We start from the raw sequence: 144,179 nt of genomic DNA, 5'->3' as shown, positions 1-144,179 counted from the left end.
TAATGATTAATTTAATAATATTTTGTATTTATTACAGTCACTAATAGAATAATATAAATATCTCGATTGATTTTAAACTAAATAATATATCTTTTGGTATAATAAACTGCACTCTTTACGGTATAACTACATTTATACATAAAATTAGAATATTTACAGAGAAAATCGACCAAAAACTACTGGTCCACGTTTAATAATATTTCACATTAATCAATATCTAGCATTATACTGTTTAGCACTATGTGTACAACAATGTCTTTCAGGTGATAAATTCAGATGAACAACATTTATTAACCGATCGAAAGTCACTCTCGGAAGTCATCGAGTTAACGTCACTTCTGTATCACTAGAACTTCTAGAACTTTCTTTAATTACATCTAACTCTCTATTAGAAAGAGAAGAATGTCTGGAAAACTTTGAATTTCCATTATATTCTATTTTATCATCAGAGCACTCATTTTCACAATTAAATTCTTTATTTTCATCAGAATCCTCTTCAGTCACATCGTTCACTTCCACTTCTAATAAATTGTCATTCTCCTTGCCGTACGCAAAATTTCGCTCATGACTCAAACTACGGATTCTGTCCAAATTATGTTCTAAAGTTTGTATGTTATCATCATCTAAACACGGGGAGTCATTGAATTTCCACTTAATATTTGAATTAAAATGTTCAACCCCAGGATAAACACTAACACTATTACTTCTATGCCCGAAGACCGGACAGTTTCGGAACTCTCACAATTCCGGATGTCTATTATTACATATTTTGGTGAAATTTCCCTCATCTAAACTCAAGTTGGAACGAGAACGCCCACACTCTAGACTTGGTCTAAAAAGGCAAATATCGGAATTTTTTAATCTGCAATGTCTTGAACAGGATTCTATTTGGAAGGCGGATCTATCTATATGCCTATACTCTGTGGGACCGTATCCATCGAAAAATCTGGATCCATGCTTACATGGACCATGATAGCTTTTGAAAGATCCTGTACATCTAATAGGATCCCTGTGACATGATTTTTGAAGAGCGTGTAGGGAATTCGATGAAACTGTACGCTCTAAAATTTCACCCCAATATTTTTCTCTCAAACCTTCGAACTCTCCTTTTGAATGCAAACCATCTGACGTAACTGGCGAACCACAACAACCTGCAGTCTTCTCGTAGCCCGGGAAAGATTTAGTTTTCCGACAGCAAATCTAAAATAAATAAAACATTATAAGCATCAAATTTGTAAAATAATCTGACAATCAAAATAATTTGATAACTCACATAATATTGTAGCAGATCATGGCTGATCCGTCTAAAATGGCTGTTCAAAAGCCAATACAGGAATGGATTCCAAAAACTATCGCTCAAAGCTATCCATGTGACGATAAAATCCAAACTCGGAGGAACCTAAAAGAACAAAGATAATATGGAGACACATATAGTTGAAGTTTTTAATGTAGAGATAGCTATAAGCAGTAAGTACCTTACAACCAGTGCAAGCGGCAACCACTTCTTGAATAGTCGCCGGCGTGACCATAACAATAAATCCTAAGGACATTGCAGCCATAGTACGTGATGTGCTAACGCTATGCGGCCTTATAGGTGGCTGTATTTGCTGTGAAGAGAATATTTTCAAGACATAAAGATATAAATAAATTTTACCAAATGATCACATTAATTTGCTTTGTCTTTTTAATGCGACAAATTGTCTTAATATAATGTGAAATACTTACCTTGTTGAACTTTTATTTAAAAAGTTTTATTTTTAATAGTTATTATTGTTTAGACAAATGATCACAGTCAAGATTAAGCTTTTAATGATAACAATTTAATTAAAAAAATATTTATAAAGTTTTTTATTAATTCGTCAGCGAATTCTTATTCAATTTTTATAATAAAAAAACGCTTAATATAAAACACTTACCACAGTTTCAATTTCAATATGGGCTTTAGTGCATGGCTGAGACAATCCGTTAGATCGAGAATCTTCACATTTCCCTCTTGTCTTGCTTACGTGAAACCCTGAGCCGTAACAATACATAAGAGCCATTGTAGTTGGGAAATAGTAAGCACAGCACGAAAGAATTCTGAAAAGAAACTTGATAATTAAATACAAGAGATTTTTGTAAGATACTTTAACGTGTTTAGTGTTTTAAAGCATTTATTTTGAATAGCTCTACTTTCTGAATTATGTTTTGAAAAAGGTAATTATGTCATGATTGAAATTATCGGAATATATTATTATAATCTTCATAAAACATGAAGCTTTCTTAAGATGTACAAAAGAAGATATAAAATATGAGTATCTATGAGTCCCATTAAACTTGGATAAAATATTACTTTTTTGCAAAAAAATAGCCCCGGAAAAATCTTATAAAAAGCAAGGCGAAGTCGACGTTTCTTTTGGCAAAAGCATTTATAACAATTGAGTTCACGGCTCCGTATAGTGTTTTAAAAGAATGGAATCAAAATAGGTGGATCATAGTCAAAGCTAAATGAGGGGCACTTTGAAATAGAAGATAACATATACCTGAAAGCTACTCGGCTGTGGAAGACATCGCACGCCATTAAGCCTGTCGCGTTGAAGTAATACCCCGATCTTGGCAACACCATTATAGCAAATAGGGACACGGACAAAATCCACGTTATACTTATTACTAACACGCAACCCTGGAAGAAAAATTAGCTGTGACACTCACAAGGGCGGATCCAGCTTTAGTGCCAGGGGGGGGTCACATAGACGTGGTCAATTTTCAAAAGCTATATTTTGGTAATTTAATTGATACGTACGCGTAGATTTAAAAAAAATGGTCAAGTGCGAGTCGGATTGGCGAACCAAGAGTTCCGTACAAACATTTTTATATGTTTTAATATTAAATTTATGCTTTTTGCGATTTTTCCTTTATCTGTGCTATATGACGTAAGTTTCTATTAAATATCAAGATTCTGTATTCACGGGAAGTACCCTGTAGGTTTTGATTCCTGGCAACACTTGCGAATGTTGATATTAAGCATGAAATGTATGTTTTAGCAATTTTTCCTCCATCTGTGCTGACATTGCTTTTAACCAAATTTCAGAACTCTGTATTCACAGGAAGTAGTACAATACCTATAGATTTTGATTCCCTTGCGATAATATCGAAATTTGCGATAATTTACGGCATAAATGGCGTAAAATCTTTTAATTGCGTTGGCTTATAAGTTTGATTTTTTCACAGTTATAAGGAACCGTAGATTTGAGTATTCGGTATGAATTTCAGATTGATACCTCCACGCGTTCCTGAGAAAAAGGGTCTTCACAGGCAGACAAACTTGAAAAATATATATTTTTTGCAATTATTCCTGTATAGTGTATCTGTACTATAAGATGTTGCTTTGTACCGAATTTCAAGATTCTGAGTTTACGGAAAGTACCCTGTAGGTTTTGAGTTTTGATTCCCTTGCAAATGTCGAAATTTGCGAAATTTTTCGGCATTTACGGCTGTATCTTCGTTTCGTTGACATAGAAGTTTGTTTTTTTTTATAGTGTAAAGGTATTTTAGACTTGAGTTTTTGGTATGAATATCAAGTTAATACATGTCAGCGTTCATGAGTAACAGGGTTGTAAGTTAAAAATTTTTTTAAATATTTTTTTTATATTATAATAATATAATCTAAGGAAAAATTCATGCTTTTCGCAATTAGTAAACAAAGTCGTTGTCTCTGTGCCTATGTCCCTACTCCCTATGTATGATTAAATCTTTAAAACTACGCAACGAATTTCGATGCAGTTTTTTTAAAGATAGAGTGATTCAAGAGGAATAGTATATAATTTATAAGGTTTTAGAGAAAGCTGGCGAAGCCGCGGGCGGTAAGCTAGTCTGCGTTATAAGACGTTTGATTATATTAAATTTCATGACTATGTGTACTCGGGAACTACCCTGTAGGTTTTGATTTCTTAGGGAGTGTCGAAAAATTTCAGCAATTACAGCTGCATCTTTTGATTGCGTTGGCTAAAACGTTTGAATTTTTCACAGCATTAACGGACCGTAGACCGTAGGATTTCGACATTAGCAAGGGAATCAATACCTGCAGGGAGCACCCTGTCCCGTAAACACAGTCTTGAAATTGAGTAAAAAGTATCGTGTTATAGCACAGATGTAGTAATAACTGCGAAAACCCTAATTATTTAATTAAATTAAATAAAAATGTATTTTTAAATAATTTTAAACTTACAATCCCTTTACTCATGAACGTCTACATGTATTTAATTGATATTCACATCAGAACTCAGGTCTATAATAACTTAAATCTGTTATTTAATTCAAATTCTATGTCAACGCAATCTGAAGAAAAAGCAATTAGAGCCGCATATTCTGTAATTCGCAACTACTTGCAAGGGAATCATCAATCAAAACCTAGATGGTACTTCCCGTGAACACAGTCTTGAAATTTGGTTAAAAGCAACGACTTAAAAGCACTTACAAGCACAGATAAAGAAAAAAATCCTTTAAACGAAATTGTAAGATAAAACATAATGAAAAAATATGTTTGCTCGGAGTCCTCGGTGCGCGAGTCCGACGCGCACTTGGCCGATTTTTTATTGTAATTTGACTGTATTTTATAGTGTTCATTAATTGAAAAAAAATTTTGCTATTTTATGTCTTATCCACGAACTGGGATATTTCGATATTTGAGGTTTTGTGTGAAAAGTGTAACAGCAAAAGTTGTAGAAAAAAATTAATTACATACAACTTTACCATTACACTTTATTCCGCAGTTATGGTTTTTTTTTAAATCGAAAAACCTATTATTTGTCCTTAAATTACGACCGCAGGTCGACCCTAATAAACTTTTTCTATAATTTTTGTTATATTCTCTTCCGTTACCGTTTGTAATTGATTTCATTGTTCTATATTACTTTTATGTCTCAAAATTCAATAAAAACATCATATTAGTTAAACAGTATTAATTTGTTAATTTAAAAAAGTTAATATTAAATTAGTGGTCCACTTAGGTCGTGGACCTAGCCCAGGGGGGGGTCATGACCCCGTGACCCCCCCCCTGGATCCGCGCTTGGACACTCATAATCGTATAAAAATCATGCGAGAAATTACCTTGTTAATAGAAAGAGAATTCCTTCGGTAAATAAATTATGAATCACAAAGCTCCTTTTAAGAACAGAAAATAAAAATCTAGTATATAATAGAAGGTTATAAATAACACGAGTTTCTAGGAACAGGAGCTCGCAACTTAAGGGAATAGTTTCGCAAAATCAAGATAAATTTGTAAATTTTCATGTACACGTGTGCAGAAGTTTGCAACATATTTGGCTATTACAGTGAACTACAACGTTGAAATCCGTGTAAGTTTGTAAACTGTTATCTTTGATCGATAGTTTAATAACTTTAGGTGTAAAAATGGTTTACTTGTGTTGTCAAAATTGGTTTGTACTAAATAACAATCGACTTGAAAAATTAAAAAGATAAGAATGTAAATATAACTGTGGCCTTATTATATTGGATCCTTTAGAGTTTATAGCCGCATCTATTAGTTGTTAAATTACATTATAACTTATTAACATACATACCTTTTTACTAGAATGTTTATGATAAGTGCTCGGATGTAACAAATACAAATATCTATCTATCGCCATACACACAAGAATAACAGCGCTCTGTTGACTCACTGCTCCACGTAAAAGTGCCTGTAATATAAATTTGTCCTTTCAGCTTTATTCTATAATGTAGAAGGTACACAACGTTGGATGCAGAAATCACGAACAATATTACGGAAGTTAAGTGGTAGCGTCTTACAAAATACAATAAGGCGGAGTTGAGCGAAGGAATTGCGGTTCGCTGAAAGGAACGGATAGTGTAATTTTACAAAGCGTAAACTTTTCGAAATATCGACTTTCTGCTTGGTCATGGTTAGCCATTAACGTTAACTTAGATGCTGTAACCATAGAAGTTTACGGACTTTATTGTACTCTGATGATTTTGTCGACATTTCACCCACATTTAATCTTTTGAACTGTTTATTCGTATTACTTGAAAGGAATTCGCACAATGGCTGGCTTCCACATTGTTGTCTGACATCATTATGATTATTAATCCATCATTTTATCAAAAGCATGGCTGCGACAATAAAATAAAGGCATTAATTTTGTTTAAACGAGAAAGTTTGGGCGAAATTTCATTTCGTAATTTCATGCGCGGTAACTGTGTAATAAAAACGGAAAGCGAATATTTTTATCTTTAACATCCGATTACCTTTCAACCTTGCTGCTTTGCAATTGCGAACTTTTTTCCAAGATACAACTTTACTCATTTTCTCTTCGTCTCTTGTTTAAATAAAGTTTCGCAGAGACTTCGCTGCTCCGCTTATCTCTAACTGGATTAAGTAACGCTCTTGAAATTTGATGGAAAATTAATTTGCTATGTTTTCTCCATGCGATTTTATAATCAACAAGTTTAACTTAATAACAGCGCTGCGGATTTTGTGCAATATCATACCTGGATTTGACAGAAAATTTCTCCGTAGGGCCAGCACTTATAAAGAGCCGGGAGTAATGCAACTGGAGCAATTAAAATACCAGTGAATAAGTCATTTAACGCTAATGAAGTTAGAAGATATCTTGGCTGAAAAAAATAATCCATATGAGCACTTTTTACATCAAATCGTATTTATAGTATTCTTTAAAGTATCCATTAATTCAATAGCATACCTGATTATCGATATACTTGACATATCTCCGATTATTTAAGACGCATATGAGCACGAGATTGCAGAAAACGATGGCCATGGACAGGGCGAATATAAAAAATGCCTTGATGATATCAGTAGTTGCTGGGAAGGTGGACGGCCAGCCTTTACCATGTGGCCAGCATGAACTATTAGCAAGAGAAGGCGCTACTAGCAATGCGCCCTTAGTCGAGTCAAACATAGTCGGCGCCTGCAAACAGCAGCGCACTGGTCTGTTGTTAAAGGCATTTAGATCTATGCAATACGACTATATAAAAAGTTTCTGGTCCTCTCCTTGTGTTCTACGATAACCAAGGTTGTTTCTGACACCAATTCCATTGTAACATTGTTGCGTTTTTCTTCTATGTCGGCATAGCCAGTATCTGGAACAAGAAACATGCTTTTGTTACCTATTTACTAATTTTATGCATGTATTAAAGTTCACTGATATAGAGCTCTCTAATAAATTTAATAAATTTTGGCAACCTAACCATAACTTGCATATTTACAAGAGGTTATTAAATGTGTAAGAAAATTATATCCAAACATTATACGTAGGTACACAGCTGAACAAATACGCTTTAAAGCACAGCAATTAAACAAGGGTTTATAAATGTACCTACGACGCTGGACTTAATTTGGCTAAATAATCCCAACCGCAATGGTAAAGCCAAGTTAACATACAAATAGGGTGGGTAGTCGTAAATACGGAGCGGCTTTCCAAATTCATGTCAGAGACCCAATAAAAGGGTATCAAATATTCTTGTGGCGTTGGAACGAAGAGGTCTAAAGCATCGAATACGAATCAATCTTATATTTGTTGTCACTATAAATAAACTTCTACAGTTTTATTTTAGGCGAATGCGAGATGGGGAAAGTACACGTCTCAAGCGCAGTGTCGATTCTATTTATTTTATACGTTTTCCGATTTCAGTGAAGCGTTCTGCTCTTTCAATAAAACATTTCATTGATTTTGATTTGTTATGTACCTAATATTATAATATAGAGCTTTACATTATAACTTACTATTACAAATAAGTAACCTTTATGTATGAAGTTTAAAGAAGTTAAAAGTCCGTTAGTGCTCTGCGAATTCTCTAAATATAATATTCATTTTTCATGCCAGCATGAAATAAACGCATGCAGACAAATACAACTATATCAACGTTTTAATATTTTTCAGGAGAGATGTTATAAATACGCGCATATTATTTTTAAGTTATTCGTGCATTTAACTCCTCAATAGTCCTTTTTCTTTATCTTAACTACATTCGTTTCTAAAGAGAACGCTCAACTTATAAAATAAAATACGATTTTCCACGACATTAAGAGATAGATATGCGGAGCGCTTTGCGTAAAATCCTTAACAGTGGAAAATACAAACCAAAGGCAGTCTCCGCGAACAATCATAATAAACTAACTTTAATATAGAGTAAAGGCAACTCTGGGTGTTTATATTTCTTAGATTTAAATACTTGTTTACATCACAATTTCTCTTTTATGGTACCACATTTGGAAAAACTTTGATTGTTTTGCGATGTAGAATTTTCTTATTTGTATTTTGTGCTGTTGTTAGAATAAAACTATTTTGTGACAGTTTAGACGGATTTTTCTTATTGTCTAATAATATTAACAAAAAACTGCTTAATTACCTAATCATGTTGTAAATAACACATCAAAACGCGTGCGTCTCAAAATTAATTTACTGTTTAATTCAAATATTTTTTTTATTTCAATTTAATCAATATGAAATAACATCAGCTGTAGGTATAATTCTTATATTGAAATCCCGTGCATATTTTAATCTAAAGTTTTATTCATGTTTAGCTATTCTACTACAACTTCTAGGTATACAAAATATAATATACTCTAATGGTACTCATAAAATATCGAATGAATTAAGGATTGCCTGTCAATAGAATATCACAACCAAGAAAAAATGTCTGTGACACAGTATGTTAACGATGAACTTATTAAGGTAATTGACATTCACACAAAAAATCACACACATCAAAATAAAGACTGGTAAGAAAAATAACATTTATTTCTGTTTAATCTACATGGAGGTCTTTTACTATTACGAATATTGTACCTGGCAACATTTATAGACGAATTCAATAATTCGATTTTACCTCAGTACCTACTGTACGAAACTTTTTAAATCTATTAACAGGCTTGTTTGAGATCTCATTTCAGAACAGCTATATGGATTTTGCAAGTAAACCAATTTTGCTTAACAACTTTGATCTTAAGAAGTGGATGACCGTTATTTGGGTCTCAACCCTTATTAAAACCACGTTATTAGATTACAGAAAGTGAAATTTCATTATAGGCTCGCGTATGAGCACATACAAACATGGCTTCTATCGTATATAGATTTAATTACAGGAACAATACGTAGACGTTAATAAGTTCGTGTATCTAATATGAACGTGAATCAGCATCATCAGATGTTTTATAAGAATGTGGGTCATATGCTACAGATAGAGTTTCTCCTAAAGTTATAGGTACTTCGTTTATATATTTTTTTTAAATTTATATAAAATATACAGGGTGTCACAAATCACAATGAGATTCAATATACTATAGAGTATAGGGATGTAAACGCACATTTTATGAAAAAATCTTTGTTATTATCTTGCGGTGTTAAGTATTTTTAGGTAATCTGCGTCTTAACAAGTTTAAGTTCCATTGATTATAGTACTTAAACCCGGGACACCTTGTATACCTACGTAATATGTATCAAAATATACTTGGATCTGATCATCTCTTTACCTGAAGTCTTTTAAAGTAATTTTCGTTTTAAATTAGACTCGCCTTTACTGATTAATATGGAACTAGTTTCCGACTAAAGACCTAATCACGTGGAGTCTTAGGTCGGTGAAACGTTATTTCCTCGAGGAAATTAATGTCCCTTCAAAAAATGTACCTTAAGCATAGTATCTCAACGCTTTGCTCTATGCACGCCACGTATGAAATTTAAAATTGAAACGAAAGAGATATATTAAAACTTAAATAAACATTTTAATCTATTACATGATCAAAATAAGGACTAAAACATATCGAATACCTAATTATTCATATAATTTATCGTTTAAACTCTTAAATCTTAATCATTTTCATAATAGTAAGTACACTGAAGTGTTTAAGTATTCATAAAAGTTTGTAGGTACTTACAGTTTTTTTTTTTATTAAATTCCAATATTCTTTGTCACATTTTGAAGCAAAACTGTTATAAATATAAAAACTGAAAATGTATGTTTTACATGTTTATTTATTCTCAATGCATACTAACAGAGTAACAGTAAATAAAATCAGAAAAGACAGAAGAAATAAGTGCGATAGAAACCCGTTTTATATTCCACATTTATTTACATTACAATGAATTGCTGGTTAAACAGAAATCTTGCTTCGATCTTACTTTGTATTTTAAGACATCTGCAGTGCTTCCACGGTTGACGGTAGTACCAGAATAACGATTACATTGAATTTTTAAACTCCATTTGAATTTTACTTACTCCAGCAAATTCTAAATAACTAGCTGATACCTAGCTGAATTCATTTTATTTTAACCATTTTAACACGAAATAAAACCTGCTTTTATAATTCTAAAAATAGGTAACATCCTAAACGATCTTCTCCTTTCAAAATATTGTTAATTTTAGGTAGTTAAAGAAACATGTAACAGTTATGTTTCACACAGCAGTTAGCGGAAGGTTCTTAACTCTTTAGAATATAATTTTATATCGGAAACGTAAATTTAATTGAAACATCAAAAATCATTAGTAGTTTTATTAATTGACACACCATTTCATTCCGAAAATTTTTTGGCTTTTCAGCATCTAACATCAAATAAAAACGCTTGCCTGAAGCAAACGAGCAAAAGAGAATCAACAGAATATTCAAAAATTATAAAAGTTGGACCAATCATTTTACGAAGGACTTCGATTACACACACACTATGATACAATTTATAAACGACGAAGGTAATTAACTAAAGACATTAATAGGTATGTGACAGTTATCAACTATTTCTAAAACAAACACATACCTACACGATTTAGTGATAAACACACAAGTAAAAAAGAATAATTTCCACTCCGGGTAATAGATAACATGAACTACGATAAAATTATGAAATCCTGCGACCAGAAGACGCCTCCATTTACCCATTGTTCACCGTTATTAGGCGTAGACAGTGTCTAGTGCAGAATACTAATGAATTTACTAAGAAAACGCGGGATTATACTAGGGTCTTGTAAAGAACCATTAAGGTCTAGGGGTGTTAGCAATGAATATTTTATTCAGAATGTAGTCTTTGTTCATTTGTATTGAAAGTGGATACCACTGGATGAAACTATACTAGAATATTTCAATTCAAATGATCAGAAAATATAATAATGCGTTTCAATCCAAATTAGATATTATTAGATATTAATGTTTACTTTACAAAAATATTAACGGATCTACGGATAAACAGTATTACTATTTGATTCTAATATTATTATTATTTTTTGTAAAAATTGTATTCACTACGTAAAAACAGATATATAATGAGAGACAACCATATACTATTTAGCTTTGCTACAGAAATTCAACACCCTACTACGTAATTGTTTTTCCTTAGTCTGTAACCATTAAGATCTTAATCTTCATTTGTGAATGTACCTTTACACTACGATTATTGCAAAATAAATCTTTGAATAAAGAGCTTACTTGCTTGCTACATTGACTAAGGCAAATGGCCTTCTATAGAAAGAGTCTCAGGACAGTTCTTTGGCATCCTTTTATAAAATTGTTAGAAAATAACATCAACAAAACGAATAAGTATAAAAAATAAAGATTAAAAAACTGTTAAAGTTATCTATTTATTCAATAGACAAAGTTCGAGTAAGGTATGATATGGGTCACCATATAAAGCGCATCACCACCAAAATAATCTATCACACGCTTGTATTCTCCATCTTTTTCACAGTTCAATATCCGGGATATTGTTTCTAAAAGAATGTTCAATGTTCTACATGTCAATGCGATATATTATTTCCGTATTACTATAGGTCAGGGATGTGTTCCATTTGGCATGCTCTTGTCTGGCACCATTGAGAGCCTAATGATGTTACAACTGCGAATTTCGGAATATAGTCGAATGTTATCGTTAAAATGTATTTAAATATAGATTCTCTAAAATATGTTTAACTAGTTAGATATAAAATATATTCTGAAACTATTTTTTGTAGTAAATAATCAGGTTATGATTTATAGACCCTCAATTTGTAATTATCTATCTCATGAAAAATATTTTAATAGCAAAATACTAATGTAAAACAAGCAGTTTGACACTACAGATTTTTTAAATTATATAACTACTTACTTTGAGAAAAAATATACTATAAAATAAATGTTTCAAAATATACAAGAACACCAAAAACAAGATTGAATTATGAAAAAAATAAAAATTATACAATGAAATCAGCAAACTACAAAACCTGAGAAAAATATCTTATATTTTAATAAGTAATCCATACTAATATTATAAATGCGAAAGTAACTCTGTCTGTCTGTCTGTTACTCAATCACGCCTTAACTAGTGAACCAATTTGCTTGAAATTTGGTATACCTATAGATATTTTGATATCCGAGAAAGGACATAGGCTACTTTTTATACCGGGAAATAGGATAGGTTTTATCCCGGAATCCTACGGGAACGGGAACTATGCAGGTTTTTCTTTGACTGCGCGGGCGAAGCTGCGGGTGGAAAGCTAGTAAGTAATTAATAAAAATTAAAAAAATATAATAGTATAAAAATTAAATCCTTTGAAGAAAAACGAGGCTACACAAGAGAATGTAATGAAAGAAAATTTTATATAAATGAGAGCATAAAAGTGTTCATAACGCTCGTATGAACACTATAACTTACATCAATGCAGGACACAATATAAATACACGAATTACACAGAATAAAATTGCATTACGCTTGAAATACGAAGTCCTTTGTATTGTTTATAATAATTGTAATTATATCTTCCTTATGCATAACGCTGCGTGTAAATAATGAAGAAATTTTAAGGCGGATATCAGCAGTAACATTCTCATAATAATCCGTGTCTAAGTTTATTATTTAGTTCGCATAGTATCGTAGTATTTTTAGATCAATAATGTTTGTTCCCTAGAAGTTGCACAGAAAGGTGTATAATATAAAGAAACTTAAATACAACGTTTAATTATTACATGCGCCTTTTATGAGGACAGAACATCGTCTGCTGGGTCAGCTTGTACGTAGTTAATTATTTATCACCATGTGTAGATAGTTATATTAAAAATGCTTCACTCTAAAATGCCTGGATGCTTGTACCAACATATAATAAAACTACGTTATAAAGACCAATTAACGTCATTTCTCTTTACAGTCTGGGCTAAAAGTAAAAAGCAAACAAATTCTAACTCACCAAAGAAAAGATCACATGGATTTTTGACTCATTTACACACAAATGAGGTAAAAGTAAGCTGTAAAACTCAAAGCAACGCTTTTTAGGTTAAATGTTTTTACAAAAGATCCGTCTGAATGGGGAATTTTACATTGAATTGATATCAGCAAAGACCACAATTGTACGTAGTGTAAGGTATTACATGGGTATTACCGTCAGTAATTGAGTTAATTAATACTTTTTATTTATTTATTGAAGTGAAACAGGCGCTTGAGAGTAAAATTTTCAAGGTCGCGTCATGGAGTAAGGCGACGATTTTGGTATCTTTGAATCTTGTCAAAGTTTCACTTCTGACATGTGTGCTCGGAACACATGCTCTTTTTTATTACAAAAATAATATATTTATAGATATAATCGAAGTAAAAACCAGACAGCGGTTGCTTCGTTTGAAACATTTGCAAAAAATAGAAGCTTACTCTAAAAAAGCCATCTATCTTTAAAGATTAACTATAAACTGCCTTAAATAATAATATTGACACACTACGAATATATTAACGTACTTAAGTAAACCTAATTAAAGTAACGCTAGTGACACCGCTTAGCTGGAAGCCTGCCAATATTTTTAAGGTTGTCTAACCTATTACAGCTTTTACATGATGCTTAGTGACCTGAAATTTAGACTGCGCAAATTTATGTCTAGTAAACTCTATAAGAAAATTATTTATACGCCTATCTAATAAAATAGATTGTTTTTTTTGCGACCTCAGTCCGCAGTCTGTAGGTATTCACTAAAAATATTTTCTGTCGCTACTGTTACTTTTTAAAAGCTAATACTTCCTAATTAAGTAAAATATTATTTATTTAGCAAATCCATAACGTACCATATTATATTCTTACCTTATAGTATAAAAAAAAACCTTTTTCATATATTAAGGACTCTATGAACTGTAAACCATTAAGCACGTAATAAATAACTCGTTATTCCACCCCAAGAAGTGTCAGAACATCATACGCGGTAAGCTTATTATCATAACAAAACCAAAGGGGATTGTATACAACTTGTAAACACCGTTAATAAACTTTATGAATTTATTTGACGTGCCCAGGAGGATAATGTTTAAGAATATATCTATATGGATAAACACGTAAGGCAAAGTATCTATTTTCTAATAAAGAAATATACTGATATGAAAATATAAAGTTTTCTTACATGCCCTAAGGAGACCTACTCACGATAAATTTATTCTTATCGAAGTCTAGCCCTTCTGTAAATCGAGGTAATAAAACAATATTTATAGCCCTTGAACTGATTAAGCGTACTTGCTTTATATAGAAAATTAATTCTTAAGAACCTGTTACTTTATAAATTTGAGTTTCAAATTAACAATTGCTGTTTCATTTTTACTTATAATTGCAATTGTTTATCCTTATTTTTCGCTCGTAGCTTTTATAATTACATTTAATTGTAAATGCTACGTGTTTAATTTTTTTTTTTTTTGGAAATTGTTCTATAGCCTATCTCCATCATTCGAATTAAAATTTGCAACGACAAATATTCCGACGAGACCGAAGAGATCAGCCCGGACCAACTAGCTTTATGTCCTTTCACTACTTACAAAACACCCCAGGATTCGAGTTTGAAATGGTCTAGTTAACATGTATGTCACGAAACATTTTTACGATTTATCCTTAAGGAATTTATCTCATTGTTATGTAAGCCGCTGTATTGAAATATATTTATCAAGAGAATGTTCGCTAATACAAAAAGGAATTGATTTGAATATAATAAAAGTAGAGGAATAAAATATTATACGTATCTGATTTATTTCTCTTAAAATCTTAGCAATGTGCTTGTATTCGCTGATTTTAATTTGATAAATTTACAAGTTATAAATATTACCTACATCTTAATTTATTGCATTAAAATTTTTAATTAAATGCGTTTAGTTTTACAAAAGTGGAAGTTTCGCCGAAATATTCGAATTTATGAACAAACTTTTCGCAAACTTAAAACAATCCAAGTTGGATTGATTTAAGAGACAGCTTAAAAACTAAGCACACTAAAAAGAAAATGAATATTTGATTTACACATCCATAACGATGTTACAAATGCGATTTTTATATTTGTCGATAGAAACTCAAAAGAAAATGAATAAAATAATCACAAACGTATCTAGCATAAAAATTGCCAAACAATATTGATAAAGGGAAAAGCCGAAAAGGCGCAAAGAAAAGTTTTGATGTATAATTTGGAGAAAAGGCCTTAAACAAGTGACACAAAGTTTATCGATTCAGTGTCACATGTACAAAAACACAATGTTAGGGAAAACTTTTTTCCCGCAGTCCTGCGATTACGTATTCCGCTCCAGTGTCGGGAAATATGTGAGATATGATAGATTCGATATTCCTTCAATATCTTCACGCAATACATTTATTACTATGTCAACGTATTCATCTAGTTCATACCCAAATAGTGCCTATTCCGTTTTCTTATTGGAATATAATACTGGATATTGGAATATGAAATAACAAGTGATAACTGCGTTAAAAACAACCGACTTCAAACTTGCACTTGCAACATTTACAAATATACAGACAAAAATGCTTATAAAATAAAAACTACTGGGCCTATCCGAATAAAATTTTTATGGGACCAATTCGACACCATCCCGCATCGAACAAAAAAAGAATCACGTAAATCGGTTCAGAAACCTCGGAGTAATCGGTGTACATACATAAAAAAAAAACATACCGGCCGATTTGATAACCTCCTCCTTTTTTTTGAAGTCGGTTAATTATTGAATCTTTACGTTCGTTCCATAAGGATGGAATTGGATTATGCCAAATATAAAGATTGCTGATAGATTATATTTAAAAATTAAGGTATTTATATTTAACTTTTAGTTAGATGCATCTATGTAACATTTTACGATAAAAGACGGACTATAAATCACTGGAACCAATCACAACAAAGCAAAGATTGTAACATTTTGACTCGTCTTTATCAAAATTCGTTCTAACTTCTAACCAGTAACCACTATCCGGATTATGACTTATTTTATAGGTTCTCATAATAACATACCACCTGGAACGCTATAAATTCGTCAATACAATGTACCCTTACAATGTAACAATATGTAATATTCACTAGATACATAAACATCGGTCTAAATTTCAAACAGAAGGGATCCAAGATTACCGGTAGATATTATTTGGTATCTTATTGAGGAAACTGGACACGGTTAATAAGATAAGATCTTAAATACATTCTGATGATCTTTTATCTGCATATCCGTTAGTTCTAATGAGATCCCTAATCATGAAGTTGTATCAAAACTGTCTCTAATCATTATACTTGGAGTACAAGGGTAAGGAGGGTGTGCCAAATTGTGCTTTTACGTGATAAACAAAACCCACACTATTCTGGATATCAAAATCGTAAGAATAGAATAAGTTTTGTTAGTGATGTAGCTGTAGGTATCAAGAAGCTTTGAGCTTCCGTTGACAGGTAAACTAAACAGGTACATACTTAATTTACTAAAAATAAAACAGTGAATCATCTAATTTATTTCATGTATCATAATAGGCATGTTGTAAAAGATACTAGGTATAGAAATAGTCACAAATATATAAAGGCAATCGAAATTGTAAATAGACGACTTATGACGATGATATTTTTATTCCTAAGGAGGATTCTGATCGGGTATTATGTTGGAATGCATTAAATATTCATTAGCGGGTGATAAAAAGTGCGTTACCAGAGATCCGATACCAGATGGAAAATCAATGTCTGTATTAGCATATCTTCATATCATTTGCTTTTATGTGTGATTTTTGAAATACACAGAAATATTTATTTTCTTTGCGAAGGAAAAAGAAAATGGATTTAGTACTAATGTATTCCTGTAATAATATTATTATATTTATTCTCGTTATAGGAATAGAATGATTGTAGCGAGTCTGTTATTATCTTAAATAAGAAAAGATCGTAATATAAACAAGTTTTATTAAGACTTACTAACAAAACCATACACCATAAAAATCTTGGGCTGTTGAGTCTTATTTAGTATAGTATTCTCGTACACTCATAAAAATGTACTATAAAAACTTCAGACTTTTGGTTATAACAACAAAAAAGTAAAGCAATTCCCATTTATAAATACAAATAGCAATTGCGCAACAAACTAATTTGCATTATGTGACCCATTTCATATCTCGTTAAATTAAGTAATTGTGGAGCACTACAATGCATTTACATGCTGACCGCTTGAAATAAGTTGTGAGTTGTGACCATTTAGTTGTGAGTTGTGACCATTTCAGCGATATAATCGCATCGTTTGTCATGTTGCATTACAAAAGGAAGCTGGGAACTAATGGTATGCTTCTTAAATCGATGTCACTTGCTTTTAGGAAACATCCCAGAACTGTATGAGCATTAGTGATGGTATGAATAGGTCAGCTTACTTCGTTTTTCGGTTCGTTAAGGCTTGCGGGTTGAGTTATGATTTTTTGTGGAGGGTCTGAAGTGAGTGATCGTATATTATTACCACGATATTTTATTTTGTATCCTTATTTTCGAATGAGCGTTTTGGTGGGTTTATTATCTCGTTTGCTGTTCACATACAAATATCGTATCACGTCTATAAATCCTACTGCCATTGGACATTAATTACGTTAACAGTCTCTCAATAAAAATCTATCTTATAGTGTTTGTACAAATAAGATTAAGGATAGCTATATCTGCGACTTGCATTTTATTATTTATTCTTTAAATCCCGGAAGGAATTTATAAAACAATAGGTAATTACTTAGAATAAAATGTAAATTTCACCACCCAACTCGTGACAGGTACGAGCAAGAACCCAATTAAATGCAGAAGGGCTATACTCGAGCCAAATGTTTCCACTTGAGATTAATATAAGTAAATAATCCGAACTATGTGATTATTACTTCTGGGAAGCGGCCAACCGCCCGTCGACGAAATACGAAGCTTCTAGAATGTCCTCCATGTCCTGAGATTGCGGAGGCTGCATTGCCAAAAACCATAGAAATGATTGCGACGACACGCTTGCGTTTCTTACGACTCTGTCAATTAAATTGGTCGCAATTTAAAAGAAAATATGTAAATGAAACGACAGTACCATAATACAGGGAAATTGTCTCTGTATTTCCTTTAAAAAATTGCTTCGAACCCTCTGCTTGCGTATTCAATTTTGTACCATGTCTGCTTTGGATAAGGTCTACAATTGAATGATCCAATAGTGTTTATGCAAAGCCTATGAGTTCCGCGAATTTTGCGGGTATAAATTCAGAACGTAACAATAGCCCGTCTGTCTGTCATCACCCGCAGTGTAACTGGAGTGACACTGTGTGGACCCGGAAACCGATCTTGTCATGACAGCCTTTCATAGCGATACAATTTTGTGCAATAAGGACACATAAGTATTCCGAAATGCAAAAAGGATCTAAGTTCTCTATATATTATGGTTTTATTTACGAAGACATTTTTTACAAATATAAACAATCAGGTATGAAAACAAATCTATAAAATCTACGAAATGAAATTAACATTAAGTTATTTAAAAACAATACCATAGCTGTAATGAATCAAACTTCTGATTTGATTTCAAATCAACCCTCTCAAGCTTTTCGAAGACTTATTCAACGAAAATCGCAAACCATCTTATCTTACAAGATTGTAACCAATAGGCAGACAACCAATAACGTCTGCTATAAATAACCACAGTCCAACCATCCGTAAGCGTCCGGCACTGATCACAGGTTGGCTCTATTAATTCCGAGACTATCGACCTTGTCAGACTTCATGTGGACGTTTCGGCAAGTGGTCTTTATTCTGACGGTAGGACCGAGTTCTGTTCGGAATGCCAGTTTCAATTTGATTTATTAGGCCTGGGTTACTTTTGTTTCTAATTATGATTAAAATAATGAACTTTTAAATGATGATATCACAATCAATGATGTTGTTAACAATTCGTATTTGAAATAATAACTCGGTTTAAAAGGTAGTCCACTTTGATATGTATATCCAATTACTATTACTATACTTAATATTATAATGATACAAAGAGTAAGCATCCACTTATGTAATACTCTCTGTAACAGGTACAACAATAAATAAACTCTATAACTTTGCAAACATCAATATAAGCGAGCTAGTTAATATTTATATAAAGATAATAAATTACTTTGTTTCTTGTTTACCTGCCAGTAAATTATCAACAGACACTTATGGTTGCAAAGTTTTGCCATATTATTTCTAAAGATATATCCACATAAACGAACAGCTTTAAACATAGGCTTGTATATCCAACATGACACATAAAAATCCATGTCACCATAAAGTTTAGTCTACGATTCACGAAAACTTTTCGGTACGTTGAAAAAAATCAGCATAAATAACTCCAGAGAGGATTTTTCAGGTCATAATGTACACGTGTCTGAAGTCTGAGCAAAGCGGAGATTATGTAGATAAGCGCGGTTGCAGCGGGAGGAAAATATGTGCATATTCAGATGTAATGTGAAATTTCAACGTGAACCTGATAGTGTCGATACCAAATCAATGCTAATAAAACTTATTACATTTTTAACTTTATGTACAATTGTTACAAAATAATGGTAACATACATTTTAAACAACCATTGTTTCTAAAGATAAACATATTTTTCATTCATGCCATTACATAAATGAAAATAAAACAATTATCTCAACATAAATACAACAAAAACTGTCTTAAAATTCTAATATTAACTCAACGTCAGATCAAAAACCAATTCGTTCTAATTAAAACGCTTTCGTAAATGTATTTTAAACTTTACAATTTAGCTGCGCCTCTGCTAAGCTAATTTCTGGCAAACATATCGGCAAAGTTTGTTCAAACGCAAATAAAATGTAAGGTTTTCTGTTCAGTGCCCCTCCAGTTTGGCAGTTAGAGTCACGCCGAGTTGAACAGATCGCTTCAATAAACATTTGGCTCGTGTTTATGGTTAGTCAAAGTAATTGAAAACAACCAAATAGGTAACGTGCTTCCTTATTTGCCTTTTCTCCAATAGCATGAACTTCCACCGATACTATCAAGAGTGGTGCCTTTATTCCATGAATGATAAGCAACGTATTACGTAGTTGAATGTGTACGTTCATCAATTTATTTATGACTCTCTAGGTTTATTAATAATTTTTAAGCTGTAACAAATCTTAAGCGAGCCTTTAATCAATATACATATAATCCAGTCAGTAATCGAACTAATCGGACTAATTGTAAGGACAATTCCGATTAGTTCGACATCTTAGCATACATAACCAGCGTCTGCGAGTGAGAATTGAGTTCTCTTGAATAAATTTTCCACATTGTACCTTGTAATTACATCAAGGTTCCTAGTACTATTCATAAACGCGTCCCATTTTGCGAATTTCATGTACGAGGGTATTCCTAATTGTGTAGGAATTGGAAATGCGGTTGCTACATTTGATTATTCGTAGTTGTTCATTAGTTATGCTAAAGTTAACAATATCTGAAGTGTAATACAACGCTGCGAATTAGTATTCATGGTATTGGCTTGACCAAATAATTCATCCATAGTAGTCGAGTCGCTATACATTTAGTCTGTTAGGACAGTTGTTATAAGATTTGATTGAATTAGGGTTTGGGTTGTTATCTATATGTTTCATATTTATCATTTGTAAATGTAGAATATAATATTTTGATTTTCAATTTTATCAATGGGAAAATTGTAGAGGTTAAAACTCCTTTCCAGAATCAAGGAGGAAACCATGTGAAAAAATTGTTTCAGATTTATGCTACTCTACTTATATTATGTTTGTTAATAAGAAGTCATAATTTTCCTTTCATAAAAGAATTGAGATAGGTAATGAATCTAAGTTGTTACAACTTATTCCACTTTGTGCCGAGAAATTTCCATCAACTTTTTTAATTTAACTTGCAGATTTTAGCTAAAAACTATGGAAACAAAAATTATTGTTCAACATCAGGAAAATCCAGTATCCTATAAATTCATACATTTGTACTTTAAATATTTATATATTTACCGATCACTTTATAGTGCAACTTAGGTAATTATTGAAATCAATTATTTCTCTCTCTCTCTCTTGTCGGTCCCTCATGTCTGAGGATCGTGGTCAGCATCAGGGTTGCACCTGGAGCGGATGATTTGCCTCCACCGGTCTCTGTCCATGCCGTCTCTTACGACCGTGTAAAAATTAGTGGCAGATGAGTTTTTGTGGTCTGTCCATCGTGTTGGTGAACGACCACCAACACGATGGACAGACCAGACCGAATCAATTATTTATTATTTATGAATTGCTAGCAGAAACTCCTGAAACTCCAGAAACTCCAAGCTGCTAAATGTATGTAGGTACTATTTATTATTAACTAATCTAGTCTGTATAACATGGAAGGACCGAATAACTAATGAAAAAGTCCTAGAGATTGCACAGTTGCCCAGTCTTAGAGCCCTGCTTAAGCAGCGTCGGTTGCGTTGGCTAGGACATGTCCACCGCATGGATCCTTCCCGATTGCCGAGGCAAGTAATGCTTGGTGCAGTTGCACATGCTAAAAGAGGCATCGGAAGACCTTTGCTGCGTTTTAAAGACAGTGTGAAACGTGACATGTCTACGTTCAAGATCAACCCCCCAGACTGGGAAAAGCTCGCCCAAAACCGAACATCTTGGCGTAGTCTTGTTCATGAGGGTTGTAAGGCACACGATCGCAGTTGGTTCGATGCTCTGCGTGATCGTCGGACTAGATTAAATAATTTATCACCAGTCACATCATCAACATATAAGTGCAGGAGTTGTGGGCGCTCTTGTCGCTCCAGAATCGGGCTCTTCAGCCATGAACGACGCTGCCCTAAATTATAACAATAATAAAATAACTCATATTACAATTAATTAAATTAACTTAAGTATGTACTAAATTGCTGCATTAATAGAATTTTAACTTCGTAATTAAAATGTAACTGCATATATAATCTACCATAGATTTAATAGGCCAACGACGACGAATCTAGTCTGAGTATAATCTTTCTCTGCGTTATGATCGTTAGTCGCTAGTCTTTCGTGAAAGTGTACAAAGTACAAACATCCATTTTCACAAACTTTTACGATTATAAAAATTCCGAATGTTACTAAAATAATATGTATTTCAAAATATTCTTGTCGTTTTATATTTATATTATAAAAACATGCTTTGTTACAATAAAACATGGCTATAAATTTCAAACAAATAATGGGCTCGTTTAAAAATTATGTTATTTAATTATATGTACATAAAAAAGGCATGATACGGCCACTTCAGTATAAAATAACAACGGCGGTGAAGCAAAAAGTGCTTGTAAACCTCTTTACAAGCAAGACCTTTGAATGTCGCGGTATAACAAGCTCGTGGGTTGAGTGTAAGTCGGTATAAAGTTTGTTAAAATAATATAAGCCATGACGTATTTAGACCGTCTAAAATGTGTAAATACAGGTATTTTAAGTATGTAATACGCGGCTTATCCGCCAACCCGCACTTGGGCAGCGTGGTGGATTATGGCCTGTACCCTAATAGGAGGCCCGTGTCCCAGCAGTGGGAACGTATATGGGCTGATGATGATGAATACGCCGCTATGGGCTACCTACCTAATAATGATTAGTCCTCTATTTAATAAAAAGCAAGGAGGAAATACAACTGTAACTCTTATTATTACCAGTGAGAAATATAAAATAAGAATGAGTAAGAATTTTATTTAATTACAAAGACTTTTAAGTTATACTTCCTATAGTTATATTATCTACTAAGTATCAAATAAAGTAAGAATACCTCTTACGACATCCAAGACAGGCTGTCAAGTTTCCAGGGTTAGGTAATTTATGTTAATGAGATTCTTATAATCCCCTGATACTTCTGAATGTCTTGATAGATTTGTACGTTTCATTAAAATCATTACACAACCCGTTACCTTTACTATTAAATATTATTTATATTTTTAACCTTTGGACTATAATTTTTTTTCTTTACCTCTACATGTCTAATATTAGTCTCAGTTTTAAATAAATCTACATCTATGTATAAAACACGTTCGCGTCGTTAATTAATAAATAACGTTGTTTTAAACATTTATAAGAGGTTGATCCGCACTTAGGTATGAAAGCGGGCCAGATTAAAGGAATACCCTCCATAGTACATACGCTTAGTTATTCCCTGTCGCCTGCGATATTCCAGATATTCAATAGAGCTGTTTAAAAGCGTCCAGCCCAAATTTCGAGCCCATGAATGGACTGTTTACGGAATCCAATTTAAATGGGAACTTTTTATTGAAATTCCAACGGGTCGGGATCTAATTCTTTGTGAGCTGTGTATGTATATGTATTATACATATTATGTGAGTGATTTTACGGAACCTGCCTTTTTATGACCAAGTTGTTTTACGTGTTTAATTAAATATATCTACACATTAAACAATTAATTTGGAAGCGATTTCGATATATTTCTACTGATATTAGTGATACTGATAACACTGCTGATTTACGGTTAAAAAGGGAGATAAAATCAAATTTATATTCTTATCGTAAGCTTTATAACAATACAACCTATATTTAAATTCATAAAAATCCTATCCTATCCTATCCTACTGTAAATAATAAAATAAAATGCGAAAGTTTGTGAGGATGTATGTATGTTTGTTACTCTTTAACGCAAATATTACACTGAAATTTAGCTCACATATACCTAGAGGGTAACTTGAATTAACACAAGGTTTAGGTTTTATCTTGAAAATCCCACGGGAACGGACACTATCCGGGTTTTTCTTTGAAACGCGGGCGAAGCCGCAGACGGAAAGCTAGTTACACAATAAAGTGGGTCTATTCCACGTAATATTAAATAATAGAAAGGAAACTTTAACGAAGATGTCTGATAACAGTCTCTAGATTGATTACTAATTGTCTATCTCAGTTCATTTTCAGCGTTCACCGGACTCCGTTCATTTATCAAAGATCATGTTTCTGGAAAATACTGACGTTCAAATTAATTTTCAAACTCCAAAATTTCGCAAAATAACAATCGTCTTATTTAAATATAGATACAGGCTTTACACAGGCTATACAAATACTATATATTATTTAACAAGCTATTTATCAGCTATATAGTATCTACTAGGTATATATTTCGATGAATCACTTATATAAAACCATTTTTATGAAATGTAAGTTTAGGTCTTGAATAAAACATTAGAACGTCAAATAAATATGTAACAGTTAATATTGTGCCAAAGGACAAAAGAACAAATGCAAATAATAAGTTCAAAAGACACTTGTCACGACTGCAAGATATATATATATTTACCTACGTGAATAATAATATCAGGCATGGCTTTTTTTCGTATTTTATGAACAATGTACATAATTTCTCGAATAAACTTTAATATACCATTCAAACGTGTCTTCTATGTACTTATATGAAAATGAATGTTTGTCTGTATGTCCATTATTGTATAATCGTAAATTGATCATGTATTTTTTTTTTGAGTTGGTACGACCAATCTTCGACAGGCGAAGCCGGGGTCCACAACCAGTATCTATATTTAAAAAATATCGGGCTTTACACATAAAATACGATATCCAATAAATAATAAAATATAAAAATGTGGAGTCTTAATTATCGCATCAGTAAAATGAAAATATAAAATCGTAAAATGCCAGTTTAACATCAATAAAGATCTCTTTAATCGTACTTTGGACATTGGCGTTAAATCATTGAGGTCATTAATTAACGAATTAAGTTAATCCAATGGGATAAAATTGCACTTATTCTGGATGAAAGACTATCAAGCGAATGTGCATTGTACACGTGTTGTACACTGTAATTATATTTCATACGTAAAAAAAAAATTATATGTACGTCTACCGTACATTAGAATAACATGACATTCAATTAATGATATGTACGTAACTTATAACTTTTAATTATTTTTATACTTTTGTCTAGATATTCCGAAAACATCTAAAACTAATTATCTGAACACTATGTCCACTTCCTCAAAACTTTTTTGATATTAAATAATGGCCAAGTTAACTTGTTACCAACGCTAAAGCCATGCTGGCTATAACATCTGACTATAATAAATAGTTAAATCACACAAATCATTTCTATATAGATATCCTGTAGGTATTGTTGTAGGCATTAATTGTATCTCTTGTAACCGGGGTAAGTAGGACTACCAGTTAGTCATAAATAAATTTATTACGATCTCAAGTTTATTCCATAATAATCAAACGAACTCATAAAACAGCGATAACTCCTTGTTAAGCTATTTTCATAATTGCGAATATCATTACTCCGACACCAGCTGCGCTTCAATCGGTATTAATTTTATTCAACTTCCCTCCCTTTCTTCTATTAATCTTTCAATCCCTATAATAAAATTTCCGAAGCTTCGCAATTCGTTTATAAAACCTCTTTAAAAATGACATAAATCACGCATCGGAGTACGGCTCAATTTACGAGGTTACTTTTTATTTCTCTGTTGCGTTAAAATAAACCTTTTTTTGCACAATTCACAGTTCTTTATTTTTTAGACTTCTTTTATAAATAAATAATAAATTAAAAGACGTTCGCGACACCAAGTCGTTTAAAAATTCACTTTTATAGCATTTAATCCACATTCAAGAAAACAACAAGATCTCATTATTATATAAACTGAATATGTTTTTATTGAAACCCTAAAAGTAACGCAGACGTCTATTGCTCGAATTTCAAGCGTAATGGGATTAGACGCATTATATCACACACCTTGCACTAAATAAATACTTGGAAAGCCATATATTTAGCATAAAAAAGTAAACAACAATGTTAGCAATACATATGCCATCGTGGCTATTATATTACCTAGACAAATCAGTAAATATTGAATGTGTTATCGGATTTTCATCCCATCTTACAGTATACAAAAAATTATATAAGATAAAAATCCCCCAATTTTATCTTCCTCAATGTAATAGATACCATTACCAAGAAGAAAAAGACGAAGAAGCGTATCTCAGTGATAAACTTGATTCTCATGGGTAATATAAACTAAAATATAAATCCGAGTACTGTCAAAACATGATAATATTTCTCGGTATTGTTCAGTTCAATCCAATTTACACTTTCACACAATTGAATGCACAATATATTCACAACTCTGATGCAATAATACAACTTGTGTTCAATTCCTAAACTAAGTGAGCCATCCCGTTCCCGCTTTTAGAATTTCTAACATAACCGATGTGTACCTACATGGAATATATTTTTGTCTTTACTAATTTTAGAAATGCAAAACCCTCGGTGTTTGAGAGGATGTAAAAAATACTAAACGAATTTTGAGGAATCTCGTCAGTCTTGTAGCTAATAAACCACTAATCTATAGAATACGATTTTTTTCCTTGTTTTGAACTGCTACTAAAGCATTAATCCTTATCTAGAAATGACTGACACTTCATGTGAACGCACAAAAACAAACCAATAAAAATTGAGCGGTAGGTATATGAACGTTAGGAAGTATTTTTGATGCGTTTTTTTTTAAACAGATGGATTGATTCAAGAAGGTTTTAGTATATCATTTATTAGGTTTTAGACAAAGCGGGCGAAGCCGCGGGTGGTAAGCTAATTATGAATAAAATTTTCAGAATTCAAAATCCTGCCAAAGTTTTTAATTAACACCTATTAATTAACACGGACTAAAGTTCACAATTTCTAGTTTATAAATTACTAGCTTTCCGCCCGCGGCTTCGCCCGCGTTTTCAAAGAAAAACCCGTTCCCGTAGGATTTCCGGGATAAAACCTATCCTATGTCCTTTCTCGAGTATCAAAATATCTCCATACCAAATTTCATGCAAATTGGTTCAGTAGTTAAGGCGTGATTGAGTAACAGACAGACAGACAGAGTTACTTTCGCATTTATAATAATTATTAGTATCAATAACAATATGCATGCACTGCTATGATTGAAATGTCTAGTGAAAAGGAATGTGTTAACTGTTAACACACGCATTCATGTATGTTAACATTGTTTCGTATATTAACAATTAATTAATATACAGTAGAACCTCGATAAGTTAAAGTCCAAGGGAAACACAAAATATTTTAAGTTATAGAGGTTTTAAGTTATCAAGGGTCTATCCATTTTTCACTGCTTCTATAGCTTTTAATTTATCAGCGTAGGTGAGGGTTGTTAGTTTTCTTTTTGGACTCATTATAAGCCAGTTTTATCACACAGTAAGTAAAGCGATGTTTCCAGGACAATTATCAAAAACTTATGATGCAAGTAAGTCGTTGTCATAAAGCTATCCGCCGCAAAGCTTTGAAGAATTTCGATAAAGCAAACAATAGGTAATGTATTGTTTACGTTAACAATACATAGTAAACACGTGCAAGCAATAAATACCGAAACCTTTTGTTTTGACACTCTTTCAAATGACTCATTGACAAATAATTTTATGTTATAGAGGTTGTGGAAACATTTCTTTAAGTTACTGAGGGCCAATACAGAGATTATTTATTTAAGTTATAGAGGTTGCGAATTTTAAGTTAAAGAGGTTTTGGGCTCTGATGGGAAGGGAACATATTATATTTTGAAGTTACAGAGGTTTTTATGCTATCGAGGTTTAAGTTATCGAGGTTCTAGTGTATATTACTCAGAAATATATAATATTGAAATATGAATAAATGCTTCAAGCTACATTCAGTTACAGCGACAGTTTATAATTTAAATACTGTGATGAGTTTTGTAAATTAAAAGAGTCGAAAATATGGGTTTGGTAGAAATATTGAGTATCTTAAATAAACGTAAAAATTTGTAAATATCAATAGATATCATAGATTTTTTTTTAATACACTCACAATTTTTATTCATTGTAAGATATATTTGGTTACAAAACTAAACAACCTACATTACTGTAACCCCTCGGGAATTACAATCTCTTTGTCCATTACGGTTCAACAAATATTCCTTGAACATTATAAATAAAATGATGTTTTAATAAAAGATTGTTCTAGAAAAACATTTTCTGCGTGGAACATAAACATGAGGCGAACACAACTAGATTCTAAAGGCTAAGTACAAAAGCTTCCGTAACGTTGTGCTTTTATATTTTATCACAAACGCCACGCGGCTAAGTTCACGTGAAATATGCCTACTTTCTATTACCCTGTTGAATGGGTGTGATTTTTCACCTTTTTAAATGATTGAACTCACTCTTTTGTTTCAATTGTAACCTTTAGACTGCCTACTTTCAATGAATATACAGCAAACAGTAGTCATGATACTAATTAAACTTTTATATTAGGTAATTATGTGTTTAAATACAAAGTTTTAGTTTTACAAGAAAACAAAGAATAAGCATGTTCCGATCGATTAATTGCAATTTATTTTAAAAATGATATTCTTTTTAAGCTATTGCATAGCTTCTAAAGCGGGCCTTGAGCGCGGGGACCGAATCAAGAAATTCCGTAACGAAAAAACCTCACGCTCCCCACTCCGACAGGCACGGAGTTGTGGCTTGAAGGCATGCTATGCAGTATGCAATAGTTTTACCGCGGCAGTCCCCGAGTGCCACACGTCTTTTTGCAATAAATCGTGATTATAAATTTAATTTTAACGGAATAAGGTCAAAGTTAAAAGCTCAACTCTTTATTGCCATCCTAAGCAAAGTAGGTATTCTTTGAAAGCATTGAAATTTTATTACGCGAGTTTGAGTCTCGGTTTACTGGTCTATTTGTCACGCTTTATTACTCCTCTACCAATCACGAAGCATAATCACATTTTCTAACAACCCACAGAACGCATGTAACTTCCACCTTTAGGGAATACATAATAGAACTGATTTACCTCTGCCTTCAATGGCTATGTGGCCTCAAATTAGATCCCCATTGAACTACTACAATGGGAAACTAGAACTATGGAGAATGGTGATTCAATTGTCTACTATAATCTCATACTGTAAATAATATTTTTTGATGCAGAATATTAAATACACATGTTATTGTAACAACTGAGAAAAAATACGTGAAAATAACTCTGTTTTTATGAGTAATATATTTTCCATTGATTTATTATGAAGAATTATTATTAATATATTCTTTTTGAGCGTACCGATAAATTACCGATTCTTCCTGGTAAAGATAAAATATTTTCAAACAATTTACAAAAGCCTCCGTCGTTTCCATTTATTAAAAAACTTCCTCCCCAAATGAAGCAATATATTATATCGCATATAAATATACAAAGTATGTAATAATTTATACGAACCGCATTCATATAACTTTTGACTGTACCATTGACCCTTGTGTCGCTAGAGATAGTTTTTCTTAGGTTTTCCTTTTTGTGCGTCATTCATCTTGCTAATGGTCAGCAATTTATACAATAATGCGAACATGAGAGTGTATGTAATGGTGTATCTTGATTTATGTGTTTTCTAGCGCACTGAGTTAAAAATATAGGTATCTACACTCATTAAGTAAGTTATTATTGCCTTCACGTTGTGAGTTAAAAGTTTGTGCTAATAAAAGGTTACCTACGTGTTTTAACGCTTAAATAGCTGCGTTAATTGGTTGGATTTTTTTTTCATTTAAAAGCTTATTTGTGTTTTAGTTTCATGCAAAACACATCTATCGTTTAATATAGAATTCGATGTTATTTCAAGATAGTTAATTTAAATAAAATTTCGGTCTTAAATCATAAATGTTGAAATAGTTTAGACTTTCAGTTTTTATTCAAGACTGGCGGTCCGCCCCGGCTTCGCCCGTGGTACATGTTTACGCTTTCTCTGCTTATAAACCATCCTCGAAATTCAAGGAATATTATCTATAAAAAAATTAACGAAATCGTTTTCTTCTCGAGTTTTACGCATAGATACCAACACATTTTGCGATTCATTTTTATTATATATAGAAGATTTAACTGCTTTTTCATCTTTATGAAATCTTTTAGATTAAAGATACTTATTACTGATGCATTAATATACTTAAAATTATCATTTGAATTGATATTTCTTCCAATTAAATATATTATATATATATTATAGCCTACAATTTGAACGCAAATCTGAATAAATAATAATCAAATCTTGGGATGACTCGCTTAAGAAATATTCTTCAAAGGGAAAAACCTACATAGAATGTCTCAGGTCTACTGCTCTCTGTAAAGCCTGAAGAGCCTTTCGTAATTTAATATAAATCTTTTTGATATAAATAAAACCCTTGCTATAAGCCAAGCTTCAAATCTTATCCCACTAATTACTTAAGTGATTTTGTGAACTTTTTCAAATGAAATCAATTTATTTTATATATTCGCTATTTGAATATATTAATTGTAATATAATAATATGTAGAAATGGTCAAGTAACACGATAAACTGTTATTTTAATAGTATTCGGTTTAAATAACTTGGATTAAATTAATTTGTTACTTCCTCGCGTTCCGAGGAACCGTAGGTTTCATAATATTATCTTAAGAAAAATAAAGCCTAGAAACTAAGAACTATTTGTTGAAAAAAACAATGGTATTGTATTGAAACTCCACAATATATAATTATTCATTATAATATGAAGTAAAATAATAAAACATACAATCGCATAACATAAATATATAAAATTCCTGTACTTGTTACTTAAAATAAAATGATATTAACAACAAATATTATTATTAAATACACAGTTCATATTACGTATTCATATTTTATTTTATTTTCATTTCTCAATTACATGTTACTGGATGCTTTAAATTTTTTTCCTTATAAAACCTGTAAATTTTTCGTTGACAAGTCAAGAGATAAAATTATTTTCAGGAACCAAGCTATTTTTAACCTTTAAGAAGGATTTAGTTACGCAAGGATTGACATTTGAAATGATAAAAGGAATATTTTCAGATTTGCTGACCGGACTAAGCCAAGGTCGTAGGAAAGTAATTCTTTTAAAGGAAAGGAATTTCAGAATTTTCGTGACATTTATTCTTTGGAGCGTGACATCGCAGTTCTTGTATGATTTCAATGTTAATATTATATATCAAATTTAAATAAATCCAGTTTAGTTTCACTTTAATAGATTAAGGTTTGTTTTAAAGAAAGAAAAATAACCCTCATTTTGTTACATTATTTTTAAGAGCATGAAATCACATTTGTGTGATTTATTTAAAACCAAACCGCGTATACACCTTAAGAAAGGGTTAGATGAAAAGAGAAAAATATTCCTTCACATATAAAAGTAAAAAAATAACCATTTTAGTACCTTCAAATCACGAGTTACTTGATCTCTCTCCAATTAATAAAGCAAGCACTTCACAATACAGATTAGGGCTCTTAAACGCACGTGCATGTCGGTAGTCACTAGTCAGTAAGCCTAACGCCTAAGCCCGGCTTTACTCGCTCAGGCTTAGCCGTCCGTTCAGAAATATAAACTTAAATGGATCCAATCGTCACAACTCCCATATCCACTTATCTGAATTAGAACGAGGACAGACGAATGTGAAGCCACACATAATTGTATGTAGCCTACAATGCCTCTTTGTTCTTAAAATATCTATAGAAAATAGAAACTACGAAACTAAAACTAAAATAGCTGATGCCATTACTGACCTGGCCTACATTATGCATCAATGTTGATACATAGTGCATCAAACTACTACAGCATACTAGCCATTCATCTAAAACTATAAGACAAAAACAAAATAACTCTAAATTTTTTATTCTTCTTACTTTGCTTCCTACATCATGAAAAATTAAAAAGCAATCACTTCGTTAGCTATTTATTGTGGCAGTGTAGGTATATATTCGCAACCTCAGTTAAAGAAAATTTCATGAAGCTGTGACTTAAGGTTAATCTACTCGTTATTTAAACGTCTACCGCATCAATCTTTTTATGGCAAGATTTGCAAGGGTGGTTTAAATAATAATCGACTACGCTGAGCAAATGTGAGTTGGTAGATTTCACATGATATTATAGACTCACTCTAGTTTTTGGTTTTTAACGTTCTAATTTCAAGATTCTTGCGTTGTAAATTGAAAAAAAAAAAACATTTTCTAAGAAAATCCGCTCCTAAGGTAACAAGAAATAAATAAAGAATAGGCTAGACAGTTCACAACCGGAGATGTTTACGGATCCGACCCGTGATTTGTTCGAAACAAAGAATTTTTGTTGTTCCCATCGCGATCGTATTTTTCGTAGGCAATCGTCGAGTTTTAATTGAGATATGTGTTTATTGCTCTCGCTTTTTGTACACAATGCTTTATATCTGATATCCTCAGTAAATTTTATTTATTCCCGGATATTACTCGTGGGATCCATTGTCTAAATATTGGAAACGTCGGGTCGTATACTGAAATGTTAAAACATCCTGCTAAGATTGTATGGCTCCATATAATTCAATGTTGACGTGAAATCAATGATTGCGTTGTTTTCTTTGTCTTCAAAATGAGTAAGCGAGCGCCCACGAGCAACTTAGTTGCCCGGCAACTATTTTGTCTCTGTCGCTGTCTCCTCGCAAAGTTTTGAACGATGCGCTCACGAAAGCGACAGCAACGCAACTTTTTCTTTAAAATTTTCTTCATTTATCAACATGGTTTTAGAAGAGACGGTTGTGGTCTGTGCTCTTGTTCCGCATAGTTCCCATTCCCGTGAGATTTCCGGGATAAAACCTATCCTATGTGTTAATCCAAGTTACCCTCTATATGTGTGCTAAATTTCATTGTAATCGGTTCAGTAGTTTATGCGTGAAAACTGAAAGCCATACAAACCATACAAACCTTTCCTCTTTATAATATTAGAATAGATATGTAATCTTAATTGAAAAAAGTTTAGTAAATGTGCAGTTCCAACAAAACGATATAACATATTTTTCTATGGCGTCGTTACTAGATTACATTGCTGAATTTTATTGAACTGTCAATGTTGCCTATTAAAATGGCTCTACTATAGACAGAAAACTACTAATAATAAAAATAACTTAATTAAAAACAATATTATTAATTTATTAAATAGGTTTGAAGTCGGTGCCAAGCACTAAGCACTTAGTATTAAGCCCGTGCATCGACATCAAACCTTTTTAGTAAATAAAACATCTAAATAATATGTAGTAATTAATAATAAATGTAATTATTATTAAAGTGAAACTTTTATTACATCGTCTCAAACTTTTTGGTCTGTGTAGCGCATGTCGCGTGTATCGCGGCTGCGAGTAGGTATACCTACTCGGCAGCCGACCGTCACGCGACATGCGCTACACAAAGCAGTGTTCGGAACCGTTCGAACAGTTTCACTTTTACCGTGGTTTCATAAAACCACACAACATTTTTTTTTGCTCGTGCGCGCTAGCTGTAATAATATCAATATCAATCTTTTTTATTTTTTACTTTTCCGTTTTTGAAGTCCGTTGTTTTTAACGAAGTTATTTTTATTTAATACTTTTTAGTGTATTTTTCAACACAAATCAAACGAGCCCAAACTCGTTCGTGTAAAGTTGAGTCAATATATTACTAAGTTCCTATGGCCACCTTCCGATTGCATCATCAAATCAGCGCTATGTCATAATAATGTTTCATCGCTATCCAATTTACATACGTATACAAAATTTCAGCTCAATCGGTTACCTGGAAATGAATCAAAGTTACTTGCTACATTTCAATTAAGTCATCGAGACCAGACGAAAATGCTCATAAAATAAAAACTACTGGGCTTATCCGAATAAAATTTATGGGACCAATTCCACACCATTCCGCATCAAAAAAAAAAGAATCACGTAAACCGGTTCAGAAACCTCGGAGTAATCGGTGTCCATACATAAAAAAATATACCGGCCGAATTGATAACCTCCTCCTTTTTTTTAAGTCGGTTAAAACTACAGTGTACGAGAATAAATACGTTGACATAAATAGGTATTATCGCTACGCCGGTTACGCGGCAACTGGCCGGCGGCCGTCGCTGGCAACATTTTTGTCGCCGTGCGCGCACTTGCATTGAAACCAATAGATAGGGCGACAGTTGCGTCGCGGGCTTGTCTCCGAACCCGCGGACAAAAAAGTCTCCCGGGAGTTGCGTCGCTACGTACGCGCACTTTCATACTAGCCCATGGCTGGAGAGACAAAATAGTTGCGGAGACAAAATTGTTGCGGAGACAAAGTTGCTCGTGGGCGCTCGCTCTAAAGATATGACAGTCACATTAATTGAACGGATATTTGAATTGTAATTGTCTTTGGAAGGACAAAAATATTGGTAAAATGAAAGCATCATATTTCCTCCATTTTTTCAAATATTAATGAATATACACTATTTTCCTTCAAATGCAATATCTACCAATAAAATATGAAATAATTTTTGGTCCCAAAATAAGTATTATTTGTTTATTATCAAACTTGACAAAATAAGGCCCGCTGAACCACTTGTAAAATATTTGTTTCAACCTAGTTTTAATTACAGTTTGATAACCCAATTTAAAATTGTATTCCCAAAATGAGTCAGCATAATTTACGCAAGAGAAGTCGCGGACAAGGGCTAATTAATTACAAAACCATACTCAACAATCCACAGGGTTTGCCTTTTGCAAGTTTGCGTTTTGAACATTTTACACAGTTCAAATACTTTACGACATTTTTTTTGCGTTTGCGAAATAAGGTTAATCACTCTGTTGTTTGAATACCAAGTGGTGTAAAAGACTAGGCAGTTGCAGTCTGCAAAAATCTTTTTGTAACAGCGCTGTTTTTTGTTTAAAAATATAGGTAAATTAATATATTCAATATTTTGTAAAACACTGCATGTATTTCATTAAATAATTTAGCAAAAAGGCTACAACCCTTAAAAGTTTTGTATTAACCACAAAATCGCTCATCACGCAGTTTTCATTATAATTACGATTTTTGTATCAATTAAATGATGCAATACATATTATTATTTAATAACTGTATTTGGATTATTTACATTCTTCTTGCATTTATTTTTTATTGTAAAAGCATAAATTTTACTCAATAATTTTACAATTTAGCTTACAATATTGCAATATAAAAGTATTTTCAAGCCCTTCCATTAACAATTTGAACTTCCACGTTTAAAAATAATTGGGTTATCAGCCGTCTTCGAATTGTCATTATTTTGTTCAAAGACTTCATTTCCTTTCTGATTTCGGGTAAGAAATCAGTTCAGTCGAAGCTTTCAAGTAAAGTGGCATGAGCCAGGAAAGTAAAGTCAATTACACGGCTATAGGAGAAATATAACACCCAATCGTGGATATAACGTAGCTGAAAATTGACTCATGTTATCTATACGTAAATAACTCGTGATAGAATTGATCGGACTGTTGACAGTTTGCTTTTTATTAAGGATATGAATTGAAACGTTTTAGGATATTGAATGAATAGGCAGCGGATTTTTATATTTAATCTTTATAAATAAAGATTTATATTATAGTGGGTTTGGAAATTAAAATATGTAGAGTTATTTCATTAGATATATAATACCTAAAACACCCAATATACCCGTATGCATTGGCCACTATAATACATTGATTAAGTTCTTAAATAAAAACTAACATGACTTTGCTGCTTTCACCAAGATTATAACAAAATACCAATCATCTTGTGAACCTCATTTTCGAAGTACGTCAAAAAAGGTATGATGAATTTATTTTATTCCGGATCTTTAAAAAATATTATGCATTAGAATATTTTAACCAGGCCAGTTTTTGAGGCCGTTCCGGTTGCCTCATGAAGCATAAAATGTATATGCAAGGAATTACATTTGGGTTCACTGACAGACGGATGTAGCCAATATGTTCATAGAACCGAAAATATTCGCCATTGTGTATTTTATTATATCAATTCTTTTCGTTTCTCGTATTCTGATATGAATGTCAATATTTGGGGTAATTAATCGGGAAAAATGCCGCTTTATAAGCTACATTTACAATATTGGCTGGGTATTAAAAGGCCACTTTTTCACTCTGAAAGCTGGGAATGAAATGTTTAAATGCATCATGAATATAATATATAAATCAAGTATATTTTTTTAAAGAGTAGGAAGTAGATTTTACTAACAAAATTATATAAATTTTTATTTTTATTTGTTTTATAATATATATTTGAATTTTATAGATATTATAATTTTACCTATATAAATTAAAAATAATAAAAAGTAGAGCTATTGGTGTTTCACATAATATGACTCATATATATCATCTGTGTATGAGAACCATGAACTTATTGCAAATAGCAATGACAAAACACCCATATTCATCGAAAACATAAATAAAATTATACACCACATTGAATATTTTATTCCTTTATCTTCTCTTATTTTACTGTAATAGGTAAAAAAAATAATCAAACGTCGAAAAAACTTCATACACAACATAGCACTAAGGTTTTCCCTTTATCAAGACCAATTTCCGGCCAATTGCTTATGCTTATCAAGCCTTTGTATATCCTTATCACGAAATAATGAAAGGGTCTGAACAAAAAATTCTTATTCACATTCAAGACTATAGTATGGAAAATCTATATTGTGCTGAAACCTAACCCAGCCCGTAATTAATACGCCTCAAGCTCGTCAAATTACAAAGCAGATCTTTATCAAAGTTACTGAAAAAACGGTTCAGGATATTGTTAAGAAATTCTGTATTAAAATATTATATTAAAGTGTGTGTGGGATCAAGAAATTTATTATTTTCATATAATCTGTAAGAAAATGAATACGAATATGTGATTTTTTTACGACTTATGTTGTGATTTAAAATGTTTATATAGGGTTTAATAAATAATTATTTAGTATAAATAATTTTAGAAATGAAGTAGTACATACGTATTTGCTAAACATTAAAAAACTTCAGACTTCTTCTACTTATTTGTTTTAAAATGTATTAAAGTGCAAAAAAGTATATCTAAACGTGCAAAAAAATTCTTTCAAACTACTAAAATTATACATTCAACTAACATTACTCAAACGGTACCTACAATTCCTTACACTTGAAAACATAAAGGCCTTATCATGCCTTAGGGAAGAACATTAAGCGAATAAGTGCCATAGAAGACATTTTGAAGTAATTGCTATGTTTTTGTAAGCTACTATTACGAACTATCTTTGTATTGCCCCTCTGGGAGATAATGTAGCATCGAATAAGCCATTAAATACCGAATAAATTGCGCAATTATAAGCGAAATCACAAATTGGGATTGTATCATTGGAATGGAAATATTTCTGTTTTAATTATATGTTTAAAAGGTTTCGTAACAAATTGGATCGGGTGTAGCAGTCATATTTTAACTGAGTGAAGCCGTATAAGCCTAGTTGAAACAATTATAGGCATCGGCTAATGAACGCACCTGTTTCGAGAGTTTGAGCACCTATTATTGGTTTTATTAATTTACTATATTTCCGCTCGTGTTTTAAAAGAAAAGCCCGCATAGTACCCGTTCCTGTGGAATTTCCGGATAAAAAGTAGCCTTTGTCTTATTCTAGGTCTTCAGCTACCTACTTACCAAACTTTATTGTAATCGGTTCAGTAGTAAAAGAGTAACAAACATCCATACATCCTTCCTCACAAACTTTCGCATTTATAATATTAGTAGGATTTCGATTGGGTGCAATAATTTTAACATGAAACATGTTAAAGTTGAAGAATCTTTCTGGTAATTAGTTGGGTCTGTCAAATAAAAATGGATAAGAAGTGCAAATTTCATTAATAACAAAGGTACTAAAATGTTCTGAATGTTCTGAAACATTTAAGAAATAAAAAAAGTAAGAGATCGAAATATTGTGACGTGTACTTTAATAAAATAATTGTGCCAAAAATAAACAAAATGTACGTAGAGTCGGATATGTGTAGTTTATCATACTATTTTCAATTAGAAATAACTCCCTTACAGTACCATAACTATTTTAAAAACATATACTGCAAGATTTCAAGTAGATAAGAAATCAGATAAGATGAAAAAGATTTAAAAAATAACATATGTACCTACAATAAAGAAATATGTTTTTATAATTCGAACTTTTTTAATATCGACTTCAAAATTAATCTGCTTATAAAAATAATTTCAAGAGTTCAGTTTCGTATAAAAACATTGATACTTTCTATCGAAATAAAGAGGCCCTTTATCCATTAATCGTATCGTATTCATACATATAAATAAAATTGAAGCGTCTCTATGTCTTTATTTTTTATCCTGGATAAGCTATAAATGCTCTGAATCAGTTTTAATACATTTTTAACTGGTTTATGTAAGATACTAAGTAGAAAACGTATTTTTATCACAGTAAATCTTCTGTGTTTCCAAATCTATACCTACAATGTAAAATATAAAAGTACAGTATAATTTGTAATGTGTATGAATCTGTGTGTGAATCATATTTTAAATTGTTCGTAATTAATATTGTATATAGGTAATTGTATTATTATTAAATCCTAAACATCCCAACTAATAATATAAATGCGAAAATCTGACTGTCCCTTCTTCACGCCCGCGGCTCAACCACAAAACCGATTTAGATAAAATTTGGTATAGATATACTTTGAGACCCGAAAAACTACATAAAATAGTTTATCCCAAAAATCATCGGAATGGGAACAGGTTTTTCAGGAACAGGGTTTTCTTTTACTATTCGGCCGAAGACGCGGGGAAAACTAGTTATTCATATCTCTTAGTGGCGAAATTTAAGAATTTTTAAATATCAATTTGATTGCGAATGAAGCTAAAGCTAAAAGCTAGTAATAAATAAATATGTAAGAGCTTCAAGAAAGAAGATGGCGATAAATCACGTTATCTCGAGATACACTCATGTTGATGTTAAGATTATTGTTGTCTGGCAAGCTTGACTTATGTGGGAATATTTTCCTTATTACGGTGGTTAAATATATGTTACGACTAATATTTAAATGTATTGTGAACCAAGAACTAATTCTGACTTTGTGTTAATCGTGACACTAATCAATTACGTCTCAAAAATTATTAAATCACAATTTGAACCGATTATACAAATACATTCAGATTTTCATTAATCATTGGGAAATAAAGTTAGTATCTATTAATCATTAGGGAATTATAAAATATAAATCAGACGAGTACGGTCTTAATCGAAGATGTTTTTATAAATTTATATTTGTAATAATCATAATTCTCCTGTCAAAATATTTTAAAAATTGTAATAAATAGATACAATTACAAATATCACGAACCTAAAATATTTTTCACATCGAAGGTAAGTATAAAAATATATTAGGTAGAGCTCTTTCGTATCCTAAATTTCAAATTATTAAGCTAAATTTATTAACATAATTCTATTGAAATCAACAGTGCATATAAAGTTATAACTTACCAACAAATATTAATAATCATAAACGTCTACACAATTAATCACGTGATGATCCAATCAAAAACTTTCAGAGTCTAAACTGTCAATAATATTCAAAGCGTGCGAAGAAATATTTCGTAAGTTCCATTTAGAGATCGAAAGTGTTCATAGCACACGACTGGGCTGGAAGGCGTCGGGAGCGGTACTGAACTCTGAAGTCTGAACTTTCATGAGTCGTGACTTACCGAATACTGCTCTCCCGGAGGACACAAATCCGTGGCCGGTTCAATCCGCTAGTTCAAGTGTTAAGCTCCTTATACCCTTGTTACGAATGTCTTCAGTTGATCGGGGGTTTGTTTCCCTTTATTTACATGGGCATAATGTTGTACGTGCCAATAAATCTCTATTTCTATCGACCCTCTATTGACCTTTTTTAAAACAGTGCTACGTGACAATTACTGCGTCTACGAAGGTATTTGTTGATGGCGTGAATAGTGAATACTAGTTAGATTTTCCGTAGCTCCGTAGCTCTTATTTTGTATGTAGCACGTAGACGCTATTTAATTTTACGATTATAATAGGTTATTATTGAAAGGATTTCCTTTTTGTATGATAAAATACAGTACAGATAAAATATAATTTAAGTCGTGGTCAATTATTTATAAAATTAATCGAAACTAATCAAATGAACATTGATTTTAAGTTTTTTGTTATTAACTGATTAAGTAATAAAATTTGTTGCTGAAAAAATTTTCGCTCTGAAATTCAACATTCATTCAATTTCTACTTCATTTATTTTAATTCTAATTCAATATTCTGTTTGTAACCAATATTGTTTTTAATATTTTTTTTTTATGAAATTAATTTCGATACTAATAAAATACCTGAATAGATCGATTCTCAATGTACTTCTAATACTTTATACACTAATCAATTAAACATATCTGTACAGGAATTAGGAACCTTCGATATAAACAAACCACAATGAATACGCCCACAGATGAAATAAAGTTTGGTCTTGGGACCATGCAATCCCGTCGGGATTATACGAAAGGGAGATTGGAATTGAGAGCTTGCCAAGCAGTAAAATGTGCCCTATTTTTAGTCGGTTAATCATATTGATAAGTATTGCATTTCAGCTTCAAGCTGTGTGAGATATGAGCGTATGGTGAGAATGATAACGCTACCGAATTGTAAGTATGACCCGAAGGAAAATGTTAGGGAGATGTATGGTTATTTATTTATTATGATATTGATAATTATGCATATTTATATAACACAGGTAGAGTGACAGTAAACAGAACATCATTATTGTAAGTAATACTGAAATGATTTGAATGAAAGAAAGAGCAACTATGGAGTTTCTTGCCGGTTCTTCTCCATAGATACTGCTTTCCGAATCGGTGGTAAATGTTAAAAATATGTATTGACGTTTCAAAAGTGCTTTTCGAAGAAGTTTAATTGAATAAATAAATGTTTGAGTTTGAGTTTAACGCAAAATGCTCACTTAAAGTCGGTTTCGAAGTTTTTGCACTGCAGTTTTCCTCACTATCTTAATGACATTTACTGTAGTATAATGTCGTTTAACGAGATTATGCCTCTGCAAAATATGTTCATGGCTGGTGGTCCCTAACCATCATGCGCCCCAAATACTCCTTTGCAAATAAAAACACAAAAAGCTTGGCTATTCATATAATCAGAATATCCCTATAGTAGACAATACATAATATACTACTAGTTATTGTAAATATTACATACGTCTCTTTTTCCATCATAATTCAACTCCTCTAACTGAATGCAAATTTTTAAAACAATACCAAATCCGATGCCCTGTTACCATTAGAGTACACAGAAATACATATTATTTCACGACAAACATTGTTCAGAAAATCTTCGACGTGAGGAGGATATAAGAATATGTAATAATGTACCCGTTATTATGCCTTCGCGTCAAGAGCCTATTGTGTAAGGTTCTCCGGAAATCCTATATTCTACTTCCTAATATTATATGTCATATCCTGCTAAGAAACCTTTTTTCTTTTAGAATTAAGAATAAGATGTATAAATTAATGATTGAGTTTTAGTCCTTGTTCGATTGCGAGTTTTGAACACATACAACTTTACACATAGAACCCCTCAAGTAATAATTTAGGTTACATTTCTACATAAGGCAAATATTTGATGACAGAAAAAGAAAAGTTTTATTACAAGTTACAAGTGTATATCGGGTGGTAAGATGTGGATCTACTTATAAAATTATAGCGTTTACATTGCCACAATAAATGGAAAAACCAACAATTGATGTTAATTCTCAGAATTTTTATACTGGAAAAATAATATTTAAAGACAAAACAAAACTAAAAGAAAAGATAGGGAAGTAAGGGCATAATTCGAACTTCAGTTTGCGTTTTCTGTTAAACTTTACTCACTGTAATATTAGTAATTTCAAAAAATTTTATCAATTTGTAATTAATTTATATATTTTAATGTCGTTTGATTAATGTAAATACATTTTCTATTCACGAGGTTATTTACGCGACATCATACATCAAAGGAAATATGTAAATAGATAGAAATATTTGTCAAACAAAGTATTACTTTGGCTAAAATTAATTACAAAATAACAATATTTTTACAAAATGTTCTCCTAGATACTTGAAACTTGGCAAGTTTAATATATATGTTTACTGCACTAACCATAAAACGCAACTGCTGTCTTCGCATGCAACTTACATTTGAATATATTAAACTCAATGCTATGTTCAAATATATTTGTCTCTGTACAAATATACATTAAGAAATTCCTTTTAATAATTATGTCTACATATTTTTTTTCTTGCTATTGATCTTACGCAAGTACCTATTATAAATCTCGAATATAATAACTATTTTAACGCATTTCAATAACGCGTCAATTATGGCAACATTTTTAAACAATTCATATCGTTCTCTACCAAAACCGTTTTACAAATATTTTGTATTTTAAAAATATTCAAACATACGCCATAAGCCTCTTACAGCAAGTCTCTCATTAATTTTATAATCGTTGATCACACAGAGGCGATGTAGGCCACATTTCGTAAATCTCTTCTAAAAACCGCAGCTTATTAAACTTTTTGTCATTGAAGATTTTCCAGCGTTCTATAGCCAAGGCCAACGCTTTATAAGCGTTGAAAACAATGGTATCAGACAGCTTCTTTGTAATCATGTAGATCGTGTCTTTGTCGCACATGAGTGCCGTTATAAGCTGTAATGAAAATATGTTGCATCGAATTTGTATTTTTTTAGATTTGATTATTCAAATTCAAAATTCAAAAATTCTTTATTTGGAACATATAAACAAATTTAACATAAACTTAAATTACGGTGACTTCCGTAAAAGCATAAGAGCATATTTTTAGGGTATTTTCGTTGAGTACTAAAATAAATAGGCAGATGATGATGATAATTACTTATTTCGTTTTAACTGCACCTGAATTTGTTTCATTAATGTTCGTGTACATACTTTCTACCTATTGGGTAAACCAACGAATATTTAACTATTCAATACGAACAAATCCCTCTATTTGAGTTTAAGACACAAGAATACAAATTTGTATATTGCAAGGTAATTGAGGCACACTTTAATCGGTGTTTAGTGATTTTAAAGGCATTTACAGTATCTTTGTCCAATCTGAAACACGTAGGGTATCTGTTTTCACGAAAAAATACATTACTTTTAGCAGTTGTATGCAACACAATATATTATGCTCCTAATTAAATTATAGGTATTTCACCCCACACACCCCAAACTTTTTGTATGGTTACTGACAACTCTACAACGTGCCATAAACAACCATAATTAATGGGATAAGTTGAAATAAATTTTTAATTGGAGTGGCCATAATTGAGATGTGTTCATTTTATGGATCAAGTTGTTTTTCATTATACAGAGTGGATGAGGAAATGGGTGGTATTAGACATAACTCTTTTATTGAATTAAATTCATTTTACATTTTAATAAAAGTCTTTAGTAAAAGAGTATACACCAATTAATATGAACAGAATTACAAACACTTAATTGCTCTAAAATAGCTGGTAGATACTATAAAATATTTTTCAATGCTTGCTTCTTCTTTGCTTTTCTTCTCTCTTCTCTATAACCTCATAATTTATAATCTTATAATTGTACTAGCCGCCCGAGCAGACGTTTTTCGGTCCTATTGCCCCTTTTTCGTGTTTTTTTCTCTATAAGAACCTCGAGTGTTACTCATAGCAACATATTTGGCGATGCATTTTTATTATATACATAAAACTATGCTCCTTATTATTTAAATTGACAATATCCATGTTGTAAAAAAAATATGCTATGATTACATCACTTCCGATGTAGTTCCGACATATCGTATAACTATTGAAGTTCTTGACACGTTGTGTTCCATCTATATTGTTCTAAACTGCTTTGTTGTACTTGGAGAAGTCCATCATAGTTGGCTGTAAGTCATATAACCACAAGTAGGTATATACAGTATACATAGAAATGAAAAATTATGAGCGCCTTCTGACTAACATATTATTATTACACAATCAAATTTATAACACTCAAAACTATCAGGCGCTGAAATTTTGTTATATGACTAAAAAATAAGTAATTTGATATCGGATCTAAATTTAATTGACTCTTTTTTTTTCGTGCGAGACCTGCTCATTTCGGAAAATGAGTCCACTTAATCATAATATATTCATTATTAAAAGGGATATTTAAGTTCAAAGCAACAAATCTCTTTGACAAAATATTCACTAAAAATCTTACAACTGATTTAAAGTAATTGGTTAAGAGTATTTTGCACCAAATGAATAATCATCATCTATACAAGCCTGGTTGATTCTAATTATAGCCATTCAAGTCCGTAAAACCGTAATTAATAATTTTATGCAAATCATTTCTGGTTGATAAGGGCCCGGGAGACTTTGGTTGTAGCTATATTCTACACAGGGTGTAATCGTTAAGTGTGCACAGGCGATTATTCAGAAACTATTGCAGATATCAAATGCCCTTTAAACTGATAGCGATAGCCCTTTACCTAATGAGTAAAATGACAATAATAACTTGTTAAAAATAAAATGGGAAATCTTAATATATATAAATCTCGTATCACAATGTTTGTCCTCAATGGACTCCTAAACCACTTAACCGATTATAATAAAATTCGCACACCATGTGCAGTTCGATCCAACTTGAGAGATAGGATAGTTTAAACATGTAGGTACAACGGGCGAAGCCGCTAGTATAAAGTATTATATAAATTACTTCGCAAATTTTAATAAAAATTCATTTAGAAGCTGTAAATAGAGCTCGATGTGGATACAATGGTATTCCAAAACGAGGACGTCACTTCGAACATTTGCTTTGAACACAAAATGTATGGAAAATTAAATATGTTTACTGTAACTTTTTTGGATATTTCCCGTTTTATTTTTTAAAAGATATTATTGTCATTTTACTCATTAGGTTAAGTAATTTCGATATTATCAGTTTAAGGGCGCGTATAAAGTCAAATCACCAATCAACTTTTAGTTGATACGTGTAATATTCAAGACCAAATATAAAAAATAAAATATATGTAAAACTTGATGATATTTTCGATTATATTGTCAGATCAAAAACATAAAATATTGAAATTGACTCGATAGAAAAAATTCACGAAGTTACCTCTAAATTTCACACTTTTACGTTTTTTACTGGACATGGTAATACTTATTATGATTTTTTTTTCATAAACAATTATATTAAAACATTTGCAATATATTTGTCAGAGCATTTTGTGTAATTACTTTTAGTTTTGGTTTAATCACGATAAAACACTTTTGGCGCTTACTATATTTTTAATTACGCAAGAAATCATCTTCCATCGCACGTTCCGGGAGCTAAAAACATAATTCTATTTCATACATCAGACGCTATCGCTCCGTTGAGACGAGTAGACCACGCTAAAATTGCTGCGCCGTGTTTTATAATTACGCCGAATATTGATTTGTTGAAAATGGTAAACAACAAAATGAAAAGACTTAAGAAACGAGAACTAAAGAAGATTCAAATTGAAAAGATAACTAAATGTCGAAGGTAATAATGTATATAATGTATAATATATATGTATTATTATAATATTAATAAATAATAATTATAATATAAAAAGATAAGTCTTGATTTACCTATTTGAGAAAGTTTAGTTAGGTAAATAAAATTCATAGTGGTACCTAATTCTTACAGTCGCGGTGCAATCAATCAAGTCAAGAAAGATTTATATTATTATTATTACTATAGGCAGATCCTATGTTCGCTCCAGTAAATAATAATATCAATAATATGTAAACCGGTTGTGAATAGTACATATATATTATATTTACAATCTGTATTAGATAATCATACATAACATCTATACATAGGTATAACAAATTCGTACGAAAGTCAAAATTGTACTTACATTGAATAGGTATTTTTTTTATAATATACATATGTATATGTATATATATATAATATATTCATAATCTGTATTACATAGTAATATGTAGTACATATCTATACATAAATATAGTTTTTAGAATTTTTGTATGTGTGTCTGTATGTAGGTATGTCTGGGCTCTAATTTTGGTGCAGATATAGCTTGAGACCTGAGAAAGGTCATAGGATGAGTTTTATCCCGTAAATAAAAAAAACTGTCTGTGTTTGTCTGTTTGTTTGTACACGCTAATCTCCGGAACTACTGGACGGATTTGAATGAAAGTTATTTTGTTGTGTAGGTACTATTATATTATCCGGGAAATATAAAATAATAATTTATTTTGAAAACTGAAACACCTGATGCAGAACCGCAACAGACCACCTAAACTATAGATTCATTTGAGAAAGTTTATCCAGGCGAGTTTGGATATTATTATTTGTGTAAATTCTGTAAATTCGTTTCCGCGAGTTGAGTATTCATGCGACGATATTTATAGATACCTACATTCATAGTGCAACACACTGCCTTGCCTACAATTTACAAAGACACTTTTTATACTTAGTTATGTAGGTACCTAATTCCTACGGTCGCCTTGCAAATGCAATCAATCAAATTGACCCTGTTTGAAAGTAATTTACTAATTTCACAGAACAATTTTAAATTTGGAAAATGTGGACCCTCACTCTCAACCTGTGTCTACTGACTATTGCCACGCAGAAAAAAATACTCCAGAAAGGTACCTGCTAAAGTTACCAGCTGTCGATAAAATAATACGTAAATTTCGAAGAACTTTGTAATATTTTATAAAGGATAATTTTTATTTTTATTTTTAGAATAATTGCTGAGTCGAAAAATGTCGTACAATCTAATAGTCCATTGAATAAAAAGTTCTAGAGTGCGTGAGTTAGTAACGTAAGATGTTTCTTCGGAAACATGTCAAGAGTCCCTAGGTAATAAACATACTAAAACCCCGGGCCACTAGGAGGAGCCCCGGAGTGGGGGGAGGGGGAAAATGGGTCCATTTTTTCATTTTTCGCTTAAATCTCAAAAACGGTACATGTTAGAGAAAAACTTTCAAGGAAAAGTTGAAAGGCCATAAAATTATCTACAAGTTGTACCTGAATCATTTTTTCCTATATCCTACCGTTTCTGAGTTATACGCAGTAAAACATGATTTTGGCTCAAACAATTTCCACATCAATCGATCAAAAAATATTTCTTTCTTCCAAAAAACTCAAAAGTGCTACTTGTGACCGGTACTGATAGATTGCTCTTAATTAGGTCTATAATTGGTAAAATAAACACATTTCTCCATGGAAGCCTTTAGGAGGAATCGATTGTCAAAATATTATATTATGGTAGTTTGAGTTACTGAACTTGATCTTTTTATTTTTTTCTTCCAAAAAACTCATAAGTGCAACTTGTGACCGGTACAGATAGATTGCTCATAATTGGGTCTATCATTGATAAAAATACCAGATTCCACCATGGAGGCCTTTAGGAGGTATTGAATTTTATTAGGGTAGTTACGATACATGAACTTTTTAACTAACTACCCTAATAAAATTCAATTCCCCGTAAACGCCTCCATGGTGGAATCTGGTATTTTTATCAATGATAGACCTAATTATGAGCAATCTATCTGTACCGGTCACAAGTTGCACTTTTGAGCTTTTTGGAAGAAAAAAAATAAAAAGTTCATGTATCGTAACTACCCTGATAAAATTCAATTCCCCGTAAACGCCTCCGTGGTGGAATCTGGTATTTTTAGCAATGATAGACCTAATTATGAGCAATCTATCTGTACCGGTCACAAGTTGCACTTTTGAGTTTTTTGGAAGAAAAAAATAAAAAGATCAAGTTCAGTAACTCAAACTGCCCTAATATAATATTTTGACAATCGATTCCTCCTAAAGGCTTCCATGGAGGAATGTGTTTATTTTACCAATTATAGACCTAATTAAGAGCAATCTATCAGTACTGGTCACAAGTTGCACATTTGAGTTTTTTGGAAGAAAGAAATATTTTTTGATCGATTGATGTTGAAATTGTTTGAGCCAAAATCATGTTTTACTGCGTATAACTCAGAAACGGTAGGATATAGGAAAAAATGATTCAGGTACAACTTGTAGATAATTTTATGGCCTTTCAATTTTTCCTTGAAAGTTTTTCTCTAACATGTACCGTTTTTGAGATTTAAGCGAAAAATGAAAAAAATGGACCCATTTCCCCCCTCCCCCCACTCCGGGGCTCCTCCTAGTGGCCCGGGGTTTTAGTATGTTTATTACCTAGGGACTCTTGACATGTTTCCGAAGAAACATCTTACGTTACTAACTCACGCACTCTAGACCCCCCTTGGAGGGACTCATTCAATGGACTATAACCAAATTAATCAAAATAAAGTTCTGGAGGAATGTGTGTCGTCGACTGCGTATGTTTATTTAAAAATAGTATCTATACTCGCTATTTCGACAGACTTTTTTTACGGATTCGTGCTCTATACTGTTTCCCTAATATTGTTTTTTTATATATATTACATACAGACAGTTTTTTTATTGTTTTATAATATGTATAGATTATCATTAATAATTATAAACAAATAATAATAAAAAGACATATTACATAATTTGTGATGATTTCAACTTCACTGTTTTATACAATTATTTTAGACAACATACCTACTAACTACCGAAAATACGCGTTGAACGAGCGAAGAATATTGTGTATAATTTAGCGTGCGATGAACTTTACGTACGTTGGATGAGCCGGGTGTATGAGGGTATTGTGAGGGCGCGCGGCATGGCGCGTAATGTGCGGGGCTTAATCGTAGAATTATCTGGCTTTATACGCCTTCTTAATGTTTTTTGATATCTGCAATAGTTACGGAATAATCGCTTGTGCACACTTAACGATTACACCCTGTATACATTATACATATAATATGTAGGAAGATTAGGGCTGAATGGAACCGTATAATCTTGAAGCATAGTGTGTTACATGTAATGAACGTTTGATTAACTTAATTTTCAAAAATCAACGTTCTTAGTTGATTTTTTGAAAATGATTAGGTTAGGCTTTTGTTTTCATTTTCTTGTTGCTGGCTTGATATTTTTTAATGGTTTATTTTATGAATGTGAACTTTAATTATTTTTTAATAGGTATACAAATTGTATTTTGATAAATATTTTTTTAACGACAATTGAAACTTGCTCTCTCTCGCTCGCTCAGAGAATTTAATATTAAAAACATCTTATTTTCAAAATACCTTTCTCCAAGTAAGTAGTATATAAAAATAGTAAATAAATATTAAAAGAAATCATAACAATAAAATGATAAAGTCAATCACAATTCATAGTTTACTATTATTCATTCCAAACCCTTGCATTCACATAAATATAAATTGAAAAAGAACTTTGAGTCTTCGGAACTAAGTTCCAATTTCGCTTGAACAACTCCCAAGTTATTACTTCAATAGCTTAAGAAACTGAAAACGAAAGATCAACACCGCTGATTAACTCATTAAAGGTTTCGAATTTATTATCACTCGAATTGGAATAGATTATAATAAATTTCCTTCATAAATTATTTCGTTTACTTTATGAGTCTTTATTGTATTTACAAATTGGTTCATGAAATCTATTAATAAAGTTATTATTCTGAATTATTGAAAGTTCAATTATCAATAACAACATAATTAAATTGTGTGTGTGTGTGTCTGTCTGTTCGAAATCCTTTTATGCGTATAATATCACGTTCTTATGTCTCTTCGTCGTCTAATTTTTAACCAATGTGAACGTGGGATTGTCAATTGCATAGAAGATAATATTAATCTGCATATCAGTCTAAAACACAAGTGAATGCTCATTGAATGCTTTATTACTTTATTCTCATAGTCTCATAGACAAAAATCTGCCGTCGTATTAGGATCAGGTGCAAATATCGATACTTATTCCGATGCACGATATACCTACTCGCTCATAATTCATAATTATTTAAAATAATTAAAATAATTATATGGAAAGTGGTGCTAAAAAAGACCATCCATCCTGTTATTATTGATTCTGAATCAAAACGGTCACCTGATGTTACGAAATTAAATAACAACTGACTTAAATAAGTACTCAATATTCGGTTCATCTATTTCTATCCACGCTAATCGCCCAATACCACATATTATTATTACATCATACCCGAATATGCATGCATATTTATATGCAGCTTTGCATATTTCGAATAAATAAATACGGATTAACGGATTTGTGGCATATGTGATAAGATAAATTAGCGTTATCTCAATAATGGCCGACAGCTGGTTTCGGGGTTCAGCATTAATCAACGTCTTTGCCAAACATACGGGCATTCGATTGTCTTAAATTGATTGTCTTGTTATGTCAAACGCCTAAACTATGGAAATGTTTACAAATAAGTCAATCAGTGCTCCAGTAATTGAGTTCTGGTTGACTGTGAAGTCATAACTAATATTATAAACGTTGATGTTTGTAAGAAGTAGAAGAAGAAGCCGCATAGTTCCCGTTCCCGTGGGATTTCCGGGACAAAAACTATCCTATGTGTTAATTCAACTTACCCTTTATATGTGTGCTTAATTTCATTGTAATCGGTTCAGTAGCATTTGCGTGAAAGAGTAACAAGAGTTAGATATCTTCAAGAAATGTTCAGACGTAACTAAGTATTTTCATACCTTAAATTTGGTTCATTTAAAAGTAAAAAAAAATACAATGAATAATATTATTTTATACTACTTATGTATTGATAATTATTATTCTAAAATAATTAAACTATCGTAAGAATTAACCAAATTTAGTACGTTAATTGCCCGACAGATATTTAATTAACTTTACAGTATTTATTCCTTTTGGTTCACGGTAAAGGGCAGAAGCAGGTTCAATTCTGATACTAAACTACAATTAATAAAATACTTGCGAAATCCAATTTGTTCTTATTTCTTATTGAAAATAACTCTAGGCAGTTAGTATTTAAATATCTTTATAATTAATGATGTAGAGTTCGTTAAGCCTGGAGTAAAATAAGGGTATTCATTTTATTAGTTTTTCTTGTACAGACATATAACCAAAATAAAACACTTATAAAACGTTAAATTATATTTCGTTAACTTTTAATTATTAGTCTATTGTATCACAAATGATTATAATTATTGATTTTATACACTATCAATTATAATAGTTTTGTTTGAAATTCAAATTTTTTCTAAGAGAATCAACTTTAATATTTTTTCAATTTTTAATTTACAACTATCTCCTTCAAATAACACAAAAACTGAACTCAACCTCATAAATGTCTCTAAATACTTCGAGATTCAGTTCCAATCATCCGATTTAACAGGCAAATACACAAATTTTAGATTAATTTATTATGAATACATAAACACATTTAAAATTATTGAGCGAATATTTCATCCACAGGCGAATTTGAGAGATATTTGACGATATGTGAAAATATCTGCGACGCTTGCTGTTCCATCATTGGCCTTCCGAACTCTGAAGATACGTCTTTCCAGTTATTATTCAGGAATGTGAGCACTGTATCACCTGGATAAAAAGGTTAATTTTAATAAAATAAAAAATCAAACTAAATATTTTTTTTATATTTTTTTTTCTTCAGTGGCGAAAGACTCGCGTTCGAACCCTGACTCGTGATCGATTTTTTTCTATTCTTTAAAAATATTATATTTATAAAGCATTTGGAAGCTATAAAAAATGAAATATAAAACATAACAAATGTTAAAATTAAAAGGAATGTTTCTTTAAAAATATCTCCTTCCTTACTAGAATATGATACATCGATGGTATATAATATTATATTGGTATACATAGTATATATATTTTTCAGAACCTGTTGTCTGGTTGTAACCGGAATTCCAAACCACGAATATGGTCAGTTAACTTGTCGGTGTATTGGTTACTGATTTTGAATGACCATGATAAAACGACCATCACATACGACATAATATATCTTAAGTTATTATTTACAAAAAAGGGATTTGATGTGATGTTTTTTTTATGGATTAAAATTAATAAAAATTGCGAGTAAAACAACGCGAGACTTCGTTTATATTATGGAAATTAAACACAATTACAAAACCTTATATTTGGCTATAGATTTTATCGAAATATCAACCAAATCTCGAACAAATACAACAATTATAAAAGTCCTTACCTAATTCTTTATTTCCATTAAATAAATTGGTCATATTGAAATGCGCATAATCTTTCACATCGAAGTCGAATCCATATTTCTTGGGAATCATGTAGACTTTTCCGTTAGCCCTTTTTTCCATATCAAATGTAACAGTTTGATTTATTGCAACATTTCCTGAAACACACAAATAGAAATAAATGAAAACTAGCTTTCCGCCCGCGGTTTCGCCCGCGTTTTCAAAGAAAAACCCGCATAGTTCCCGTTCCCGAGGGATTTCCGCAATAAAACCTATCCTCAAGTTGGATCGAACTGCACATGGTGTGCGAATTTTATTATAATCGGTTAAGTGGTTTAGGAGTCCATTGAGGACAAACATTGTGACACGAGATTTATATATATTAAGATAGATACAGTTATTGAGATACTAGCTTTCCGCCCGCGACTTCGCCCGCGTTTTCAAAAACTCGCATAGTTTCCGTTCCCGTGGGATTTCCGGGATAAAACCTATCCTATGTGTTAATACAAGTTACCCTCTAGGTATATGTGTGCTTAATTTTATTGTAATCGGTTCAGAAGTATTTGCGTGAAAGAGTAGTATAAACACACACATATACATCCTCACAAACTTTCACATTTATAATATTAGTAGGACTAGTAGGATTAGTAGGATAGGATAGGATTATAGCCTATAGCCTAAGCCTTCCTTGGACATGGGTATAGCCCAACACCTAAATAATTTTTCAAATCAGACCAGTAGTTCCTGAGATAAGCGCGTTCAAACAAACAATAGCTTTATAATATTAGTCTAAATGATAAATTATTTCATACTTACGGAACTTTATAAACATTTCTCCACCACCCTTTAAAGGTAAAACTTTTATATTCCCCACTCCTAAATATTTACCCCTCATCGAACATTTCTGTACATGATAATCCGTTCTGAGAACCTTTTTATCCATATCCATACTGAAAAGTCATAAAATAAGTTATATAAAGAATTCACGAAAGTGTATATTTTTGTAGTAAGTAACAAAATAATATACTTAATATTTTTTTTGGTTAAAAAAATATTCAAAATGCCCGAGACTCAATTAGAATAAGCAAAATATTTATTTATTTTATTTATTTTTTTAATTTATTATTTAATTTGTAAACATCTATAATTTTTTACATTATTTTAAAGGGACCAAGTTATCATAAGTAGTAATGAATAATTCTGACTGTTTCCGAGGAAATTGCATGAACAATCCATTGACAAAATAAGTTTGCCACTATCCTTTCTATTAATAATTCACAAATTTAATTTACATACAAAAAAAACAACAATCAAAATACCTAACATAATCGAAAATAGTGGTCTTCAGTCCCTTTAATCTCCCATCCTTTATAGTTAAGTCTAATCCACCTAATTTATATGTTTTATCATGTATGATCAGTTCATCCATTCTCTCTATACCCAACTCTGGTATACCATCAGCAAACTTTGGAAGGGCATTTTGAAAAGAGTTTCTTAAACAAATCGAATCCGAAAAGTGGCATTTCTCTACTGACGGAAACACTGAAAATAAATTTAAAAAATACATACGTTTGATAAATATTTTTTTACTGGTCTAAATAGTAGTCATTTTGTAATAAAATATTAAGTATAACAATCTTTGAAAGTTCAAAGATTTAATTAGATGTTACAGGCAAGCGATTGTAATTATTATACTTTGTTTTTTTTTTAACAAAGTTATTAAAGTCACACATAAGTTTATTATATTATATTATATACTTACTTCACTCGTAAATAAAAAGAGAGACAGGTAATTTATAAATCATGTTTATATTTAAAAAAAAATATTGAACAAGCTAGCTATGAGCAACTTAAGTTATTTATAACTCAGTACTACTGATATACTTGACAATTAAAAAATGGGTATAAATACCTACTCAATTTTTAAACTCTTCATTTAAATTCCAAAAATATTAAAACAAGTTCTGTAAATAATACTTACCGTACGGATAAACAAATTCACAACAACTTAATAATAAACAAAAACAAATAAAAAAATTCATTTTACTATATTTATATACTAAAAATAAAATTTAAAAGTAGCCAGCTATGGTAGTGAATACCAACTACGGAAAATACAGATGAAGTACACATTATATAGGTTTAAAAATAAAAAAGAATGTAGACCAGTTTGTTCAAAGAATCGATTAATAAGAATTCAAAAATAAAAAGGTAAAAAAAGTCATGAACTTTGAACAACTTGTGACATCGAATTGTGAAATCTGAATAATTTCAAAATGGTGATGAAACTTTAAAACTACCTATTCTTCAATATCTTTTTACCGCAAAAATCTTATTAAACTCGTCTGGATAATTTTAATATCATTTAAAATAGCCAGATAAATAATTTAATAAAATAACTTAAAACTTTTGAAAATAAAAATACAAATGTCATGTAGTAGGTTATCTGTAGTATTTGTAATAAAGTAATATTAATTTTTTATTATATATTAACGCATTAAATCGATGAAATATGTTTTGATTCGGATTTACAACGATCAATAAAGCTTTGAGAATTTTTTCGGGAGAGTATGTTCCAAAAGCTCCTGAGAATATTTAAATTGTATAAAAATTATCCTATGTTTTAATATTTATGCTTGTGTTTGTCACTGAACTCCTGCAAAAGGGCTGAACCGATTTTATAGAAAATTTTGCTTTCATATGGATTCGAACAAAGTTTCTTTCGCAATTATAGTAGGGAGACAGTTGTACATACATACCTAATTACCTACTAGGATATTATGCGATAGTTCATAGAAATAAATATCTTAGGATATCCAAGAGAGCTTTCTTACAAATTTCTACAAAATACTTGTTTTCTTCAAAATTGCTATAATTGTAACGTTTGTAGTAGTGAATATCTTTATCGGAGTTTTTTATCGGTTTTTGAGTTTATCGTGAACAAACGGAAACTTAAGGGATGAAGAATAAATGCATATAATACGGTTGTTGGAAACGTCATGCTTAATTTACTTTTATTATATTTTTTAATTTTAAATTTAGCTCAAATTGTATCAAATAACAGGATCGTTGGCGCAGTTAATTTAAGATTCTTGCATCAAAGGGAAAAAGAACTTACAAGTTCTTTTTCGACCGCAAAATAAATATTAATTTTCAATTTTCAGATATTCATATGCGTATGATGTTTTTATAAATGTGGATGTATGTTTATCATTCATGTTTATATTAAACATTCATTCATTATATGAACAAGCTTAGTTTAGTGCTGAGTTGTATTTTTTTATGACCGGAAACAATTATTATTGCGCACTTTAATAATATGTTAAAATGAAAGTTCAATATTCAAGTATAATAGTGCAAGTTTAAAATTAAAAAAAAGGTACAAAATTTTAATGAGATATTTTTGTTTTTATGGCTTTCAAATGCTTTATAATATAAATTTATAAAGAATAGAGAAAATTCGATCACGAGGCGGTACTCGAACCCGCAACCTTTCACGCCAATCCGGCGAATAAATGTTCAGAAATATGTATAATAAAAAAGAACAACTTAAAGTGATTTGTCTATACTAATATTACCATAAAGAGGAAAGATTTCATTGTTTGTTTGAATTAAATAAGTCGGAGGTTCGAGACTAGGCGAGCGTGCAGGAAATAAATAGATTTTTTAATTTATCTCTGCATATTATTATAATATCATCACTGCTCTTGATGGTGAAGGAAAAGATCGTGAGGAAGAATCAAACGACGACATGTGATATCTGCCAACCTACACTTGGCCAGTGTGGTGGATACCAGCAGGACGTCCTGATCCCGGGAGGCTCGTGTTCGAGCAGCGGGAACTCATATGGGCTGATGAATAATCATCATTAGATGATGATGATGATGATTGAATTGTATAGACTCCGAAACTACTAGACCGATAAAAGAAAAACTTTTACCTAAAAGTTTTTTAAATCCTACATTCCTACTCCTGATGAACATAATATTAATATGCTATATTTTAAGCTATTTATATCCCGAGAGCAGCTAGTTTCAATTTTTGAAACGAAAGTTGCTTTTAGAATAAAGTTATATTTTTTGTAAGTAAAGAATCCTTTATTGTTATAAAGACATACTTTGTGTTTTTAGTAAAGACAAACACATGTTACTAGACGAGCAAGAATTATGTATTTTTTTAACAGTAAAAGAGACTAAATATTTAGTAATTATTTATACCAACTAATAAGAAGTGTCTGCATTTTAAAATTATAGATTATAAAATAACTTTTACTAAAATCATTATACAAAATATTTTTTTACGGGCCTCCTTCCCTCATAGGAGTATGTACCCTCATGGTCCGTGTCCCAGCAGTGGGAACGTATAAGTATGGGCTGATGATGAAACAACTTTTTAAATATCGAATATTCAGGAAAATATAATAAAAGGAAATATACTTATCAAAATATTCAGGGTGCATAAAATTAAAAAAAAGATAAGCAACATAGCTTGAACTATGGATTAATCAAAATACCGAAGAGGTTTATTTTTATCTCTTGGAATCCGATTAACAAAAATAATTCTCAATCGAAAGCCTTGTCCTTCACTTTGTTACAAATAAGAAGAATAGTGCGTGTAACGATTTCCGCGATTATTCTTTATTAAAGTTCAAATAAAAAATATAACAAAAAACAATAAAGCATTAACGCTTCTGTCATCATAAAAATAAATATTTTTTATCAAAGGATCGACTGTAGCATGGACCACTATTTATTTATAACTTTGTTAAAAATAAAACGATATAATACTATGTGAAATACTTATTTATTAATCCCAATAATATTCATACAAGATAATAATGTTACATACAACAAACATTAACCAGTAAATATTATTAAGTTTTACATATAAATCACTCAATTTTGACAGATTTCGTAATGTATTTAATATAGGTGATAGTAGTTTCCTTTATTGTACTGATATTTCACTCTTTATTACAAATTAATTAAAACTTATTATTTAATGTTATTAACGCTTATATGAACAAAATTTAAATGTTACAAAAATAAAGAGAGGAAGATTATATTACACAAACTGGTCACAAAAAACACAAAAGCTAATTTACAAATGTACGGTAGGTATGGTAGAACTTATGATTATATGGATGTCGTAAAACTAGTTAAAAAAATGGAAAATATTCTCCAGGGGTTGCGTCAAGAGGTAAGATCTTATCACTTTTAAAAGCTTGTCTTGTGCGATGTCGAATATTGGTCTGCTGTACGTTTCCGATACCTTCTTCCAGTTGGAGTTTATAAATTGATGCATAGAGTCACCTGGAAATTGAAGAAAATTGTTAATTTCACCTCTAACATACATTTGAACCTAAGATCATAATAAACCAAACTAAGCGTAAGCAAAAGTTCGCCTTTTTGTGAACGCTAATGAAGTGATCCTACAACTGAGTATAAATGTTGTATTCACAATTGAAAGTCTTAAAAACATATCATAATCAACAAATCGATTGAATAAAAATTAATAAATTCAGCACTATCATAAACTTTTAAAACACACATTTTACCTACAATTACACTTTTACCTACACTTACAGTTTTTAACAAAGGATAAGTAAGATACTCACTCAATTCCTTATCCCCGTAGAACAAGTTAGAGAGGTCAAATCGCACATTGTTCCTAAAGTGGAGTCTGTATTCGATTCCCTTCAAGTCGATTACGGCTCTGCCGCGAGAGTCTTTAACGATGTCGAATGGCAACAGAGCTTCTATCTGCACATTTCCTGAAATATACAAGAAAACAATTAGTCATTAGTCACGCTAGAATAAAATTAGTCAGATTGAAGAAAGCAGCATAAGGCATTTACAGGACTTCTATGACAATTTTTAAGATATTTGTGTACTGGAGAGTCCTGCAAAGCGTCTGAAGTAAAATTTTACGAAAAGAAAATATTGATCCTAAAGATTAATATAAATATAAATCATCACAACTTGTATAATTTTCTAACAGTGTCCCTTAGAGGATTATCTTATTTATGGAATCTAATATAAGACATTATGAGAGGAATTTTCATCGATATAAGTAGGAAATGGAGGTAGAAATAGAAGTATACAAATGTAACTAATAAATGCTTCACAACTTTTTTTTATTTTATATTAATATTACTCACTCATTAATATCCTTATATGCCCATTGCCAGCAATTGGTGAGCTGAGAAGTCTTCCTTCAGCATTGTATTCAGAATCTAAAGTTATATCAGTGTGATACACCAAATATAACTGTCTCGTAAATGGATCGACTCTACAAATAAAGATTGATATCAATTTCATAATATATTAAAATGAAAATATACTAAATACGTTAAAATTCAATTTTGGGTGTATATTTCTTTGCTTACTCAACAATATTTAAAAATACGCGTTCCATAATAAAACATATTATGACGACAATAATTTAGAATATACAAAAGTTAGTATTAGGTACCTATTTATAGTATGAGGAACACATGCTCAATTTGCTATCGAATCATTGCTTGATATTCAGACAAAAAATTTGTATGTAACTAAAAGAAAACTGAAAAAGTGTCTTGTGTCTTATAAATTTGAATATATTCTTACCTAGCACTATCTATGACAGCTTTACCATAACCGCGGATTACTGCATTAGTGAGGTCCATCTTCAGTCCAGCCAGGTCAATGCAGCCAGAGTCAATGTGCATAGGGTCCAGCACCTCTGTACCCAACTCCCTGATACCAGAGACCAGGGAGTGCACGTTCATCTGTACCTGCCGAGCCAGACATCTCGAATCCCAGAACATACAGTTAGAATTTATCTGCGGTATAGCTGCAATGAAATAAAAACATTCATAAAATGCTTGAATATATACACACTTTGATCTTAGACAAAAGCCCGAGAAGCGATATTGAATATATCTTCAGAAAATTCGTACACGAATTGTCTATCATTTTTCTATCTTGTCACTAGTGTTACCAAAGTTTTACTACACATTTAAAAAATAACTATTCTTAAAGAACACTAAAGCACTTACAAGAAGAATAAATAAGCGATATTTGCATCGCAAACAATAACGAATACACAAAAGATGTCATGTTGTTCCACACACTGGTCACTTCTGCAACACCCTGAAGCTCAACTGCCTACTTCACTCAAAATCTTCCTTTATATAAGACAAAACTTGTACACAACAATGTACACCAGAGTCAAGGTTTTGCAAAAAGGCTTTTTCAAAATACCTATAAATAAAACATGCGGTGCATTGTCTGAATATAAATTTAATGAGAACCCTATAATATTAAATATTATAGTGTTTAAACAATATTAGAAGAATGTCATTTTGGTTTATTATTCAAAATTTTTACTTTTGCCTCACAAATTTATTTCGGTTTTTAGAATCTATTTTGAACCTGAACAACATGTGCAGATACAAAAGGATCGGTTCATCTTACGAATTATTTCACAATGATTGTTAAGTTTCATATAGGTAGTTAACAAAGCTGCTAAAACTTAATAATATATTAAAAAAGATGAACACTTTTTTTGTTTAAGCTCTAACTTCTAATTGAAATTAATCAGGGCAAAAGTTATTTAAATAATTTTAATCTATAAATAGTGTTACGAATTAAAGCGTTTGTAAACTTTGTATTTACATTGAGTCGGTATTTAAAAAAAATCATAACGAAGTGAGGTTAGAACAGTTACGTAACAGAACAAAAATATTTCAAAATAATATAGGTATAGGTATTTGTAATTTTCAACGCCCGCTGTACGGATTTCAATGAATGCTTTTTTATACAGCTATTAACTGTATGGATCATACAATTTATATCGGAAATTGGTATACCTTTTGTGGTACCTTAATAGCTAAACAATGAGGGTATTACCACAAAACAATTTAAACGCAGTCTAACTTTAAACCAGGGATCTGTCCTGTCTGTACTTTAATAGTTGTCTATGTGAAATACGACAAAACCAGATTAAAGAGAACCCGCGTTTAAAGATAAACCCTGTCTAAAGTTTTTTTGTGATAAGATAGTAAGAAATTGGCCAGGCTCCTGAAAAACAGTTTACAACTATATTAGGAGCCTGGGTCATTAAATTTTTGTAAGATATATCTAATGGTGCAAATAAATGATTTATTTATTATTATTATTATTAATTAATATTTCACCTAAGCAGAAATAGTTCGTTCTGACGAGCATTTCACCCATAATTCACCACTCTGGCTAAGTGCGGGTTAGCACATGTCGTCGAACTTTTTATTCTTGGACATGCCGGTTTCTTCGCAATGTTTTTTTTTTCACCGTTTTGAGCAGTAGGTAGTCATGTAATTCACATGTGCTAGAAATTATGGTAACTAATGATAGATTAAATTTTCTTAAATCTATGTATAATGTTTTAAAATGTAGTCATATATGCATTTTCTGTTTTACATTCAATTCAAGACGAAATAGATAAACACAAGTTCTCATAGTGTGGGAGCTATAGGTAGTTGGTAATACTTATAATGTGTAATAAGCTATAGCAAATTCTTATATTGTTAAATTTGTTTTACATTTCAGCAAAAAACACAATAACACAATTTTTTTTTGCTGAAATAAATAATTTTTCATTTTTCATAAAGCGTAGAAAACATAGAATCTACGTTCTAAACCTCTACGCCAAAACAAAAAACTAAAAATATAAATATAACAGAACACGAAACATGACTTTTTTTTCTTTTAGGCGAGAATTTCAGAATTGAACAAAAAATTGGAATTGAGAAGAATCGGCCGATGGGTCCGCCTTACAAATAAAAGGGAGAAAAATCTACAAGTGTTTAGAGAAAATAATTTTAATCATGTATATTTATTATATAGTGATATTATAATGCGTAAATAATTTGATCACAATATAAATATGTCACTTAACATAAATAGGTATGCACTTTCTGGAAAATGGATTTCTGATATATTTGAGCCATGATCTCTTAAGGCTACTAGGCACTAGTATTTATGATCATTAGGCATTACTTAGATTTTAAAAATATTTTAATTTTATTTAGAAAATATTTCTACTAGGCATTAGATTTAAAAAATATTTTAGGAGAAATTAAATTATTGGAGGATCAAAATAATCTACATAAAGTTTCAATAAACTTCTGAGAGAAATTATACCTAAAACCGCATAGTAATCAATCAATACGGCATTTTTGTATTTTTCGAAATAGTTGTATTATGCTTGTTTTTCATTGAGAAGTAAGTTGTGGTTTTTGAAAATAAGTTATTTTACTTGTACTACACATGAACCTTAACAATTATTGTGAAATACCTAACTTGTAAGATGTTACGATCCGAAATGTTCAGTTTTTTTTAATTGTTTCCAAAAACCGGTATAACATTGTTGAAGCTTTAAAGGACTAAACAAAATAACTTCTAATATTGTTTATTTAAATGCGAGTTAGTTTACTTTTTTATTTATATTTTGGGCGGTTTGACATATGTTTTATTTATAGGCATGTTGATTAATAGCCTTGACTCTGTGCATACCATAATGACAGTTTTTCTTATATAAGTATGAATATCGTGAGTGTTGTAGGCAGTCGAGCTTCAGGGTGTTGCAGGAGACCAGTGTGTGGAACAACATGACAGCTTTTGTGTATTCGGTGTTGTTTGCGATGCAAATATCGCTTATTTACTCGTCGTGTAAGTGTTTAGGTGTTATTAATAACTCAGGCCCCGGAATCACAGACACAATAGAAAATCTATTGTGACGTGGACCGATCGGGCCGTTCGGGGGTCAATGGGTTAAAATATACTTAGTGAAATTTATTAAAAGTGTACAAAAAGTGATAACAACAGACAGAAAAAACATGACGGACAATCCGTGTATTTATTTGGTGAAAAAAATATTCAAACATTTTGGTTAATCACTTATTTAAATAAATTCAAATATTGTATTATTTTCAGCTATACCACAGATACACTCTAGGTGTAAATCTTGGGACTCGGAATGTCTGGCTCGGCAGATACAGATCAACGTGCCATCCCTAGTCTCTGGTATCAGGGAGTTGGGTACAGAGTTGCTGGACCCTATGCACATTGACTCTGGCCGCATCGATCTGGCTGGACTGAAGATGGACCTCACTAATGCGGTTATTCGCGGTTATGGTAACGCTGTCGTTGATAGAGCTAGGTAAGAAAAGAATAGATATCTACTACATTAAAACACAATAATTATGAGGTTAAATTGTATTATGTTGATTGTTTTTTTTAATATTTATAACATACAAATTGGGCTAGTTGATAATCAAGGGTTTATCTGATAACATGTTCAGCAAATTATGTACCTACTAAATAATCTTAATCTTAATACTATTATAAAAGCGAAAGTTTGTAAGTATGGATGTATGGATGTATGGATGTACCATGTTTGTTACTCTTTCACGTAAAAACTACTGAACCGATTACAATGAAATTTAGCACACATATAGAGGGTAACTTGGATTAACACATAGGATAGGTTTTATCCTGGAAATCCCACGGGAACGGGAACTATGCGGGTTTTCCTTTGAAAACGCGGGCGAAGCCGCGGGCGGAAATCTAGTAATTTTTATATACGTACTCTTATTTACCAACAACGAACCATATTTATTGAAGACGTAGCTTTAACTGTTTTTCATTGTGCGACAAGGAAAAGTAAAGAAATTATATTTTAACTATTTAAATTTATTTTTATTCAAATATTAAATTAATATCAATCTTTGTTTGTAGCGTCGATCCGTTTGGAAAACAGTTATATTTGGTGTATCACACTGATATAACTATAGATTCTGAATACAATGCCGGAGGAAGACTTCTCGGCTCACCAATTGCTGGCGATGGGAATATAAGGATAATAATGAGTAAGTAATTAATACTAATTAATTAACACTTACAAAAAACTTGTGAATTATTTGCTGTCAATAAGGTATTGTAAATATTTCTTCTCCGTTAGACTTTTGTTATTGAAGTTTTCGATTAACTTGTAAAAGAGAGATACAGATAATACTGTTTACTAATGCGAGAAATTCAAAATGTACCATCGTGACAGTTGAATTTAATTAAATATTCGACAAAGGCTTAGTAGTACAACTAGTCTATAAAAATTGCCGTGGATCTCCTAAAAATGCCTCCTTAAAAATTCTAATGCTTCTTTTATTGTATATTTCAGGAAATGTACAGATAGAAGCACTCCTGCCATTCGACATCGTTAAAGACGCTCAAGGCAGAGCTGTGATCGAACTAAAGAGCATCCAATCCAGACTCCACTTTAGAAACAATGTGCGATTTGACCTCTCTAACTTGTTCTACGGTGATAAGGAATTGAGTGAGTATCTATTCCTATATTTATTCAGTACTAGCGGTCCGCCCCGGCTTCGCCCGTGGTACATGTTTACGTTTTCTCTACATAAGAACCATCCTCGTACTTCAAGGAATATAATAAAAAAAGAATGAACGAAATCGGTTCAGCCGTTCTCAAGTTATGCGCTTACCAACACATTTTGGGATTCATTTTTATATTATAGATAGAAGATGGGGTCGAGTTATGAGTATAACAATATGGCTCTATAATAAATAGATGTATGTAAGTAGATGATAATACATCTCTGTTGAAAGAAAAATCTTAAAAATGCTCCATTCATTCGTGTTTACATTTTTTCGGACCTATTTGTTTTTGCGAACGTTCTATTTTAACTTGTAATTATTTTGGTAGAGCAACGTACTCGAATTGGTTAATAACCATCACGTAGTTCAATTATTTTATTGAGAATACACTCAAATATATATTTTTTTAATAATGTATTATTAATTTTCAGGTGACTCAATGCATCAGTTCATAAACGCCAACTGGAAGACAGTATCGGAAACTTACAGCAAGCCAATTTTCGACATCGCACAAGGGAAGCTTTTAAAAGTGCTAAGATCTTACCTCTTGACGCAACCTCTGGAGAATATTTTCAACTTTTTTAATTAGTTCTACGACATTCAAAAATCGCATTCCTACCGATCAATGTAATTTAAAAGTTCCTCAATAAGTATGTTTATTAAATAAACTTATCTTAGATCAATAGTTTGTTTGAATTAACACCCATGACGTCAGAATAGATCATATTCTTACGGTGCATTTACATCAAACGAATATATAGAGCTAGAGCTAGAGCAAGAGCATTCTTTCGTGATCTTTTAGTATAAACAAAAACTCGTATTCAGTGTTGTTCAGTATTAAAACATTGTATCTTTTGAACGCACTAACAACAGCGAAAGAATGCTCTACACCTGTTTACACTAAAATAATTTTCCAAATTGGGGTTAAAATGAGCATTCGCTAGTTTGATGTCAATTTACCGTTTGTCGATTGCATAGTAAATAAATTTCATACAGCTGCTTTTGCTTAGAAACTACTAAGAATACTAAGAAATATCCACCTATCGCTCGTCCGAGGAAATTTTATCGATTATAAAATTAATTAATACGATTTTTACTAACACATGAATAAAATTATTGACGACAAACGATAAAAAAATGTTTAATTTTAACAATATTTTAGTTACATTAGAATTGTATTTGCTCACTATATTATAGAAATCTAAAATTTTAATATAGTACATTCAAATTTTAGATTTCTATAGCTCTATAATAATCCATACTAATATTATAAATGCGAAAGTAACTCTGTCTGTCTGTCTGTTACTCAATCACGCCTAAACTACTGAACCAATTTGCATGAAATTTGGTATGGAGATATGTATTTTGATACCCGAGAAAGGACGTAGGCTACCTTTTATTGCGAAATATGTACCACGGGCGAAGCCGGGGCAGACCACTAGTTCTATATAAACAATAGTGTTGAACAAATCTTTTACCCATTATGTTAAACTTATAATTACAGAAATGACCATTGAGAATGTAAAAATCAAAATAAAAGTAAACTATATTCAATAATTTATTTTTAGTTCATTTTACATGAAAATTTTGTAAATTTTTTCATTATATAAATTAAACATTACAGTTCACCTTGCCCAAGACAGTATGGACATTATTCATACCGGAAACAGTTATTTTTGTTTTAATTACATTCCCCAATTGCGTCGTGCATTATGAATACAGTCCGGTCATTATTATTAGTGTCCGGACTTATCAAATTGCCCGTAACATATATAATAAAATCTTAATCTAAACTGTACATTTAATTTTTTTTTTTTATTGAGGCGTTTGTCTGTATGTAGGTCCGGGCTAAACTCAAACAATTTAGCATAAATATTACTAACAGGTCGGGTGTTATATACAGGCTATATTACACCACACTAAAACCTATACTAGAGGAGGAATGCGGGTAAAACCACGGGGCACAGCCAGTACTGAAAAAAAAACCTGCATTCATACTTCCATACATACAAATACTTAAATCAGGAATTGGAATGTGTATGCATAGAAAGATGTTGTTGTAATATTTAAATGTATAATGAAAGTATTTTTCACTAGATTTCCGCCCGCGGCTTCGCCCGCGTTTGCAAAGGAAAACCTGCATAGTTCCCGTTCCCGTGGGATTTCCGGGATAAAAACTATCCTATGTGTTAATACAAGTTACCCTCTATATAATTATGTGTGCTAAATTTCATTGTAATCGGTTCAGTAGTTTTTACGTGAAAGAGTAACAAACATCCATACATCCATACATCCATACCTACATCCTTACAAACTTTCGCCTTTATAATATATGTATACCTATTAGATATTAGATATTAGATGATTTCAGTATTGAATGTGCATGTCTTTTCTATAAATATCATGAACGAAAAAAATTCTGCTGATGAAAGATGTATGATGGATGTATATTAGTGTTACGTATGATGGAATTTGCATGAAATTTGTCACGATGATAAATCAAAGCTGAGGTGCATACTAATAACAGTATTTCAACTATGTTATCTGTGTCATCAGCTACTTCTCAAGCACGCTTGCTAAGCTTTATGATCAAGTCATATAATATATGATATGATTTTGCTTCAAATCACAGAATGTTTTTGTATAGAAATACACAGAAAAAAGTTTTGAAACAGATTTTATTTTTTATTTAATAAACACATTTAAGAATTAATAAATTTAACGTTTATCGAAAGGTAAATAATTTTCCATTTTATGAACGTCGTAAAACTAATAAAAGAAATTAAAAATGTTGTCAAGGGGTTGTGTCAAGAGGTAAGATCTTAGCACTTTGAAAAGCTTGTCTTGTGCGATGTCGAAAATTGGTCTGCTGTAAGTATCCGATACTGCCTTCCAGTTGGAATTTATAAACTCGTGCATTTTGTCACCTGTAAATTAATAATAATTTTAGTAATAATTTTAAATAATCATATTTAAGCAAAATTTTAAACTAGGTGATAGTGATAACAAAACAGGAGTTTCTAATACAGTGTATATACTTATACCTGTTTTTAAGTAAATACTATCTACCTACTGTTATTTTCAGATTATATTTTACAACTGGATAAATCATATTTTTACTTGCAATTAATGAAGGCAACATTATTTCTATAAATATTTATAAGATTGCATTTTTTGCGAGTTGAATACGTAAAAAAATCGATTACACGAAACCTGTTAAATCGCAATTAAATTCACTCAGCTTGAATGCATTTTTATCAGATTTTCTTTCATAAATAACAATATACTATCTCTACACACTTTTACTATAACAAAAGATTAGATACTCACTCAATTCCTTATTACCGTAGAACAAGTTAGAGAGGTCAAATCGCACATTATCCTTAAAATTGAGTCTGTATTGGATTCCCTTTAGTTCGATCACAGCTCTACCGCGAGCGTCGTTAACGATGTCGAATGGCAACAGTGTTTCTATTTCCACATTTTCTGAAACATTATTAAATACATGAAAAAGATACCTATTATCTGTATTAAAAAGTTAAACGAACACAAACAACGTTAACTTAATTGAGACAAATGAAAAGGGATGAAGAAATATCGCACTATAATCGAAACCTATTTACTTTACAAAATAGTTCAAAACAAATAATTCACAATTTTCTTTCTCATTACTCGTGCCCCTAATATACAATAAACACCTTCATTTTTGTGATACATTAATCTGAGAAAGTATTGCACTTTTCAAGTTGGGGTTCCACATTTTGCCTTTTTATGTTATCAATATTTTTTTTATACAAAGTAGTAAAATTTCAAAAACACTCATATAATACCACTTTTTGCTACTTCTACTACCATACTAATTTTGATATTACTTACTCGCTACTACTTTCATATTTCCATCACCAGCAATCGGTAAACCGAGTACACTTCCTTGGGCATTGTATAGAGCATCCATTGATAAATCAGTGTGATAAACCAAATATAATTCTCTTGAAATCGGATCAACGCTACAAAAACGATATCAAATTAATATCAATTAAAAATAAACGTACTAAAGCTCATTAAAATTCGCTTTTGGAGCTTTATATTTGTCACTCAATCGTCAACCTTTAAAACATGTTCAGTAAGACATTATAATATTATTTACGGTTATTAAGAGTATGTAAAAAATGTTACTTATGTCTGAGTAGGTACATAATTAATTTGCTTAACTTGCTGTCAAATGAAAAGCCTGCATTAATTGCATATGAATTAATACGAAATAAAAAGAATCCATGTCAATTGAAACAATACTGACTTTTTCAAATCGGACCAGCAGTAAGTAATCGTTCCTGAGATTAGTGCGTTCAAACAAACAAACAAACTTCAGCATAGATTCATGTATCAGTATAGATTTTTTTTCATACATTACCTGGCCCTATCAACGATAGCTGAACCATAACCGCGGATATCTGCATTATTTATATCCAACTTCAGACCAGCCAGGTCTACCCGACTGTAGTCAATGTGCATAGGATCCAGTTTTTCAGTACCCAGCTCCTTGATACCAGCAATCAGGGCTGGCACGTTGATCTGAATCTGCCGAGCAAAGCAACCTGTATCCCAAAATCTGCATCTGGAATATATCTGCGGATCTAAAATGAAATAAAATTAAGAAAATGCTTCAATTAATGAGGTGTAGAACAATTTCTACATTGGAATGGATTATGGAATACACCATCCATATATCAATATAATATTATATGGATGGTGTATTCCATAATCCATTCCATTTTGGTTAAATTTTAAAACTTTCACTCAAGTAGGCAACAATATCATTATTTATTAGAAAAATTCTATTAAAACTATTTGTCGTTTTCAGATATTAACACATCACTTACACGACGAATAAATGAGCGATATTTGCATTGCAAATAACACCGAATACACAAAAGCTCTCATGTTGTTCCACACACTGGTCTCTTGCAACACCCTGAAGCTCAACTGCCTACCTCACTCAATATCTTCCCTTATAAAGGAAAAAATTGTCTCAATGTATGCACAGAGTCAAGGTTTTATTAAAAGACTATTAATCAATGCATAATATGTCATTTAAATTAATAGTGTCATACATGTGTTGAATCGCCTTAATATAAAGGTATTAAATATAAGTCACATACCTGTTAGTAAAAAATATAAGCAGGATAATATCAGAAACCTTATTGAATATTCATTTGATTCCACAAAGCTTTTAAAATTCGCTAGTTTTACTAGTTGTTCTGGATTTTAGAAACTATTACAAAAATGAAAATGAACTCTCCTTCTGAGAGCAGATGAAATTTTGTGGATTAGCTACTTAATTAAATATAGGTATACTACAATTCACTTATAATTTACATGAATTGGTACACAGATTTTTTTTGATGTGTGCGACAAAAAGGGAAATTATAATTTAATATCTAATATAAATATTATAATTTAAATAATTGGAAGGAAATATACTAATTCCAGTTTTGATAGGATGTTAGATTTCGATAGCATTTTCAATGTTTATACTCGCTTTCAGCTTTCGGTGTAGTAATTCAATCTCCGAAGTATGGACCAACAGCTAAACTTCACGAAATAGGTATTACGATTTTGTTATTATAATGTTTATAATTTTATATATATGAGTATTTATTAGGTACGCTCATAATTTAATTACCGGATATGAAATACCTACATTTTCTATTTTTTAACGTTAACAACGTGAAAGTTTGTGTGATAATGGATGGAGGTTTATAACTCTTAGGAAAACTAGTACCTATTTAGGCTTAGAGGTAGATTATTTTAAAGTATAGGTTATGGCTATGGGTTATATACTTTTTACTTTTTAGACTGGTAGGTACCACGCAAATTAAGTCAGGATTGATTTAATTCATCCTTTGACGTACCTATTCGCAACTTTTCCGTGTTTTTCATTATTGTGATCTGAATTTGTTGTTATTATGACATAAGTCCCCATAAATAAATGCATATAGTATTATACATTTAGGTCAAAGGTGCAATAGTACAATGGAGTGCGTACGAGAAATAACCTTGTTATCGACATGTTCCTATATCCAATCATTGATGTAATTTATAACATTATTGATGGCACATAAGTGAATGGACTAACTCAATTAGCGTTTTTGTCGTACTTTGTTTAATAAGGAATTAACAAACGATTTATTACGGCATGCTTTTGTTATCTATACTAATATTATAACGCTGAAGAGTTTGTTTGAACGCGCTAATTTACAGGAATTAAGCGCGTCACACACGGTGAAGATACTATAATATTTTATCTTAAGATACTGTAATATAAAATATTACAGTATCTTAAGGTATCCGGTATCAGCGTTCTGACCATCATTTTTATTTTTGTCATTGCGTACCCCTGTAGAACCGCCATCCTGTTACAAATGTCCCGAAATTTTGTGGGTCATTTGTAACAGGATGGCAGATATTACAGTATCTTAAGATAAAATACTATAGTATCTTCACCGTGTGTGACGCGCTTTACTGGTGCGATTTAAAAATTTCTTTCGGTGTTAGATAGCCCATTGATCGAGGAGCGCTATAGGCTATATTATATCATCACGCTAAGACCAACGGGAACGGAGAGTAAAACCGCGGGCCACAGCTAGCAAAAAATATACTGACAACTGACAAGACTGCTTCCAATTAGTATATTAAGCTCTATGAATGTTTTGCTTACGTACTTGGATGCTAATCCTAAGGGTGCACTCACACACATCAGTCACCGTCACGGCACGTCACCGGACAGGATTAAAAAAAAATATGTATCAATAGTTCTAGTATGACTCTGTTCCCACACGACAGTCGCCGGCACGAAATCTATCAGTGACGTCACCGGTCAGGCACGTCAAATAATCTTTCCATACATGTATCATACTTTTATCCCCACTCACCCGGTGCCGTCACGTCTCAGTTCAGTCAGCGTCGTGCTACCGTCAATTGCTACATGTTCTCTAGCGTGACACACGTCTAATCACTGACTAACCTGATGTATGTGTTCAATGATTCAGTCAAACCGGCGACGTGACTGACGGACAACATGACGGTGACTGGTGTTTGTGGATACGTACACGAACCGTCACCGATCAGTCATCGGTGACTTGACGGTGACTGATGTGTGTGAGTGCACCCTTAATCGGGTAAAATCCGTCGGATCGAGGAAAATTTATTTAGATATTGTAATTTATTTATTAGATTTTGTGATAAATTCCAAATAGAACAAATCCCCTCAACCACAATCATAGGTAATTAGAATTAACAGTTCGCTATTAGGTAGGTAGGTACTCTTACAGAACAATAATCGGAATAATGGCTAATTCAGCAAGATTATATTGTTTAAAATGTATCCAGACTTTTTTGATATTTTTTTAAATACCTACTTACATACAACTTTTTACCTGCATATATATATGTTAAAGCGTGGTTGTATTACGTATTGAAATACTGATATAATATTTCTTAGACATCTTCACTCGACCAAAGTCGGTACAAGAATGACTCGCAACTGCCGACGACCGTTATTTATAGGACGACTATTCGAGTGGCGTGACTGTGTGAGTCAGCGCAGGTGTTATTTGTGTTGTTTTGATCGTTATTTTGAATATGACATGTAATAATATTATTATTTGATAATTAAATGATTATTAATACTTTTATCCATTTGATTATTATTAAAATAATTAACTAAGTTCATCAATTGATTTACTTTTAAAATATAATTTTATCTTTAAATTAAACGCGCTAACACGGCCATTCTGAAAAAAGCTCGTGCTCTGAGCGGTAATTCAAAACTCAAAATATCAATGATATAATTCACTTCTGCTGGTGACATTCCGACTTATTTTAAGTAGTACATTATATTCAAATTATTTGTTTCTTTGTCCAGTTGTCAGGCTAAACCACTGTCTGGATCCATACTGACAAGTGACAATCAGGTTATTATTATTTCCCGCCCAGTTGTAAGACTAAGTCACAGAAAACCCGTACAGACAAGTGGCATTCAATTCTATTATTATCTGCCCAGTTGCCAGCCTAAGTCACAGAAGACCCGAATAGACAAGTGGCATCCGATTATATTGTTTGCCCAGTTGTAAGACTAAGTCACAGAAGACCCGTACAGACAAGTGGCAATCGATTGTATTATTATCTGCCCAGTTGTCAGACTAAGTCACAGAAAACCCGTACAGACAAGTGGCATTCGATTGTATTATTATCTGCCCAGTTGTCAGACTAAGTCATAGAAGACCCGTACAGACAAGTGGCAGTCGGTTACCATAATTAGTTTCCATTACCGCTAACACGGTCATCTAAATTTGGCTTTGGTACTACGTACGTGTAACGTACGTGTAAGAATAGTCTTACTCGTATATAGGACAATAGTAGTCTAGCAATTGCTTGTACTTTTCGCTTCATAGCAATCATTGTCGAGTATTATTGTGATTTACATAGGATTCGATAGCTCAACGAGTTTTTCCAGCTGCGAACAGCGACTTCTGTATCTCATCTGTATCTCAACTCTCAAGTGATAACCATAAGTCCTGGAACATAATTAAAAGTTAAAACACAAGTTATATCCGGCTTGGCCATAGTAAAACAATAACACAATAACGTCCTCGTACGTTCATTTGAAATGAGTACGGTAATTTATCTCGTGATGCCAAAACACAATGTATTATAACACAAACATAACCGCTCGGCCAAACTGACCTTATAGAACACCATCACATCCACATGATGAACTCAAACTCAAATATTGATTCATTCAACTGGACTTCGCTCGGAAGCGTTTTTCAATCGTCAAAATATAGAAAAATAATAATTTACCAACACAATAGCTTACACTGGGCGCCAGCGAAGGCACCACATTGGATTCAAATTCCCTAGGATCAAAACCTTATTATTTGTGACATAAGCACGTCGTTCGCTTACCACAATTAAAGGCTCAAATATCCTGGACAACCGCCCGGATTGCACATCAGATTATAATATTGATGAACTACATTACCGTTATTCCACACCACAAACATTTACTTCACACAACGCACAAGAAAACACATTGTGCGAGTTCCTTCATCCTTGTATAATTGAAGTCAATTCAATCCATTTTTTTTCGAAGGTTGAAGTCCACAGTGGTATACTGTCATGATGGTGACAGTGACAGTTGCACACTGTCACGTAGTATGATGGAAGAATTTGTGCCAGCCTGTCAGGATTCCGAGTAAGGGCTGGTTCATCTTCTACTTCTGATGTTAAAGCGTGGTTGTATTACGTATTGAAATACTGATATAATATTTCTTAGACATCTTCACTCGACCAAAGTCGGTACAAGAATGACTCGCAACTGCCGACGACCGTTATTTATAGGACGACTATTCGAGTGGCGTGACTGTGTGAGTCAGCGCAGGTGTTATTTGTGTTGTTTTGATCGTTATTTTGAATATGACATGTAATAATATTATTATTTGATAATTAAATGATTATTAATACTTTTATCCATTTGATTATTATTAAAATAATTAACTAAGTTCATCAATTGATTTACTTTTAAAATATAATTTTATCTTTAAATTAAACGCGCTAACATATATATTTTATATTGGATCCTTTTTGGCTCTTGGTATAGCTACTATTCTTATTATTATTAGTACGTAGGTATTGTACATATTACAGACTGTATCTAATAAAATTTACATATCAACATTTTTTCCAAAAATTTGCAAAAGTAGATACGTTTAAGTCGTGTTTCTTCATAAACTGATTTAACTTAAAGATAAGCAAAATATACAAAATACAAAATATCGGTAATTTTTTTCTAGATACAGAAACGAAGCTCGTCTAAAAGCACATTAAGTTTTGTAAATATTATTTAAATGCATAATATATATTTTATATGTCAATAATTCAATGTTATTATTTTCCTTTTATGAGCTATTTATAAGTAATGAGTAATTAGCCTGTACATTTCGACCTGTAGGTTTATGAAATTATATCGATCATGACCTAAGATCATGACTAATAATTATTATACCTAAACTTGAAATTTAGTCGATTTTTTTCAATTCTTTAAAAATTTATATACGTTTTAATTTTTTTAAATATACTGTACCTATTCGAAAAATTGAAGACAACACACAAGCTAAACGAAAATCCATCTAACAATAAGTCACATCATGCAAAGTAATTTTTCTAACTAAGCATAAGTCGCGATTATCCTCGATCCCGGAACAATCGGAATTTCATTTCAGTTTCGAATTGTAACTTTTATCCGAACTCATTTCTATGCAAATTGCCGCAAATAGCGTGAACGATGGGATCATTTAATCGCTGGCTCCGGGACTTTGTCGCTAGGTGTAAGAGATTTATCAGTAACTAATTCCAATAAATTCTGATTTCAGAATACTTTCTGTAAGTATGAACATCTTTAGACATTATTTATGACCTAAAATTTTGTTATCTGTAGGCTTGGTTGTTTTTTTTTTCTGGCAGTTTACATTGACTGGCAGTAACGAAGCTTGGACTGTTTTATTTTATTTATTATAAGATATTTTATATCCTGGCTTTAGTTCATCGAGGAATGCAAAAAAAATATTATGTAGGTATTTAAATTTTTTAAGGTAAGATAAACTACAGGGTGAAAGGTAAGACGTTTGACGAATTTAGACAGGAGCTTCTACTCATTAAACTGAACAACTTTTGTTCTACAACTTTGCTGAATTCGTAAAAAAAATTGGACTTTGTAAGGAAACTTCGCTAATCAGCTGGCCGATTTCCATACAAAGTCCAAATTTTTTTCTACGAATTTAGCAAAGTTGTAGAACAAAAGTTGTTCAGTTTCATGAGTAGAAGCTCCTGTCTAAGTTCGTCTGACGTCTTACCTTTCACCTGGTATAAGACATACCACTAACCACACAGACGGGCAAATAGGTATTTGGGGATAAAAAAATACCATAATAAAACCACAAAAACTCTTTGACAATTCTTTATTGTAAATATAAGGTTTTATGAGATAAAAAAGGTAAATATAACCCTTTTGCCTTAATTGGTCATTCTAACAATCTTAATATAAACACAAAAACCAACACAGCAAACAATTAGCGGAAAATTAAGTACCACGTATTATAAATACTTCTACAAGATGTTTATCAACTATGCTAAAAATGTAATCTGATATAATATCATCAGTGCAGAAACCGGTTATTCTTAACCCGGTGAAACATTTTGAATTAAGCCTTGAAATTATGAAATAAGTAAAAAAGAAAACTACCCTGATATCTACCTATTAACCAGATAATTTTGAAGTCATAAATATAATTTGGCCCCAAAATCCCTATTATTTTTTTCTTTTTTTTTAATATACCTACCAAGCCGTCCAGTCAAAGGCATTTTCAAATTCTAAAAACAAAACAAAAATAGACAAAATTAAAAAGTCGTGACCGTTTCTGCACTGGTCATAATCATTTAATTAAGAGCATACAATGTTTCGTGCAACAATTCCTATGAAATTAGCTATATTCGTAAAGGCCTTATAGCGGCACCGATGTAATACAAATGTATAGGTAATAACGTTAAAATACACACATGAAATGATTTAAACGAGAAACGCTCATCAAATTATTCCTGTTTTTTTAAACATAACAAATTTTTATATAGAATATTTGATACTAGAAGTTCTTTAGAAGAACATTTGATATTTTCATCACAACCATTTTATGATACGTAAAAAATATGTTCTCAATCTTTTATACCAGGGATAAAAATACTATTTATTAGAAATAAAAGATGTACGTTTCTCGTTTTAATCAATCATAAATTGTTAAGTAAATTGTAGCAAACAGCACACTTTAATAAATCGCATAAAAAGATACGATCATTTTACCTATTTACAATGCCATATAGCCTACCAAGATTTTTTATTTTTCACTCAACAGACCTTTACGCTTGAGTTTAAACTTTAAATATAGATTTAAAAATATTGCTATATGAATTATTTTTTGGGACGTTAAAATGAATACTTAGTTAAAATTTCGATATTATCTTGATACTTTTTATTATTTTTTCCATCCATAGAGCCCACAGAACATCGGTGTTTTTTTTTTTCAAGCACTTAATGTAAAAAAAATCTTCCTGCGGCAGTTTGCATTAAAGAGTTCAAAACATGCTTATGGGCTGTAGAAATATGTATAAGCAAGATTATTTATTATGCTTTTTTTTTTTGCAAATATGATAGTCACAAAATCTTATTTATAAACCGGTTAATTAATATTTTGTCACATTTATATTAATTCTAAATAACACTTGAATGGTAGTGACAAAACTTACATTATTAATTTTAATTAAATTTCACTTGCAAAAGGGTCGGTTACACCTTTAGCTGATAATGTCCCTGATAGCCTATTTGACAGCTTGTAACGTAAACGTCATTTTAACTGTCAGACAAGATACACGGAACATATCATATGAAACCGGCCCTTAGTGTAATATTTATGAATAGCAACGTTATTATAAAATATTATCCAAGTATAATAACGTTGTCCTCATAAACACTTGTTTTAAATACAATATAATTTTATATAGAGACAATATACTTTAGAAGGCAGAAATATTTCATACTTTGCTAGAAAACGAAAGAAAATATTTACAATTTTCGATATCATCAACCGTCAAGACTAATAATTCTAGAGATACATATAATTTATAAAGATCACCAATTTTCCTAAGATTTATCTACAAATTTTACTCTTAAAGAGTGTTTAGAATTAATTCCCAATCATTATTCTACTGTACACGACAAAACATTGCTTAGAAGTAATTTTGTCACATTAAGAAAGCTACATTATTTTTCTAAGCTACATTATCTTCTAGAAGGCCGCTTTAATCTTTACGAGATGATATTTCAGACACACTGTCAAACACTGAATTTTTCATAAAAAATGAGTAAACGGTTTCTGAATTGAGAATTGATTTGATTAAGGTTTGAGTAAGTTACATACAAGAAAATATTTAAGCAGCATTTTAATATAACGTAATGGGCCCTCTTCACAATGGGCAGCGTTGGGCGAGTAGAGGCAATCACGATATTGTAGAGGGCCTAAATGTCTATGACCAGCCGTTGTTGTAGGTGTTAATTCATAATCGCCGTAATGGGAAACATCGACGATCATTTCTGTTGGACCAACGCTGCTCATTGTGAAGTGGGCCCATGAGACATTCTTAACGTCAACTACTTAATTCAAAAACCGGCCGTAATCCGAATCAATTTTTAACCTATGGATGTTAATTTATAAATATTAAATAATAATTTTAAATATTAAATACATGATAAGTTGCATAAGAACATCATTGTTACAGCGTGTTTATTCTTTGTGACAAATTATTTCATTATCAAGGTATGGGGATAAAATATTCTAGATTACACCTAATTAAGATAGTTAGTTATTTTTATTTGACGGATGCAATAGATATGAATAGACACATTAAATGATTTAATTAAAAAACAACGTGCAATGAGAATTGGCTAATATTTTATTGAGTTTTCTATTTATCTAATTACTATCTACTGAGTTTGTATCACTGTTGGACAAATTTATTTATTCTATTATGTACCTACTACTAAATTTATATAATATTAATTGTATGTAATCAAGTTTTTTACTGGATTTATTGATGGTTCTATTATAGTTACTTTAAATCAAGCACTTTATTTATAAAAGTGTTTGATATGCATATATTATGAAACATATGAATAAGGTATAACATAAACATGTAGTTATTATAACTCACATACTTAGATATAACTGTACATGTACATGAAATGCTGTTCAAATTTTTTGACATTAATAACATACTTACCTCGTTTTTATTGCAATTTTTTTTTTAACTCCATTAAAAACTTTAAATATCTTACTAATTTAAAGTAAGTATACAAAAGGTAAAATTTTAATTAGTTACGCTTATGGTATACAAGAATGAGAATAAAAAAATGGCATGCAATTAAATTAAACATAGAACTAACCTAACTAATAGCAGACATTCAACAAAAATGCGTAAAATTATATAAAAGGAACAATTTGATTCTAAACATAAATAAATATACAAAGTAAGAACCTATACAAAAACCAAGTAAAAAATGATCGAAGACGACTAGTTAGCACTGATTTGAATATTATGTATTATTTTTATTTGAATCGGCAAGATTTTTATGAGGTATGTATATTATAAAAGAAATACTGAGTGTCCATTGCGAATTAATACTACAATTTACAGAATAAAAATATAGAAATATGAAAACATAATACATAAATGTAATAAATATAAATAAAAACCATAAATATTAATTAAAAAACATATATGAATATCAGACCGAAATTTTAATACTGAAAAAGAAAGTGCAATACACTACTTGAGAATAGGAAACCTACTTAACTATAGATAAAATTCTAGTGCCATATAAAGAGAATGTTAAAAGTTATCACAAAATATCTATCACACTAAATTCATTAAGTTCCATTAAATTCATACTTAACTCCACACTTATGCTATAGCACACCCCGGACACTCCATACAAAATTATCGTTTTGACAGTCACACTGTAGAGACTGCAAATGTGTGTGTTACCGCTTTATGGTTGTCACATTTGTGACTAGCGTAAAAAAAAATTCGCGTTATTCTGATGAAATAAATCCGTAAACAGCACAATATCTAACCATTTTCTACGAAAAACGATAATCACAAATCCAAAATAATAAAATTACTTTAAGTCAATTTGATTAATGTTGTCAATCTTCGTTGCGTATCGTCCTTGCAGAAAAATGCGGCCCATTTATAGCATGATCGTGCGGGGTGAGGTAAGTGTTTAATTTTGGCGGGAGGCGGAGTGTCCGTTCTGTAGCGTTTAGCTACTATTATGTATTCTGTGGCTATAGCTTGACCGCAATCGCTATACCACGCCTTAGGTATGCGCGGCGAGGCGGGGGAGAGTACCAACCGTTCCGTCTCTTTCTAACTTATAACTCGTGCTCTTTCTTACCCCCACCCCGCCGAAACCGCACATACCTACACCGCCCTACAGCCACTGCACACAAGCTATACCAAAATTTTTACTATAGCTTACGGATCGTTCAAAAATTTCAAATCAAGACTATGTCTATCATAATATGTTTTAGTAATCATAATTTTTATGATGAAACATCTAAAACGAGAAAATTCATCGCTTGACAAATAAAACTATATGACAAACATTTACAACATAATTTAGTAGCTACCAAACATTTCGAATAATTTAAAATACTTTCAAACAATTATCACACGTAAAAACATTATATCCTAGACACACTTTTAAATGCACGACAATCCAAACAACAAAGTTTACCCTTAAAAAATACATGTTCGATTAATTTCTTATTAATGTTAAAAAACGGGGCTTACCATACATTATTTTCTAACTTTTCACTGGTTAAATGAACAAAAAAACATATTTTCACTGTTAAATACCCAAAATCTTTGGCTCAATTTTATGACACATTCCATACCACCTACATTTTTTTTTCAAAAAAAAAATTCAAATTTTTTTTTTTACATTTTTTGGTACTAAACCCCGTTATTAACCCACTTACGTTTCTTGTTCAACCAGCGCCGCTTGGGACAGAGAAATCTGTTGAGATCTCGGCAGTGGTCTCACGAAAAACATTTTTATGCACGGCGCTAATAAATATATTAGTACCGCGGCCGCTATTATCGAGAAAGCACAGAGCGTCCATTGAGCGGCTTTTATCGATACATTTACATCTGGTATCGGTTGTGTTAATTGGCACATGTAAAGTAGGGATTTGGTTGTATTGTATGGCCCGGAGACACGAGCGTTTGGTCCACAGTCGGAGGATTTCCAGCCAATCCAGCTGGCTGATCTGTTAAAAAGCACCTGAAACAGATGACGATTTAATTTTATTTATTTATTTATTTGGAGAATAGACAGGTACAATTAAATTATGTGTGAAGAGACTATGGGATATGAAGGAAAAGGTTTGTTCTAAACGATAAATAATACACGACTAAATTAAGCTAGTCGTTTCAGCAGACACACTGTATTCGGTAAATATTTTTCAAGGCTTCTATTTTATAGATATTAAAGCTGTTATTTGTATCATAACACAACACATAAAAGATTGCACATTAATATTAAATGAGCCAGTTTTTTAACATTCTGTAACAACTTCTTTATTTTTGGTAATTAAAATCGGAACTAATCGTCTTGTAATGATAAGAATCATGCATTAATATAAGGTAATAAATATTATATTTTTCCTATCATAATAATTAATCTATTGTGATAAAAGTAGTAACCTGCAATCCCTCCATAGCTGTATATCCAAGTACAGTCTCTCTACCTCCCGCTTCAAAACCCAATTTGTAACAAAATTCAGACACTGTTCCACTCTCAGCGCTATTGTTACGCGCTGTTACAACTCGCATGAAGTTCTGGAAATAAATAAATATATGTAATAAATAAATAACTTTTAAGTTTATTAAAATTCTAGCGGTCCGCCCCGGCTTCGCCCGTGGTACATATTTCGCAATAAAAGGTAGCCTATGTCCTTTCTCGGGTATCAAAATATCTTCATACCAAATTTCATGCAAATTGGTTCAGTAGTTTAGGCGTGATTGAGTAACAGACAGACAGACAGAGTTACTTTCGCATTTATAATATTAGTATGGATTAGTTGTTATGACAGTGCAACCTGAGTAGTAAAAATGACCAAACCTAACAAAAAATATTTACAAAAAAAAATCGTTAAAATCAGTGTAGCTGTTTAGCTACAAACACTGTTGATATTCGTGAATCAACTTTTTTTGGCCCTAACAGTTATGAATCGGTTCCTAAAAACAAGTAAAACTTCGCATGTAGTTTTTATAGTCTTATCTATTATACTGTCAAAGACTTCTGTCTTTTTTTTTTCAATAAATAGAAGAATATTTCACACATTATTACTTCGATATACTTACTTGCGCTGGTATTTCCAGTGTAAAATACTGATTATCAGCTTCAGTACTGAGAAGATCGATGGCCAAAGATGGCAAGTTCCACTCTTGAGGTTCAGGCCAACAAGCAGCCTGTAAATATAATTAATGTATTTAAAGCAATAAAAATAATATTTTTTGTGTATAATAATTAACAATTTTATTCATGTTTCTACAATAGATATAAACATGCATACAAATCTTTGCAATAACTTGTTACAAATTACATTTAGGGCCGATTTTTCAATGCTTGGATAAAACTTATCCGTCCAATAAAGTATTACACGATAATATTAAAATGTCACGAAAACTGCCAAATACGGGCAATTATAATACGTTTTTAAAATGGTAGTTTTATACATTACTAGCTTTCCGCCCGCGGCTTCGCCCGCGTTTTCAAAGAAAAACCCGTTCACGTAGGATTTCCGGGATAAAACATATCCTATGTCCTTTCTCGGGTATCAAAATATCTCTATACCAAATTTCATGCAAATTGGTTCAGTAGTTAAGGCGTGATTAAGTAACAGACAGACAGACAGAGTTACTTTCGCATTTATAATATTATTATGGATTTGACGAATAAGTTTTAACCAAGGATTGAAAAATCAGCCCTTAGAATTATAAAAATACTGACTATTTCACAAATACACTAGTAATGTGTTGTTTTATGAAAATTATGTAATTTAAATTTATACAAATTTACATTAAGCTTTAAATAACATTATATTTACCTCTCCCCGATACCAAAATTCGTCCAGTATAAGCATGTTGGATGTCTGTGCTGAATTACTTAGTTCACTTACAATCTGAAACATTTTTTGGTGAATATTAACAACAGATTATTAATTTTTAACTTTAAAAAAATACATTATTTAGACAGAGCACAATACAAATTTATTTTCTTAGTAGTTAAGTAATAAAATAAACAAAAAAAAACAAGCGTGTGTGCCTAGCACACGTGTCAGAAGTGAAACTTCTTTGGCAAGATTAAAAGATACCAAAATCGTCGTCGTGACGTTATTGCCATGACGCGCCCTTGAAATTTTACTCTCAGCGCGCCTAAAGAAGTTTCACTTCAAAAACAGAGATACTTAAAGCTTAACATTATCATGAAATTGTAATAATTTTAGTGACAACCATATTGTGTTTTTGGATTTTTAGATGCTAATGTTTTTAAAAATAACTATGGAAAGTATTCTTTAACTAGGAAGTTGTTTCTATAGTAACAAGTGAGTACATATGGCAAGTTCCTTACTATGTGAAAAATGTAATTTTATAGAAAAAAAGTTACCTGTTTAAATATACCATCGGGCAATCTAATACTTGTTGTTCCACTATCGACAATGCCCTTTTCCATATTTAATTCCTGGCAAATATCTCGATCTATTTCACCATTAGTCTTATTAGAATCCTCTGAGGTGACATTATTATTGGCCATATTGTTTTTAACTGTAGAATTTATTAAATGCACAGATAAGACACCCACTTCATACCATCTCTTTCTTAGAATCGGGGTTCGAAAGATAAACTCATTGCTTATTGCGTTGGAATTCTTGTCATCTGTAAAAAAAAAGAAACTAATGATCAATTATTATTAGACTAGGAACGAGTATGGGATTAAAGAGAATAAGTAAAGCTTTCACATAATGTTTATTAAATATTATACCAAAGTCTTCTCTATCTATGCCTATGCTTCAATTAAACATAGGGCTGAATCAACATGAATAAGAAGATAATATCTATGCAGTATTTCAATTTACTCATCAGTAGACAGTATTTATTTATTTAAATTGAATACACCTAACGGATCACGATCTTGTTGGGCCTAGGCGTTTCATTAATTTCAGGAGCAGATCGCAACCCAACAAAATGTGTACAATTATTATTACAATGCGATACAGTTTACCCTTATCAAGCTATAGGTATTACAATTCATATTTAAAAATTTATTAATTTAATATAATTTAAAATTAGATAAAAAAGAAAGAATTATTATCAATTAAAGTAATGGTTACTTATACAATAACAATAAAACTATACAACTATTATAGGACATCATTTTACTATTTGATAAACATGTTTTTTGAATATGTTTATTTAGAGTGTAGGTGTTAAATATATCTCCAACATATCTTTAACAGTAAAATTTCTTCTACAAATTGTTTTTAACCTAAAAAATAATGGGTAATATTCAAAATACAAACACCTAACTTACCAAACATCTTCAAATTCCCATAATGAGTGGCATTCTCTGCACTATGTGTGCCGCAAAGTTTCAGTTCAAATGACATTGGCTTTTTAACATGTCTCTCCACGAAATCCAACCATGAACCAACTACCACATTCTCACCCCATGCGGCAACAGGAAGATACGCAAGTCCCAGGAGACCCTAAAACATAATTATATTTCACTAGCTGCTCCGCGCGGTTTCACCCCCGTGGCTCCACCCCTGTTGGTCGTAGCGTGATGATATATAACCTTCCTCGATAAATGGGCTATCTAACACCGAAAGAATTTTTCAAATCGGACCAGTAGTTCCCGAGATTAGCGCGTTCAAACAAACAAACAAACAAACTCTTCAGCTTTATAATATTAGTATAGATTTGCTCTTATTCTCTATATTTCATGCAAATTGTATATTGTATAATTTACCATTTACAAAATGGCGTCATCAGTTTAGAAACTCAGCTCTGTATTCGGTTAGGTTTGCATTATTTTAATACTACACAGTAATATGTTACGTATGTTGTAATATATATTATATACTAATAATGTTAAGTACATAATGATGTGACACCTTTTGTAAACAATGAAATTATACAATTTGCCTGTGACATATTCAGCTAACCAATTTCTTTGTTTTCACCAGAGTTGATGGGAGATTAGAAAAAAGCTTATATAACAAGATTTAAATTATTCCCCTACATACTGCATAGAGTATATCTTTACATAGCAAAGTAATTTATCACCTACATATTACTTAGTAAAGTAGTTAAATCAAATATAACATCTTACCTGCCAACCAGATCCATTCATGAAGAACTTATAACTCCTTGTTATTAGAGCAATGTCACTCCTCACTTCTGGTACCATTGGTAAAGTTGGAAACTGCACAAAGTCAGAGGCAAGGTGACCACTCCATGTTCCTTGAGAATATTTGGCCTGCACCTGAAAAAACGAAAGTTCTTTTTTATAAGAAATATTTATTACTAGCTTTCCGCCCCCGGCTTCGCCCGCGCAGTCAAAGAAAAACCCGCATATTTCCCGTGGGATATCCGGGATAAAACCTATCCTATGTCCCGGGGTAAAAAGTAGCCTATGTCCTTTCTCGGGTATAAAAATATCTCCATACCAAATTTCATGCAAATTGGTTCAGTAGTTTAGGCGTGATTGAGTAACAGACAGACAGACAGAGTTACTTTCGCATTTATAATATTAGTATGGATATTGTTAGACGTAACTTTTGATTTAATATTTTAGTGGATGAATAGTTGTCACTATTTCCTGTCAAAACATGCTAGCTGTCGAATGTTTATTTTTATGTACGAATGCGCCACGAGTCGTGGCGCATTCGTACAAATCGTGCCTAAGGGCTTGGATGTTGCAGTTTATACAACGTTCGACCCAACTACCCTCACTTTGCTAATAGTCGTTGACCTGCTGCGATTTGTATCAACTACCTACATCAATTAGGTAGTTGTGTAGAATCGCAGTACATTCTTATTTAATATTTAACCTGGCGTCGCGTGTTATTTCTTACAATATTATTTTTATATTATAAGCAATTATTATATAACTTTTAGTAGACTTCTACATAATATACAAGTTACAGGTTACTCACACACATTTTGAGATTAACTTTTTACCTTTAAGACTTGAATATAATATCTAAGAGTTAATAAAGAGCTTCTAATATTTAGTGAATATAATTTTAGAAAAAGGAAAGTAAACTCCATTTATTACATTAGGAAATTACACTTTTAACAATTTTCTAAAACTACTATTCAATACATACCTCTTTACCACTATTATAAAGAGTGGTAGAATTGTCTTGATGAAAATAAATTCCACTATCTTTCCTTGCATATGATGCTATAGCTAAGGTTGTACTTCCAGTGTCCACTAAAACATGTAACTGAAAAAAAATATATTAAATGATATTAGAATCATTGAAATTTGAAATGTTATAATTTCAATAAGAGATTAATATTCCAATAAGAAAAGATTTTTCATGAAAAAAAGTACATGTTTCAATAATAACAACCAGCCATTGCGATTTAATCCTCGAAACATAAGATAATATACTAAAATTAATACTTTTTTTCTATCTTTTAAGAACTTATAACAAATCCTTAAGAAATTTTTAACTAAAAATGCAATGCTATTTAGTTTCAAACAAATATTGTTTCATAGAACATGAAAAAACCTATGTGCAGTCAACTGAATGCACCTAATGCCATCATAAGGTATCACACATCAGCAAACAATGTTATCAAATTTCACAAGCGTTTCCTGCACAGAAACCTAAGAATATAATCAATATTTAAGTCTGACACGTAAGGTAAGTAAACTTTACAATACCTATACATTTTTATACTTAATATTATAGTCAAAATATATCAAATACCTTCTGAGGTGGATGCCCAATATTAACTTCTAATGCGTATGCTTGTCCTGCATCTCCGAACAAATTAAATTCTTCACAATATACGTAATTTATCAACAGCGAAATTTGAAAAACGACATAAAGAAATATCATTTTCAGTAAATATTTGTAATCAATATTTATAGAAATGAGGCAAATGAAACCAATTGATGTATCTTTATCAAATCATTAACACAATATTCAGATAAAGTACGTGTGTTTTGCATTAGTGTACATTGTTTTTCTTTATTTCAATAAAAATAAATGTTGCACAAACACTTCACTACCTATGCAATTAATGCAGTTTGCAATTTGCGCTTTGCAGAAACGCTTGTGAATGACATTGACAATAAGTATTACTGACATTGGCACTTTCATGTTGCTATACGAAAAAAAAGTCACCTCCTAAATAGTATTTATTATGACTTTAATGGCGGCCGCACATTGTAAGAATTTTTCTGTTGAAAAATTTCTGACGCCCGTCGATACCACACCGCACACTTGTCAGAAATGTCCTTCCGGCAAGTACATGAGTTTGATTCGCGGTTGGCCGGCAGCATAGTAGGAATAGTCTTGGGTTTACAAAAAGTAAGAAAAATAAACAAAATGGATAACACTTACTTTTATTAGCATCATTGTTCTACTTAGTTATTAAAAATAAAATAAAACGTCTGTACAGAAGATTGCATGACAGCTAATTTCAGATGAAACGTGTAATACCTAAAAAAAGCTCTAATCGCACGGAGAGCTTAATTTTCACAAAAAGCTCTATTCGCACGGAAAGCTAAATTTTCACAAAAAAGCTCTAATCGCACGGAGAGCTTAATTTTCACAAAAAACTAATCGCACGGAGAGCTTAATTTTCACAAAAAGCTCTAATCGCATGGAGAGCTTAATTTTCACTAAAAGCTCTAATCGCACGGAGAGCTTAATTTTCACAAAAAGCTCTATTCGCACGGAAAGCTAAATTTTCACAAAAAAAACTCTAATCGCACGGAGAGCTTAATTTTCACAAAAAACTAATCGCACGGAAAGCTTAATTTTCACAAAAAGCTCTAATCGCATGGAGAGCTTAATTTTCACAAAAAGCTCTAATCGCACGGAGAGCTTAATTTTCACAAAAAGCTCTAATCGCACGGAGAGTTTAATTTTCACAAAAGCTCTAATCGCACGGAGAGCTTAATTTTCACAAAAAGCTCTAATCGCATGGAAAGCTTAATTTTCACAAAAAGCTCTAATCGCACGGAGGTGACGGAGGCTTAATTTTCAAAAAAGCTATAATCGCACGGAGAGCTTAATTTTAATTAAAAGCTCTAATCGAACGGAAAGCTTAATTTTCATAAAAAGCTCTAATCGCACGGATCGTAATTTTCACAAAAATCTCTAATCGCACGCAGAGCTTAATTTTCATTAAAGGCTCTTATCGCACGGAGAGCTTAATTTTCACAAGAAGCTCTAATCACACGGAGAGCTTAATTTTCATAAAAAGCTCTAATCGCACGGAAAGCTTAATATTCACTAATAAAAATAACTGCGTTAAAAACAACCGGAAAAGTAAGAAATTACAAAGATTCGACATTATTATTTACTACATATTATTTATATGTGCTATTTATTAAAAAGGTTTGATGTCGGTGCACGGGCTTAATACTAAGTGCTTAATGTTCGGCACCATTTTTTTTTTTTTTTATAGTGGAGAATGCATTTAGGCATACCCAGGGCACTCGGGGGAAGAGCCCTGGGTTATGTCGGACTCACCCTGCTGAGTGCAGGGTCCTACCGACTAAACTCCACTGTGTTCCGCCGTGCCGCTTTATTGACGGGGCCGCGGGTATTCGGTAGAACCGCGTCCGCAGACCCGTCAGCAATGTTCGGCACCAACTTCAAACCTATTTAATAAATAGCACATCCATACTATATAATATTATAAATGCGAAAGTAACTTAGTCTGTCTGTCTGTTATTATTATTATTTATTATGTCTCTCTCCATAATACACGGGTACCACCAGAAGGAAGATACCCGGTCCTTTGGGAGGCTTACGTGGGGACACAGGTCCAACACGCAGAGGCCCTTTAGAGAATTTAATGTGTTGTGGGACACCAGCCGCAGCCTGCCCATGACTGCACTATAGAGATACAGCCCTTGGCAGTCCGCGGCCAATGTAGGACTATTGCAGAAAAATGGAAATGAACAAAACTGGGTTATGGAAGGGGGTGCTAGATGGACTGGTATATTGGTTCTATGGGGACTATGGACGTCTGCCTTTTCAATATTAAAAATTGAAAATAATGGCAGACGGTGACTCGCCAGTTCGGTCGATGGGCTCCCAAAAAGGTTACCGAGAATGGCAACAAGGGGGCAACATCAGCTGAGCGGCTAGGGGTGTAGAGAGGTGCGGCACCGGTTTCACCATCGCGGGCCCGCGGGCCCGGAGCGGGTTTCCCCGCTATTACGCCATTAGACACTTCCACCCCCGAGCATATAGCTCTGGCGGCTCCACTCTGGACGGCCAACAAAGGCAAGCCAGAGGTGGGGGATCCTGAACCTCGTCATTGTTCACTCCGAACTGCCACTGGGACAGTCCAGAGGTGAGGACAGGGACCTCCCCCGGGAGCGCTCGGTTCCCGCGGGGTCGCTACTCCCCGACACCTCGCCACAAGGTGCCCTGTGGGGTGACTGACTGCACGGTTGGGATATCTATTGTAGATATGCCAACCGGGGGCGATGGGGTTATTTATTATTATTATTTGTTATTATTTATTTTTCCATGAGCAATTATTTTTCATTTTTCAATTTCCGTCACAATTTCCGTACCTAATTTAAATCTTTCATTTTTCTGTCCTCTTGTGTCGCCATGCAAAGACAAAACGTCTTAAGCGTCCTATTCACGGTCCATCCCCGACGTACGTCAGCTCAAGGCTGCGGTGCTGGATGTATCCTACTGACGATCGTGCGCGCATCAAGCATGGCTAGGGTTGCCAACTTTTATTTGAAGAAATAGAGTATAATATCTGATTATAAAGGAGGTAAATAAAGAGTAAATAAATATTTTAAAGTGAAACTTTTATTACATTGTCTCAAACTTTTTGGTCTGTGTAGCGCATGTCGCGTGACGGTCGGCTGCCGAGTAGGTATAAAGCAGTGTTCGGAGTCATTAACGTACAAATACGATTATTTTGTGCCTAAGTTTCACTTTTACCGTGGTTTCATAAAACCACACAAAATTTTTTTAAAAATGTATTTTTTTGTACTTCACACGCCACTTCACATTCATGACCGAAAAGACTCTTTCAGTAATTAATGATGAAGTGGCGGGAACAGAGAGTATATAGCTTATCATTTTTTTTAAACAAACAAATTCGTCAGACATTTTTTTTAAATAAATTGCCATTTTTCTGCAGTGGACTTTTGCATAAAATCTGTGTTATTCAACAATTCGCCTTGGAGTTCTTTTAAAATAATAACTTCTGAATATAAACTGTCCAAGTGTACTTTTTAATATTGATTATCATTACTTTTGGATCAACCTATGTATGTTTAGTCTTCGTAAATTAAGTTTTCCTTCTATAATTTGTTCTAAATTATTAAATTCAATAATATTTTTTTAAAGATATTGTATTTAGTGAAGATATAGAGTTATCACTACTAATATCAAACCATTTTTCTAAATAAATCAATATATATATATATATAAATTTATTAGGTATCAAAATATCTCCATACCAAATTTCATAAAAATTGGTTCAGTAGTTTAGGCGTGATTGAGTAACAGACAGACAGAGTTACTTTCGCATTTATAATTAGTATGGATTTTTAAAAATGTATTTTTTTGTATTTTTTGCAGTACCTAACAATTTTTCATTATTTTTCAATGAATTATATGAATCCAAACATTTCAAATCTAAATTTATATATTTCAAGATCTCATTTTTAATTAATTTTTAATGAAGCTCGGTTTCTCTCTTCCCGCCACTTCACATTCATGACCCAAAAGACTCTTTCAGTAAATGCTGAAGTGGCGGGAACAGAGAGTATATAGCTAATCATTTTTTTTAAACAAACAAATTCGTTAGGACATTTTTTTTAAATAAATTGCCATTTTTCTGCAGTGGACTTTTGCATAAAATCTGTGTTATTCAACAATTCGCCTTGAAGTTCTTTTAAAATAATAACTTCTGAATATAAACTGTCCATGTGTACTAGGTTGATCCAAAAGTAATGATAATTGGGTATTACCTGTGTACATAAAAATATAAAATAACTGTTTCTTGCTTGCTCATGTACTCACTAAGTTAACACAAAAAAAATCATATCAATAGACCACAAGCCCGCATAGGAAAAAAATATGGGTCAAATGAACCACCAGGGGACATATCTAGAACGATAGAAGAGCAAAAAATAATAAGATTCATCACTATGCTGTCACTTGTAAGCTGTCCAACTGAGTGCAGATGAGAATTGAAAAGTACAGGTAGACTCGGTAAATTTTGGTCATATATTTTTGTACGGCATTCTTAACCATCGATAGATCCATTAAAAATAATAAGAAACCGCTCAGTGCCGTACAAAAATGGTGGTCCACCAAGTCGGAATTTTTATTTAATTTCCGAGAGTTACCGGGGGTAAATTTGGTCATTTGACCATGTACGGCATCTGTGTCATACTATTGCTATACTGCTTTTAATCCATTATTCCGCAACGCCGTACAAAAATCATGGGGACAAGGGGAAAAAATCGAGAGTTGCAATCCCCTCTCTTTCCCTACTCCAGGGGGTCATTTGACTAAGTACGGCTTCGGTTCCAAAACATTATCTAGCACTCAAAAGTACTATTAAAAGCAATGCCGTCAAAAAATAATTGTTCTTTTAAATGTATACCAATAATCATCTTAATTTCATCGAATTCTTGATATAAAGAGCTGTAAGGTCATTTGACCCTGTACGGGAACTTTTTTTTTAACATGATATTGTAAAATTCAATTGTTGTATAGTATTGCCGTTCAAAAGAAACCGTTCTAAAAAAAGTTATAGAGAAATGCAAAACCAGAAATTTTGTTAAAGTTTAAACATCGTAGATTAATGAAATATAATATTTTTCTACACTTTATTCGTTGTTTTAAATAGTATTAACATAGATAAATTAGGAAAAAACGATGCCGTACATTTTTGTGCAGACCACATCTTTTAGGCTGATGAAAGCGACGAAAGCTACAATTTTAAGGGTGCTTTATGGCCATTTGATACAGTACGGCATTAACATATTTTTACCCAACTACGGCAAAGCAAAAGGAGGGTTATGGTTTTGACAGGTCATGTATGTATGTTCATCTATTCCCTCGTAACTTTTAGAAGTTACGAGGGAATACACTACTTATCAGAATTCGACAAATGACATATCATTAGAAGCGTCTGAATTGTTCACTGGATAACCAGCGACCAGCTAGCTAAAGGCTATATGGGGTTTCACAAAATCTAATGTGGCGCCCTCTAGCGGACAAAACATACAGAGTAAAAAAATAGAGTTAAGATAAATATGCCGTGTTTGGTATCATTTGAAAGCGCTTTACTTGTACATTTTGAATATGTATATATTACTAGCATTTGCTTGTGACTTTACCTGTATTCATGGGCTGATTGCATATAGTTCACATCTTTTCGTTCATAGCTTTTTTATTAGTTCATCAATTTAACGGAGTCCATTCCACCTGACTCCGACTTTCCAAGGTGATAATTAACCACCTCGAGCTTCTTAATATTAATGAATATTTATATTTTATTATCAAAATATAAAGCAAACATTTCGTTATATGGATTTTTTTCTTTTTCAGATTTTTCCCCTTTGAACCAACGAAAATGTACGGCACATGAAAAAATATTATCTATGCATAAAATACTTTAAAAATAAATTTATTTCGTGTTGTGTCAAATGACCCCCTGGAGTGGGGAAAGAGAGGGGATTACAACTCTCGATTTTTTTTCCCTTGTCCCCATGATTTTTGTACGGCGTTGCGGAATAATGGATTAAAAGCAGTATAGCAATAGTATGACACAGATGCCGTACATGGTCAAATGACCAAATTTACCCCCGCTAACTCTCGGAAATTAAATAAAAATTCCGACTTGGTGGACCACCATTTTTGTACGGCACTGAGCGGTTTCTTATTATTTTAAATGGATCTATCGATGGTTAAGAATGCCGTACAAAAATATATGACCAAAATTTACCGAGTCTACCTGTACTTTTCAATTCTCATCTGCACTCAGTTGGACAGCTTACAAGTGACGGCATAGTGATGAATCTTATTATTTTTTGCTCTTCTATCGTTCTAGATATGTCCCCTGGTGGTTCGTTTGACCCCTATTTTTTCCTATCCGGGCTTGTAGTCTACAATAGGCCACGTTTCCAAGTATTTACATTAATTTCTGTTGGCAACACTGATCTGCTGTACGTCCGCGCTATTCACTGTCCATCTGCACGACGTTCGCGATGGTGGGGGTGCTTGCTGGATGAAAAATTGGTCGTGCACATCCAGCAAGATAATAATAATAATTATTGACGTACGTCAACACTATTCACTGTCGTTTTGCGTCGTGCATCGTGTATGACCTTGGCTGGACGTACGTCAAGATGGACCGTGAATAAGACGCTTTAGGCCGCCTGTCCATCTGCAAGAAAACTTCCGCGAAAAATGTTGGACAGTCTGTCTGACAGTAGCTTGCAAGTCTAATTCCGCGTTTCCACCTGCAAGTAGACTTGCAAGTTGCTGTCAGACAGACTGTCGGACTTTTCTCGCGGAAGTTTTCTTGCAGATGGAAACGCGGCTTTAGAGCTAGCGCGCAAGAGCAACTTTTGTCTCCGCAACTATTTTGTCTCTCCCATCATGGGGAGTTGCGTCGCTACGTGTGCGCACTTTCTTACTAGCCCATAGAGTTTACTAGCCCAAAAGTTGCTCTTACGCGCTAGCTCTTACAAAATGTATAGAGGTGGCACCACCGAATTTCTGATCCTCTGTCTACGAATCTTGCTCTATAAAAAACTGAAGTGGTGTTTGTTGATTATTTGCTTCAAAAAAACTTTTATTTTGACATCCAATGCGCGTTTCCATGCAGATAGGCCTTAGATCATTAAGTTAATGATCTGAGATAGGCAAAGACTTGCAAAGCTGTAATTTCTAAACGAACATGAACGTGTAGATTGAGCATAAGCTTTTTGGCGCGAATTTATTCATGGATAAAATGTCAAACTGACAGAAACTTATAAGTCAAATTTAAAAAGTAATCAAATTCAAATACATTAAATAGTTTTCAAATTTCATAAACTGCTAATTATTCTGCTAATTGTTTGAGAACTTTCTCCCAAAATGAGTCTTTGGGTGGACAAACATCGACCAAAAGATTTAATGAAGTTGGATTATCATAAAGACCAAGCAGTAAGATTGAAAAGTCTCGTACAGCAAAGTGATTTCCCGCATCTTCTTGTTTACGGCCCTTCAGGAGCCGGCAAAAAAACTAGAATCATGTGCTTATTACGTGAATTATATGGCTCAGGAGTTGAACGATTGCGGCAAGAAACAATGCATTTTACAACTCCTTCGAATAAAAAAATCGAAATCATGACTGTAAGTAGTAATTATCACATAGAGGTTAACCCTACTGATGTTGGAATTTATGACAGAGTTGTTATTATGGATCTCGTAAAAAATGTTGCACAAACACACCAAATAGACTCTTCTGGACAACGTGAATTTAAGGTAGTTATTTTAAATGAAGTTGATGATTTGACTAAAGATGCTCAACATGCCTTGCGACGTACAATGGAGAAATATGTAGCGACCTGTCGGCTTATTCTCATTGCTAATTCAATATCTCGTGTTATTCCGGCTATAAGATCCCGTTGTTTAACAATAAGAGTCCCTGCACCTACAGAGAGTGAAATTTCCACAGTACTTCATACAGTGTGTAAAAAGGAAGGGCTCAATTTGCCATCAGAATTGGCCTTACGCATTGCTAAATGTGCAGATCGTAATTTACGTCGTGCTCTATTAATGTGTGAGGCGTGTAGAGTGCAACAATATCCTTTTACACCTAATCAAAAAGTACCTGAACCAGATTGGCAACAATTCATAAGAGAAACTGCATCAATGATTTTATCAGAACAATCTCCAAAGAAACTTGGTGAAGTCAGACAAAAGTTGTATGAATTAATAATACATGGTGTGCCACCAGATATGATATTTTCAGGTCTGTTGAAAGAGCTTGTAAGAAATTGTGATATGGCCATGAAATGTCAAGTAGCGAGTCATGCTGCTATGTTTGAACACAGAATGCGTTTAGGTAATAAGGCAATATTTCACTTGGAGGCATTTGTTGCTAAGTTTATGGCCATATACAAGAAATTTATGGAAGAGTCACTGGGTGATGCATTCTAGTATTTGAAAAGGTAGGAAGGATAAACAATTTCTGTGATGATGTCAGTTGTAAGATATTCTGGTTAAAATTGTATGTACTATTTCCATGATTGTTTAATGTTTTTATTTGTATGACTATGTAAGGAATAAGGATTTAATAAAACTCCATTTCTACTTAATGTATTTTATTATTATAATTACTAGCTATATAAATAATAGTTCTTAACTGGTATTTGATTGGCGAATAATCTAAAATTATCTACAACTGTGTGCATTAAAGCTACAGTAACTTCATTAGATAAGTAATCTAATACGGCGCTCTTTGCTGTCAATACTTGTTCGATCATGTATGCATCTTCTGTTCCACCTGAAATTTAAGAATATCATATTAAAGTCTAAGGAGAAATATCTATGTAATATTTATTATAGGTATATAGTGTCACCTTGGTGTCACCTCATGCATAATCTATAGTGATTTTTCTCATTTTATCATTGTTTTTTCTTTATATATTATAGTTAAATTATTCGTCAAGATACATGCAGAGTAAGTAACACAGGTAACAAGTACAATAATTCTAATTTCTAATGAGTTATTTGTGTGCAAAGGCAAGCAAATTAAGTATGATACAATTAATAATTATACAAAAATTGTTAACTTAAAATTAAATATGAATAGGATTAGAATTTGGTAGTGCAATTATACTTTGTTAACTTGAAACTATAATATATTTTAGTATTTGAATAGAATTAAAATTTGTGCACTTAAAAATATTTTCGCTGATGTACAAATTATCTAAGATTGAGAAATTAGAGTTCATTTTGGTTATAATACTCTTATGAATAAATTGCTTTTAAAATAAGTTAAAAAGCCTTTAAAATCCAAATAATTGCAGGAAATGTACACAGGAAAGTAAAACCATATAATTTTTTATACATTTCAATATATACATTACCTATAGTTTCGTTTTCTGAATTGATAAAATCTGAAAGATGTAAAGCGGATGAGTATGTACACAGGATGGAAATAGTAAATATTATGAAGATAAGATTGAAAAAGAATATTATGTAAGTATTATATTTGTAGTTATTGTATTTAATTTGTGAGGTCTATAATATGAATAATTATGAGGACAAGATCATGAAATAAAAAGAAAAACATATTAAAATAAGATGAAAGATAATGGAGAAAGGAAATTTTGATTAGATTGAATTAAGAGCCAATATTCACCCTATGAAATTATTACTTATCAATTATTAAATTATTATTGATATGAATGTTCTTACTAGGTTGTAAATAAAACAAGGGCGTTCTAGAATTTCGTACGGCTATTCGCTCTTGGCCTATAAGTAAATAATCTTCGTTATCGTAACCGCGCTGTCCAGTCCATGAATAAGTGATGTTCGTTTCTACGTCACCTGAAAATATAATTATAAGGCCGAATTTTATATATTGTTAGTAAAATATTTAATTGTTTGGTACATGTGGGGCAGATGCGGTTTGAATCTGTTTCACTAATCGATTTTCTTCATACAAGTAGGTGATCAGACTTGAGTCATTTTTTCCCCACCGGGAATCGAACCCAGGACCCCTCGTTCCTTTACGCGTAAAGCACTGTGCCTTCTGCCTATGAGGTGGTTATATTTTATACAGTGAGATTTGGCCATAATCGCACTTCGCAGAGAATTCCAAATAATACAGATAACATTGAGGATATTACTCTATATAGGTAAAGAAATTTATTTCACAACATAATATCCACTCCATGTCAACAGCTAAGTACCTACGTACATTAAATGAACCAGTTTAACATAAAACAAAAGCAAATTATCCTTGACTCACTCAATTCCATTGTAATATACGATACGAAAGGGTCCGCTCTTCCTGATAGCATCATAGTTAATTCACCAACAACATGTAAGTCGCTTTTGAAAACAACACCGTTTTTTCCATTTTGCAAATTAAACCTGTAAAACCAGTAAATTAGCATATTTTATGAGAAAAACAATTTTTTATATAAAAAATTTTTCGCAAACGATCAATATTTTATTAATGCAATCAAATTTAATTATAGAAATCTTGTTTAAAAATACAAATAAAAAATAAAAAAAGAATTTTATATTTGGAGATGCTGGGATTTGAACCCAGGACTTTCAGCATGCGAAGCAGACACTCTACCACTGAGTTACATCCCCGATACTGAATGTGTCGAAATTAGTAGTCATATGAAGCTGTACAATTTATTCTGTACACCATTTCATCAAAGGAATTGATCCATAATATTCTTTCGGTTAAAATGATAAGAGAAAGATTGTTATAGTTAATGATTGTTCATGAATCGTGATCAACCAATGATCAACATTTGAATGATAGTTTTCGTGCTCGCCCCTCTGATGCAGGCAATACATAATTATCTATTTATGTATACCGGCTATATCTAATACTAGCTGCTCCGCGCGGTTTCACCCCCGTGGCTCCTCTCCTGTTGGTCGTAGCGTGATGATATAATATAGCCTATAACCTTCCTCGATAAATGGGCTATCTAACACCGAAAGAATTTTTCAAATCGGACCAGTAGTTCCCGAGATTAGCGCGTTCAAACAAACAAACAAACTCTTCAGCTTTATAATATTAGTTTATATATATTTTTTAATTTCTAGTCGATTATTAGACTTTATCGTAAGTAGTTCACTCATAGAATCAAGATTATATCTATATAGTGTTTCTAATTTTGACAAATTAGATTTAAAATCTACAAATTACTTTTTTATCTAACTACATAGATTTTGTAAGCGAAATCCTAGGTCTATGCATATAGGTAGTAGGTACAAATCTATTAAACATACACATAATAATTTACCTGCGTTCTAGAAGTTTCGTCCACCTTGCACCAGTGACATTGACTTTTCGTAACAAAAATGACATTTGGTCGTCAGGCACGGAAACTGTGACGCTATTCAGGATCATCGGGTCGACAGGGGTCATGCCCAAATGCCTTGAATCCATCAGGAAGAAAAATGTTCGTAATCCTCGGCGAAGGCATTGTAAATTGTCCGCTCGACATGGCGGGAACGGCAGTGGTGGTTGTGTTGGAGCTGAAACAGAAAAATAATTTTTAAAAATTATCGGAATTTAAACGCGGATTATTTATTAAGTATATTATACAACACTACATTTCTTGACGGTTATACAAAAAAAAGCGTGTGTACAGAGCCCAAGGGTCAGAAGTGAAACTTCTTTGGTAACGCCTAAAGAAGTATCACTTCAAAAACAAGAATAAAATTCTCAAATTAAATAAAAAATTAGGTATTCATAGCTAAAATCATTTTACGTGATCTCAAATTTTATGCTTAATTGCTCTATGAAATGGAATTCAAAATTGATTATGGAATGTGTGATTCACGGATTCAATTACAAAACGGATTAGGCTATAAGCCTTTATTATTTCTCTTTAGGATGAATATACCAAACAAATTTCATTCAATAGACGAATCTAATCAAAAATGTGTAAATTTGTGATATATATTTCGATTCGATTCGATTAAACAATTGGAATTTTTAATTATTTTTTCAAAAAAGTGTTTATAGATGTGACCTGCGGATAAAATTATGTTTTATTCGTATAGCTACTAGCTGTTGCCCGCAGCTTCACCTTCGTGGAAATGATTAATTTTCATGGTACAAACTTTCATCCCCTATTTTATTCCTTTGAGGTAGAATTGATCCAAATCTACCTGGATGCCAAAATTCAGCCCTATCCGTCCAGTGGTTTGAGCTGTGCGTTGATAGATCACTATGTCAGTCAGTTGAGTTTTCTTTAGATTTTTTTACTGTATATACTTAAACAAATGGATAAGAATATAATAGTTAGGTAGTCTAAATAATAGGTACTTAAAATAAATAAAAATACAAATATATACCTACACTACACAAATATTTACTATACGCGAAGATAAATAAACTAAATTAAGATTTCGTAAGTTTAATTTTTGTTCTTAGCAGATTTTGTGGGAAAATTTCCCGCTTATGGCCGGAAATATTTTGGTTATACATAATATAATACTGTTCCATGTAAAAGTAAGATGTAGATTTATTTATAATCTTTAATTAGGTTAAAATATTTACCTAATAAATTAATAATTTATTGAGACAAAGTTAATCTACTGTGAACTTTTACGAAATGGAGTAGGTATATTACCTATTTAACTGTAGATAAATATGTACATTATATTATATTATGGACATCTGAGTTATGTGAAATATGTAGGTACATGATTGATCTATGGAATGAAATGTTTAAGCATACTGCAATTGAAGAGGAAATAATAATAATAATAATTTTTTGTTTGTAGGTACCAAATAAATTCCTACATTTGAAAACTATGTCACTAGTAAAAACCTGCACCATTTGGTATTCCTACGTTATGAGTCATGTTTTGGTAAAAATAATAACACATAATAATCACCAATTATGTCACATTATATCTACCATATCCACCTACCTACTATACTTAAAGCACATCGTAAATAGTGTGTTGGTCCTGTGAGTATATTTTTTATAGTCCAACATAGGTTATTGTTATTCTAATGGCGTGTAAGCGTGATTGTATCTCAATAATTATACATTACACAAAGATTAATGGGGTCATTGGCATAGGTTACTTAACGGTTACAAAGCTGTCATTAATAGAAAATAACATGTCACTTAAGAACTGGCCTTGATTGAATTTGTTAGTATGTATTTAGATTACTTAGTGTTATCTTTGTTACACCTGTTCTTGATAAAATTTTATATAGTGGGTATTCATAGTACAGTTACATTTTTTTATTGATATTAAATACTGTAGTACCTACATATCGGTTAAAATTAAATAGACAAAAAAAAAGTTTAACTCCTCCTTTTTTTGAAGTCGGTTAAAATACCTGTACCTAAAATTTGAACGATTTTAAGTAGGTTCTGTAACTAAGTATATATTATTAAATATTATTATCATTCAATTGATTTTCTTAATGTAATCTGATAAGACCTAAGACCTAATATAATATTTGTACCTATTTACTATTGACGCATTGACCTCCTTTATAGCATTTCACTTTTGTTTAAAATTCAAAGTATGGTAATGCTTTATGCGAATAAATTACCTAAGATATAATTGCAATTTGCTAATTTTATTTTAATTACATTTAATTGAGGCCTTTTATGAAATTGGGTTTAGTTAAATCTTATATTAAATCATTAAAATTACAATTCTAAAGAGAAACTTAAAAATTATTTGTTAATTTAAGGAACAATTATGAAGTGGCCTTATATTCATTTCAGTATGAATAAATTATGATAGTTATGATATTGACAAAGGGTTAAGAAATGAATTCTCTGTTGAGAAGGCACCTGCCGGCTGCCACTTCCATAGCTACTTACTACGAACCTACATCTAGTTTATTCCTAGTGCATTCACATTAACTACAGAACCCTAAAAAGCTACCTTTATTATCTATACTAATATTATAAAGAGGAAGGTTTGTATGTATGTACTATGTATGTATGTATGTATGGTTTTCACGCATAAACTACTAGACCGATTTTGATGAAATTTGGCACAGATAATCTTTAGACCCTGAGAAAGAACATAGGCTACCTTTTATTGCGAAATATGTACCACGGGCGAAGCCGGGGCGGACCGCTAGTATTTTATATAGGTATCGAAAAATCGCAATCGTCTATAGGAAAACTGCAGCGCACTTATGACATTTGCAGTATAATATGCAATCTGAATCTCTGGTACTAGTTTTGTGAATAGGCACAATATCTTATGGCATATACTAGTTTAGTGGTGAAAGGTCTTACACGGGACCTCTCACATTGAAGTTGAGAAATCTTGTATAGATGAGCATACAGCATTTTAATCATTCAATTGTATATGATACTCGAAACATTATTAACTTAGGCGCAAGGAAATGACTTCAATTTAAATTTATAATTAGATATTAGGAACTAGGTACATTCCTATCAAGTATATACATTTGGTGAGGGTTTTTGAAGAGTAAACTTGAAAATATCTACTAGTGTTTGATTTTGTATTAAATACGTTTTCAAACACGATTTATTTATTTATTGTATTACCTATAGTCCCGACGTTCCACACTCGAATTTGAATTTGAATTTAACTTTTGCTGTTGAAAATAAAAGTAAGTTAAAAATTATTATTTTGTTTGTCGATCTGAAGTGCCAAATCTTGTTTCGACGCTACAGATAGACAAAAAAATTGAGAGCAGTGCAGTCGGTCTTGTGCCAGATGCCAGGAGGCGCCGAATTATAAAAGTGGTAAATTATATTTCAAATTAGAGATTTGAAATCCATAAATCTATTTACCAACTTGTTTTAAGGATATGAAATAAAATGTTGTACTAGTCCATCTATACAAATTTATTCCATCGTATTTATTCGAATTTGAATTTATATACGGATTACAGTATGTTACAGTTACTGGTATAAATTATGAGGGTTAGCACACAACAAATAATTTCAGTGTTAAATTTAATTTTACAAATGCTTTGTAAACCGCACATTATCATAACATTACATACAATACCTTAATTCAAATTTTATTGTTTTTTGTCGAAATTATAAGTTATGTAATTTTGAGTGGTGAGCTATATATTTGGAATTTTTTCTTACGGGGTCAGATTATGCAACTTTTGCGTATTAAATATTAGTACGGTTCAAATTGTAGAAATTAATTATTTATTAAGAAACCAGCTTTCATGAGAATAAATATTAGGTACTTACCTAGTTACGTAGGTATCAATTATTTTTATTTTTAGTTTATCTCGATTATTTCAAAGTCATAAATTTTGTGGGTGTTTTTCACGATTTTCCTTGAAAATACATACCTACTTATCATCATAATATTACCGAAATTAATAACTCAGGCCCCGGAATCGGGCCGTTCGGGGCTCAATGGGTTATATCTTACCGTAGGTACCTAAATAATGTGAATAAATGATTTAAAAATTCTTAAATAAGAACCTAAAAATATAATAATCTATAATATTAAAGCAGCAATAGGAATAGAAAATATGGTAATTAATAAGTAGAGTTCTACCATAGTATCTATAAGTTCTCTTTATGGTTTTACAATACAAAATATTACCACATCTATTTGTAATATATCTAAGTTTATTTTTAAGTTACATTTTAGATACAAGGTGATACTTCCAACCCATTTTCCAGTAAGTTTGAAGAGGACTTTAAAATATCATTATAGCAACTATGTTGCTTATATTTTTATAGTTATTTTTTATTATCCTTGAACTTTTAAAGACTGAGAAGACGTACTTGGTCGGTGACAAGCATTTTGCTTCTGTTTTAAGAACTAATCTGCAAATGTAATCTGATATTTATTTGATGTGCATTCTTATTTATAATATAATAAACTTAAGATGATAAGAAGAATACATCGTACTTGATTTCTTTATTTTGATAAATTTTACAGATTAAATTCTGCACTCCAACTACTACGTTTTCATAGCCATGGTCTTCACTCTACAGCACATGGGCCCCGCTGTTATAATAAAATAGCTATGATCGCTGATTTCTCTCAAAGTTCTAACTTTTTACGTTGCTTTTAGGTACTCAATTGCCCTGATATTTTGGTATACTCTCCTGAATAAACTCAAGAGGATCTAAGTAGTTATATCAGTTCTGGTTTAATATTATCGTGGATCAATATTTTGTTTTATTAATTTTTATTCCATATAGAGAATGTTTGGTAGGATTTACAATATTGTTATATTAATATTATATTAAAAACATAATAAAATATCTGCGGTTAGCAATCGAACCATTTAAAAAATTTTATATGAAGATGAATTGTACTTGCAATAAAAATACAGAAAAAATTATACAGTATAATCATTATACATAATTATATACTGTTCGCATATTAATCATTTATTGAATACTAGCTTTCTACCCGCGGCATAGCCCGCGCAGTCAAAACTCGCATAGTTCCCGTTCCCGTGGGATTTCCGGAATAAAACCTATCCTATGTCCCGGGGTAAAAAGTAGCCTATGTCCTTTCTCAGGTATCATAATATCTCTATACCAAATTTCATGCAAATTGGTTCAGTAGGTAGTTAAGGCGTGATTGAGTAACAGACAGACAGACAGACAGAGTTACTTTCGCATTTATAATATTAGTATAGACTATAGTATAAATAGGATAGGATAGATGCTTGAGGAAAACCAATGAGAAAATGTAACTTAGTTGTCTCGTCAATCCGGATATGCATGATTAAATTGTATTTTTAAATATTCTTTTAATAAATAACTTGATCATATAAATCGAATATTATCTAAATTTCCTTATACATATATAGTTTTAAAGTGATTAGTGCGAATTCGACATGCATACAGTCGGCGCAATCAAATATTCCGAATACTGGCAACCACACCCTTATTTATGATCAATACATTAATAATTTATTAGGTAACAAAATGTATTATAATTCTAGGTACTGTTAGGTCGAGGTGTAAGGCATAACATAATATTATAATGTGTATAGGTAAGTACAAATATGTGTGTAGTAGACTGATGCATGATGTGGTCAGGAGCTGTGCAATGGGCCTACCGTGCCCAAAATCTTTTCTAATTCTTAGTTTCATATACGAACGTTTCATATTCGATTCTCACATATTATATAATAAAAATCTGCCTCCACTATAATTGATATTTTCGAACAAATACAAAGAAAAAAAGGAATGAGAAATTTATGCAACTATCTACAACATAACCTAAATAAAATATTTAAATGATCCAATAAAACCTGATCCCGAAATCCAGTTATTGAAATTTGCACACCCACTTTATTAATTCATTATTTATTAGATATTACCAATCACAATAATTAATGCTTCGATAAAATATATTCTATCTAGTATCTACTGAGGGAGAGATATTGTATTTTCAAACTTGAAACTTTTAATTCTATTGGCACACTAGTACAATAGCTAGGTTTTATTTTATAAGAAGTAAATAAAATTGTAATTGGCATAGAATATAATATTTATAATTCACTAGTTTTCCGCCCGCGGTGTATAAAGCCTAATAAATTATATACCTTCCTTGAGAATCTGCACTCTATCTATTAAAAACACTGCATCCAAATCAGTCAACACAGGGACATAGGGACAGATAAAGCGACTTTGTTTTATACTGATATGATGATGAAGATGAAATGTAGAGACAGTACCTACGTAAATATTTTGTTTCAGTAAGTATTTGACGTATTAAGTTAAGTAGGTATATGACGTGTTACTGTAATTTTACGAGAATGTTTTAAGTGCATAGTAGTTATTTGTTAATCTATAGATTTTCCTGACTGACCATTAATTAAATCAAAGTATGTGATTTATTATAGAGCATAAAAATCTAAAGTATTATAATTAATCATTTAAGCTCTAACATAGATACAAAAATATTTATATGTTTTTTATATATCCTGTTTGTGTTGACGAGTATTATGTTAATTGTTAACGCATAAATAGTTACGCACGTGATTTAACATAATTTCAACTCTTACAGAGATATAATGAAAATTAAACCTTTATTTTTAAAAAGGCATATTGCTAAGCAATCTGGATGTTTTATAGAACCCAAATAAAATGGTGATTTTTTTCTGTTCGATTGTGTATGCGTGAATCAGATTTTTGTATCTGTATGTTCCTACATACATACAAGCCTCCTGGCTATACAGTGGACATAGGCGACTTTTTACTGCGAAACACCTCGTTTCCTTGGGAATTTAGCGCGGGTGAAGCCGCGGTGGAAAGCTACTAAATAATAAACATTGTTAAAATATTATGTGAAAAATAAAATATAAAATTATTTTTGAATGCGGACAATAAAGTATGTAAGTATATAAATATTATAATAATTTGGTTATGTATTGTTACAATATTGATTCATCTTTTTTTGAAACTCTACTAAGTGAAAGATAAGTATTTTTCAAATTCAAATTCAAATTCAAATTAATTTATTTGCCAAAAAACATGATATACATAGATGTTAACAATTGAGTTCCAGCATGTTCAGCCGTTATTAACAGCATGCAAATTATGTCACTTAATTATAAATCAAAATTTCATTTATTATTTCATTATCATTACATTTCACATTCTACAATTATTATTAACAAAGTCAATCAATCAAAGTCAAAATTTATATTAAATTAATTTATTTTAAAGCTTTCGTATCGGTATCTAAGTTTGACTTGCATTAAAAATTGAAAATTATTTACTTAAGAGTTAAAATGAAAAATTAATATAAACGTTACCAAAACTTTCATCAAATATAGAGTTCAACTAAAAATATGAACATGATATATATACAAATATAAGAAAACTTTAATTATACACTTACCGGGTTCATAGTTCCTAAACGTTAGGAATTGACCGAAACAAAAATGCACACAACACGAGTATATAGTCAGAGCGACGACACCACGTAAACATTTGAGGAACATCTTGTCGCAGCCTCCAACTTTGAAAAAGGACCGTCTCACCGCACCACTTTTATATACTGAGTTTTATTTTTTAAAAAGCAAGCAACGACAAGGAGTGATTGCCATCCGATGGTTCCGTTATAGGTCACGGTTTTAATCCAATTTCGCATTTTTTACGTCATCCCTTCCAATCAGATATCCCGCACAAGACAACGAAAATACGTTTACTATACGTTGATGCTTACAATGTTATGCGTTTAAGGTGTAATTCTTGGTCTTGCATAGTGCAGAAGACTGAGGAAATACCTTTGGTGAATGGCGCATTATAATTTGAATAATTTTGTCATATTTATACACTCGACATTTTACTTATATGTGAAGACAAGTATTAATGATGAGACGAGACATACCTGATATTTTAATCAATAAAATAAAATAATAATATACATACGATACACCCACATACAGAATGTAACCTTTTAGTGCTATTTATAAACCTACTAAACTTACAATTATTGTTTGAAGGGTTACCAAATACTTGATCTATAAGAGAAATATTTGAAGTAATAAGGTATATGGTATGTCGTTAGGCAGGTTTGGCCTTTTCTACTGTTTAAAGATTAATAATATTACCAATATCAAAGAATAGGTACGTTATAGGTAATATTCCATATCGTAATAATGAATATTGTGTTAGAATAAAAGTGATATTTCGTCCTTCGCGTAAGGTTAATTAAAATTTCATAACATATGTAATTAAATTGTGTGCTATGCTTTTGTTGCGGTTTATTAGTTAGGTTAATTGGCATAAAATGAGGCGTTTTACTTCATAATTTGTTTATGTATCTACCTAAATACTAAATAAACAGTATTTAAAAATATTTTTTCTTTTCCTTTACATTTAATTAAAAGTTTCGTATATATAAAATTTTATTTAATAATAACTAATCTTGTAAAACCTGCTGATCTTATTTTCTTTTTTTTTATTCAATTGATAATTTTTATAACAGTAAGTATGAAACTATCTACAAGACTATTAGTGTTTAGTATTTTAGTAGTTGTAATTTAAAATATTTCATAAAATAGCTTCTAAGAATTCAATTATCAAAAACGAATTCACAATAAGAGCTATAATGGTTCCAATACAAAAATGAAAGACCTCTCATGTCGTCTCAAGGTTCATACAATATTTTTGTGCATCGCGTTTTAACTATTTGACCTATGCTGTAGGTTTTAGAGCATAATTTATTATTGATTGAAGACTTTATTTCGTAATGTGTGGGTGAATTGTTATGACTTGTGTAATATCTTTATGATGGTTTTGATTGCAAAATTGGTTTAACGCGAGGAATGTTTAAGAAGTAAATTGAAAATTTTGTAAGTAGTACATAATATTTATAATGCAATAATTAAGTTTTTTTTAAGAAATCTTTACAGTTTATTAAATTTAGATTATCATATAATTATTTAGATGTATATTTAAATTAGCTGCGCTCCTGATGGGTATCACTTACGGTCAAAAACAAGAGACAAAGCTTGATAATCTGGTAAACAAGATGCTACTTTTCATTAAAATTTAATCAGTAGCTCTGACATGATTGAGTATCAAACACGAAAACTTTGGCAATTATCATAATATTACAATTCTGGATAGATATATTTTTAGCAAAACCTGCTAGACAACATTATAAGTATCTAGTTAGTAAGATTTATGATACAGGTACTTTTTTCGAAAACATATATATTTAGTTACTCTTGTAGATATGCATCCATTTTTATTTTTACTTTATTAGTCAGGAGTTGAAACAAAAATTGGTTCAATTATTGATTTTTATTTTGTTTTGTTTATTGAAAGCCGAATTATCAAATAAAACAATAAGTACTTATTTACTAAGGTTTACTTAATAGCAAATGACTAAGTACTTAATTGTAATTGCTATGACTAATGCGTGTAAAACACGAGACAAAAGTGGCTAGGTATCTACTCAATTATTAGTCGACTCTATTGTTTTAACAAAATCGATATTTTAGAAACAAAATACGTTAAAATGCATGCAATTTTACGATTGTATAGATATACATGGATAGGTTTTAAGTAAAAAAAAATCTAACAACAATCAACATTCAGATTTGATGGAAAAAACATTGGCCTCCTTTTTTGTCGGTCGTGTAAGTGTAAAAATAAATCTGTATTATTCGTCCAGTCTCATTACTGTATCGTAAAAAAGTTGGTGTCGTGTTTTCATTCCAATAATAACTGTCTTTGATTAGTTTGAAATAAGTATTTTATTAAGAAAACCCATTTCAATAAAAAAAAAGTCTTGGTTTTCCTATGGACCGTAACATGACCGTATCATTTAAACGCTCATGTGGACCTATGATGTTCTGTAAATGAATTTGAATTTATTTAGGTCTTCACAAATGCCCTTGTAATATCTCGTATCTGCAAAATAAGGCCAATATTATAAACAAGTCGTTCAACTTAAATACAGAGTTAAACAATTTACACATCCGCATTTTCCTGAAACTACTCTATAAGCTTTTTAAACGGAACATAAAATGCTCAATATAATATTTTTATCATCTAGAGGTAAAATACTCAACGAAAATTGTATGACTAATACATATATTAAGGGAAGTTTTTACAAAATTGCATCGATGAGTATTATAATATGTATAAAATATTTTAACGCGAAACCAACGCGTTTTATTATGAAATTAAAAACTTTTTTTACCTAAATTGACTTTATGGCTTTACTTTTTAAAGTTACAATGTATAATTATTAGCAATCGTATAGACGAGTAAAAAAGCAGGTTCGTGTAGACTAATAGAGTAACAATGCGTATCTATAAATGAGAGCTAAAGTAAGTGTTCATATTATAATTATGGTTTGGAGATATTCCTTGTAAGGCCCATGTACTCTAGCAAGGCCAAAAATTGACCTTCAAAGTTCAAAGGAAGCCTTCTATGGTCCACCCACCTTATTTATTACATATGTAGAAAATTATGCATAGAACTTTTTGTTTGTTATTTACGACTAGTTTTAATTCATAGCGCCATATTTTGGTAGATTTTGTTTAGGTTATCAACATCGGTGACCATAAAGAAGGCAATAAAACCCGACATTAGTAGACAAAGTAAGGCTTTTTCATATTCAGGAATATACTTATGTCGCTTAGCATAAATTCACGATGTGAACTTGCTCAGTTCCAGATGAAGGAAGTTAGTTTGTGCTGAGTTTTCTGAAATAGTGTAACAGTGAATTTACACCAAACGAGCGAATGCTCATTCTTACCCAGTAATTATTTATTTTAATACGAGTTTTTGTTTACACTAAAAGATCACGAAATATACAAAGGTTGCTCTAGCTCTAGCTCTATGTTCGTTTGATGTAAATGCACCGTTACGTCAACGATATTTTTGGTCATCTAATAAAACAAAATTAGGAACTATTAAAGATAATCATGCGTAAAAAAATCTTATTACAACTTTTTTACTCTTCAATCGTTGTTGGAGAACATAACATTTATCTGGTAGGTATATCCTCAGAGATTAGAAACCTTTTGTTTTATTCATCTTGAGAAAATCAATATGTATTTCTTGTACCCATATTTCCAAGACATCGTGTTTGGCTTTACTTCTATTGAATGAATGAATGAATGAATGAATGAAAAATACTTTATTGTACACCATATAGGACAATTTTAAACACATAATAACCTTATATACAGAGGGTGGCCTTATCGCTGACAGCGATCTCTGCCAGGCAACCCAATTGACTAGGACAAATGCTGAGTATGGTGGACAGTGGTGCATAATAAATTAAAATTAAAGATTTTATTATAATAATATTATGTACTACAAATCTTCTATTGTGTAGACTGTAGAGCAAAAATAAAGAATTGTTTTCTCTGTTAATATTTTAAAACGAAGAACTAAACGTTTTGAATCATTTAAAATAATGATATTCCTGAATGTAATATATTTATACAAGCGTACATGATTACATATGTACATATTACATATGTATGGGTATAATACCTATCTTATTACATACATGCCCTGAAAGTAAGTAAAAGCATGTTAAACAATGATAAAAATCCTGATGGAAATCCTAAAATCCACCGTGAAATGAGTTGTCAGTTATATTTCAAAGAGAACCGCTGTGTAAGTATCAGGTTACATTTATTTTTTAAATAAATAACGGTAGAAATAAATGATGACTTAATTATAAAAATATATTCGAGGAATAGATTTACTCGGGTAGCTAGAATTAATAAATTGTTTAAAATAGTGAGAATGTTTGGATCTATGTTTGTTATTAATCATCCTCGCAAAAACCACTGTTTTATTATACAGACTTTTGCACAGATAGGTACCTATTATATTATAGTTTCATACCTAATTGATTTATGTTTTGAATGCTATACCATTACTTTTATATTTTACAATTTTTTTAAATCAATAATTGTAAAGAACTGAGTCTGTGTACAGTTTATTAATAATGTAATAATTTGCGTTTTTTGTGGTTTTGTCCAATTTCGGATGGAATTTCCGGTGAGGCTTTTTGAAAAATCTTTTGACAGTTAGATAATAAGAATGCTGTGTTAATTTTAACTTTAAATAATACGAGTCCAGAGTCAGAGTCAGAGTGTACTATGAAACTATTTATGAAAAACATTTTCCGTTGTGATTATTTTTGATTTTTCAGTCCCTTTGAACACTTAACTTTTACAAATATTTTAAAACCGAAATTGCCATTATCGAGTTCTAGCCAGACAAATAAACAGCAGTAATTTTTGGTTTATACGTAGATTATTAATTATTGATCTGTAATCTTGTGACAAATTAAAATATATCTCTCTATCTTTCATGTTAGTTAATTTGTCGAACTTTTACCTGCTTTTTGTATAAATATATTTACCTAAATATTTATGAGAATTTTATAATATGTATTACGTTATCCAGGACATTAGTCACGTGTTAGTCAAAGCGTATTTTTATATTACCTGTCTATTATTTATGATATCCTGTTACAATTTTATTAAATTTTAATTAGTAATTAGGTGTAATATTAAAGTAAATTACAAAAATTAGCAATTAAATAGATATTAATGTACAGAAAACAGAAATCATAATCCTATATATAATTCAATGCTTTTAAAAGTTTTGAAATTAAAAATAATTAATAAATATTATTCATGGTAAATGTTTCAAAATAACCCACTCTCTTTAAAGGACTTGTTTTCAATGCCACGATAAATTTTAAAACTATAAATAAATAATAAAGACATTTTGGAAAATTATTAACATCTTGGAAAAATACTTCAAATTATTGTATTGTCTACGAGGACAAACCTCGATAAATCCTTGGGCCAAGCCAATTTTTTAACCTACAATACAAAATATATGATTTTAGTCAAAAACCCATTTATCTGTCCAAGGAAAACTACAACATTTAACTTAACGGTCAAATATCTCTATCTCCAAACGTGTGGGACCTCCCCGGTTCATATTATGTATAATGAAGGTACCTATTTTATAGCATTGTTTGAATCATTAATGTCAAATAAAATTAAACAAGTAAATGATCGTAAAGCGGAAAGGAATTTATGACGTCATAATCGTCCAAGAGAAAAACTGTTACCTTTTTTTCGGTCCAATGCTTTTGTCCGATTTATTTATGTCATTTGAATTCACAAGATATACCTACATACGTCTTGTTTATAATTAAATGTATTTTAAGTTAATTTTTAATCCGCATGTTGGCGCGTTCCCGGAAAACCACTAATGACTAAACTGAGATTAATGAAACTTCACTTCACTTGACTTTATACAATCGAAGAGTTAAGCCCACGAATTAATTTCTAATTTAATTACTTGATCAACCCTTATAAAGATGAACAAGGGAAAAGCAATTTGTGTGAAGATCAAATTTCGCACGATAACATGGAATGTTTAGGAGCGAAACCGCGGGCGAGGAGCTAGTTTATATTAAGTATAAGCTTATTGTTAAATATCTGTCTGTTATAATAAGAATAACAGACATAAAATTATTATTTTTCTTGTTATTGAGTCAGATGATTTATTAAATAACGGTATACCTAGTTCATAAAACTAATAAGTTTCCAAAAATATGCAAATGTAAATATTATTGATAGACCTTGAAAAATAATTCATATTATTTAATCTTTATTGCATCTCAACATTTAAATGATGAGTTGTTATGCAAATTATGCATCACACATCTCTGCTCCTTAATAATAAATGCCCATTAAAATGTTTTATTATCTCAATAATGTACGCGATTTGATTTAATTCTTACGGTATTTTAGTGCCACATTTGAATGGCCACTTCTTAAATCTCGTACTTGAGAAATTAATGACACGGCTGTCATTACACAGGGGATTATTCTCAAACTCGTACCTTTTATGCTTAATCAAACGTTGAGTGGGCCGCTGTTTGTCAAGTAAACTTCATTAGAAATCTTATATTAAATTCTCGTGTCACAATGTTAGTCTGCATACTCCTCCGAAACGGGTGGACCGATTCTCATGAAATTTTCTGTGCATATCGGGTAAGTCTGAGAATCGGCCAACATCTATTTTTCATATGTACCACGGGCGAAGCCGGGGCGGACCGCTAGTATAATTATAAAAATCTCTCTCATGATCAAATATTTTACTCCGCCAGAGAAATAACTAATATCCCCAGCAAACACGAGGTATTTGTTTCTAAAGTGTGTTTATTTATCTAATGCTGTAAATAAAATCGAATTGTTTTTGGGAGCATTCCTTTGTGTGGCCTGTTAAAATGTTAAAGCGAGTCGCCAATAAAAGTGTCAACAATTATAATATTATCTCTATAAATAGGCACTTACATTTCACGTTTTTAGTACCTTAGTAATAAGCGAGCAAAACAATACATTGAACATTATTGTAGGTATGAGACTATGCCGGTAGTAAAATAGAGCTTCTGGCAAAAACGAAAGAGCATTTTTAATATGCAAATTAATTAAAAGTCGCTATATATTGAAATAACAAGTATTTAGTTACAGAAAGTAATTATACTTCCGGCTACATAAATAAATTCGGAACATTTATTATCGAATGATAGCATAATATAACCCTTCTTAAACTCGCAAAGGTTATTGACTGCACTCAAAAACCTTATCAACGAGACTTATGTGTAGATTTTTATGCAAATGTTATTTTATTTATTTAAACCCATCCGTTTAACAAAACAATGACGGAAATACTTTTGTACGTATTTTCTTAAAAGAAAATTGTTTTAGGACTAATTTGGAATTTCGAGAGGATGTATGCACATAATGATAAGTAGGTACCTATGCATTTTCCTCTAAAATATCAAGTATGTAGTAATGTATAGAAAAAAGAATTCGTTGGTTTTCAACATACCTAATCTTGATAATTATTATTTACAGTATTAACTGTAAGTGACTTATATTCCAGATATATTTCACAGCAGATTGGTTGCTTACCTAACTCTTAATATAAAAGTGTAGTACTTTTCTTAAATTTGAAACATTTATGAATATGTTCTGAAATAACGTGTCTCACTTTCTGAGATTCTGGCATAATTCCATCAAGTTTTCATCATAGACTTGGAAATTATATTGGTAAGTATCCACTTTTTCATAATTACTAATAATTACAATTTGCTCTATCAAATTTATTTACAACTAAGGTAAGTAGGATATAATAATTATAAACAAAGTATAAATCTGTAAAATTTCGACTTTACCAATGAAGTTGAAATGTAGGGTACTCTTAAAAAAAGATCACAGCGAGATGAAACAATATTATTTATTTTACAAAAGAATCAAAATACTTCAAAGGCCCTTCAAGAATGCTTCCTTTGGCAGTACTTTGGCAGCCGCTCTTATATTGTGCACGACTGTTACATACGCCTTTTCGACGATCGTAGTAAAGATCTTCTTATAATTTTCATCTCTGTGCGATCCCCAGTATACCTTTTCTTCTTTTAAGTTGGTAGCTGGAAATGGTAAAAAGTGATATTTATTTAAAAATGAATGATGTAAACAATAACGTTTTCATTGGGGAATACTATAAAGTCAAGCCCAGGGCTCCATCGGCTTTGTCTAAAACTGAATGTAGTATCTAAAATTTAGAACCTTCTTCGATTTGCGTCGTGGTAAAGAACTACGCATACATAGGGACATTTTGTTTAATACTATGTATATAATGAATAATTATAGCACTGTTCTAACATTGTTACATTTCAACGACATCACGAGAACAATGGTCTGTTTTAGTATGATTGTGTAGATATAGGTAGAGAGGACATTATTGCAACTATAAGCTTGGCTAGATTGCGGTGAACATCATACGCATAATATACGCAGGTCTTACATCAAAACTGACTCTAATTACCTTCTTTGATGTCCTTTACTAATTCAGGGTTCAACTGCAAATCAAGATCACCAATAGGTTCACAGGTAATCGTCTCTGGACCCAGTACGAAATGAGATACGCCCTTGTCATCGGTTGTGAAGTCGTAGTTGTACTTGGCTGTACACAACGCCTCTGTGGAATTAATTACACATTGTAAATGATCACATGGAACAGTCAGATCATATTAACGCTTTATTATGGAATAATTGAGGATAATCGATAATAATTATTAAAGGAACGAGCTGTCAACAACATATTACACACACAGGAGTTGGTGACTTGCGTTATTTGATCATTTAGACTAAATTCTTTTATGACAGAGTAAAGAGGACAGCTTCAAAATGTTCAAGATTTAAAATTATATAATAACAAATATAATGAACTATGGCATTAGTTATGATAACAAAAATATTTGTTACGAAATTTATGAAGTCAAAAATGTAATTGATAAGTTCATTTTCTTTAATTAAAATTTGAATTTATAAGCATCAATATGTCCTGAACGTAATCATTAGACGAATCCTTAAAATTCACCGATGAAATGTAATTTTAGCCCTTAACAATGTAATTAAAGGGTAGCAATAATGGTGTCGTTAATACAATTTATACTCACTTCCTTTAATTGAAATTGTTCCCGGTAATGATTTTGCCTTTTTCTTCGCCTCAAGGGTGATGTCCCCAGAAATAACGAGGTCCACCTTTGTTTGCAATTCTACGGCCTTTGTTTCTTTATCTAAGCTGCAATCAAAATGATTCATTAGTTCGATTAATGTTAATATCACATGGACGACACACATGTCTTCATATAATAATATGTAGCAGTAGAAGGTCTATTCTAAGTAACATAGTATTGGGTACATACAAGGTACATAGTAATCAAAGTTCAAACGCGAAATATAGAAAATAACAACTCTTGTCAATAAAGAAGTATGACTCACGTACATTATATATCTACATCCACATCCCAAAATGTATAATTTTGTGACTGCTTATAAATTTATAAGTCTAATTAATTATAATAGGGAATAGGAGTTCAGATGAGTTACTAGCTAATTTGCTGTTACGCTATAATAGTAAACTTTGATGTGGACATGTGGTCAAGCCAATCGTCATACATAATACATATATAAAATGATAGGTACGTATATAATTTGCGCACGCTTGAATTGCTTTAATAAAAAGCTATATATAATAATTTAAATTGGGTGGTTTATGAGACTTGAAATTGAAATGAATTTAATTGGGGATGACGGATCAGTTTATTTTCCATATAAAACAATAAAATGCACTCAATATAACAATAAAATTTTATGGAAATCTTGTCCGATGGTATCGTTCTCTACAGTTTTTGTTATTTTTCCATAATAACACGAGCGCCTGTAACTTTTTATAAATAAAGTTGGTTACAAGCAACATTATTACGAATATGTAGGCGTTGCATTTATACGTACCTAAACATTACAATAAATCAAATGTACCTACCTACTGTAGCATTTTAAATTTTATTAATATTACCTAAGAACTTGTTGATAAGTTATAAATTTTGTTGAATTTATATTTTTGGTTTTATGGCATTCAAATGCTTTATAAATATAAATTTATAAAGAATAGAAAAAATTCGATCACGAGGCGGGACTTGAACCCGCATCCTTCGCGCCATTCCGGGGCGGATGCCTCACCAACTCAGCCACTCGTGACCCGCCCGAGTGATCGAATTTATTCTATTCTTTCAGTTTTATGTGTCTGAAGGGACACACCGCGCGCCATCTATTGAGATGATTAACAACCATTTCAACCAATATGAAGCACTTTTCAGTGAATACAATATTGTAACGATGGAACACGACCTTTTTTGTTGAATTTATATTTTTGGTTTTATGGCATTCAAATGCTTTATAAATATAAATTTATAAAGAATAGAAAAAATTCGATCACGAGGCGGGACTTGAACCCGCATCCTTCGCGCCATTCCGGGGCGGATGCCTCACCAACTCAGCCACTCGTGACCCGCCCGAGTGATCGAATTTATTCTATTCTTTCAGTTTTATGTGTCTGAAGGGACACACCGCGCGCCATCTATTGAGATGAAATGGTTGTTAATCATAATATTAAGAAATAAGTATATTTTATATTTTGCAGAAAATGTAACACTAACCTGAATGCAGATAATTGTTGATTCTTCAATCCAAGCACGGTTAAGTCGTTATAGTGGTTCCACACACCAAGTTCTTCATCAAATAGAATATCCAAAGATGGTATTATTTGTGGATCAATAGGTTTTATATCATACTCGGGAACACCCGCTGCAGTTTTCGATAAAAAGGTTTGTGTCGACTTTCGTAAGCATTCCGTATCGGTTATGTCACATGGTGAGAGAAAAGAGTCTGAAATATACGTAAAATGGTTTGAAATTAAATATTTCAAGGGACAAAATTTAAGGATCTTGTAGTAATTTTGTAAAGAAGCTCTAAAACTTCAATCGAAAAGAAAGATGTGCTACGCGTTAAAATTTAATTGGTAAATTACGCCCTAAACACAAAATACTGTATTAAAAAAGCTCCATCTATTGATCTCATTATGCATTATATTAAGGATTTGTAGGTAATAAAATAATCAAAACTAATATGAAAACTTCGGCTTTAATATCTTATAACGAACTTGATCTACACATTCATTAAATAGTAAATACATTGTAAAAATTCACACTATACAGAAAAAGACCAGTAATATAATTTTAGGGTTCAGAAGCGGTTTGTAGAGCCATATAAAAATTTGCATACTGGCGCGTTTGAATTGGCTGGTAGCTGTCAAAGAGCATTTACGATCTTAATTTATAACACGTTTTATAAAATGATCATCTATAGCTGACCTGTAACCTCATTCTATTTTCGACCTTGACCGCTGAACGTCTGGTGTATAATCAATGACAATTTAACTCCATTGACACCTTACCTATTGAGCGTTTATTGGGCCAATCATTGAAGTTCATTGAGCCTGTTAAACATTTACTGATTGCTTCAAATCTTACAATTTAAGCGGGCGTTGCCGTTGATTGATTGGGGATTTGCATATTTTTATTTTGTTTGGATTTTCCTTATTAAGTTTATTAATTGTAAGATATTAAAATGTAAGAAGATGTAAATTATCATCGGTTTCAGTAATTGATCTGAATTTTAATTGCTTTTCTATACCTATGCTTTTGTATCATGTACTTGCCGAAACGTTTAAACAAGCTGATCGCGATAGCTGATCGGTCACAACAAAAGAATTAACATTCATAAAAAGACATCCACTTGCTGTATATTGGCTAAATGATAACTAATTGATTTGTTTGTTCCGGGTTCTAGTGTTTGGACTAAAAGTTAATTGTCAATAACAGCATCGAATCATGCAGTAAACTTTGTATGAATACCTAGGAGAATACATACATATAGGCACATAACTATACGTAATATAAATAGTAATGCATACGCATAGTACTAAGTATGCATGTAAAAATATGTACCGTATATGAAATTTGAAAGGATAATTAAGTAAGATATTTTCACATCGGTTGTTTTGATATGGATAAAACCACAAAACATATACTAACATGAGAAAGAAAATATAAATTATATTATCTACCTAGTGTAAAAAATAAAAATAAAAACACGCTCTTAACATAAACCCGTGAAATTATTATTGAAAGTTTGAATTAAAAATAAGTTTAAAACCGAGTCTAATATTTTCTGATTTTTTCAGTGTTTTTGAATACAGTTAAGTACTACAGATTCAACATAATATATTTTTTATTCATAAAAACCATAAAAAATCCTTGCTCTATAGCGCAAATATTTCTGTGATTCAAGCCTCTAAACAAGTCAAAATGTTAATGTTGTTTGTTATGTTACGTTAAAATATGATATCCATGATCGGGAATTATTAGTAAATTCCCTGAAGTGTAGAAACAATTCATAAAATGTATTTTTCGAAGAAACACTTTCTGGCGATAATAAAACTTAACTGATAAGAGCTTTAAAATTGCGTGTAAAGGAAATTAATTTACGTTTAATATTATTATCCCATGTGATGATAACCGCGCTTGACCGAAAATTGTTTTAAATCTTTTGATTGCATTTTGTTAAATATATTTTGAGATAACATTTTAGTTGTTCATTCAGAAGCACTTTTGGGAGTGTGAAACATGATTTAAAGTTTGTATATTATAATACCTATATATTTTTGGGATTAGAGTATAAGTATTTCTAAGAATTTAAAAGTTATATCAACTTTAATTAAATCGAGTCGATCGCATAATTTTTTTCCAATTTCTAAAGAATCAATTTAAAAGATACAGTTTATTGTTTTTAATAAGAAATCACGCAGGTGTAGTATTGTAAGTTGTAACGACTTGTAAACTTAAAATAAGTAAAAAAGGGTGAAAGTATAATTCAAATTCTAAGAGTCTTGTTATTTTTATCAATTACTAGTGGAATTGTACTTTTTCATAATATTCTAGTTTAAAATAGTTCTCTTAATGAATTCTAAAAAAATAACACCCACACTATTGATTTCAATTGAAAAACTTAGGTTTTCTTGAAGATATTTTTTTATTCTGAAACCATAAATCGAAAGAGAGGTAAGGTAAGGTTGAAACCCAAAAAAAAGTCGAATTGAAAAACTCCCCTTTTGGAAGTCAGTTGAAAAAGACATTAAGCAACGTTCCCTTTACCACTTATAATTACGTAGAACAATTCAAAGTTCACATTTCCACACCGAGCTTATACAATATTGTTAATCAACATAAACGAATTCCTAGATAAAATAGACAATCATAAGAACTAACGCTATAACTATTCCTATCCATCCTACCTTCGCAAAAAACTGTCAAACAGGACACGAGTAAAACCAACACACGAGCAGACAGCATCTTGGCTTTACGGACCCACTACTGACACGAACGCGGCTGAATAACCCAACTAATCACTTACTTTATATACGTTAGATTACAGCAATGCAAATAATTGTCGTTATTGAGCATTCCGTCACATAGGTCACATATTATCAAGCACGGTAAAGTAAATATCGATAAACGTATAAAATATTGTCACAACTTCGAGATTTTGATGCATGAAAAGAAAGATATTAATTGGTCATACTGTTAGTATGACTATTATTTATTATTTATACTTTGTTGCGATTCCTGATGGAAGCGGATCTTTCTGGTTTTTGCAGTATGCAATTCTTTTGTACACCCCCTTTTATAACTTTATGAAAAATGGTTTAATTGGTAGCAAAGTTCGCAAGATAAAGTCATTTTGTGTTTATAATAAAATTTTATGAATCTCCTAAGGGGTAGTGTATGGTAAAGTTTTGGTTTTCCACTTTTTTAAAGGGCTTGATCTGACAGTTAACAGATTGATGACATTACATTTTGATTAATATTAAAAGTTAGCAACATATTGCATGATCGTTTGAACCTCTGAACTAAAAGTACTTAGATAAATTATTTATGTAGAGTTTAATCTTTAGCTTTCATTTGCAAGTTTACCATCGTGTGACGCAACTTCTCAATTACTATTTCCAGAATAAAAATACTTCATCAGCAGCTTAAATTATTGACTACTCAATACAGAAATTTATAATACGTAGATATACAAAATTTACATAAGCAGTAATATTAAAAAAAAAATCGTTGAAGATAAACTAATTCCAAAAATAAATTATTACAAGCTCCATCGAATTTTATTTTGGTCTCTTCAGGAAAGGCTTAAAAATATTAACAAGGAAACAATTTCAAAGGTAACAAACGTTTTATGTATTTTTTGCTTAACAAAGAAGTTCCGAACGAATTCGCTCAGTGGATAAAATTGTTTGTTGTTGAAGGTTTTCTTGAAGTGAGCTTGTTTAACGAAGACCTGAAATAGACTAGCGCTATTAAATAGTTTTATTCCATTTTTTTAGTATCCCAAAATAAATGTTTACCTTTAATTATAAGCAAATAAGTTAGTTTCCATATTGTAATTGTTTTTCTGTGTTTGGATTTATGCAATTTGTCGCTAGTAGGCTGTTATTGTTAGTATTAGTTTTGAAGGAAGGATAGAAGAATGGAGTCACACCAAATATATCATAAAAAACTTTTCGATTCATCCTACTCATCCTGACAATGAATAAGGAATGAGAAATGCTAATAGAGTGTTTCTTACACCACATTGCCAATTGGTAAAGAAAACGAGGAGAACCTTACACCATGATCTTACTGAAAATACATTAACGACATCATCATAAGAATATTTTATAACATAAATATCTAGTGCCTCTTGTGTAAAAGAAGCCGCGGCAATCCAAAAGAAAGTATTGCAACAGCTATATTAAATAATGTTTCAATAAATCAAAAGTTTATTAATATTTTGATCATAGTAGACGAAACACCTGGAGCGTTAATGGCTCGTTTGTCGATAAAAAATATTCCAGTAATTTTTTATATCCATTAATGGAATTTATCGCTTCACGCCCGTTTCACCTAAAAATAAATAGAGTACGAAATCATCAATTATTATTGATAAATATTATTATAACATTAATAATTTTAAAAATTTCCAGTTTTAATAGGTATATTAATAAATGATTTAACATTTTATTTTTCAGTTGATTTTAGCATGGTTAAAAATAAATCGTAAATCAGGCGTAAAATTGATAAAATTGTTCGCATTTTTTGCTATTCTCGTATTAAACAATACCCGTGCTGAGGAAATCTGTTTTCTGATGGAACCAGCATTTTCATGAGAAACTACACGTGTATAATATCACACATATTAATTGAATTATTGTTTACATAATATGAGAGGGTCAACTCGCATTGTAATAAATGTAAATAAACACACACTTTAGTTTATATAGTCTTCCCTAAGATGAAAAACAGAGCATGTATTTACTTATAGATTATGTTCGATTGATTACTTTTTAACCTTTTCACTATAAAATGTAGTGCGGTTCAAACTATATATAAATATGTGTCATAAGTTTTTGTATTTTATGAAGAGTTCAATAAATAAACAGATGTATTTTTTGTACATAATATGGATAATTATTGTTAAAATTATCAGCAATGTTAGTTACTCGTGTAGATCAGAGATCATCAAACTCTTTCATTGGAAAGTCGCAAATTACTAGTTTTCATTAAACTAATTCTTACTATATTGAGGAAAATTTTGGCTTATAAACTAAGCTTTAAAACGACTCAATCAATAAAAAATAGTTTAGGAAAACTTCATTTTTTCCGAGTATTTTTATAATCTAGTGTCAACATGGGCGAAAAAATCGAGCAGCCGCTCATTATAATAATTGTATTATGTTCATTGTATGTTTGCTTATATATTACTACATAGTATAAAGCAAAGTAGCTTCCCGCATGTGAGCTAATTAATGTATGCGTGTATGCTTAGATTTGTAAAATTACGCAACGGATTTTGGTGCGTTTTTTTAAATAAATCGATTGGTTCTCGAGGAAGGTATATTATTTTTAAGACAAAGCCGGCAAAGCCGCGGGCGGAAAGCTAGTATATCATATATTTAACAACTATGTTGTAGTGCAGCCAAGTTACTGTTGAGTTGCGTTTAGTATTCTTGCGGAGTTTTATTCCTGTTTATCTTGTAAATATACAGTATTGAGTATAGTCTTACAGGTATAGTAATTTTACATTGTTATTGTTCTTTTTGTTTTTTTTATTACAGAATAAGAAGATACAACGAAAAGAATAAAGGAACGAGAAATATAATATCATAGACTTTTTTTATTGATCACTGGTCCATACCATGAGTATTTAAATAGTTTAAAGAAGATAGAAAGAAAACGAACAAATTCGTCATTTTAGCCGTAGGACGTCCACTCTTGGACGAGGGCCTGCCTCAAAGATTTCCAGTACGACTGAAAACCTGCCTGCCACAACAAAAGAACTGCAATTAGCATTACTAGGTATTAGGGAATTAGCATTTTCAAGCAATTACACAAATACTTTAGTTAATTATTCCTGAAATATAAATTATTAGATAAAATAACTTACTATCTCGATATAGTTGCAGGTTTGATATTCATAATATCCCGTTAAACAAATTCATGCCGTTACCAAGTACAATGCATCTCAAAATGCCTCCTATTTGCTGTTTGGAGTATGCAGTAAACATTAAGCTCGGATCACACTTGGCACGTCACCACAATTGTTTCCAACCCTATATTACATACTACTGTGTACTGTGGGAGTTAAACTACAAGAACATAAAGGACATAATTAGAGACCGTGTTATTATCCTACCTCACTACACACAGTATAAACCAAAGTCACTTTCGCAGTTCGCTGTTCCTATGTAGGTATGCTTAAATCTATAACGGAGTGAATGCTGTATTAATACAATTAATAGCAGTTACTTCAAAACTAGGTTAGGTAAAACAATGTAATGTATCGGGGTGAAAATGTAATAGGCTATCTGTAGCAGTTATGATTTAATAGTGTGGAGACCAATTAAATAACTACTTAGATATAATTTTAGCAAAATATTTTTTGTATATTTTATAGTAGAGACAGGAGCTTCAAATGGAAGTGCTGCGGCCTGTTATTTATGCGAATACGGCTAAGAAACTTTTTGTAGCAAGCGAAGCGAGAGAAATGAAAAATATTGTGTTTAGTTGTCTAATTCGAGATTGATCATTATAATGAGGTAAGTTGGGTAAGGTGATATTATTTACTCACCTTTTCACTAAAGAATTATATCAGTATAATTGCAAATAATGCGAATATAATAAATATGCGGAAACGATAAAACAATACAAAACTCCGTTGCTCAAACGTATATCATTTAAACGATAAAATATATTTTCAAATAACATAAACTATGGGCCGTGGAAAATCTTAGCACGTGTAATTATTATATAACCAAGTTATTACATAAATAATTGAAAAGTTCACATAATGAGAGCGACATTCTTGGTTCACATTAGCTCTGTTATCGTATTTACAATACATTTAACAAGGTATGATTATTGTTTATATACGATTCATGGTTTTACTAATAAATACTTCAAATTTTTTTTGCAAAAACAAAGGTTTTATACCTTAAATGATTACAGCTGCAGCGTTGATCTAATTATGTTCTGTCCTGACAATCTGATGTGTCATACAAGAAATATGCAGAATATACTAATTATAATACTACTAGGATACTTATTATCTAATATATGGGTGTGTATTTAATACATTACCTAATTCGTTTGTTCATAAAGAAAAAGTAGGCTTGATTCAGTGTGTTGATTTTGAGGGATATAATATGAGTAGAGCCTTAGGAAACTTTATTGCTATAATCTACTTCTTTTTCGTAGGTACGTAAGTTAGTAAGACCTACGTCAGTTCATTACCGTCACTACAGTACCTATACAATGTCCCTCATGCGGCGGATAGAAGGCAAATGTACCTCTTTGTATACGCTTCCATTAGAAGCCTTTTTCACGAGATCAATCCATCGAGCAAGGCACCTTTGACGTCCCTCTCAAACCTGTAAAGCACCTAAAGCTTTTCGAAATATCGTGCGGAACGCGTGAGATGAACGCAAAAGCTGACTTTCTTTACCAACTATGAATTTGTGAGATTCATATTTATTGAGTTTTTCTCATCTTCTTTTTATTTTGAATTAAAATATCACTATTATCACTACTAATATCGACATTATGTGGTTCTCTCCTCAAAATATCACGATAACATCAAATTTGGTTGATAGTAGGTACACAAATTCATCATGTTAACTGTTAATCCCACTGTTTTATATTATACTACAACACCAATTTTTTTTAACTGTAACAATTGCCACCCTCAAAAATAAGAATTTTAGCTAGCACAATTATTGATGCCGCCAGTGCGGCAATACATCACAGGATTTGCAAGATTTGCACGTTAACCATATGTACTGTCATCCGTCTTAATTCCATTGTGATATATCCTGAAACGACACATAAATACTGGTAAAGTATAATATGATTTGAGTTTAGCAAGCTCATTTTGTTCATGCCACAAAATTTCGTTTAGGACTTGAAATCGAAATGCCACTAGTTCGGAAAACAACTACCGTTCTTGTGTGTAATTAATAAAATTCAATTATTGTATTAATAATCTAAAATAATAACAATGACCTCAAAGTAAATAACCTGTTGTGATTGACCAGCGACTGCATTCCACGTCTTGTAGTAAGCTTGTAGGTATGTGCTGTGTAAGATTCTCTGATAATTTTTTTTTGTACGTTTTTTTTGCATAGAGAAGCATTGTTGTAAATGTTAATGGTGCTTAAAAAAATCGGATTTCCTTTCACCATTAACCTACATAACAAGCATATCTAAATCCAATCTATACACTCATATTGGATGTTTAATATCACAGCATTGGACAATAAAATTTTATCACGTGTTTTGTGTTTTCGACAACGGTTATAGTGTTCGTCTAGTTGGAAACAGTTCTGCTTTTATTGCCATTTTATATTGTCAGCACGTGCTTCCAATAGCGTATGACTACTTACCGAAAATGCGGTAAGAATTTCACGAAATTAACTCGTTTTTATGTCACAGGAATGTTCAGCCGCTGTCGCAAATTTTACGCTCTCTGAAACTGTAAACACGAACAAAACAGCGCTCCTGTAGGCTTTATTATACTCTATGTTGTATTCAATTGTGGGATATTATGAACAGAGTAAATATATAATGTTATATGTTATATTATGTATAGATGATTAGGTACCCTACGTACTATGAATGAATAACTAGGTACATGGAAAAGATAAGTATCCACCCAAGGTAGTATGTTTTGACTCTGTTTTGAAATTATATTTATGTGTTCATATTTGCAGGTTCTTTCATACTTTATTAAGTATTTGCAGGTTTCCTTCTACATGAGCTGTTTTTGGGAGACAGATATTATATTATCTAATCGATTTATAATTTATCGATTCAAGGTAATGAATAGGTTTGGCTTTTTTGCGTTCTTGAAAATTGAAATTCTCTTCACGCAAATGAATGCTCTATTGAATTACACAAATACATAAAATAAAGAGCTTTTCCCAGGGAAAAATCTAACGAGAACAAACTAGCAATGTTTGACTTTGAACAAACTGTTTTCTTCTGGAAGTAAGGCTTGATTTATTAGGCTGATTACTCTTATCTGTATAAATAAAATTTCAGTGATATCGGTAAAGTTGTTTCGAGAAACGAACTCCGTATTTTTCTTTAAGAACAATAGAGAATCTATTTAATGAGTTCTAATCTAATTTTATGTAAACTTATGAGTTTTAACGGATGTTGTTCATGGAAGGAAGGAAAGTGGAACTTGTACCTAATCATTATCTTGTGAGATAGTAAGATCTAACAAAATAAAAGTAGCATGTAATTAACTTACACTAGGTACTAATTTTGTAAAAGCGATCGTTTGTTAGAATTTATCGTCACTCTCTTTTTGAAAAGGAAAGCCGCTGCAACCATGCAGCGGCTTCTATTTGGGATGATTCCCATAAGCAGTTAGCATTAAGCACCTCCTTTTATATTAATTACAATTCTTAACAAAAACAGGAATTTCATAGTAGAAATAATTGTGTAACTAAGCATGTACAGCATTAATTTTCAGTTGCTGCCAGTAGAATATTGTTTGCACAAAGAAAGAGCAAAGTGCGCAATGAAAGTAAACACAAGAGCTGCTCTCCAGAAATCAGTTAAAATTATTTAAAATGAAACGAGTCATAGTTTTATACGTATGTTTTCAACCTACCCATAAACATTGAAAGGGTCGACTTGGGTTTCTTTCTGCAGTAAAATAAGCATTAAAAGACTATATCGTTGACTCGGAGACGTGTCGACTTTTCAATGGAAGGAAAAGGGTTTTGCGGTGTAAAAGTAATATAAACTACATTATATTTTCCTAAGAATTTGCTGTTTACTAAGTGTTATTTTCTACAATAACTCGCTTCAGAATGCCAATTTACCACTTTATTATACGCTATTACAATAAAATGGTATTGTAATTTGTTTGTTATATTTAGTGTTAAACATGCGTATGATTGAACACCTGGAAATCTCCCCAAAATACGGGTTTTCTAAGAATACCTTTCATCGTAACAAAAAATAATTTATGGTTTTTTGCCTCACAAAAGAATATTTAGGTATAGTTTGTAAGAGTAAAGTGGCCTTTATGTCGCAATAGCTTTAATACCACTTCAATTCCCAAATTTTCCCATATCCGTGAAAGCCTATAAGGATTTCTTGTCAAATTACAGTCGGTCACTCATAGTTATGTGACGTTTTATTGACGACCATATTTCGACGAAATATTTTATGTTGCGCGATATCAAAGTGGGGTACGAGAGTCGAAAATTATTCACTTCTAACTAATGCATAAAAGATGGCAAATACTTACTGACAATTTGCATCCTATTACTTTGTTTGTGTATGCATTTACTTCGGACGCGGTAATGTTGTGAATAAAGAAGTATCTACTATCTACACATTTTCTGATAATGTGTCCGAATTAAGTTATCTGGTCAATAGTCTGCTTTTTTTGTTAGTTTTCCCCGATCATTATCTATTAACAAATTACTAAAGGATGAATATAAATTTATAAACCAGGTAAATGTACTGTCTAATAATATATAAGTAACCTAAGTTTATTTATTATTTGTAAAGTTTTAAGTGGTTTTAATTTATTAAAAAAATATTTTTTATTTTGAATGGTACTTGCACCCATTTGATTTATTATGACTATAACTTCTTTTGTATTTAATTTGTATATGAGTGCAAAATTATAAGCGATAAAACAATAACAAGATATTATTATCTCATCAAAGGTCATTACCGCATCGCGCCGTGTATCAATGTGGGAATTTTCATTATCTTAGTAAATGGCTAAATTAATGCTTTTTAGTATACCTATTCAAGGGTTTAATTTTAGCGAGGATTATTTATATAAAAAGTAAGTTTACTACCGTTTCTAAAACGTACGGTCTATAAATTATTAATCTATTCCGCGCGGTTTCGCCCGCGGACGAATGCATGTGCAAAATCAAGTAATTCTATTCATGTGTTATTCTGATGAAGGATAATAAGTTTCATTCAAATCCGTCCATTAGTTTTAACGTGAAAGAGTAACAAACATCCATAAATCCACCCATCCATACTTATAAATTTTCATGTAGGTATATACTATATAATATAGGTATGATTTATCCAGACGTTTTCAATTTGCAGCAAGTGATGATCACGCAATCTCACAACATTGGTCCATAATACGTTGACCTTCTCCTAATATAGCCGTGGTTATGATCCAGGACCTAGACCTATTTCGAATAATAGGCAAACGCATTCATACTGACCTCAAACTTTAACAATGCAGAGCTTCTGTATGTTGCAAATAGATCTTTGTGCTGTGTTACTTGGTATATCCAAATTCATGCAGTACCTAATATAAGATGGAATACTGCAGATATAGGTATAGATCATGAGATCCATTTAATCTGGTACCATCAATGAACTTGTCTTTTATAAAATAAATAAAATAAAATAAACAGATCTTATCTCTAGGTAATTGTTATGAAAAATAGATGTTGGCCGATGGTCAGATCTATCCCAACAGGCACACAAGTTTTAATGAGAATCAATCCAGCCGTTTCGGAGGAATATGGTTAATGTTAACGCGATAATTTTATAATTAATATAGAGTAGATTAACACCTAGTATTTAGGACTTAGGATTTTAAAACAAATGTTTCGTAAGGAACTCACATCCCCATAATTATAGTATAGTAGTCTCTATTAACGGTCACTAGGTACATTATCCGGACCATAAAATAAAACCGAACCGTCAGTCATTCTATAGTAAACAAAGTTCATAATATTATCAACTGCAGAATATACCAACGTACCCTCTCAACTAAGACATTTACTACAAAATATGATAAAGAAATTGTCCAAAGAGGCCGGGCTTAATTAGCGCCTAATTAGTTCGCTTACTCCTCGTGCACGATTCTTGTCACTTATTTAATTATCTTTATTAGGATAATGAGAATTGGGTAGAACAATACAAGTTATGTTGCCGGTCAATGTTACGTTAAATTCCGGTTATAATTAGGGCAGAGTCAACTGTGGAATTACCTTAATTAGGAAAACGTACAGAGTAAATTTTTGGTTATGTAGGCCGATCTAAGGCAATTTTTTACCGTGGCTTGTCAGGTTATTTCAATAGATAGCAGTTAAGAAATATTATCATGTACAGTTATGAGTGTAGAGTTCTTATGTAGTATATTATGTTTTACGAATCACTTTTTGAAACTGATCATACAGCTTTTTTAATACATAGAATTTTTATTTTTAATGTACCAAGAACTGCGTGCATGGATTTATGTTATACACCTCTCTTCATAAGGCTTTTTAAAAATACCCATTTGTTTGCCCATAATAAATTCAAATATCCACCTGGGTAGTAAAATAACTATAGGATTGGTGCATTGACTTTTATTTATCAACAACTAAAGGGCATTTCGTACTAGTGCATCGAGAATTTTCAATGAGTATAATGTAACACGAATTTATTGATGAAAATGCAAAGTTTAATTAGTCTCATACGTTTCACATCCGTAAGTATGTAGTAAGCTCCCAGAGACTGACCTAATTGCCGATTTTCAACCCTGGAAGTCATTATTCTCCACTGTGAGATATAAATGATCGTGACTGCGTAATCAATACTTTGCAATAATTATATGATTTTCATGTATGAACTAACCTTTTCATTTTAAAGTTTAGGTATTTGATGATATAATACAAAACAAAAACCATTTATTTTGTTTTGAATTATTGTAAATAGCAATTCTGGTTAAATTTTATTTTAGCATGAGCTCATTCTTTATAAAATATATTTAAAGAATGAATGAAATCAATCAAAAATAAATTTGATGTTATCAAAGGAAGCTATTGATGTAATGTAACAAGCCTATCCTTTAATATACGCAAATTCTTTCTTCTAAATAATTCCATTCTTCCGTCAAAAATATCAAATTGAAGCTCCTACATGTTTTACAGAAGCCATTTTTCACTCCTTGTTAAATAAAACAAGCGATCTATTTTGTACAATAATGTTTCTAAAGATCATCTACTAAAGGTTTAAATTTGCCTGTGTTCTATGTGCTTGCAACTTACATATTTGCTATCATTTTACAGGAGAGCTTTTGTGCAGATGCCAGAGTTAGTGTATGATCGATGTGGGAAAAGGAAAATAGAGAATAACTCGATCTAGTAATCATTTATTAACCGTTTGTGTAAATATTGAGAAGTGATTCGTTCGACTGAAATTTTTAATGTTTATTTTGTTCTCTAGGTGTTACAATGCTCTAGCCACTATGGATTAGGTACATATATTATGTTATTATAATATTGACGTAAGTAATATGTTACAATGAAAGAGGATACCATAAATTAAGCTATACAGGTATATTGTATATTATGTGCATATATTATGTATTTAAGCTGCAGTCAGTGAATGTCTGAAAAAATAAAAACATTAATAGCAAAAGGTTAAGGAAAGGATAAATAAATTATAATTAATACATTTTGAGGTATTTTTTGGAAAAAGTTATCTATTTGTGGAAAATTTGTATAACTACTTTTCTATTTTTAAATTACAATACAATAAAAACAAGTTATTTCCATATTTCTTGATATTTTATTGAAAATTTACGCTTAATAATTATATTTTAAGGAGTATTTTAGGCTGCGTAAATATTTTTACAAAACATTAAAAATACCAAAGTAGAAAAATTTATTATAAATTTATGTACATACTTAAAAATAGCTTCACGCTCTCTTCTTAGTCGTGCACTCTTGACAGAGTGGTCGTGGTTATGGTGATGGTGCTCTATTCCTGTTTGATGTGGTCACTTCTTTGTTCGCTCCCTGTCCAACAATACGTCTCCATTTCTGACGATCGGTAGCATTACGAGCACATTCCACAAGGCTGGACTGGGTCGTTTTACCGATAAGGTCGGTCCAACGTGTAGGTGAGCGGCCCCGTGATCTTTTGCCCTCAATTTGTCCCTGCACCACAAGCCTCTCCAAGGAATCCTCATTTCTGGTGATGTGGCCAAAGAACTTCAATATTCGCATCTGCACAATCGACGAAAGCCTATTTTCGATGTTTAGTTCCTTGAGTATCGAGACGTTGGTTCGGAACGACGTCCACGGTATTTTCAGCATCCGCCTCCAACACCACATCTCCAGCGCATCAATTTTTCGGCGATTCTGCATTTTGAGCGACCAGGTTTCCGCACCATATAGGAAGATAGGAAATACCAGACATTTCATAAGTCGCACTTTTGTGTTCTTGGTGATGCGCCTGTCCTTCCAGATTTTATTTAGTTTTTCCACTGCAGATCTTGTGATAGCGCATCTACGTCCAATTTCTTCTTCACATCCTCCTGTGTTGGTAATAGTGGATCCGAGGTATATGTAGCTGTTTACCACTTCACAATTAGCAACATAAAGTGGTCCTTCATTTTCTTGTCCAGTTCGATCAATTATCATAACCTTCGTCTTATTTCTATTGAGTGTCAAACCGAATTGCATGCTTGTTGTTTCTAGACGACTCAAGAGTTCTTCCAGTTCTTGTTTTGTTTGAGCAAGAATCGTAGTATCATCAGCGTATCTTAAGTTATTTATCACACGACCACCTATTGATATGCCTCCATTCCACCCATCCAGGACAATTCTCATTATGTATTCTGTATAAATATTGAACAGCAAAGGTGATAACAAACATCCCTGGCGAACTCCACGCTCAGTTTTGAAAGAGTCTGAGAGCACATCATCTACCTTTACTACTGCTTTGCCATCCTCATACAGCCGTTGCACCAGAAATACAAGATGTCTTGGTACCCCCATTTCCAACAGAATCTGCCAAAGATACTTCCAATTGACTGTGTCAAACGCTTTATGAAAATCTATAAAGCAAACAAAAAGAGGTGAGTTAAATTCTCTCGATTTCTCGATAATTTGCCGAAGTACAAGTATTTGTTCACGTGTACCTTTTCCCTTCACGAAGCCTGCTTGTTCAGGTGCGATTTGACAGTTAAGATAGGATTGCAGTCTTGTGTTTAGGATATGGAGTAAGACCTTACTTGCGTGTGATATGAGAGAAATGAGCCTGTAATTATTGCATTTCTTTGTAGATCCTTTTTTATGTAAGGGTTTAAATATCGATTTAGACCAGTCGTCTGGCCATATTCCAGATTCCCATATTTTGCAACAGATGTTATACAAGAGGTCGACCCCAGTTTCCCCCATAGCTTTAAATACCTCTATAGGTATTTCGTCTAATCCAGTGGCTTTATTGTTCTTAAGATGTCGTATCCCTGCTCGCACTTCGTCTCGTAAGATATCAGGCTCTCGGTCAGCAATGAGGTTTATCTCATATGTTGTACTAGTTAATGTGGAGTGATTAGCGAAAAGGGACACGCAGTATTGTTTCCATATATTCACTATGTCATTTATATCCGTTACCATTTGACCGTTGTGCCGTGTGGTGCCGGCCTAGAATAGCACTACCCCATCTCTACCCGTGGGTGTCGTAAAAGGCGACTAAGGGTTAACTACATGCAAACGGGCAGCAGCGTTATGCATGATCTCCCCCACCATCAACTGCGCTCGCCAACCCGCCTGCCAAGCGTGGCGAGTATTGGCATTCTTTCCCCCCAAAAATATACACATAAAAAATACACATGAATAGTGCAACAACAACCAGGCCCCTAGTACCCGGCAGCTCCGCTATTCCTGGCTACGGTAGCGGCCATGGTAACGGCGGGGCGGGGGGTGCTAAGAATCACCGGAAGCGATCCGGCTACCACTCCCGACGACCCTTGGCCCTGGTAACATACAACGCACGCACGTTGAGGACGGACGAAAAGATTGTTGAGCTGGAAGAAGAATTGAGTAAGTTACGCTGGGATGTCATAGGGTTATCAGAAGTCCGAAGACAGGGGGAGGACACGATAACGTTGACATCCGGTAACTTATTCTTCTACCGGGAGGGCGACCAACAGTCCCAAGGTGGAATAGGGTTTATCGTTCGCAGACCCCTCATTAACAACATCATATCCATCGAAAGTGTGTCGAGCAGGGTAGCGTACCTGATCCTCAAAATATCTGATAGATATTCTTTAAAGGTTATTCAGGTCTACGCTCCGACCTCGGCACACTCAGATGAAGATGTGGAGGTAATGTATGAGGACATCAGTAAAGCCATACACACCTCGAAAACACATTTCAATGTTGTGATGGGGGATTTCAACGCGAAACTGGGCAAAAGAGGCGATGATGAGTTGAGAGTGGGGCAATTTGGATTTGGGCAGCGCAACCCGAGGGGCCAGAGGCTCGCTGAGTTTCTGGAGAAGGAAGGACTCTTCATGATGAATTCCTTTTTCCAGAAATCTCCGCATAGGAAGTGGACCTGGATAAGCCCCGACGGTAAAACGAGGAATGAGATTGACTTTATCATGACTACAAAGAGACATATATTCAATGATGTTTCTGTGATCAACAGGGTCAAAACCGGCAGCGATCACCGTATGGTAAGAGGCACATTGAATATAGATGTGAAACTCGAAAGGTCTCGCTTGATTAAGTCAACTCTTCGACCGTTCCGCACCCAAATTCAGAACCCCGAAAGCTTTCAACTCGAGCTCCAAAATCGCTTCGCTTGCCTAGGCGATGACGTATCTGTGGACGATATGAACAACAGGCTTATCGAAACGATTCGTACGGTAGGGTTGCATCACTGCAAGATTCCCCGTAAGAATCGAACACAAAAACTTTCCGACCATACCCTCAAGCTCCTGGCAGAGCGACGCTCTTTGCTACTGAATACTTCCGATGAAGCGAAGTCATATAGGCAGCTCAATAGACGAATTACAAAGTCCTTGCGACACGATATCCGCTCCTTCAATACAAAAAACATTGAAGAAGCGATACAGCGAAATAAAGGCTCAAAAGTGTTTGCAAGAGATGGATCTATTGGGCAAAGCCGGTTGACTAAGCTGAAGACGGATAGTGGCAAAATTGTGTCGTCTCAACCGGAGCTACTAGGCGAGGTCGAGAAGTTTTATGGACACCTTTACACCTCCATTGCTAAGCCTGTTGCGAGTCCGGCGAAAGATCCTAGAGCCCGACTAACCCGACATTACACCGAAGATATCCCGGACATCAGCCTGTACGAGATTAGGATGGCTCTCAAACAGCTTAAAAACAACAAGGCGCCGGGTGAGGATGGAATCACATCTGAGCTTCTGAGAGCGGGTGGCAAACCAATCCTCAGAGTGCTACAGAGGTTATTCAATTCCACCTTACTCGAGGGCACTGCGCCAAAAGCATGGAGCAGCAGTATGGTTGTCCTCTTCTTCAAAAAGGGAGACAAAACCCTGTTGAAGAACTACAGGCCAATATCACTGCTGAGCCATGTCTATAAGCTGTTCTCGAGAGTCATCACGAATCGTCTCGAACGCAGGCTTGATGACTTCCAGCCTCCCGAACAAGCCGGTTTCCGAAGAGGCTTTAGCACCATGGACCACATACATACGCTGCGGCAGATTATACAGAAGACGGAGGAGTATAATCTGCCATTATGCTTGGCGTTTGTGGACTATGAAAAAGCCTTTGATTCGATCGAGACTTGGGCCGTATTGAGGTCTCTTCAGCGTTGCCGCATTGACTATCGGTATATCGAAGTGTTGAGAAGTCTGTATGAAAACGCCACTATGTCAGTCCGGGTTCAGGAGCATTGCACTAAGGCAATTCCTCTGCAGCGCGGGGTCCGACAAGGAGATGTTATTTCTCCGAAACTGTTTACCGCTGCTTTGGAAGATGTGTTTAAGCTCCTGGACTGGCAAGGACTTGGCATCAATGTTAATGGCGAGTACATCACTCACCTTCGATTTGCCGACGATATCGTAGTCATGGCAGAATCCCTGGAAGACCTCAATACAATGCTCGGTGGCCTCTACAGAGTTTCACAACAAGTGGGCCTTAGCATGAACATGGACAAGACGAAAATCATGTCAAATGTCCATGTTGTGCCCACTCCGGTTTCAGTTGGAAACTCTATTCTCGAAGTTGTTGACGAATACGTTTACCTGGGACAAACCGTCCAATTAGGTAAGTCCAACTTCGGGAAAGAGGTCAATCGTCGAATCCGACTCGGCTGGGCAGCGTTCGGGAAACTATGCAACATCTTTTCGTCCAAAATCCCTCAGTGCCTGAAGACGAAAGTCTTCGAGCAGTGTGTGTTACCGGTGTTGACTTATGGATCTGAGACGTGGTCGCTAACCGCGGGCATGGTGCAAAAGCTTCGCGTCGCTCAACGAGCTATGGAACGGGCTATGCTCGGGGTTTCTTTGCGTGATCGAATCAGAAATGAGGAGATCCGCAAAAGAACTAAAGTCACCGACATAGCCCACCGTATTAGTAAGTTGAAGTGGCGCTGGGCTGGGCATATAGCCCGCAGAACCGATGGCCGTTGGGGCAAAAAGGTTCTTGAGTGGCGACCACGTACAGGACGTCGCAGTGTGGGACGGCCTACAACGCGATGGACAGACGACCTGATCAAAGTGGCGGGGAGCCGCTGGATTCAGGCCGCTGGTGATCGGTCGTTTTGGAAATCTTTGGGGGAGGCCTATGTCCTGCAGTGGACGTCCTGAAAGGCTGGAAATGATGAATGATGATGATGATGACCATTTGACCGTCAGAATCTTCTATCGCCCATGTCTTAGGTCTAAATTGGCGTGTTAGATATCGCACCTTATCGTGCAGCTCTTTCGTTTGTAGTTTATCTGAGTGCTGTTCAAGTTCTTCACATATCTTTGCTAAAGCTCTATTGCGATCCCTTCTACAAGAAGATTGAATTGCCGATCTTCTGACATTGAGCTCTAAGCTACTAGCTCCCCTGCTTTTGAGTAGTCGTCGTTCCTCTATTAATTGCCATGTCTGTGGTGTCATCCAGTGTTGCTTCTTGTGTGTTACCTTTTGTTGTTGAGATTCTGACAGTGCCTCTAGTATGTAATTCTTTGCAGAAATCCACATCGAGTTGGCATCTTTATTCTTGTTATCAGTGCGCCACGTAGAGTGCTTGTTTTCGATTGATGTCTTGAGAGCACTTGGGTCATTTATTTGAATTCTTTTAGTTGTATTTGCTTGTCTTGCCTTTTGAAGTTTTACTCTTAGATAGCCAATAAGGAGTTGATGGTCAGAATGACAGTCAGCACTTGGTAATGTATATGTATTAGTAATAGAACTTCTCCATCGCGATCTAATCAATATATAATCAATTTGATTACGACATCTATCGCCTGGAGAAATCCAAGTATATAGGCGCCGTGGATGATGCTTAAAAGTAGTATTCATTATGGTAAAACTGTTGTTAGCAGCAAATTCTATAAGGCGTTCACCTCTTTTATTTCTAGTTCCCAGGCCATATTTCCCAACGATATTGCGTATCCCATCATCCATAGCAGTATTACCGACTTTTGCATTAAAATCTCCTAATACGAGTAATAGCTCTCTCCTGGGTATTTTGTCTATAGTCAATTCAAGTTCCTTGTAAAATTCTTCTACTACTTCGTCATTTGCTTGTCCGGTGGGAGCATATACTTGAATAATATTCAGTGGGGTTGGTGATGCGTTGAATTTTATTGAGATAATTCTGTCGTTAATAGGATTGTATCCAAGTACAGCATTTTTCCAGGTCTTCGGGATTGCAATAGCCACACCAGAGAAATGTCTGTTTTCGTTTCCAGAGAAATATATTGTGTGTTTTTCACCATCAAAGTGTCCACTGTTTTTCCAGTGCGTCTCGCTAAGTCCTGTTATTGTCAAATTACATCTTTCCAATTCTCGTTCTAGTATAGGTAGTTTACTAGGTTCCAGTAAGCCTCGGACATTCCATGTTCCATAATTTCCATGGGATGCCTGGTTGCCTGCATTGCCATGGCCGGTAGTCCATTTCACACTCCCAGTCCCGGAAAGCTCGGAGCGCCGATCGCTACTCGGGTCGTCCGGCGTTGGCATACTATTTATTATACTTTCCATATTCTTTACTCATCACCTTAACTCTCATGGGATAAATAATGTAGTAGTTTCCCGTTGCTTTCTACATCGCGGTATTATAGCCTCCGTGGTTATAATATTCCTGAAGTAAACCGGTTCGGAAATTAACTTCCTTGCGCTTCACACAGGTACTGATGGTTACCGCTGCCCTCCACCAGGATCCAGGCACTATGCCCCTGTGGCATGCCTCCTCCGCTGGTTCAACCGTACTGATAGTTCCTATCTCCGCTTTCACCACCGTTGAGGTCTTCACCCGTAACCCTGGGCACGGGATCTATGCTATACCCCATAGAACTGGGTCCCCACTCACACTTAGTCATCATCTCCCTCCGGCCTACTGAAGAAAGAAATGTCCAGCCCCGCGACGTGGACGCGTTGAGTGGGTATTATATATATAGCTTCACGCACAAATCGTGAAATTTAAGCGAATAATTTTCATTTCTAAATTTAAGAAATTACTTAAATAACAAATCAACGTGATCATCTTTTATTAGTTTGATGTAAGTACCTATCAAATACTTTATCAAATAAGATTTCTTAGAAATCTTCAAAATTAGGTTAATAGCAGACACTAAGTGATAAAACAAACAATGAAATGTCTTTCCAAATTGTGAGGAAAATCTGAAGATTTATACTTTAGAGTAGTTGGGAGAGAGCCAGAAGATATAGTAAGCCACGAACCGATTGACAATCCTAATTTATATTCAGTAAGTGGAGTTGATCACACTAGTTTTATTACATGCTTGAAGATTCTCGATTTGATTTTTCAAATAATATGTGACTAAATCTTTCTATCCATTGATTAAACAAAAACATTTATTTATTCAATTAGACCTTTTCTAGAAGCACTTTTGAATCGTCATTAAGTACATATTTTTAACATTTACCACCGATTCCGAAAGCAGTATCTATCGAGAAGAACCTGCAGCAAGAAACTCGATTAGAAAATTTTATGGTAAATTTTGTCTTTGACAAGTTTGTTGGGATATTTTGCAAGGGTAAATAAATTTATGAAAGTTAGTAGTACTGATTAATAAGTGTATTTTAATATGATTTTATCGTGGCTGAGCAGGATTTAGGCTTAAAGGAAGATACAAAAACTAATAACTGTTAAGACAAAGAATGCAATATCTGAAATGAATGCAAGTTTCGAAAGAGTTACGAAAATAGCAAACAATTAATTTATTTGCAGTTTTACTATAGGTATTACTAGGCTTAAATTTATGATCTAAATACAATAGTTGGTCGTTTACGTTCATAATATTATATTACTTTTTTTTGCATTATCTTACAAGCAAAAATACTTTATTGTGCACCAGGACATAAAAATTACAATAGCAAATATATAAAAGAAAGAGACACAGTTGAGCACAACAGGCGGTCTTATCGCTAAGACAGCGATCTCTTCCAGACAACTTATCTTAAATAGTTTTATCAAAAATGTAATCTCACTTTTAAAATGTATTCTCGGTTACAATAAATATATGAGATAGAGATGAAAAATTTCAAGCATTTACTGATACGAGTCTAGACGTCGGCAAAAACTTATATATTTTTCAATAAATTAATTCGCGACATGAATATACAATGCAGCATAAAATGCAATGGTAAACCAAGCGCGATATTTTGCTTTTTATAGTTTCAAAAAGGTTTCAGATTTTATTAAATAATATGCAAAATGAGGAAGAAATCCTAGTGATCCTGCTGTACTTTAATAAAATGCTAATGGTTTTATGGAAATAAATGTTCTTTAAATTATAACATTCTTTAAACCTTCTTACAATGAAAGTATACAATTTTATTATAAGAGTAGATTTAGGTATGTGTTTCTTTAAGAATGTGAATTATACGATTATTTTAAATAACAAATGTGGGAAAAGATCTATTCTTAAATATTATTACCAGTCTCTTATAAAGTCAATTAATAAAAAAATAAAAAAATGCCCTTCTCAAACGACCAATGCAGTTTTCATGAGACCCTACTTATACATTGTTCTTCGCCTATATCCAAATTTTGTTGCTAATACAACAGTTAAGTAAATAAAATGTACAATTGTAATACATTATACAAACACTACAAAGTAAGGAAATCTTGTACATTACTGACTGCTCTTTGGTCATCTTTATGGCACTGCAAGTGGAATAGTTCTGTAACGGACTTTCTCAACTATTTTTGAAGTTCACAAGACTAGAGCGTTTCCTGTTCCTTTGACATTGTGTTTTGGACATAACTGTAGAAATAAAACTCGGTGTGAAGTTGAATGAATAAAATAGTGATATATTTGAGTATCACCTTGAGATGCATAATATTTAAGACTTTGGTTAGCTTATTGAAACTAACTTGACTTGTTCACTTATTTTCTAGTCAACTTATTTGAGTGCTAAGTTAGAGTGTCATAAGACATGCAAATCGTGCATAAGCATATTTAGGATATTATGTCATATTTATTTTCATTAATTATAAATAGCTATTAAATTAAATTATATAATGAACTAAGTGGAGCCAGGGAGACGTATTAAAATAGTGCCTATAAATCTATTTATGATATACCATTTTATAGTACACGTTAAAATGAAAATTGTCTATGAAAGGAAATAAATTTAGTAATTCTCCTTAGCAGTTTCAATTTTAAGCTGGTACGTAGTAACGAGCTTATAAAGTTAGTAGTTCAGAGTCCGTTATCTAAGGATATCCCTACTAAAGTGGTATTTGAATACAGTTTGATACTAGCTAGTAGCGATGCATAAAATAACATAGCTTATAAAATATATATATTAGTGTGAAATTAAATTAATTTTGGGTAAACATGGACCGTCTTATTGCAAAACAAGGACTAACTAAAACGTATTAAAATTTAAAACCATGGATTAAGTAAAAGTTTTATTATAAAATATGTTTTACAATTAAACAAAGACAAAGACAGTATGTAACCCGTCCGACTAGGGCCCTTCCAGCCTCCTCCACTCAAGCGACAGCCCAGGCCGAGGTTCGAGATCCCCGTCAAGGGGGGACGCCCTTGCGCATGTCGCTACCAGGGTGAACCATCAGTTCACCCACGCGTCCGCGTTAATATGTAGAAGCCCTTCTGGCTAACTGGTATTTTGACTTGTTACCTTTTACTCTGGTTGCCTGGAAGAAATCACTTATAAGTGATAAGTACGCCAAATAAGTCGTATAATTTATCTTTTTTGTGAGTAGTTTAAGGTTATTTTTAACGGATTGAACAATTCTACATATCTGGGATCTGTAGTAGGTAGATATCATTAAACGCAGTATCACAAAGAATATAACAATAAGATTTTCCAATGACTTTCTTGGACAAGTGGTGTTGTCTTCATTAGATAGATCCAAACTAAGTTCCACTTCAATATCAGTGACACAAAGTCTAGTCAAAGTTTCAAACGGAGGTCATCTATTGTTATCACGAAGTTAGCCGGCGCAATCTTCTATTATATATGTACTAATGTACAGCTTCATGGAAACTTACGCACTGATAAAATAATAAAATAAGATGGCGTGATGCTCATTCAGAAATTCTAAGAACTTTCTAGACCGTTTTATTTAGACTTTTGTTCTTTCTTATGACTTTAGAGCTTCTGAGTTTTGTCATACGATACGTGAGAAACTTAATAATAGTATTTTATTGCAGTCTTTATTTATAACAAGGGAATGAAGAAGGTGTAAGAGTTAATACGTCAAACGATAAGCAGCCTCATAAATTTATTGAAATGATTTCGGGTCGCTTGCCAGCCTCACAGCGATAAAGATATAAGCATGAATCTCTCACCATAGGGGACTATAAGATAATATATTATAGGTGAGGTAACTTCCACAATGCACTGTCATACCTATGTATTTATGAGTAAAACTTGTAGGAGGACATATTTTCTATAATTAAGATATTATTTTGGGAAGAAGACCTTAAATATAACCCTAATAATCTTCCTTGATTACGAAACCTTAATTAAGTTTTCCACCAGAATATTTTGGTAAATATAGTAATTTCAATTAAAAGCAGAGTGATTAGTTTGAAGCTTGGGCTATTGGAGATTTTAAGTGTAGAGTCATTGTTGAAGAGATATTAATAGCTGTTCATCTTATCCTTAATTTAATATAAATATTTAACAAATAAAAAAAACGCTCTTTATTAAAAAGTGTAGATATATGTATTTGGAAATTTCTATGATTGCAGACATAAATAACGTATTCCGAGTGAAATACCGAATAACAAATGACAATTGAAATGCCTGTGAAATGGAATAACACTCATGACCTAGAACATAGTTAATTATTAACATGCTATCAACTTTTCCAATTAGGTATTAGAAAGTACTTGCCATGCCATCTAATTGTAGGCTGAAAAACTTTCAGCGTTGAAGTTTATGAAGCCTCCCAAAGTTAACAAACACGTAATCAAATTTTCTGTTTGTGACGCAATTTCAGCCTCTAATTACTAAATAAAAGTAAACGTTCTTATCTTGTTGTAATTATACAATTTGCTCGCTTATTGCTCGAGTGATTCTGTTAACACTTCTGCTGAAGGCGTAGGCAGTCTGTAGGCTTTAGGCGTTTACATTGTGAACGTTATACAAATTACCTTGGAATGGAATATATTATATTAAGTTCTTCCCCACTTCGTGTGTAATGTGAATATTTTTTTATAATACACGATAATTAGTTTTGAAAAACTATAGAAAAACATTGAAAAAGTGTTATTATATTCGTGATATTCATACAAGACATTGTATACTGCTTGCCGAATAGGATTAAGTAAGTATTAGAAAATTATTAATTTAACACATGAATTTAAGCATAATGTTGTTTGTTAAAATCTGTTCATTAGACTGAAAGGATGCAGTGAACAGATTCGATTTTATGTGGATTGGTATTTAGAAGTTTATCTAAGAAATCTGTATATTTTTCATGAGCTCTATATTTATTAAAAAATGCTCATTACCTTATTCCATGTTAAATCTGTAATAATTAAGACATTATATTTAAAATTGCGCATAAAATGGTCAAACCTTTTATCAATACCCGATCATAACACAAGCGCTTCGTAATTATGATTTGGAAATTCAAATTGTGTTCTGGGTTACATTTACTGGGCACGTTCTATTTACGGTTATCCGTACGGTAATTACAATTCAAATTTTGGTTTGGAACCGAGACTATAAATTCACAAGTTATGTAACTAAATCTTTGTTATTGGGCTATTTAGCTTATGTGATCACTCGTTATAATGTTGATCGAACGGTGTGAGATTAGTGTTGAATCGATTGCTCTTTTCAATGATTAGAATAGTGAACCAAGATTATCTTGCGTTTAATTTTACGTGAGTATTATGTATTTATGGCCTGTACCCTCATAGGAGGCTCAGCAGTGGGAACGTTTAAGGGCTTGACGATGATGATTATATATCGCTGGAAAATGTTCGAAACGTAAAATTATATTCTGAGTATATTAATATTGTAATTAAAATTCAAACTTCTTTTTTGAATAAATCATGTATCAAACCTTTTCCAAACCCGAGATTTTTAACTAAGTTACAAGTAAAGTTAAAGTACTTTTAAAGAAGATTTCTTTGACTGCGAGTAACACAGAATTGGAATCCTTTGGGATGCACTACGTAACTCAGACGCCAAACTCAAGTCAAACGTAATATTTGGTAAATGAGATCTTTTTGTTGACTGCAGCAAAGTTAGGGACGAAGTGGAACCATTCTCTGGTCGAGTGAATATGTAAAGTCCTGTCCGACGCGTAGTTGTAAACTTTATATTTGAATATTTTACTCACAGATCCTGACTTGGGGTAGAATACCACTCATGCTTTATCGTGATTGTATGCAAACAAAATTGGTGAATAATTAATGTTAATAAAGTTTACACTATACTGTTTGTACTTATTGGCATTTATTAAACAACACATTATAGAGTTCAATAATTAGCTATCACTACATAGAATAAGACAAAGATGCCTCCCGCTGTTTGTCCGTCATAGATCTTTAAAAATATGCTACAATTTTGAAGCGGTTTTTTTCAAAAATAGGCTCTTGAGGAATGTCTTGCGGAAAGCTTGTTATATAGAAAGAACAATATGTCGACACAAACTCTTGAAAATCTTGCTAATCGAGGTACGAGGGCACTATAGCTACAACATGGAATTTGTCGTAAATCACAATCATTTTTAGTTTTCAGCGTGCGTTCCTAACGCTAGTTTTAAGATGCTTGAATATTGATTGTAGTGAACTATACTTCTTTGTTCCTGAATTACATTTTAGTGTGTTTGTACATGATATCAGTATCTTACTTTCATCAGGTTTTTTGAAACAATCTCTATATTCATTGTTTTAAAAAAATTACGTTTACTGATACAAGAAAGGCTGGAAAATAATCAATTTAAAAAAAGTTGAAGTTGTTTCTATGTATAAAACTAATTATTAATACACACATTTTATTTGAAATATTGATTGCCAGAAAATTGGAAATATTGATTACCTATAATCTTAGCCTATAATTACAAATTTTCCCATGAAATCAGTCAGCGTATTTCCTTTTATGTTCAGTTGCCATGGTAACGGTTGTTGACAATTATACCAATACACGTCGGTAAACATTTGCTAAGTAAAGATACAGATTGTAGATGTAAAGATCGCATCTCTCTAAGGAAAACGTGAAAGTTAATTAGCTGCAACCTCTATGAGTCTTATATAACCTATATAAAGTGGGGAACTTTGATTTCACGCTTAGCTACCGACTAATGGAATGAAGCTTTGGTTAATGGAATTTTATTAATGAATCTTTTAATATGTATTAATATGTGTATCAAGTGTTTTTGTTTTTTAATAAATCCCACAATTTAAAAAGTAATCTCTATCTTGTTATGTGGAGCAAAGTGAATATTACATTAATTTTCTTTTGATGCGGTCAAGTTTGACGATACGATATTATTAATAGACTAGCTGTGCCCGCGACTTTGTCCGCGTGGAATTAATATCTAATAACCAAAAATAATTGTTCGTATAAAAATTAAATAAAAAATTAAAAAAAAACCCATTGCAACGAATAAAGGTGTATATTATAGAAAAAGAAATAAATAATTTCAGAAAGATAATTTCCTTTTTCTATGCACTTTTCTTCGTTGCGTCGCGTTGGGGAGTTTTTTTTTTATTTGACGGTAGCCGTCGACATGCCGCCGACGTGCCGCCGACTGCCTGTGTACATATTATGGCGACGGCTGAAGTAGCTTCTGCCGTTCGCAACTTGCCGTTCGTCTGTTAGAACCTTAAAATAACAAACATAAACGTGTAAAGACATGTAATGTTTGTTTAGTTGTGCTTTCTTCGGATCATATGAAAGTAAAAGTAAATAAAAGTAATGTTCTTCTAATGAAAATAAGATGAAGAATATATAAATATTTAGATTTCTGGAAACTTTTCAGATAAGAGAATGTAACTTTGCACGGCAGTATAATTTATTTGCTCGTGTCAGCAATCAAAAGATAAAAATTGTACTGTTTCACAGAAAACCGGTCAAATGTCATAGAGAACGGGATGAAATGGCCAAAAAAGAAATGGGAAAAATATCACCGACCGTCTCTTTTACCTTTAAAATTTCAAATAATAGATCTTTTCCCGAAATCGAATACGAGTCTTACGAGCTCGTTTTTTAAATGAAAGCGCATTTTGAACTGAGTGATGCACTCACGTTACTGTTTTCTAATTGTTTCAGGAGATGCTAAATTTTATTTTGAACCGTCTGCAAAAAAGGTCAATTCGACTGTATTTTTATTACTTCAGAACTTGATGATGATGAGCTAGTGTCCTGTGAATAAAATTTGTACTATTTTCTTTGACTGACCAATTTGGTCAGTTTTTATTTGCTTTAAGCAGATTTTTGAATTTAAACGTACAATATAAGGATTGAGCTTGTGAAATGCGTCGGACCTATCTTTCAAAAAAAGAAAACATTTACAAATCGATTCCCCCGATTGATTTGGGTCAAAATACGGATAAGAATTGCTGAATGAACAGGGATTAAATGTTAAATTATTAATAATTAATATTAGTTTTTTCCTATTGTTGCTTTCTGTGTTGCTTATTGTCTTAGAAACAGGTTTTTATTTTCATACGAATAAATAATACATAGAAAGAAATGCGGTATAAAAGTTTCAATGCTTAGAAAATATCAAACAAAAGCGAAAACAGTATCACAAATAAGATATTATTATTTAGCGTGAATCTTTTTCGAGATTATGGAACCCACTTATATTGGTGGCTCGAGTTTTATTTTCAAAGTTTATACAGGAAAATGTTATCTTTCCTATTCTATAATCGCTTTTGTGCCACAGAAAGTTAAGCTGAAATATATTTCGTTTTCATTATTAACAAATATGCACATACATAATATTATTCTACAAATAAATTAAAGGTAAATAAAAATGCTTCGCAACCAATGCACATGTCACCATATCCTTCTTTACTTCGCCACAACATACCTAAATATTCTTATATCATTCGACTTCAAACGGAGAGAGTTTTCAATTCGACTGTAGATATTTGTAGAGACTGTAGAGTGATGTTTGATTTTGGTGTTTCTTTTCTATTTGATAGTACCAGTGGCAGTCCGTTTGGTCACAATAAAATTTTGTCCAGTTCTGACCATTTGAAGGCACTTTTGTTTTTTGTACAGCAATAATTATAAAAAACTGACATGTCCAAATCGACAGAGGTTCTCAATTCGCAGCGTATTTATTTTTCTTTATCTACAAGTTGATCCCTTATCTCCTCTGTGTAATTCGATACATTTGATCTCAGTTTCTTTGTCAAACATTGTGAAAAGACCCTTAATATATAAATAGTATATAAAATTAGTATCTGTAAGAAAGAATCGCTATAAAGAAGTCTCTACATAGCGATAAGACAATGTATTCTTAGGTTCAATAAAGTATTAACAAATAAATAGTTTTTATCCTGCTCATTTGGCACGAATTTAATATTGTTCTCTGCTATAAACCCCACCCAATATAGGAAGCTATATATCTGCCGGATGCAACAAAAACTTGACTAGTTCCTTGGAACACGATGCCAACAAGATTTATTACATTGTTAGATGCTTTGTAGTTCACTAGATACCCAAGCTGTTGCTACTTTTTATTTTGCGGTTGAAAATACAATGTTTTCACAAAATAAACTAAGCTTAATAGCGTATGGAAGGGATATTAAGTTTTTGTTGTTTCGATTTATAGATGTTCTTTTCAAATTTTTATCTACATCAAAAAGCAATTTATCGAACGGACCTGTATGCTGAAGGTATCGATGTATAAAATAGTATTACTTACCTATAATTGTTACGTGATATAAAAATACCGAAAAGCCATTAAAAAAACATAACTATTATCATTGTACAAAAAATGGAAAATAATAAAAAACGTATTTTAACAGTAT

At 32.1% G+C, this 144,179-nt stretch overlaps 9 protein-coding genes and 1 non-coding gene across 11 annotated transcripts in view; 2 read left to right on the top strand and 8 right to left on the bottom strand.

Annotated features, from left to right (window-relative positions):
* LOC149482900 (trace amine-associated receptor 8b) overlaps window positions 1-7,037 on the bottom strand; it is a 7,224-nt gene extending 187 nt beyond the window's left edge. Inside the window, exons 1-8 of the mRNA XM_089703690.1 lie at window positions 6,699-7,037; window positions 6,487-6,612; window positions 5,562-5,678; window positions 2,523-2,662; window positions 1,917-2,079; window positions 1,476-1,607; window positions 1,274-1,399; window positions 1-1,200 (exon numbers count right to left, since the gene is read on the bottom strand). The exon at window positions 1-1,200 is cut by the window's left edge and continues 187 nt beyond it. Of these exons, the coding sequence (XP_089559816.1) occupies window positions 739-1,200; window positions 1,274-1,399; window positions 1,476-1,607; window positions 1,917-2,079; window positions 2,523-2,662; window positions 5,562-5,678; window positions 6,487-6,612; window positions 6,699-6,917 (1,485 nt within the window). The 5' untranslated portion in view covers window positions 6,918-7,037 and the 3' untranslated portion in view covers window positions 1-738. The remainder of the gene's footprint in view (window positions 1,201-1,273; window positions 1,400-1,475; window positions 1,608-1,916; window positions 2,080-2,522; window positions 2,663-5,561; window positions 5,679-6,486; window positions 6,613-6,698) is intronic.
* Window positions 7,038-51,329: 44,292 nt separating this feature from the next.
* Window positions 51,330-54,179, bottom strand: LOC149482899 (circadian clock-controlled protein daywake-like). Its single transcript, XM_089703368.1, has 5 exons — window positions 54,119-54,179; window positions 53,457-53,679; window positions 52,954-53,087; window positions 52,140-52,295; window positions 51,330-51,511 (listed from the first exon to the last, which is right to left on the bottom strand). The coding sequence occupies exons 1-5, from the start codon at window positions 54,177-54,179 to the stop codon at window positions 51,360-51,362; spliced, it is 726 nt and encodes a 241-aa protein (XP_089559494.1). The 3' UTR covers window positions 51,330-51,359.
* A 2,739-nt stretch (window positions 54,180-56,918) lies between these two features.
* LOC149482898 (circadian clock-controlled protein daywake-like) lies at window positions 56,919-61,334 on the bottom strand. Its single transcript, XM_089703557.1, has 5 exons — window positions 61,330-61,334; window positions 58,746-59,060; window positions 58,298-58,428; window positions 57,755-57,910; window positions 56,919-57,449 (listed from the first exon to the last, which is right to left on the bottom strand). The coding sequence occupies exons 1-5, from the start codon at window positions 61,332-61,334 to the stop codon at window positions 57,292-57,294; spliced, it is 765 nt and encodes a 254-aa protein (XP_089559683.1). The 3' UTR covers window positions 56,919-57,291.
* Window positions 61,335-61,768: 434 nt separating this feature from the next.
* On the top strand, window positions 61,769-64,228 carry LOC149482897 (circadian clock-controlled protein daywake-like). Its single transcript, XM_089703556.1, has 5 exons — window positions 61,769-61,829; window positions 62,094-62,319; window positions 62,898-63,028; window positions 63,337-63,492; window positions 63,983-64,228. The coding sequence occupies exons 1-5, from the start codon at window positions 61,769-61,771 to the stop codon at window positions 64,138-64,140; spliced, it is 732 nt and encodes a 243-aa protein (XP_089559682.1). The 3' UTR covers window positions 64,141-64,228.
* A 2,026-nt stretch (window positions 64,229-66,254) lies between these two features.
* On the bottom strand, window positions 66,255-68,518 carry LOC149482896 (circadian clock-controlled protein daywake-like). Its single transcript, XM_089703609.1, has 5 exons — window positions 68,432-68,518; window positions 67,963-68,185; window positions 67,428-67,558; window positions 66,882-67,037; window positions 66,255-66,478 (listed from the first exon to the last, which is right to left on the bottom strand). The coding sequence occupies exons 1-5, from the start codon at window positions 68,490-68,492 to the stop codon at window positions 66,321-66,323; spliced, it is 729 nt and encodes a 242-aa protein (XP_089559735.1). The 5' UTR covers window positions 68,493-68,518; the 3' UTR covers window positions 66,255-66,320.
* Window positions 68,519-74,553: 6,035 nt separating this feature from the next.
* LOC149482895 (beta-secretase 1-like) lies at window positions 74,554-85,592 on the bottom strand. The gene is made up of 9 exons (XM_089703689.1): window positions 85,232-85,592; window positions 84,620-84,739; window positions 83,620-83,772; window positions 82,819-82,993; window positions 81,895-82,163; window positions 81,335-81,409; window positions 80,589-80,696; window positions 79,929-80,063; window positions 74,554-79,506 (listed from the first exon to the last, which is right to left on the bottom strand). Exons 1-9 carry the CDS (start codon window positions 85,361-85,363, stop codon window positions 79,198-79,200), a joined length of 1,476 nt encoding a protein of 491 aa, XP_089559815.1. The 5' UTR covers window positions 85,364-85,592; the 3' UTR covers window positions 74,554-79,197.
* A 6,933-nt stretch (window positions 85,593-92,525) lies between these two features.
* RfC38 (replication factor C subunit RfC38) lies at window positions 92,526-93,837 on the top strand. Its single transcript, XM_089703067.1, has one exon. The coding sequence runs from the start codon at window positions 92,612-92,614 to the stop codon at window positions 93,677-93,679; it is 1,068 nt and encodes a 355-aa protein (XP_089559193.1). The 5' UTR covers window positions 92,526-92,611; the 3' UTR covers window positions 93,680-93,837.
* Window positions 93,823-104,439, bottom strand: LOC149482892 (uncharacterized). Of its 2 annotated transcripts, XM_089703075.1 has the most exons (6): window positions 104,078-104,439; window positions 96,517-96,751; window positions 95,499-95,623; window positions 94,943-95,074; window positions 94,612-94,641; window positions 93,823-94,025 (listed from the first exon to the last, which is right to left on the bottom strand). In XM_089703075.1, exons 1-6 carry the CDS (start codon window positions 104,178-104,180, stop codon window positions 93,859-93,861), a joined length of 792 nt encoding a protein of 263 aa, XP_089559201.1. In that variant the 5' UTR covers window positions 104,181-104,439; the 3' UTR covers window positions 93,823-93,858. The 2 variants fall into 2 exon arrangements, with proteins under 2 accessions (XP_089559201.1, XP_089559203.1); XM_089703077.1 differs by lacking the exon at window positions 94,612-94,641 and having other exon boundaries at window positions 104,078-104,435.
* On the bottom strand, window positions 95,780-95,851 carry TRNAA-CGC (transfer RNA alanine (anticodon CGC)). The gene has a single exon. It is a non-coding gene; the product is annotated as a tRNA-Ala (tRNA).
* Window positions 104,440-111,969: 7,530 nt separating the features above from the next.
* LOC149482891 (juvenile hormone-binding protein-like) lies at window positions 111,970-117,563 on the bottom strand. Its single transcript, XM_089703688.1, has 5 exons — window positions 117,448-117,563; window positions 114,752-114,980; window positions 113,210-113,334; window positions 112,576-112,728; window positions 111,970-112,177 (listed from the first exon to the last, which is right to left on the bottom strand). The coding sequence occupies exons 1-5, from the start codon at window positions 117,503-117,505 to the stop codon at window positions 112,014-112,016; spliced, it is 729 nt and encodes a 242-aa protein (XP_089559814.1). The 5' UTR covers window positions 117,506-117,563; the 3' UTR covers window positions 111,970-112,013.
* Between the last annotated feature and the right edge of the window lie 26,616 nt (window positions 117,564-144,179).

This window comes from Colias philodice, chromosome 14 (assembly GCF_061535455.1).
Source record: "Colias philodice isolate Cphi_HAF_F1 chromosome 14, ilColPhil1 Martin Lab GWU primary, whole genome shotgun sequence".
NCBI classification, from domain to species: domain Eukaryota; kingdom Metazoa; phylum Arthropoda; class Insecta; order Lepidoptera; family Pieridae; genus Colias; species Colias philodice.
Note: the sequence above shows the minus strand (reverse complement) of the source record. Positions and strands in the feature narration are given on the sequence as shown.

Bases quoted from the DNA above. Each gene is read 5' to 3' on its own strand.
- LOC149482899 (XM_089703368.1), bottom strand. From the start codon at position 54,179: ATGAATTTTTTTATTTGTTTTTGTTTATTATTAAGTTGTTGTGAATTT. The intron at 52,296-52,953 runs GTAAGTATGAAA...TGTGTGTTTCAG, and splicing joins AGAAATGTTTATAAAGTTCC to GAAATGTTGCAATAAATCAA. The intron at 51,512-52,139 runs GTAAGGACTTTT...CTTTTTATCCAG, and splicing joins TAATGGAAATAAAGAATTAG to GTGATACAGTGCTCACATTC.
- LOC149482898 (XM_089703557.1), bottom strand. The intron at 58,429-58,745 runs GTAAGAATATAT...CTTTATTTGTAG, and splicing joins GCTGTCATAGATAGTGCTAG to AGTCGATCCATTTACGAGAC. The intron at 57,911-58,297 runs GTGAGTAATATT...TGTATATTTCAG, and splicing joins GCATATAAGGATATTAATGA to GAAATGTGCAGATAGAAGCT.
- LOC149482897 (XM_089703556.1), top strand. From the start codon at position 61,769: ATGACAGCTTTTGTGTATTCGGTGTTGTTTGCGATGCAAATATCGCTT. The intron at 61,830-62,093 runs GTAAGTGTTTAG...TATTATTTTCAG, and splicing joins ATCGCTTATTTACTCGTCGT to CTATACCACAGATACACTCT. The intron at 62,320-62,897 runs GTAAGAAAAGAA...CTTTGTTTGTAG, and splicing joins GCTGTCGTTGATAGAGCTAG to CGTCGATCCGTTTGGAAAAC.
- LOC149482896 (XM_089703609.1), bottom strand. From the start codon at position 68,492: ATGAGAGCTTTTGTGTATTCGGTGTTATTTGCAATGCAAATATCGCTC. The intron at 67,559-67,962 runs GTAATGTATGAA...TCGTTTTTGTAG, and splicing joins GCTATCGTTGATAGGGCCAG to CGTTGATCCGATTTCAAGAG. The intron at 66,479-66,881 runs GTGAGTATCTAA...ATTAATTTACAG, and splicing joins CTACGGTAATAAGGAATTGA to GTGACAAAATGCACGAGTTT.
- LOC149482895 (XM_089703689.1), bottom strand. From the start codon at position 85,363: ATGATATTTCTTTATGTCGTTTTTCAAATTTCGCTGTTGATAAATTAC. The intron at 82,994-83,619 runs GTAAGATGTTAT...ATTATGTTTTAG, and splicing joins TGAATGGATCTGGTTGGCAG to GGTCTCCTGGGACTTGCGTA. The intron at 82,164-82,818 runs GTAAGTTAGGTG...TTTTTTTTACAG, and splicing joins TGGGAATTTGAAGATGTTTG to ATGACAAGAATTCCAACGCA.
- RfC38 (XM_089703067.1), top strand. From the start codon at position 92,612: ATGAGTCTTTGGGTGGACAAACATCGACCAAAAGATTTAATGAAGTTG.
- LOC149482892 (XM_089703075.1), bottom strand. From the start codon at position 104,180: ATGTTCCTCAAATGTTTACGTGGTGTCGTCGCTCTGACTATATACTCG. The intron at 96,752-104,077 runs GTAAGTGTATAA...TTTCTGTTTCAG, and splicing joins GTTTAGGAACTATGAACCCG to CTCCAACACAACCACCACTG. The intron at 95,624-96,516 runs GTAAATTATTAT...CTGGTTTTACAG, and splicing joins ACGAAACTTCTAGAACGCAG to GTTTAATTTGCAAAATGGAA.
- LOC149482891 (XM_089703688.1), bottom strand. From the start codon at position 117,505: ATGCTGTCTGCTCGTGTGTTGGTTTTACTCGTGTCCTGTTTGACAGTT. The intron at 113,335-114,751 runs GTTAGTGTTACA...TTTTGATTGCAG, and splicing joins CAACAATTATCTGCATTCAG to CTTAGATAAAGAAACAAAGG. The intron at 112,729-113,209 runs GTGAGTATAAAT...TTAATTCCACAG, and splicing joins AACAATTTCAATTAAAGGAA to AGGCGTTGTGTACAGCCAAG.